The sequence below is a fragment of the Thamnophis sirtalis genome, unplaced genomic scaffold (assembly GCF_051295495.1).
Source record: "Thamnophis sirtalis isolate CommonGarterSnake01/CBP01778 unplaced genomic scaffold, rThaSir2_p1.2 scaffold_5, whole genome shotgun sequence".
In the NCBI taxonomy this organism is placed as follows: Eukaryota; Metazoa; Chordata; class Lepidosauria; order Squamata; family Natricidae; genus Thamnophis; species Thamnophis sirtalis.
In genome coordinates, this window is record NW_028261385.1 from 98635411 (window position 1) to 98767783 (window position 132373).

Here is a 132373-nt window from a genome sequence, read left to right on the forward strand (position 1 = left end):
TGGTCCATGGGTTCACAAAGAGTCAGGCATGACTTAGCGACTGAACAGCTGCTGCTGCTGCTGCTGCTGCTGCTGCTGCTACTACTACTACTACTACTACTACTACTACTACTACTACTACGATAGAGCAGCATGTCTTATCCTAAGGGGAAGTTGTATCTCTGTAAGAGTCTTTTCACCACATGAACCTTCTGTCATTTGAGAGGTATGTTCAGAAAAAAGGCAGAAACAGCTCATGTGCCATAGCAAAATTAGCTCGTTTGTATTTTGAGGTGCAATATAAATGAAGCTACAACCACTGAGGAGTCATAAGTGTCTCTAGATGTAAATTTTAAAAAGCAGTCGGCATATGAACCCACTGAGATTTGTTTCTCCTGCTTCTAAGGTCCTATTCTCCAATCCTTCAGACAGTGCTATGAGGTTGAGTGTTCTGACCCCCCTCATCCCACACCAAAACACTCCGAGCCAAAGATACTTTATGGAATTTATTAACAGACAGACAGGTCCTTGGCAGCAAACCAGCACAGAGAAGCCTTGGCAGCAATCCAGCACAGACAAGCCTTGGCAGCAATCCAGCCTGCCAAGCTAACAATACTGTTCTCCAACATTAGTTAATGCATTGACTTCTGCAAAAGGGGTGTGTGCACAAGCATTCCTTTTATAGTCTGGAGAGGAGCCTAAGTACCACCAGCTGAATGCAATTACCTCCTGTAATTGCGCAACTGTTCCTTACGCCTATTAGCTCTCCGGTGCTGGGCATCTAGAAACAACTCCCTTGGCTCCTCCTCACTGCTGACATCCGGATCACACTCCCTTGTCTCCTCCCCTCTGGTCCAAGGCTCAGGCGCCTCCTAGTGGCCAACCAGGCTTTTTGCGCCCTGTTCGGAGTCAAAACCCTGTCCAGGGTCCTTCACATCCTCCAAAGCCGACTCATAGGGCCCCTCACTGTTGGAGTCTGGTGGCAGCTCCAGCGGCTCCTGCTGGGCCACAACATTGAGGGATGACAGAGACAGGTCAATATGGAATCCTTTGCACTAAAAACTGTGAATTGTGACATGTCTTCACGTTTGAGAGGTATGTTCAGAAAAAAGGCAGCTCTGTTTTTATTTAGCTATCAAACTTCTACATCACCAACCTCACTTGCTATACTGTTGATGTTGGCCATGTAGGGAGAGATCCCGCTTCCCTCCCCCCACAAAAGAGGCTTCCTTAGGATAATATCATTTGCATGTCTCCATTACTGGAAAAACATTCCAGGCAGTTTCCCCAACAGTTAGGTTTTATGAATGACATACTTTTGTATAAATTGAGAAAACCGGGGCATTCCATTCAAGCAGCCAGTATCCATTCACAGAAAGCCAGACAGCTCCATTCATAACCAAAGTGCTGTCAGCTACAGTCTTCACAGAAGGATGAAGCTGATCAGATTAAAAGCAGAAAAACAAAGACTCCTGAAATGTACATTCCCCACCCACCCAGCTCCAAGGACAGGGCATAACCACCCAGCCACAATGAGAATCACACAACAATAATTAGAATACTAAGAGGGCACATTGAAGCACAGATTAAAGTACATTTGACAACAAATGTCAGCATCTAAACCACACAGCCCTAGAACCACATAAAAACCCATTCACTCACCTGTTTTTTCAGCTGTCCCACACTCAATTGCTGTGTCACTTAGCTTCTGATTCTTAAATAAATTGAGACCTCCTTTCCAACTGCAGCTTGCCTCCGAATCAGTGGTGGGATTCTGCGGGCGTGGCTTGGTGGGCGTGGCTTGGTTGGGGTGACCAGACGTCCCGCATTTGGCAGGACAGGCACGCCTTTTCATAATTTTTCCCACGTCCCGGGCCGTTCTAAAAAAACCCCGCTTTATTTTGGGGCTCGCTCGCTCCCCCGCCCATCAGCTGCCGCTAGCTCGCTCGTTCGTTCCCCCATCTATTTCTAAAAATCTAAGCCAGCCCAGCCTGCCGCTCACTGATTGGCCTGGACTCCAGCCAATCAGTGAGCTGGCTGGGATGGAAAACTTTAAGCACGCACGCGGCGTGCTTAAAGTTTTCCATCCCAGCCAGCTCACTGATTGGCTGGAGTCAGCTTAGCACGCCGCGTGAGTTGCAGGAGTCTCCATTTCATTTCGCCTTCGCAGCCGTTTGCTTTGTTTTGCTGCTTCAGCTTCACTGGTGAGTAACCGGTGGGAATTAGTAACCTGCGCGGGGTTAGTGAAACAGCCGCCGCAGCCCTCCTCCCCTTCCCTGTGTGCGAGAAAGGCGCCCGCTCGCCAGCCCGCCCACCCTTGGGCTCCGGGGCAGCATCTTCCCAGCGCCGCCGCTGCCGCGCTGGTTCCTTCGCGCCCCTCCCACCCCTCTGCCTCCTCAGACCTCCACACAAGAGCGGCAGAGCGAACAAGTGGCCACGGCCGTCGTTGCTTTTAAACGAGGCTCGGCTCGCTGCTCATCCCGCTCCTTCTTCCTCCTCCTCCTCCTCCCCTTCCACCCTCAGCAGCAGCAGCAGCCGCCGAGCCGGGAAAGGAGCGCTTTGGCAGGGCTTCTGCAGCGCTGAACACACATGAACACACATCGAAATATCCATATCTGGCATTTCTAAGACTGGGAACAATAATATATAGTAATGATTTTTATCATGAAAAATAATAAAAGCTTGCAGAAGTATCCCAATGGATTATAAAAGTCAGAATGATGGCAGCAACAGACTAGAAATAAAGCCACTTCTTTTTTATGTTAATTGTACATCAAATAAAAGGAATGGAATTTCTCCTGACAATTATAGCCTCAATCTTGCCTTTTTAAAAACCTCCCTGTGATGCTCCTTAAAGTAAGCTTCTGCATAACTTTTTCCCCCTAGGTTAAGCCTGTTTTTAAATGCAGTTCAGGAACTAAACCTAAAAGCTATTTTATGATCACATTTTAAAAGTTTTTTTCAAAGGTTGTTTTCAATATATCTTGAAAATATCAGGAACATGTTTACAGATAGGTGCTGTATAGCTCCCTGTTGAATTTACAGTTGCTGACAAATGCTTCTGCAGAAATATGGAAAATGTTCCTTTAAAATGTGCAGCCTTTCTATGAATTATGTCCACTGTGAAATATCAGTCCTAAAAATAAAGCCTGATGGGGGAGCCCAGACCATATTTTTATTTCTTTTTTCAGATTTCATCCAAAATTCCAGTGGGGAGGGGGGAGGGAGGGAGGGGGGAAGCAGGGAGAGAGGGAGGAGGGAAACTATATTGAATCAATACTTAAGCTCAGTAGGCTCAAAAGAAACATGAAAATATAAGAATGCAATTTGTACAAAGGAGCTCTTTTTAATGGATGATATTTAAAATATTGCCGAACATATTCGGCACAAGAGACTGCCTTGTTATTTTGTCTTGTTGCTGATTATTTGCAATGCAGATGTTATTACATTGTCTGAATACAATCAATTACTAGAAACATTTTCTGCAGAGAGCTACTAGGACATTTAAATGGGATAAAAAATGTCAAATTGAGACCATTCCATCCAATCAATTTCCTCCCCTCACACCGTATTCTTCAATGCTTGTTCCCAATCACAGGTCTGCGCTAAAAAGCTGCCATTCTCAGATTTCAAGTCCAGAAGGCCTTAGCTTACTCTGAGAATTAACAAAATTGTTTGGGGGTGGAGGGAGTCACAATTGTCAATTGCTCTAGATGTTAAATGATTAGGTCTGCAACTAAAAAGCTGTTTGATTATTTTCATCTAATTCCCATGTATTTTGGTATGCTGAAAACAAATAAAATATTGAAAAAACTCCTAGACATCATGATTTGCCACAACCTGCAAAATTGTCTTCAAATTTATCTTTTTTTTTTTATTTTTTTGTATTAAAAAATTGTCCTCCAAGAAACTTTGGTACCTTCCCATAAAGTTCTTCTACCACCTCCACATAAAATTGGGATTGATAAAGCAATTTGTAAAATCACTTCCAAGAGATGGAGAATGCTTCAAATACTTGGTCACCAAGTTTCCATGCCTGCCGTAGGCAAAATTGAAGGAAGGTGTGTTTGTCGGACCAGACATTGGAAGGCTTATAGTTGATCAAGAGTTTGTCAATACCATGACGGATCCTCAAAAACAAGGGTGGATTGCATTTAAAGAAGTCGTACAGAAATCTTTAGGGAATAACAAAGATCCTCACTACAAAAAGCTCATCGGAAGAATGCTGAAAGTATTTCAAGCTTTAGGTTGCCTGATGAGTTTGAAAGTACATTTCCTCCAGTCCCACCTTGACTACTTTCCTGAAAATTTGGGAGCTGTGAGTGAGGAACAAGATGAACGATTCCACCAAGACATTAAAGAGATGGAAAGGAGATATCAGGGAAAATGGAGCATTACAATGATGGCAGACTATTATTGGATGCTTCAGAGAGACATTCCAGATGCTACTCACAAGCGTAAATGCACTAAGAGGTTCCTCACAAGGAAAAAGAATTGAGTTTAGTGTGTGTAGGTGAGCTCATTTCAGTTCAAAAAAGGATTTTCATGAAAATATTGTAATAAAATTTTAATTTTATAAGTCTATTTCCATTTATTTTGAGGTATTGCCTTATTTAACATAGTTACCTAAATTGTCAGGAAATGTGATGTCCTATGACAAAATGGAGGTCATTTTCGGATTCAGCGCACCAAAAAACATAAAGATTACATGGAATAACCAAAACAACTCTTGAAAAAAATTTTTTTGCAGACCTGTGAAAGCATTTGATTTCTGTTTCCTTCATCTGCCTGTGTTGTTTTAACGGATTTTGTATTACTATATCTTGCCTTGCATATTAAAAGATTGATTGTCACTTTAATTCTGACAATGACCCCCTTCAGTGCTTTGCTTTGTAACATGAGAGTATCTTAGGGGCTTCTTGAAAGCAATGGGCAAGAAACCAGCCCATTCTGTTAAATACTTTCACAAGTTATACTCAGTAACTTGTGAGTGTGTGTGGACACAGCCTTGCTGTTTTCTTGGTAACAACAAAAAGAGGCTTATTACGACCTTGTTTGGGAATGTTTCCAGTCACATATATAGTTTTGAGATATTTTGGTATACATTCTTCCAAGTATTTTCTACATCCAACCCTAGTTAACTTTTTTCAGAGTAGCCAAACTGGGCTAATTCAGTTGATTATAATAGGAACCATAACTTTCTTAAGGCGATAACTTTCTGCACTTCCAAATCATAGGACAGGAGTTCCCAAACTTGGCAACTTTTAAGACCTGTGGACATCAACTCCCAAAATTCCCCAGCCAGCCATGATCATGCTGGCTAGGGAATTCTGGAAGTCCACATGTTTTAAAGTTATCGAGATTGCAAGCCTCTGATATAGTATATTTTGTGTGACAATCCGGTGCACGGCACAGAGATAACACAAGCAGCTGGCAGTTCAAACCACCCCTTTATTGCTCCAAATTTCCCCAAATGCTCCCACGTTTCTGGCAAGTCCCAGAGCAACGTGATGACAAACACACATACCTCAAGCAGCATCTGGCTGCAAATAGTTCAGTTCAATGCTGTGAACACCATGGCTGCACAGCAATAAATCCAGCAGGGCAAGTTGAAGAGTCCAGGAATCAAGGAGCATGGCAATTAATCCAGAAATCTAGGAAGAATTCAAGGAATCCAGAAAAGTTCAAACGTCAGCACTCAACACTCCAGGAATTCAGTGTTTGTTCCCGTCAAAGTCCCTCTCCACAGCATCTCCTTAAGTCTCAGTCCCTAAGTATGCCTTGTGAAGAGGGGTGGGGTGCTCTCCTTCTGAGTAGTTGGCTCAGTCTGCACTGTTCTCACCTTCTCTCCACTCTCCATGCTCGCGGATCAGGAGGCGGTGGCCCTTGCTCATCACCTGAGCTCTCTGTCTCATGTTCACCGCTTAGCCTCTCTTGGTCATCCAGCCCCTCTTCCTCCCTGCCTACAAGCCATCCCAATCCTGAAAAGTCCTGGCCTAACTGGCCCTGTTCGTCCCCATTTTCTTCCAAAGCCAACTAAGCCGCCCCCTCCATCTCTGTCGGCTTCAGTTCCAGCTCATCTTATGCCACAGATTCAGGTTCCAACAGGGGCATGACATTTTGGATTTTTCTAATATCATAGAGAGGTGGGATTTTTTTTTAAAGAAAAAATATCCTCTTAGCCTCTAAGAGGTGAGTGGGAGAGTCTCACATCAAAATGAGCCAAAAGGAAGTGAAATAAAATTCTCATATCAATAGAACAGAGATTTTCTGCCCCTGGTTCCTAAATCCTTTAGATAGGGAGGAATATGTAAGTAGTTAAACCAATAAGAATTGATCAAGGGGGGTCTTGCTTGACCTTTGCATTCAAAATTCATTAGAATGGTGAAAACACACCTCCTGAATATTTAGATCAGTATTTACAGGAACATGCGGATGCATATTATGGGATGATATAAGTTACATGGAACCAGTGGGCAGGTACTGTGGAAATATTATTGCGTGACAAATTACAGTGATGCTTCATTCAAATGTGAATGAATTCTGCTGCTTTACTTTCAAGCAAAAATGTGTAAAAGTGGTTCCTGAGAGCAGAAAAATTGCTCCTCTTATTGGCTGAGAGGTCAGCAAGAAGGTTGGTTTTACATGTGCCATAAATAGGTTTTTTTTATTAATTTCACCTTTCCTTATTTGGGCAAGGGCTCAACAAATCTCCAGATTTTCCACCTAACACTTCCTTAATAGTTCCAGTGGTTTACTGAGCTCCGTACCACCAGGTGATTTAAAACAATCCTCTTATGTATTTATAATTCTTTAATCTTCTCACCAATGTTGTTGTTAAAAACTTAGCATCAACATTTAATAAAGTGTTACACAATGACTTGTGCAGTGGGTTAACTCCTTGGAAGTATTCAAAATTACAGTCATATAAGCATATAAGAGCCGAGGTGGCACAGTGGTTAGAGTGCAGCACTGCAGGCTACTTCGGCTGACTGCCAGCTGCAGTTTAGCAGTTCAAATCTCACCGGCTCAAGCTTGACTCAGTCTTCCACCCTTCCGAGATGGGTACAATGAGGACCCAGATTGTTGGGGGCAATATGCTGACTCTGTAAACCGCTTAGAAAGGGCTATAAAATGCACTATGAAGAAGTATATGTCTAAGTGCTATTGCTATTCATAATATGAAACTGGCAGGGCCCTCTTTTCATAAGATTCCCCAAATATCTCCAAAACTATAAGGGAGCAACTTCCCCTTACAATTTTTTTTGCCACTCTATTATATTTACTCCTTTTTGTTTGAGAGTCTTCCCAGATTTCATTATAACAATAGTGTCACTGATTTTTGGGGTGGGGGAGGGAGATTAGCAACAGCGTTAAGGATTTTCTATATTCTCTAGTTGCCCAGTCAAGAGTTTTTTTTAAAAATATTACAGAAAAAAATCCATACATTTGCTCAGAGCTATTTCAATATATACAGAATGTTAAACTTTACAAAACATTAAACAATGGAATTAATTTCATTGCAATTACCCCTCCTCCGAAAAATCCTTTAAATTTAGATAATGTATTACATGGTTATGTTATTGAGAGGTCAATAATTTCTCACATTTTTCTCCCTGTTTCCAATACATTCACTTTAAAAGAACTACTCCTGGTATAGGGCATATAATTGATCCAAGTTAATAGATTTTAAAGCATGTTATGCTTCTAAGCTTGATTTACAAAGGTATTTTCTCAATGTTTCTTTCACTTCTAACAGTATGAGTCACACATCTTTTTCTTCCAGGAAGTACAAGTGGTTACTTTACCATCAATAAAAGCTTTAAGTATATCTCAAATTGCCAAATTAGGCAAGTCTATTTATTTAAAATATATCTCTATAGTTTTTTGTTATTATTGTTCAATGCAGATATAAGAGGCTTCTGATATCCAGTTAGAGAAATTAATCTCTGTATTGCCAGAAGACACCTTACTGAATTATGATATACTGTAAGTAGACATTCCAAGTCCTGTTGGATCATCATTTCAAAGATGATGATCCTCTGTTTATTTACCTAAACAGAGAAACAGAATGACCATGAGTGGGCAAAAAAGCAGTAGCTTTCTGACTTCCTGCTGGCTTCCCTGTGGGAAACTGGCAGGAAGCATCAGAATTTCTTACTTACGAATAGAATAGAATAGAATAGAATAGAATAGAATAGAATAGAATAACAGAATTGGAAGGCACCTTGGAGGTCTTCTAGTCCAAACCCCTGCTTAGACAGGAAACCCTATACTATTTCAGACAAATGGTTATTTCTTCAAGTAGGAAATCCTATATCATTTCTTCCCTCCCGCCATTCCTCCATCCTTTCATTCTTTCTTTCATTCTTTCTTTCTTTCTTTCTTTCCTGCCCATTACTTCTTTTATTCTTTTCTCAGGGAATGAGAGAATGGGAGAATATTGAAAATGAAGATGTGTAATCTGCAACACTGCAGCAGCAGCAGCCAGTAGCACTGAAGCAACCATGACTCCCCCCAATTTTATTCTTTTAGAAGTTCTGGGTTCCAGATATTGAACACATTTTATAAGTTAGTCCATTTGAGGTACCTTGGTTAAAAATTGTTACTCTATGATGCACTGTTTCACCCAGTTAAAGATCATGTCAACAAGAGTTTTAGTAGTACATAGATTTAGTCTGGGATAACCCTTGCAAATGACCCAGAAGACTATATTTTCATCCAATTGATGAAACTGAAGGAAAAAATCAAATTTAATCAAAACGTGTTCCAAAACTCCAACCTATATGGTTTTCTCCCCATCCGGCAAGACCACCACGCTGAATCTAATGTATCAGGTTGTGTATCTACTACTATATCAAGTACATTCAGTAAGACAGGCCTTTAATAAACTAAAATAGTGCAGAATGGACTATTGAAAAAGTATGCTTTACATCATTGAATCCAAGTTGCTGCCTAATTTTACAAATAAATTGGATGATCATTTTGCACGCTCCATGGGATCACTTCTTCTTCTTTTACGCTTCAGACATACAGATATGAAAGCTTTGTTAAAGGAAAAGGTGAGAATTTTTGCAAAACAGCATCTTTACAGCCCTCTAGCAACATGAGAGAGTGGGGGGGGGGGGAATCAATACATATCTTATTTTAGTCTGTAAGAAAGCCATCAGGTCCCACAGCCTTACCTAATTTTATTTATTTCAATGCATCTAAGATTTCCTGCAGAGATAAAGATACAGCTAACCGAATTGCTTGAGAGCCTGAGTACTCTTCAGAAAGATTATTTTATCCAAAACATCTTAATTCATAAATCTGATATTATTAAATCAATATTAGAAAAATAGGTATAAAACTAAAAGTGTTTATTTATTTACTTACTGATTGCTAATGACACGTGTCCCAGAGCTCTAAAAACTCAAAGACCAGCTGACCAGTATGCGTGCTGGAAACTAAGACTAGCTGGCTGGGGTGCTTGCATGCGCTGGCCACCTGGTCTTTTGGTTTCTGGCACATGCATGCTGGTCAGCTGGTCTTTGAGTTTTCAGAGCTCCAGGACACGTGTCATCATTAGTCTAGTATCTTCTTAATTATCTCTTCGTCTTGCAGTGTTTTTTCATCTTTCCAATATTGTGCCAAGATAATCCAGAAGAGCAGCTGGTGACGGCACGTGCCCACAGAGAGGGCTCTGCATGCCACCTCTGGCACATGTGCCATAGATTCTCCCTCATGGATCTAGGATATCATAATGTATCATAGTATATCTGCAGGTGCAGATTGTGTGTGTATTTTTACAATTGGTAGTTGGAAATTTTCTCAATGCACCGATTTCCTAAATGCCAAGGAAGATTTCTTTTGGTATGGCAGCCGGGGGAACCACTGTGACCAGTTTTGCCTTAATCTTCCAGTTTCAATTTTCAGATCTTCAAATCTGAATCCTTGTGATTTTCTCCAATTCTTTGCCTTCTATTCTGCTATCCCGCATATTGCCACATCCATTATCCATATTTTTTTCCTCTCAACCATGGTTATATCTGGTGTGTTGTGAGCCAAGACTTTTTCAGTCTGAATTTAGAAGTCCCACGATATTTTAACCTGCTCATTTTTCAACTCTATATTCTCATCAATTTTTCATTATTGGTGTATGATCAGTTTTACAGTAGTTCCAGTGGATCGTTTTGGTGACTTTGTTGAAATCTTCTTGCATGAGCTGAGTATATGATTGACTGTTCCTTCTGCTTCTTTGCACGCTCTGCAATATGAATCATGTGATGTTTTCAATGTTGGTTTGAATTACATTAGTTGAAATGGCTTGCTCCTGCACAGCTGCTGCTGCTTATCATCATCATCATCATCATCATCATCATCATCATCATCATCATCATCATCATCATCATCTTTGGTGAGATTCACAGCCTTTGGGGCTGGTTGGTAGCTCAACAGCTTGAGTCCTAACCAAGGACCTAGGAACTGTAAAGATAACATTGAAGGATATAAGCTGTTCCAAGTATGGTGGTTTTTTGTAGAATCAGAATGTTCAAGTCTGATAAATTTAAAATTTCCAAATAGCGAGGTAGCCCTTTGGGTATTGCTCCAAGGGTTCCAATTACAATTGGGACAACACACGATTTCTTTTTCCACAGTCGCTCAACTTCAATTTGCAAGTCCCGATACTTTGTGATTTTTTCTTGCTGTTTATCTTCAATTCGTGCAACTCCAGGTATTGCAGTGTCAATGAACCATACTTTTTTTCTTTTCAACTATTGTTATGTCAGGTGTGTTGTGGGCCAAGTGCCTGTCAGTCTGGATTCTAAAATCCCACAAGATCTTGACTTTCTCATTCTCTAAAACCTTCTCAACTTGGTGGTCCCAGTGGTTTTTGCTGTACTCAAATCCAAACTTTTGGCACAATTTCCAATGAATGATCTTAGAAAAGCAGTCATAGCATTGTAGGTAGTCAGTTTGTGAAATTTGGACTTTAATATCTTGCGAATTCATTGAATGTACTTGGCTGAAGTTAATTCCTTGACTTTATTATGCATTAAGTCAGAGGCCTCTAAAATCCCAAAGTACTTGTAGCCTTCTTCTGGTTTTACTGCCTTTATCATTTCTTCATTCTCAAGTTCTATTCCATCATCTTCTATGACCTTGCCTGCTTTGGTTGCCATTGTTGCACATTTGTCAATTCCAAACTGCATACCTATGTCTTGGCTAAATTCTTTTGTGCTTTCAATTAATAAATTCAGTTCAGCTTTTGTTTTGTTATTATTATTATACAATTGTATCACAGCGGCCAGTTGTTTCGCCGGATTTGGCATTGGTTACTAGTCGGGCCCCACCCAGGGGCATAGGACGTCGTAACGTATTTTCATAATATGCGTGCAGATCCAAGCAGTGCGGCTTTTTGCATTTGACTGATGGTGATTTTGTCAATTTTTAACTGTTTTAAATGTAATTCCAGTGCTTTTGGAATAGCACCCAGTGTGCCAATTACCACTGGAATTACCACTGCTAGTTTGTGCCGTAGTCGTTGAATTTCAATTTTTAAGTCCTGGTATTTTGCGATTTTTTCATGTTCCTTCTCAGCGACCCTGCTATCACCTGGTATTGCGATGTCTATGATTGTGACCTTATTTTTTTCAACCAGTGTGATGTCTGGTGTATTATGCGCCAGTATTTTGTCTGTTTGTATGCAAAAATCCCACAAGATCTTGACCATCTGATTTTCGGTGACTTTTTCAGGCTGATGTTCCCACCAGTTTGTTGCTGTTTTAATATTATAATTTTTGCACAAATTCCAATGGATCATTTGTGCTAGTGAATTGTGCCGCAATTTATAATCAGTCTGCGCGATTTTTTTACAGCAGCTGAGTATGTGATCAACAGTTTCATCAGCTTCTTTGCAAAGTCTGCATTTGGCATCATCAGAGGATTTTTCGATTTTGGCCTTAATGGCATTTGTGCGGATAGCTTGTTCTTGCGCAACCAGGACTAGTGACTCTGTTTCTTTCTTTAATGTATCTGTTGTTAACCATAACCAAGTTTGTTCACTGTCCACTTTATCTTTTATTTTTTCCAGAAATTGGTTATTATTATTGTTGTTGTTGTTATTATTATTGTTATTATTATTGTTGTTGTTGAGCCGAGGTGGCGCAGTGGTTAGGGTGCAGTACTGCAGGCCACTTCAGCTGACTGTCATCTGCAGTTCGGCGGTTCTAATCTAACCGGCTCAAGGTTGACTCAGCCTTCCATCCTTCCGAGGTGGGTGAAATGAGGACCCGGATTGTTGTTGGAGGCAATATGCTGACTCTGTAAACCGCTTAGAGAGGGCTGAAAGCCCTATGAAGCGGTATATAAGTCTAACTGCTATTGCTATTGCTATTGTTGTTATCCATCACACAGCCAATGTTTTGACTGAATTTGCATTTTATCCATTATCTATTGACTTGTGATAGGCAGTTATTGATGTTTGATGGTGTTAGAGGTATCTAAACAGGATGTAAGCTTTTCCAAGTAAAATTGATGGTGAATTTGTAAATGCCAATGATGTTCAAGTGGTGCTCCAGTTATTTGGGATTATTATTTTGTTATCTTCTCCATTGTGGTTGGTTGCAGTCAGATAGAGTCAGCCAGAAATTTAGACTGGATTTGGCATTTTTATTCATACATGGTGTCCTTCCCAAAGGCCTGGGATAGGCAGATGCTGTTTTTTGATGGTGTTAAAAGAATATGGGAAAATAGAGGTGTGGGAAAAGTCAGGCATGATGGGATAGGAGAAATGTCCACACCCTGGTGGTTCTAGTTGGCCATGGCTTCCCAGTTCAAGATGCAGTGGATTTGTAATCAATCCCACAGTTGTAAGATCAGGTACACTGCCAATTGCTCATATTTTTGACATGTAACTGTGGAGGCTCTGAAATGGTTGGACCTTTGGGACAGGGTCATATGTCCCTTCGGTCAGTGCCATTATAATTTTGAATGGTCGCTGAATGAACAATTGTAGGTCTAGGCAGTGGTGGGATTCAAAAACCTTTTACTACTAGTTCTGGGGCGTGGCTTGATGGGCGTGGCTTGATGGGCATGGAAGGGGAAGGATACTATGAAATCTCCATTCCCTCCCGACTCCAGGGGAAGGATACTGTAAAATCTCCATTCCTTCCCGATCAGCTGGAATTCGGGAGGCAGAGAATAGATGGGGGTGGGGTCAGTGAGGTGGTATTTACCGGTAGTTCTTCAAACTACTCAAAATTTCCACTATCGGTTCTCCAAAACTGGTCAGAACCGCCTGAATACCACCTCTGGGTCTAGGACTATCTATAAGTAACTGCGAGTGAAGACTGCTACTTTGCTTCTCCTTTTAATTTTTAATAAAGCACATTGCTCAGCAGTTTCCATATCAAGACATGTCTTCATGACAGAATCTTAGGAAAGCAATAAACAGCTGGATATCATCCCCCCCACCTTCACCCCACCCCAAATATCTCATCTATTTGTGTCTCACTGCAAAATATATGTCATTAGTACAGATTGCTTCACAACCTGTGGTGATAGGCTGGAAAAATCATTTTAGTCTTATCTTTCTATTCCAAAGACCGAGCTTGTTTTGCCAGTGATACAATATTATCTTGCTTGGTAGTTTTGAGAAACTGAATCGAAACTGAACTGGGTCTCTGTAAATGGAAATGAAAGCTTGAAATAGTATGGTGCCTCTATTTTGAGTGATATTCAGCTTCTAACAAAAAAAGATCCCACATATATAATTTTTCCATATACAACACCAGAGACAGATCTGATCTGGCATTGGAGGAAATATCCAAAAGATGTAAATTATTTCTGGGGAAAAGTTCTTGAAAATGGGTCAATCCATTCAGCTGATTCAAGTTGACTTAATCTGTTATCATGAAAAGGAGTTATTGTGGCTTTAAGTTCTGAGACACTCTTAGAGAGGAAAATGTTTAGCAAACTATATATTTTACACATCTATAGAAATTCTGCTTCAAATCATGAATAAGAGCTTTTAAGATCAGAAGCTTTTCCAAAGTAGATGGATCCTCCTGGGTCTCTGACTCTTCACTGAAATCCAGAATTAAAACAGTTCTTTGAAGTTCCTCAAAGACTGGGGTGCTTACATCAGGATAGTTATAGTTGATGTAGTTACAGTAGCTGCAGCAATTACCTGATCTGCATCATTTGAGGCAAAAAAAGAGAGTAATGCATGGGAGATGAATTCTTTAGTTTTTCAGTGATTGAAAATCCACAATTCCTTCCAAACAGATGTGAGTTAAAAGAAACTAATAAACAAGCTAATGAAATTAATTACTTAACAACTGATTTATGAAAACAATTCAATCTTAAGTGACAACTTCAAAGTCAGAGAGATCCTGGTATTGTAGACCAGGAAGCCATCATCCCATAGCATAAGTCTCTTGCCAACTCTTCTCATTAGCCAGAATGTACATTTTATTTTTGCTCCTTTGTCCTGAGTACTCTGGTACACTGCATATACCTGTAGATTGATGGGATGGATAGCATCCATGAGCATGTTTGAGATAACATGGACTGTGATTGCCCTTGTGGCACACTGGCCAAAATGTGCCAAAACCTGAGTCAATGATATCTGAGGAAATGGAAAGGATTGTCTATACCCGTGATGGTGTACTTATGGCATGCATGCCACAGGTAGCACGCAGAGCCCTCTGTACGGGCACACAAGTCATCACTCCAGCTCAGCTCGACCACACATTCACATGCACCTCCCACCAGCCAGCTGGTTTTGGGGTCTCTGCCATGGATGCGCAGGGAATGGGGTGCCTTCTGTTTTTGGAGGAAGACTGCCAAGAAAGTGGCGAGCCTGCAATTGCAGAGTATCCTGGAGGAAAGAGGTTATCTGCTCTTTCAGATAAAGTACTGAGGTGCAACACACCAGAAACCGGGCTGCCCAAATGAGCGAAGTCCCATCCAGGCACATGCGGGATGCAGACAGCATGTGAAACCACACCCCCTACAGTCCACAGAAAACCCTCTCTCCACAAAACTCATGACAGAGGCAGCTTTGGCAATGCTTGATGATGACCTGTAAAAGAGGCTGGATAGAGATGGTTCATCCATCCTTATGCTCCTTGATTTTTCAGCAAACTTCAGCAGACTTTCAATAATGTTGATTATACTGTTGGTTCCCTTTCTTCTTTTCTGCTGGTTTGAGTTGATGTTGTGTGTAAGAGGTATAGAGACTGTCCCTTAAGGTTCAACACTCTCTCCCCTCGTTTCACATCAGCATTTAGTGCTGAATGTGTTCACCCACCATTTAGGTTTGATATAATCAATCTACTGATGATACCCAATTATATCTTTTCATCAAAGTTTGACCAAGGTAGACTGTTTCAATCCTGTCTCAATGCCTGTAGTCTGTGTGGACCAACTCCAATTCAATCCTACTAAAATTTAATGGCTGTGAATATTAGGGCCCCCTGGATATGGAGATTTTCCATTTATAATCTTGGATGGGAGACCATCTGGCTGTCACAGCTGTTGTTCAAGATATTGTGGGCAAGGGAGCCTTTGCACAACATTTGCACCTTCCTGTTTCAAGAGTCCTTTCACACAGTTACCTTATGGTCTAGCCACCTTACAGCTCTGGTGCAATGGGTCCTACATGGGGCTGACCTTGAAAACCAGTTGAAAGTTTCCACTAGTACAGAATGCAGTAGTGTGAACAGCAATGGGCAAACTTTAGTATGTCCATGTGACACCTCAATACAAATGTGAGCAGCTTGTATGGGGAAAAATCATTCACTAGGTTGTGTCATGAAGAGAGAATGAATGAGTGGATGGATTATTATTATAAAATGGATTATTTTAGGGCTATTATTTATTCTTTTCCTCTGTGTAAAGTTGCTTACCTCAGAAGGGAGCAACAGGATGTGTGTGTGTGTGTGTGTGTGTGTGTGTGTGTGTGTGTGTGTGTGTGTGTGTGTGTATTTTAAACCAGGGGTGTCAAACTCAAGGCCCATGGGCCGGATCCAGCCACAGGGTGCTTAAATCTGGCCCACAGGGCCACCCTGGAAACAGGGAAGGACCTGCCCACTGTACCTCTGCCAGTAAAAAAGGGGGTTGGGAGGGCCCTGTGCGACTCCCCGGGATCTATTTTCACTGGCAGAGGGCTAGCAAAACAAACTAAAAACAAAACAAAAGGAGAAAATGTTCCCCTTTTGCATTTGAGCATCCAAGAAGGGACAGGACAGGAAAGGAGAAGGGGAAAGAGGTAGGACAAAGAAAAAGAAGGGAAGGTGGGAAGTGAGCAAGGAAGGAAAAAGAAGAAAAGAGGGGAATGAAGAAGAAAGAAGAATGAAGAGGGAGGGAGGGAGGGAGGGAGGGAGGGAAGGAAGGAAGGAAGGAAGGAAGGAAGGAAGGAAGGAAGGAAGGAAGGAAGGAAGGAAGGAAGGAAGACTGATGGTGCCACGCCTTAGTTGTAGAAGTCAACGTTGTTCGTTCGTTCTTTAGTTCCGTTCTGTTCCTGTTCTAGTTTGTGTTCATGATTCAAAGAAGCACTTGGATAAGTGATTTGCTTTATGTAAACCTGGTTTGCTGTGAGAGTTTGTTTTTGCATTTGCTGTTTAACTTTTTGCCAGAGAATTTATCTATGTTTATTTTGGGCTTGCAGCCAGCTTGAGCCGGGACTGATAAAGACATTCCTTTGCAAGCTGTGTGTGGCTGTCGTTTCTGAATGAGCAAAGTGGGGGTTCAGAACAGTTTGACTTCTGCCACGACAAACCTCCATTCATAAAAATATGGAGCAGTTTTACACTGAAAACGCCAGACTGACACAGCACAAAGCAGTATTGGCTGACCAAATTTCTCAGCTGCAGAGAGCTGCAAAACCTCCCCAGCCAAGGAGGAAGTGCCCAGTAGCCATGCCGGATAAATTTGATGGGAATCAGGCCATGTTTGCCGTGTTTCTGGGACAATGTCAGCTGTTCCTGAGTTTGAGAGCGGAGGACTTTCCCACTGACCGGACGAAGGTGGGATTTATTATTAGTTTGCTCTCAGGCACAGCTGCCCGTTGGGCTACCCCCTTGTTAACTCAGCCAAGCCCTTTGTTGGATGACTTCCAGGGTTTTTGCCAATACTTTAAGCGTATGTTTGAGGATCCCATTAAGGGGGAAATATCAATCAGACGTCTGAAGTCACTGCAGCAGGGAAGTGGTTCATTGCAAGACTACGTAAGTGAATTCAGGCTGCGTAGCCAGGATTCAACGTGGAATGAACCAACTCTAATGGACACTTTCCAAGATGGATTGTCTGATGCCTTGCAAGATGAACTGGCGAGGGTGGACAGGCCACTGACGTTCGATGCGTTGGTCCACTTGTGCCTCCGGATAGACGCCTGGCTGCAGAGGCGAAGGCCTCGCCATGCATTCCAGGAGACCACTAGCATGCCAGTTTATCAAGAGACTGCAGTGGACTGGGAGGAGCCCATGGAGTTGGGTGCTGTCAGACCGCGAGTGCAGGGGTGGGTTTCGACCGGTTCGCACCGGTCCCTGCGATCCGGTTGGTCGGCGAACCCGGAAGTAAGTAACTTCCGGGAACGGCGAAGCCCCCCCGCGCGCCCGCGCTCCCGCACACCCGCGCCCGCTCCTTACCCGGTTTTTACAAATTCTGCGCTTCTACGCATGCGCAGAACGCATACAGCGCCTGCGCGATCCTCCAGGAGCAGCTGGAGCATCGCGCAGACGCTAGTACGCATGTGCGTGCCGCGCACATGCATGCGCGAGGACGCCGCGCGCGTGCGCGAGGACGCCACCGGCCTTGTTCCAACCGAACTGGTTGGAACGGGGCGAGAAACCCACCCCTGCGCGAGTGTCACGTACAGAGATGGACAGACGACATGCTGAGGGATTGTGTTTCTACTGTGGGGATCTTGGACACCTGGCCGGGAGTTGCCCCAAGAAGAGTAGAAGGGTTGCACGGACTGCGGCCGTCCCTCAGCAACGAACTATCGTGTCAGACAACTGGAACGTTTGTGCGGCTTTGATACCCATTCGCACAATGTAGCGTGCATTCGTGGGGTGTGGAATCCCAGAGCAGATGCCCTGCCTAGGAAATCGGAGAACTCTGACCCTGCGGACTCGTTTCCACCTCGGACTGTTCTACCCGTTGCATCCTGCGCTGCAGTTTATCATCCCGTGAGCATACAGTCTCTGATACGGGATGCGCAGTGGGGTGACGAATGGGTGGAGCGACGAAAGGTGGAAGTAGGGCCGGCTTCCCCATGGACTTGGGAAGGGGATCTTTTGAAGTATCGAGGCCGGCTCTATGTTCCTGCAGGGCACATCTGTAGACGGGTGCTCTCTCAGGTTCATGGCGCTTCTGCAGCGAGACATTTGGTTTTTTTCCAGACATTGCGCCTGGCATCCCATCAGTTTTGGTGGCCCCATTTAAGAAATAACGTGCGGAAGTGCGTGGAGTCGTGTGTCCAGTACCAATGGGCCAGGTCTGCGAGGAGGGCTTCGCCAAGATTCCAGCCCTTGCCGACCCTGGTTCCCGCAGCACAGGACTTTATTTCTAGGATCCCGGCGGGGTACCAGTGTCTGGGACTGTGTTCCGTGGAGGCCGTCATCAACCCTTCTGGGTCGCATCCCGAGCGTCGGAACCGGGGGAAGGGCCCTGCGGTGGAGGATAGTGTAGTGGCCCGGCCGGAGCTGTTAGAGCTGCCGCCAGACTCCGACAGTACGGGGGCTGGTGGGTCAGTCTTGGAGAGGGTGGAGAACCCTGGACAGGGTGTTAGGGCTCGGCCGGAGCTGTTAGAGCTGCATCCAGACTCTGACAACACGGGGGCTGGTGGGTCAGCCTTGCAGAGGATGGAGGACCCTGGATGGGGTGTCGACGCCATGCAAGGCGGAAGGAGACGTGGTGGCCACCGGATACCTGGGGAGCATTGGATCAAAGGGAATGTTCCTGCAGGTATTTGGGAATTATGAAGGAGGAAACACAGGAGATGAGTGCGGGCCATCTTATGGACAATCCATTCCAACCGCATCCGGACCATCAGACCTGGGGGAAGGGCCCTGCAGTGGGGGATAGTGTTGTGGCTCGGTAGGAGCCTTTGGAGCTGCTATCAGACTGACACAGAAATCTACTGTGAGTGGTTTCAGGATGCTCACAGAAGATAACAAGCAGCTGGGGCTCGTTAAGGATCTCCTCCTGTGGATAAAAGACTGATGGTGCCACGCCTTAGTTGCAGAAGTCAACGTCGTTCGTTCGTTCGTTCGTTCGTTAGTTCCGTTCTTGTTGCTGTTTAACTTTTTGCCAGAAAATTTATCTATGTTTATTTTGGGTTTGTAGCCAGCTTGAGCCGGGACTGATAAAGACATTCCTTTGCAAGCTGTGTTGGCTGTCGTTTCTGAATGAGCAAAGTGGGGGTTCAGAACAATTATGTATACATGAAATGAATATAAATGCAAGGAAATATTAGGACAGGGACGGTGGGCACTCTGGTGCACTTATGCACACCCCCTTACAGACTTCTTAGGAATGGGGTGAGGTCGACAGTAGACAGCCTGTTGAAGTTTTGGGGGTTTGTGGAAGTGCATTGCAGCTAGTGCATTCCAGGCATTGACAACTCTGTTGCTGAAGTCGTATTTTCTGCAATCAAGTTTGGAGCGGTTTACCGTACGTTTGTATCTATTGTGTACTCCTGTGTTGTTGTGGTTGAAGCTGAAGTATTCATTGACAGGTAGGACATTGTAGCAGATAATTTTATGTGCTACACTTAAGTCAGGTCGAAGGCGGTGAACTTCTAAGTTGTCTAAGCCCAATATTTCAAGTCTAGTGGCATAAGGCATTCTGTTGCGAGCAGAGGAGTGGAGGACTCTTCTCATGAAATATCTCTGGACTCTGGATTTGATTGTATTTATGTCTAATATGCAGTGCAGGTTCCAGACAGATTAGCTGTATTCAAGAATTGGTCCAGCAAACGTTTTGTATGCCCTAGTTTGCAGTTCAATATTACCAGAGAAGAAGCTTCTCTCTCCCCGCCCCCACTCATGTTTTTTTTCTTTTTCTCTTTTGCTGTATGTATATGACATAAGCTTGTGTGCAAGAAAATGGAATAAAAGTCCTCTTCACAAATGCATATGAGTTTTCTTTTTTCATGACTTCTAGACTTATGCTACAGAGGTATTCGTCTACAAATGCCCAACACACAAGGCTATAAGATTATAGCTTCTTCTCTCTCCTTTTAAGAATGGGTGTGGGGTGTCTTCACTAGTATTCAGAAGAAATAAGATTCTTATAAATAAGATAATTCTAAATAAGGTTCTTCTGAATTCAAACAGTTTGAGCTGGACTTCTCTGATTGTGAGGAAAGCTGAAAGCAAAGTTGGTATTTTCTTCATTGCTGCAGGATGGATAAAGAGAAGCAGCAAACACTAACTCTTTGCTGCCCTCTAATGGCCACCTAGATTTTTGTAGCCCAAATCTGATAGCCTTAACATGGGAACATTCATTCATTATCTAACCGAACAATGCATTGTAACAAAAATGAAGTACAGTTAGTCCTCAACATATGACCACGAACCCAAAATTTATGTTGCTAAGTGAAACCTTTGTTAAGTGAGTTTTGCCACATTTGCTAAGTGAATCACCACAGTTGTTAAATTAGTAACATGGTTGTTAAGTGAATCTGGTTTCCACATTGACTTTGCTTGTTAGAAGATCGCAAAAGATAGTCACGTGACCCTGGGACACTACAAGCATCATAAATATGAGTCAGTTGTCAAGCGGCCAAAATGTCAATCATGTGACCATGGGGATGCTGCAACAGTCATAAGTGATGGTCATATATAGAGGCACTTTTATCAATCTGGTTGCACCCAACACTTCCACTTTCTTCACCCTCTACATGAATACCCTAGTACAGTGATGGCTCACCTTTTACGGATCACGTGCTAAAAGTGGGGGAGCACAGGGGCGTCATGTGTGGTGACCCATAATGCTGTGCATGTGTGACCCCCCCCCTCACCCCGCTTTTGGCCTGTGATGGACCCGTTTTTCGTTCTCCCCAGGCTCCAGAGGCTTTCTAGGAACCTGAGGAGGGTGAAAACAGCTTCCCACACATCCCCCCACCCCAGAGGCTCTCTGGAGGCTTCAGGAGGCTTCCCTGAAGACTCCAGAGGGTGAAAAACGCCACTATGGGCAAACTATTAGTCACCATTCCTGAACCTCCGGGTTGCCCATAGGACCATTTTTTGCCCTCCAAAGGCTTCCCTGAAGGCTCCAGAGCACGAAAAACGGCCTAATGAGCAAACCGGAAGTTGGGAAGCCTCTGGAGGGCAAAAACCAGTCAAAAAAGAAGACCTCTCATGCCCTAACAAATGGCTCTGCGTGCCACCTGTGGCATGTGTGCCATAGGTTCACCATTATGGCCCTAGTAAATTACAATCCATATCTGATAGCTGTAATCCCGGGGTGTCAAACTCACAGGGTCAGGTCATCACATGACGTATCTCCACTTTTTTCCCCTTCACTAAAATGGGGGTGGGCGGGGCCAGCACATGACGCATCCACCCCGCGGGCCATGAGTTTGACACCCCTGCCTCTAATCTACAGTTAAAATACAAAGATACAGAGATAAGATTAGAAAAAGTAAGTAAATTGTGATGCAGTCATGGATAGTTATCCATAGGCAGTGGCCGTTCACAAAATGGACAATAAGATTGTGACAAAAATATTTGGCTGGTTATCTGCATCTTAACATTGGCCATTAAGACACAAGATACTGCTTCAAATGTAGACCGGACCTAGTACTTCTATATAGATTGTCGAAATACAGTATATTTCAGTAGTCAGAGAGAAGGAATTTTTTTAGAGTGAGGAGTGCAATACATGATTTCTTTTGTTGTCATTGTGGACCTACTGATAAGGTCCTGAGCTGGCCACTTTAATTTCCTCCAACACAGTGTTAACTTTTGTCCTTTAGAATTTCACTGCTTCTTATCCTACCAGAATAATTTTGACTTGAACCTGCCAGGAAAGTACATATTTAATTTAATACAAGGTATATGGATTCTTACTTTAATGCGGAAATTTAAAGGTGGGGGGATACAAAAAAACCAGAGGAAAACCTCAGACCAAAAAAAAGTGCTTTTTTAACATCATCATATTGGTTTTAGAAATCATCCATTCTTTGGATTCTCAGTTTAGAATAATATATGTCCATGTTGTCAGGAACAAATGCCAAAGAGGAACACTCACATACAATCCCTCTCTTTGCCATGCTTCCTATGAAGTCATTAAAAATGGTCCTGGGGAATCACTTCCCTGTATACAGATAAGCAAAGTCCTCCCCCAAAAAACATCCAGATCCATAGAGAATACAAGGACCAACAGGCAAAGCATCAGAAGAGGAACAAACATGAGATTTGTGTCAAGCATCAGAGAAATCCAGGCAATTCAAATGTGTATAAGGATTTATTGTAAAGTTAAGCTATCTGCAAGAATCTGAACTACTAACCTTCAAGGCAAATTGGCAGTAGATAAGAGTCAATGGAATTCAAGGAAGGAAGGACGGACTTATGTAGATCTCTTGTGGTCACAAAGGGATTCATGACTGATAATACCTTAGACTCCTCCCTCGGGCTCACCCTGGTCATTCCCTACAATTTGGAGACTAAGGAAAGAGAAGAGCAGAGAGGAAGTATTGTAACAGATTGTTTTCTACTGCACCTAAACTTTATTAAACCACAGAAATTGAGCCAGCATCTGTAGAAATGGAGTACTAATAGCTCAGGGACTCCGGTGCTCATGCACACATTTCAACTGTTCTTTTTGTTTTTTTATTTTTCAAATCAATATTTGGATTCAGCAGAGCTTCTTCTTTTTCAACCAGATATATTATTGTTGTTGTTGTTCTTGTTGTTATGCTTTGTTCATTAAACATAAAACTCAGTCAACTGAACATTCAAAAGTGCATCACAAATACCATTGACTGGTGCTAATGGTTGAAACAGGCTGCTGCCAGCGTCCTAGTTATCAACCAAGTTGTTAGTGTTGTTGTTATTATTATTATTATTATTATTATTATTATTATTATTATTATTGTATGGCGTATTCACATCATGTGACGATAAAGACAAGAGATAAAAATACAAAATAGGAAATATAAAATCTATAATGTTATAAACACATGTCTAGATTACAGATATAATTTCTTCCTTCATTTGTCATGGCCAGGAAATCAGCAAATTCTCCAGTATATGCTCTGTTTTGGCACTAAATATTGGATAGTTTGTTTTTCAGCCCCACAGTCACAATTCGGTGATTATATTTTGCCGCACTTATAGAGGGCATGATCTGCACATCTACCATGGCAAGTGGAATTCAGTTCAATGTTGTCCATATTGCACTGAGCTGGTCAAGTCAGCTCAGATAATTTCTCCTTTTAAGAGGAACACATTATGGTAACATCCATCGAGACCACTTCCAGTACAACAGATGTTACAGGGCTCTGATTATATCCAACATCAACAAGAAGACCAAAAAGAGGGGGAAACTGTGGGAGGAGCAAACCAGGATTAACACTTGTAAATAATTCTCTGGTTGCTCTGGGGAGCCTAAATAAGCAACCACATGAGTGTGCTGCATTTTATAAAGCCTCGATAGCAGCTTTACTTCATAGTGTGAATGAGTCCATGAGCTCTGCTAAAGCATGACAGAACAAAAATCCCTTTCTGTGGTAATTAGGTGAGGTGGCATTAGATTTAATTAATGAGCAGACAGGCAACGTTGGTTAAGAGAGCTACAAGCAGAAGTTCTAGATGCATATTGTAAGGTTACTGGATAACAATCAGAAGCAGCAACATAATTATCTCTCTACATGAAAACCTTGCAGGATAGGACAAGGAGATTATTCCTCTTGCAGAAGGTGAAATAGTGACTTCCTTAAATATGGCCAGTGAATGAATCTCCAGCAGCAGAGATAAAATTTGAACTGGGGACCTCCACCATCTTAATTCCAGTTCTCAGCCTTGAATTAGCAATTGAGAAGCTGATGGATGCTGAAATTGGGGGCTTAGAGCAAATGTTTAATAGACCCAACCAATGATTACTCAAAGACATTAATTTGACTGCCACTTCTTAGACTTTCAGCCATGAACAGACAGCCATCCATATAATCCTTCAATTCAAATTCAACCAGTCTTCATTTTCCCCTCTTTTTTGTAAGTATTAAATTTTAAGTTTTGCATGAATAATGCACTACTTTGGGTACCCTCAGTTGTTGCTTTGGTGTTTACACCCTACTGGTCATTGAACTACAATTAAACACTATTGGATAACTCAATTATTATTTTGGTGGGGGGGGGGTGCCTTCTCTAAATTCCAAAGGAATAGTTTTGCCAACTGGGGGAAGAATACTGCAAATTGGTTTTCAGCCCCAGACACATCTAGGGTAATATCCTGATACAGGTTTGATATTCAAGTACAGGTGGTTGCTCAGTTCCGCACAAGGGACAAAGGATGCGATACCAAGACACGTTAAAAGCCTCCTTCAAGTCCCTGGAAATTGACACCACCTCCTGGGAAACCCTGGCCAAGATCGATCAACATGGCGCACGTTGATCCACCAAGGCTGCCAGACATCTGAGGACAGAAGAACAACCACAGCACAAGAGAAGCAAGCCCTCCGCAAAGCTGGACTGCAAATGCTGCAACAACGGTTCCCACACGTTTGCCTAACATTTGTCAGAACATTTCATGCCCGTATAGGCCTTACTAGCCACCTGCAGTGTAGACACATCATGGACAGCTCACAGGCTGTTAGATGTCAAGGTCCTCTTCGAACACAATGGATGAACATCATCATCAGGTGGCTCAGTTCCTGTTCACTTTTATAATTCCATTCACCATCCACTGCTAAATATCTATGGAGATTTTCAGTCATCCAGGAAGGCAACTGGATTTGGATTGTTTTTTTATTTTGAAAACGTTTCACTTCTCATCCAAGAAGCTAAATCATTTCTTCTGTTAGAATTGAAGAAACTTCCTGGAGGAGAAGAGAAACATTTTCAAACAAAAAAAACCACGATAGTCCAATTGCCTTTTGAAAAAAACCCTTTGAGCAGAGGTAGGCTTCACAAATTTTAGCAAGGGGTTCTCTGCATGGTTTGTGTGTGGGCGTGGCCTAGTCACCTCCTATACCATGGGGGGTGATTTTGTCCTCCCTGGGGCTCCCCAAGCCTCTGGGAGGGTGAAGATGGCCTCCTCAGGCTCCAGAGACCCTCTCGAACCTCCCATTTGTGGCCTTTCTGAACTTCCGGTAGGCCCGTTTTTCACCCTCTCCAAGCTTCCATGCATGCCCTGAACTTACCTACACCAAAACGGGTCGTGTGGGGACTCCTGGGAAGGGCGGGTTGGAGTGGGCAGGGCCAGCCAGGAGTGGGATTTGGGTGTTCTCCAAACTGCACAGCATTTTAACTAGAGGTTCTCCCAACCCCCTGCAAACTCCTAGCAGCCCACCCCTGCCTTTGGGACATCCACTGCTAAAGCAAGCTGCAAGAAATTAGCTCATCCCATTATAAAATAGAACGATCAATCTCTGACTATTTGAGAAATGTATCAGTCACACTGATAAAGCTAGCAGAAGAAGCCTCCTCTGTTACCTTTGCTTACAGCAGAATTATCCCATTCTTTTCCCATTTTCTTTTTCAACATGAAAAATATGCATTTAAGATTGAAATATAAACTTTTCCTCCTTATCACCATGCTGTACCTCAAAACAAAGCCATAAGCATTGCAAGTGAAAAGATCTCACATGATAAGGCTCTGTTAGTGATAAAACAGACAGCCTTACAAAAATGCACAATTGCATCTTTTTCAATAAAAAAAGCTTACAAAAGCTATGAATGTTTGATAAGTGTGATCTATAAGTAAATTATGTAGAATAATGCTTACTTTACGCAATAGGTTGGCTTGGAAGCTAGATATAAAAATGATGAATGCTATATAATAAAAGTCTCTGACACAGCTATAATATTTATTGCTGAAAAGCAACAATTCTTAGAAAAATTGTAGATTAGTTATTGCTGCCTGAGTAAAATTGTTCAAGAGGGATGATTTTGGGAAAAATGACAAATTCGATTAGTGGCTTCTATTCATCAGTTTTTTTTTTTAAAATGAGATTATTTTTATTTTATGAACTCTTCATTATTTCATCATTGTTGCTTATTTAGAGAAAGCACGGAGGCAATGTGGTACATTAAACAATCAGAAATTCAGGAGCAAAAAACCCCACATAGAAATGGTACACAGTGTAGATTGCAAAATTTTGGGCAGATGGAGTATAAATCAAAACCAGCCCTTGTTGGTTGCTTCACTGATTTCCAAGAACCAAGTCCTTATTGCACACTGAATGACATTTGCTATCAAGAACTTGGAGCCAAGGTCTGCAGTCATTCTCCAGGATCCAAGAATGAGTGCATTAGGCAGGAAGTAGGGACCAACAAGAAATACTTGATCTCTCTTCTTTTGGAATAGTCAACTTGGTGATTCCTGAAACTAGGAACTCTTTCAATCCACCACAAGTGAACTATACCTGTCTTCTCCCCTTCCTTCATATCAAAATTTCCTGAATGTTCTCCTTGTGCAATCCTGTGTAATCTTAACATCCACAGAATACCACTCAGATACCTAACCATTCAATCCATCAATCCAGCATATTAACTTTTCCACTACCTTCACACATACATCCACAACTCTAGAAGGGGAGGGCCTTTCTGTCAGGGCACACCATCCTAATGATGCATCCTATTAGATCTCCCCCCCCCCGCCCCTTGCTACAAATGAGAGTTGAACTCAAGCCATCTCCCATACAAAACAGCCACTTCCCTGTCATCAGCCACACTGGTATCACAACACCCTTGTGGAACCAGTCTATAAATGGAATCCCCAGAGGAATCCATCCACCTGGCCCATGGGGATGACTGGGAACTCATGCAATTTCATACAAGGAGCCTTTACTTTAATGTAATTGACTGTGAGAATAACCAGTAGGAACAGGATGAAGAGGAGTTGCAACCTAGGCAATGTTCAGACAAGAGAGATCTCAGCCCATAGGAGGAATGGAGGTGAAGAAAGCATCTCAGAAGAGACCCTCTCTAATTCTCTGGAAATTAAAAGCAAGGGAGGGGAGAATGGCTTTCAGTCTTGCAAGATTCATTTATTGTAACATTGCAATAAAAGTAGTAGTCATGATTTTGGCTTCTTGTCTGGACTATCTTGAAGGACAATCTAGAGCCATCCCTTCTGACCTTCCATCTTGGCTCAAGTGATGATAGCAATTGCCACATCTGGGGGACTTCCAGTAGTTTTACTGCAGTATGACCAACCAAACATTTCTTCTGGTTGCTGATTGTTCTGTGGTTGCTCTGTCACCTGGACCAAGTAACTCTGTAGGAGTTAGGCTCCATAAGGCTCCAATTAAATTCTGTCCTGTTGTTGTTGTTAGTCGCAAAGTCATGTCCAACCCATCACGACACCATGGACAATGTTCCTCCAGGCCTTCCTGTCCTCTACCATCCTCTGGAGTCCATTTAAGCTCACGCCTACTGCTTCAGTGACTCCATCCAGCCACCTCATTCTCTGTCATCCCTTCTTCTTTTGCCCTTAATTGTTCCCAGCATTAGACTCTTCTCTAGTGAGTTCTTCCTTCTCATTAGGTGGCCAAAGTACTTGAGTTTCATCTTCAGGATCTGGCCTTCTAAGGAGCAGTCAGGGTTGATCTCTAGGACTGACTGGTTTGATCAACTTGCAGTCTAAGGGACTTGCAGGAGTCTTCTCCAGCACCATTGTTCAAAGGCCTCAATTCTTTGGCACTCAGCCTTTCTTATGGTCCAACCTTCACAGCCAAACTCTGGTGTAGCATAATAAATCAGTTTCCCAACCTCTTCTTCTTGGTCTCTTTCTTCCATATCTCCAATATCCACCCAAGATGCTAGTCTTCCCAATGCAATCTCAGTTCATTCATGCCAGGAAACCATTCCATTAGCTCCCCCTTTTTCCTCCTAACTTTTACCCAAAGCCAAAACATTCAACCCAACCTTTCACTTCCCTGTCATCTCAGCAGCAGTCTAATCCACCTCCACCTCCTAACCGGCTCCCATAGTAGCCACCATACAAAAACCATCTTCACAGCAGCAGCAGCAATAGTGGCCACCAAGCACATGGCAAAGAGACTCCAGATTTTCTCTCCGTTATAAACGTTATTTGCACAATCAGATGCACTAAGTAGAGTCAACTTCTTTGCCTATCAATTCCTGTAAGACTATTTGCACAAGATAGGAAGCGGGCAGCCTTGACTTTCCAACCAATTTTCTACTTTAACAGCTTGAAAGCCATCAGCGAACGCTCCCTTCTGCATTTCTGTGGTTGAAGGTCAAACGTGAAGCTGAAGAGTTCTGCTCTGCCCTGCCTATTGTTTTATTATTTTAATATGTTCTGCTCTACCTTTTAAGTCTCACCCTCAGATGAAGGACAAATGACTCAAGGAATTGCTTTGAAACCTGTACTTGCTTTTGGCTTGCTCCTTTGAAAGTTGTTCCTTGAGTGTATATCATTATTTGGTCTCTGCCTAACTGAGAAATATACCCTTAAAAATATGTGTCTGGCTTTTCCGCTTTGATTTTCCAAAACTCTTTTTTTTTTTCGGGCTGCAATCTCATTGGGGAGATTTTCCTCTGATTCCCTAATGCAGGAAGCAACTCTGAACTTTAAACCAAGATGTACAAACATGATATGTTACTATTTTTTTTTAGATGAGCTCCAAACAGGGGTGGGCTTTAAAAATTTCAGCAACAGGTTCTCTGCCTGTTTGCAGGGTGGGCGTGGCTATTGTGGGAGTGGCCTAGTAGGCCTCCTGCACCATGGCAGGGGGGCGTTTTCACATTCCCCAAGTTCCAGAGGCTTTCCTTGAGCTTCTGGGAGGGTAAAAACTCCCTCCCCTGGGCTCCGGAGGCCTTCCGGGAGGCCCATTTTTTTTTCCCTCCCTGAGCCTCCATGCAGGCCCTGCACTTACCTCACATCCAAAATGGGCCATGTGGAGACTCTGGAAGGGGACGTGGGAGGGGCATTGTGGGGTGAGCAGGGTCAGCCAGGGGTGGGATTTGGAGGTTCTCCGAACCGGCCATAACATTAGCTATGGGTTCCCCCAAACTCAGCTGAACCTGTAGTAGCTTACCCCTGGCTCCAGAGCACATGCTGAGAGGTGGAGGAAGGAGAGAGACAACAAACACCAGCCCTGTCATACCATATTTGCCCTGTAAAATCACTCTAAAATCCCTCCATCTGAAATCCAAAACGACGGAAACATTCTAGCTTTTGCTCTGGCAAACCATGGCCAATCTGGAATGGTTTGGCAAATTATCCGGAATGTAGCGCATTTCTTCAGGTTTGAATCAAAACCCATGTTTCCTTTCTCTGTACACTTCTCTTAATAACAGCCCTAATTATTAATTCCAACCATTGGCTTCTGCCACTTGCCAAGTACAGAGTCGGCAAAGGGAGAAGGTGCTTTGTGTTCCAAAAGATTGGTTTAGACATATGCAAATGAGTGCAAGTTTTATCAATTAATTATACGCACACGATTAATCAGTTCTGACTTCTCTAATTGGATGGGAATTCCAACATTTGGGCCTTGTTTGCCTTTTCCCACTATGCAGGTTTGGGGAGCAGATTTTTAGAGGTACAGATTGTTCTGAATCGGGTGTCCTTCTGCAGAGGACTTGTTTTGATTTGATTTCTTATGCTTTGTAATGCCACTGTTTGAACAAGAAAGACCAAGCTGATACCTGGGTAGGCTCTGCTAGGCTTTTGAAAGTATCATCCTCAGGGCACAGCTGCAAAATTCATCCAGGATTCACCTTTGCCAGCTGTGACTGTGCTAGAAGACATTGGCTGAGCCACAGGAGCAGATGCCATGTGCTATAAGCATCTTAAAATGTCTCTGCGGAATCAAATAACACCTCTTTTTATTTATTTGTTTTAAGATTTATAATGCCTCTCGACTCAAGACAGTGTGACTCTGAGCGGCATACAGCCTAAACACACAATCGTCATAAAATATGAAGAAGCTAAAGTGCTGTGGAACTTTAGAATTCAAACCGATGGGCATCTGCCACACAACACCCCAGACTTGACAATTCTTGATTTAAAAAAAGAAAGAAAAAAAGTCTGGATAATAGACATGCCAGTACCTGGAGACAGCTGAATAAAAGAGAAAGAACAGGACAAAATATAAAGACTTGCAAATAGAAATAGAACCATTGTAGCAAAAAAAAAAAGGGGCAAGAGTAGTACCAATAGTAATAGGTCCTTGAGTGCAATCCCAATATAACCAAAGCACCATGGCATTGACCAATTCACCATCAGTCAATTGCAAAAGCTTTACTTGGAACAGCTTACATCCTGTGACAATATTAGTAACACCATCAAACATCCATATCTACCTATCTGAAAAGGACTCGATTAGGTGGATAAAAATGCTAACTCCAGTCTGAACATCTATCTGGCTGATTGTGCAATGAAACATAACAACAACAACCAAATAATATATAAATATAAAAGCTAAAATGTAAAATGGCAACCAAGTACAGAACAGAGCATACCACAGACTCCCACCCAAGTGACCTCTAATGCCTGAGGGAAGAGACAGGTCATGAGGCTTTCTTAAACGCAGAAAGCTGGGAATTCTGTATATTGGAGGGTGGGTTGGCTAAGAAAGCAGGAGCAGCCATAGACAAAAAGTCATCCTTCCTACATCCCATAAGATGAGAAGACCTAAAAGAAGGAATCTGGAGCATGCTTTCTTTGTGGGAGAATGTGGAGCAGGCAGCTGTCCATAGGAGAAGGCAGTCCCTCAGATAACCTGGTCCTATGCCATATAAAGCTTTAAAGATAACCACTGGCATCTTCATTGCACCCAGAAACTTATCAGAAGCCAGTGCAGATTGCAGAGTAGCAGTGTTAGGTGGACATAACAAGATGCACCCATAAATATCTGCACTGTTGCATTCTGGATCAACTGTTTCTAGATAGTTTTCAGGGGCAGCCACATGTAAAGCATGTTGCAATAGTCCAATTGGGAGGTGACCAAGGCATGAGTATCCATGAGCAGGACCAGCAATGGGCATAATTGGTGCATAATACACAGTTATAACAACCCCCAGATCTGGGGGACCAAAACTCAGAGCCACTTAATCTCAGCAAGGTTGAGCCACAACTTGTTGATTGCAATTTCTAAATCTACAGATTCCTTTGTATGTGTGTGCACATGTATAAGGAGACTGCATAGGTTCTTTGAGGCTGAAGGTCATAGTTTTAACTTTTAAAGAAGTGGTGAAATTCAATTTTTTTACTACCAGTTCTGTGGGTGTGGCTTGGTAGGTGTGGCAGGGGAAGGGTACTGTAAAATCTCTAGTCCCTCCCCACCCCAGGGGAAGGTTACTGCAAAATCCCCATTCCCTCCCCACTCCAGGTGAAGGTTACTGCAAACTCCCCACTCCAGGGGAAGGATACTGCAAACTCCCCATCCCCTCCCCACTCCAGGGGAAGGATACTGCAAAATCCCCATTCCCTCCCCACTCCAGGGGAAGGATACTGCAAAATCCCCATTCCCTCCCCACTCCAGGTGAAGGTTACTGCAAAATCCCCATTCCCACCCCACTCCAGGGGAAGGATACTGCAAAATCCCCATTCCCTCCCCACTCCAGGTGAAGGTTACTGCAAAATCCCCATTCCCTCCCCACTCCAGGGGAAGGATACTGCAAAATCCCCATTCCCACCCCGCTCTGGGGCCAGCCAGAGGTGGTATTCGCTGGTTCTCTGAACTACTCAAAATTTCTGCTACCGGTTCTCCAATACCTGTCAGAACCTGCTGAATTTCACCCTTGTTTTAAAGGCTTGGTGGAGCCAGAATAAAAGGTGGATAGGGTGCTCCCCAAACTATATTATAATTAATTTAAGCTTGAGTTGATTATTAAGTGAATGAAATTCAGTTAACATGAATTATTATCAATAGATACTCTCAAGTTGTTGTCTCTTAGCAACCACATAGATATTATTCATGAATAAGATTATTTTCTGTGTGTTTCTGCATGTGCACACAGACACACACACACACACACATACATAAATCTTTTAAAAAAACTATAAAAAGTGGTAAAACGTTAATTAAATAATACAGAGAAATATAAAAGTTAGGTATTATTTATTACTATTTATTAATTAGACTTATATACCGCTTCATAGGGCTTTCAGCCCTCTCTAAGCGGTTTACAGATTTTTTTAGTAAACTGAGTCAGCAACTTGCCCCCACAGTCTGGGTCCTCATTTCACCCACCTCGGAAGGATGGAAGGCTGAGTCGACCTTGAGCCGGTGAGATTTGAACCGCTGAACTGCAGATCACAGTCAGCTGAAGTGGCCTGCAGTACTGCACCCTAACCACTGTGCCACCTCGGCTCTTCAAAGGTAAAGGTAAAGGTAAATGTTTCCCTCGCACATATGTGCTAGTTGTTCCTGACTCTAGAGGGTGGTGCTCATTTCCGTTTCAAAGCCAAAGAGCCATCTCTGTTCAAAGACGTATCCATGGTCATGTGGCTGGCATGACTAAATGCCAAAGGCACACAGAACGCTGTTACCTTCCCACTAAATGTGGTCCCTATTTTTCTACTTGCATTTTTACATGCTTTTGAACTTCTAGGTTGGCAGAAGCTGGGATAGTAATGGGAGCTCACTCCGTTACGTGGCGCTAGGGATTTGAACCGCTGAACTGCCGATCTTCTAATTGACGAGCTCAGTGTCTTAGCCACTGAGCCACTTTCAAGATTAAAAAGTTACTTCAAGATTAACTAAATCTATCACTCTTAGCTGACAAATTAATTATTCATTAAGGCTGGTTTGAGGCACAGGTCATCATCTGCATATATACATTATCTCTTTCTCACATCCAGAAACACCCTCATCTACATTTACCACTGTCCATCTCAACTGCCAAGCATTAGCTAGAGGGATGGAAGCCACCAAGGAGCAAAAGTCCTTGCTTTTGTTGATTCACCAAACTGACAGCTATTCTTGCCTTGTTATTTCACAAGTCTGTTAACTGTTAAGGATGACTTAAGGACAAGGGAGAGTTCCATGTGCTCAGGCCCAACTTCCTTTGTCCGCTTCAAGTGACATTTTTCCCCTCCCTTTGTTTCCTCAGCAACTTGGTTCCTTCTTAACTACTTCCCCAAAGGGAATCTTTTAGAGAAGATTGCTGGCTTTTGTCCACTCTGTTTATGTGGCTGCTTCATCTTTAGCCATGGCAATTTCGGTCTAGTCTGACAGAGATTGCAGCTCACATAGCCCCCAGGGACTCCGGTCAAGCAGCCTTGTACATCGCATTTAAGAGATAGTTTGAAAACAGCATCTGAGGCTGGGATTTCTTTCAATTATTGTTTTAGTGGCGCTTTGCTAAAAGGGCTTATACAGACAAGCTAATATTCAGCTATCACTAACATTTTCAGCCAGTGGTGGGATGCACATGTGCACACAGCGTTCAAAACCCGTCCATTGGAAGCTTAAAAACTTACTTTCTATGTCAGCACTGATGAGTAAAACAGCTGACACATGGCAATCCGCTGTGCCGCATGAATCAGCTGAGCTAAAAAACAGGGAAATATAGAACAGGAAAAAGCAGGGCCGGCTGGGCGTGGCCAACTGTTCATCTGTGCTATCAGTTCACATCCGAACCAGTCCGAACCAGCTGAATCTCACCCCTGCTTTCAGTCACTTCTTCTGGAAGACTATAATGGCTAGTTCAAGGACATAGGCACATCAGTTTAGCATCTTTGTTCATGTCATGCCCATGTCAGAGCTTGAATCTGCAGAGGAGGACGAGCCGGAGCTGGAGCTGATGGAGATCATAGGGATGGCTTCATTGGCCTCAAAGGAATGTGGGGAGCAGCAGGATGAGGCAGCCCAGGTCCCTCAGATTGAGACGGCTTGTTAGTAGGGAGGAACAGGAGGGGCAGGATGACTGAGATAAGGCAAGCAGTGGAAATGAGGAGCGACGGAGCTCAGGCAAGGAGCAAGGGCCACCTCCTCCTGATCCCCAAGCACAGAGAGTGGAGAGAAGGTGGGAACAGCACAGGCCAACCCTAAGAGTTCACAAGGCACACCTGGGGACTGAGATAAGTATAAAGAGACACTGTGGAAAGGGGTGTTTGTTGCGAACAAACATTGAATTTGTAGAGTTTTGTATGAAATTGTTTACTTGTAGTAGAAACATTTTAAAGTGACTACCACTAAAGTTTTAGCATTGTATGGGAATAACATTTGTACAGTATAGGACTAAAACCTTTGTCTCTATTTGATACTTTATAAGCTTCAGGTGGGTTAAAGGTCTGAATCATGCAGCAAAACTTTGTCAACATAGATACCTCAATTGGGCTAACTTATAGAATGCCAGGATCATTAGGCCTGAGGGAATGAAATTTGGGGAAATTGTAGCTGCTTCATTTGCTGCTGCCCTGCTGTGGTCAAATGAGCCTAATTTTCAATGTTTCTTGACAGCTTCCTTGCCATTTGTGCATTTTCTTGCTCCTAAGGAAGGAAAGGAGGGAGGCATTTACCTGCTTTATGGGAAGGGAGCATAGGGGAGAGATGAGGGAAAGAAGAGAGGGAGGGAAGGAAAGAAGGAAGGCCGTAGACCTCCCTCACCAGGTTGAGTTGAAAAACTCACCTCAGCCAACTCGCCATGGGCAAATTGCTGCAGCCAACTTGCTGTGGCCAACTTACCACTGTCAACTCACTGCAGGACAACTCATTGTGGGATAAGAGTTACACTAATATTGAAGAAATAGTGGAACAGAATCATTAAGGAAAGGATGCCAAAGAATGGACAAAATGAAATGTGAATGACAAAAATTAAAATGTTTTAATTATTTTAAATAATTAAATTGAATTATTGAATTGTCCTGCACAGAGTTTTCCCGTGGTGAGTTGGCCATGGCAAGTTGCCCCACGGTGAGTTGGCTGTGGTGAGTCGGCATGGTGAATTGGCCGTTGTGTGTTGACCGTAGCGAATTGGCTGTGGCAAGTTGGCTGCAATGAGTTGTCCCATTACAAGGCGGGGGAGAAAGGGAGGGAAGGAGGAAGGAAGGAAGCTTCTCACAAGGAGATTCAATGGGGAAGCCAGCAGGAAGTCATCAGTTGCTTCCACTTCCACTGATTTTTTTGCCCACCTAAGTCATTCATTTTCTCTAGATAAGGAAATATCTGTATGACTAAGCAAGGCACAAACTGTTTAATATTAAAACAGAAAAAATGGAAAAAATAAATGGTCAACATATCTAGATTTGTTTTTGTTTGTTTAGTGTTTCTAGATCACCCATCTTCCTCAAGAAAATATGTTAAAGGATTGAGTTAGTTTGATATTAACATCTTTGGATGTAGTTTTACTTTCTACAACTCTCACTCTTGTGTTTGTTATTCTATACATTTTTCATGATTTATTGGCACTGCTTCTATAATAGAGTTACTTTTTTGTACTTTAGCATGTACTTTATCAACCTTGTTGGTGGTGGTGGTGTGTGTGTGTGTGATACAAATAAAACTTGCTAGACATTCCTTGACACTAATGTCTTTCTAATTATGCTTAATTCTGATTAGTCTGATCTATATTTTTTTAATTTTTTCTGTTTACACTGGTACACAGGTAAACAAAGAAGTTAGTTGTTGGAACTTTTTTTTAAGGTTCTGAGGGATTTGGAACTTTGCAAACATGTTTCAAGTGCTCTCAGTCCAACTAAGCTGAGTTTCTAGGAGCAGATCGCCGTTTGACATCAATTGGCTCCTAGGAAGAAGCATTTGTGTAATCCGCTAATAAGTTCATTACCAAAGTGTCATATTTCTCCTCTCATCAAGTGGGAGGGAAAAGGGGAGCATTCAGGAGTAGTGGGAGGGGGGCAAAGTCTGTAGACAGTGCGAAAAGCCAACAAAATCCATTAAACAAGATTCTTCTTGCCATTATTGTGCCTTGATTAAACAACTTTAGACATCAACTGAGCGACTCGATTTGCATATTACACCCTTTTTCCACTGTAAAAAAAATTACATTTTACATGATGAGCCTCTTTGGTAGGCAGGTCAATTATATTTCCAAAAATATGCACTGTAGTTCACCACTTTGAGACAGAAAACAATTAAAAATTAGCTTAAGGTCCTGTCTTGTATCATTGTGACTGTCATCATTGCCTATTCCCAAGCTCTTTTTCAAATCCTTGAGGAAGGCAGTGGTGGTAGTGGTGGTGGAATCCTTTTGCTGCTCTTGTCATGTGCCTCTCCCAGCTGTTGGGGTGCTTCTCCTCCCCCCCAAATGGTAAGGGCATCCCTCAGCTACCCAAAGGTGGCCCATGCTTTTGCAAATGATATATTGTGGCACTGCCCTTTAATTGGCAATTTATGGAACATGTTGTTGTGCAGACAACCTTCATTATTTTTATTGAGGATATTCATGACATGCCAGATCAACTGATATAAACAAGGAAATATCTATTTTTCTGCATCTGTGTTTGTACCATAATAATTCTATTTGACATTGAGAAAGCAGAATGAGATTTCCACTGGATGGCCAAACCACAAATTTATGATCCATATCAAGTCTGCCTCCATGCCTCCATTCATGTCGACAGGGACAATAAAAATGTAAAGATGCCATGTTGATGGCACAGACTTTGAATTACTCTGGCACCACTAGATTGATTGATTTTATTAGTCTTTAGTGTTCTATTATAATGAAATACCCAAAGTTAAATACTATTAACAATCACAAGGGAATGTTTTCAAACACTTTGGCCATCTGGTAGCTCTGATTATATAGAGCAGTTTAAAACTTGGTCTTACCCATTTCTAGTGTGGGTTGATCATTTCAAAATTAATCAGAAATTTGTCATGCAGAATATATGACTGAGTAGTTATTTCAGTTCTTAACAAAAAAAAAAACCCTTTCTGTTTTTTTTAAAGTTTGTATCTTACCTTGAAATATGTGGGAAAGAAGCTTATTAAAATGTCAGTCAGTAGAGACACAATTAATGAGAGGTTAAGTAGTTAGAAGTGGAACTTCAGCATCATCTGTAGTTCATGTTGTTTCCATAAACAATATTGATTTGCGCAAAGTATGACAGCATTCAAACAATTTGCATACTCTGTATCAGCCTCATCATATTGCCTTTCTTGAGGCACAATTTGCTTTTGATGCATAACTTTAATTTATTTAGCTACAGCTGAACAATGGGGACCAAATAATTTTTTTTATTAGTGTGCAAACTTTTGAATTCTCCAGAACTTTTCATCAGGCTTGGGTTCTGGAGAATCCAAGTTCCATTCCTATATTTTGTTGTTTTACTTAGGCTCGCAAAAAAAGATACCAACCAACTGTGGACAGTGAGGTATTTTATTCTTATGGATACATGTGTTCATGTTGTTATTATGCATGAGATACACATATTTCTGATTATATTACAATGATCAAGCGTGTGTTCTGTGCAGACTTAAAATGTTCATTCAACTCAGCTTTATAAAAAGACAGTTACAGTGATGCGCAGAATAATGGCATTTGACCTAAAAGTACATATTCCTAGGATTTCCATAAGGTAAAAGTAAAGATTCCCCTCGCACATATCTGCTAGTCTTTCCCAACTGGGGGGGTGGGTGGGTCTAATCTCCGTTTCAAAGCCGAAAAGCCAGCGCTGTCCGAAGACATCTCCATGGTCATGTGGCCAGCATGACTAAACACCAAAGACTCATGGAATGTTGTTACCTTCTCACCAAAGGTGGTTCCTATTTTTTTACTTGCATTTTTACATGCTTTCAAACTGCTAGATTGGCAGAAGCTGGGACAAGTAACGGTAGCTCACTCCGTTATGCGGCGCTAGGGATTCGAACTGCTGAACTGGCAACCTGATCGACAAACTCAATGTCTTAGCCACTGAACCACCATGTCCCTTAGCCACTGAGCCTAGGAATATTCTTTTCTAAACAAAGACTTCCCATTCTCAGTTGTTTATCTATTAGTATTCATACCTCTGGAATCTGTATTGAGATGGTGGGTGGATGGTGGATGCAGAAGCAATACAGCTTTTGCATCGTTGGAATGGCTATCTTTCCTTGGAAGTAATTTCTTGGAGGGCTAAAATGAACAGTGGACAAGCCAAATGGATGCAGCTGCAACTTGCTAAAAAAATCCTCTGTGTTTATTTTCTATCTTGTTCTTACTCAATTAGTTGAAAGAGAACTTGCCCTAATAAGTTATTTTAAACATGGATCAATTATTTAGTGATGAGTTGGCCAAGGACTGAATGTGAATGTTCCGCCATTTGTTATAACATGATTTCTCCAAGGCGCTACAAATTCCCTGGTTTTCTTATATTTCAAATCAATCCTAAAGGAAGATATCAACAAGGAACCTTTCTGATGGGACTTTTTTTAATCCCACATGAAGTGGGTGGAGAGGATTGTGTTCTTGAGCCAGTGTTGGAAACTTTCTCCCTCTCTTAAGGAAATTGCACATCCAAATTCTCTACCCCAAAATATGGTTGGAGTCACACCATCTCAAAAAGCCATTTTTGCTCCATCACAAAGCAGAGTGACACATTTGTTCATGCTGGTGCAAAACAGAGGGCTCTCTCCTGCAAGCAGTCTGCATTAATTCCCTGCTGTGTATTAGGAGTAAGTGTGGCACACAAACAAATATATAAATAGATTTGAGGTAGAGTTTATAATATTTTATAATTTTAAAATTAAGAATGACGGGAAGTCAGATTGAATGTAGCTTATTGCCCAACTTTGCTTTGCATAAGAGAAGCTTTTGAAATTACAAAAAACTTCAAGAGCAAATCAAGGGAAGGGGAGGAAGCGAGAGAATATTTAAGTGATATCTATACCAGGTCTTAGAGAAATTTGTATCCATATATATTGATTCCTGTTGGGTGCAGAAGTACTGCATCACAGAGTCCAATATGGACTTTCCCAAATCTTATGGAGAGTGCCTCAACTCTATTTCTGAGCTAAGTGTGCATTGTTGCACTGCAGCCACAGAGGAACAAGTTAGAATGATTCATCAAGCATCCTTTACCATATACCTAGAGTCATAGAAGATAGAATAATAGAATTGGAAGGGAACTTGGAGGTCTTGTAGTCCAATCCACTGTTCGAGCAGGAGACCCTATACCATTTCAGATACAATAGTTGTCCAGGTTCTTTTTGAAAGCCTCCAGTGATGGAGCACCCACAACTTCTGATGGCAAGCTGTTCCACTGGTTGATTGTTTTCACCGTTGGGAATTTTTTCCTTAGTTCTAGCTTCTCTCCTTGATTAGTTTCCACCCATTGTTTCTCATCTTGTCTTTGGGGCTTTGGAAAATAGTTTGATCACCTCATCTTTTTAGGAACCCCTCAAATATTGGAGCACTGATATCATCTCTCCCCTAGTCCTCCTTTTCATTAGACTAGACATACTCAGTTCCTGTAACCATTCTTCATATGCTTTAGCCTCAAGCTCCCTAATCATTCTCATTGCTCTTGTCTACACTCTTTCCAAAGTCTCAACATCTTTTTTATATTGTGGTGACCAGAAGTGGATGCATGGTTTTCATGCTCACCTTTATTTCTTCTAGGCAATGTCTTCAGAACAACCAGGGACCGAGGCCACAGAGTGATTTATCTCAAGCTGTTTTCAGACAGATATTGCAGCAAGAATCAACACCCTGTGTGTGTGTGTATTTGTTTTAATTCTCAAAATGTTTGACTATTTACAGAAACCTTAAAAGAAGATTAAAGACATCCTGCAAGCTGAAAGTTCAGCCCCTGCCATTTGGTGTACAGAATACACCACATAGACTTTCCAAGCTGCATAAAATAGAATGAATAAAGGGAGAGGGAGAAGCATTTGGGTTTCTGGCAAAGCAACATGGTCTTTGCTTATGAGACCACAGCTAAAATTAGCCAATTCCAGTAATGGACTTCTGATAGGAGTGACTTAGCTCTGAGTCAAAGGAAGCGATTGGCAGTTCAGCACAGTCACAAAGACCGCATTGTGGATGGCATCCCCTTTCTCAATCAAGTTCTTTCTTGCATTCTCCTCTTGCTGCCTTTTTTTTCTTGCTCATTCAGCACCCCATTTTACAGAGGCACGATTGAGAATGTTTTAACAAACTGCATCACTATTTGGTTTGGTAGCAGAAGTGCCTCAGATAGAAAATCCATACAGAGAGTGGTAAGGACAGATGAGATTATTATAGGAAGCTCGCTTCCTGTCATTCAGGATAGTGTTTATAAGCACTATGTGCTTAGAGCTCAAAGCATTGTTAGAGACCCCACACACCCACTTTACGATCTGTTTCTGTTGCTCCCCTCTGGTAGGAGGTTTCGAAGTATTTCTAGCTGGACTATCAGATTCTGTAACAGCTTTGTCCCCTATGCCATCTGTCTGGTAAACTTGCAAGATTCGTTTCTCTCACCACTTACATGTATATATCTGAACTAGACTGTGTTGTTTCTCCGTGTCATATAACATACATGGATATATGCATAATTTTGTGTTCTGACCCCCCGGCTTATGAATACACCAGAACACAGGCTTGGCTGTTTGCCACTGTCCAGTTACTGAGATAATGAATCCTTTGGCTGAGGGCCCAGGCAACTCACATTCAATACAGTAGCTCTGCAGCAACCCAAATAATTCAAACAAAGCAACGCAGATACTCCAAACGAACAGACATGGCTAGAATACACGGATAGATTTTATTAACTACTAATTTGAACGGTTGTTTCCTGCAAATGTCCCCTCCCAATGTCTCACCTATAATTTCTCTTGGGAGGGGCCAATCAATAACCACCTGTGCTTAATCATCTTCTGTGAGTCTGCCTACGGAGTTGCTGCTTCAGTTTCTCAGCCCTTCTCAATCTAGCATCAGGGACAAACCCCCTTTGCTCCTCCCTACTGCTCCATGCCTCAGGCGCCTCCTGGTGGCCAACCAGCCTCTCTGGTCCCTGCTCTGAGTCTGAACTCTGCCCAGGATCCTCCACATCTTCCAGGGCAGACTCATATGGTTCCTCATTATCCGAGTCCATCAGCAGCTCAACCAGATCCTGCTGGGCCACAACAATTTTGTATGTACGTATGTATTTATTTTGTTGTCTTTAGGGAGTGTATATTAGAGGTGGAGACCCTTTGAGAGCTGTATGCAATGAAATTTCATTTTAATGTATGCCGATTCGTGTACATTCAAAGTGACAATAAAATTATTCTAAGTCTTCTAAGTCTAAGTCATTTGAAGGATCAGGTTAGGGACAGATTGTGTGATCCACTTTGAATTGACAGCATCGATCAATATTTCAACATTGAACAGACCTCCCTCATGCCACTTCAGAAACCCAGCAGTTTGATTCCGTGTGTGTGTGTGCGCGCGGGCATATGTGTTATGTACAACTCTTTCTTTATGAACTTTCTAGGATTGAAATGTTAATGATGGATGGATTTGTGTATAGATAAGAGATAGGTTATGGAAAGAAATAGATTCCTTCCCAGAAGCCAGTTCTTTTGAAAGTAAAAGGGTTGCCAGTCAAAGGGAGGGAGATTCCTCTGACGGGTTGCAGAAAGAGGTCAAATTCTGAAAACCAGAGGTCTATTCCTGCAGCCTGGCAGAAGAATTCTCCCTCTAGGCATCGAGGGGAGGGGAATTCCTCCAGCAGGCTGCAGAAATGGAGGTCATATCCTGAAGGTTCCTTCCGCACATAGAGTGGAGCTGAACTTGATAGGCAGCTCTTTTGCTCAGTCCGGTTATTAACCTGGGAGACTGCTTAACAACGAGCTTAGCAACCGGGCATGAGGAATGCAATAGTTGAGCAAAGCAGTCATGTTCCTATTCTGGTCGCACTTGTAGTCATAAGTCAAGGACTATCTGCAGTTTGTATTTTCTTTCACTACTGTTATGAAAACTGTCGATAAAAATTATTTTTTTCACTACAACAGTTTATCCCCAAAGATGTGAATGGTCAAGATGCTAGGATTTCCGAAAAACGTTAAGAATGGCCTATTCCTGGCTTTTGAGAGAATGATATAAGTTCTCCTACGAAAGAGTGACTACGTCAGTTTCTGCTGTTTGCTGAATGCTGTGTGTGTGTGTGTGTGTCTGTGTGTGTGTGTGAGAGAGAGAGAGAGAGGGAGGGAGGGAGGGAGGGAGGGAGAGAGGGAGAGGGAGGGAGAGAGAATTTCCCATTTTAATAGATTTGTATGCCACCCAATCCCGAAGGACTCCGGGCGGCTTACATAAAAACAGTTTAAAAGCATTTTAAAAAGTTTAAAATACAGGACAGAAACGAATTAAAAGAAGGACACAACATGCACTCGATCTTAAAGGGGCTGAAGGTCAATCTAGATCAACAGCCCCAGGCCTGCCGGAACAGCCAGGTCTTAACAGACTTACGGAAGGCCAAGAGAGTGGGGAGGGTCCGGATCTCAGGGGGTAGATCGTTCCAGAGGACCAGGGCAGCTACAGAGAAGGCTCTTTCCCGAGGAGCCGCCAGATGACACTGCGTAGTCGATGGTACTCGGAGAAGGCCCGCCCTGTGCGATCTTATTGGGCGCTGGGAGGTATGTTGTAGGAGGCAATCACGGAGAGAGAGAGAGAGAGAGAGAGAGAGAGAGAGAGAGAGAGAGAGAGAGAGAGAATCTTCATCTTTTTATCCTTTTATTATTTTTTATAAATAAGTCAAGGGGATGAACATATCTAATTCTCCCTTACTTCTTCTATTTTCCTCACTGTAAGTTAAGTTGGGCTAAAGAGAGAGACTAGCTCAAGGTCACCTATGCTAAGGCTGGACTAGAACTCAAGAGTTTCCTGGTTTCTAGCCTTAACCACTAGACCTAACTAGTCTACCTTTTAAAAAAAACCAACAAAATATTTTCTATTTAAAAAATTGAATAGCATATATAGAATTTTAATTTTAAGTTGCTCACGGCATATTAGAATAGAATAGAATAGAATAGAATAGAATAGAATAACAGAGTTGGGAGGGACCTTGGAGGTCTCCTAGTCCAACCACCTGCTTAGGCAGGAAACCCTACACCACTTTAGACAAATAGTTATCCAACCTCTTCTTAAAACCTTCCAGTGTTGGAGCATCCACAATTTCTGGAGGCAGTTTATTCCACTGGTTAATTGTTTTGTCAGGAAATTTCTCCTTAGTTCTAAGTTGCTTCTCTCCTTGATTAGTTTCCACCCATTGCTTCTTGTTTAACAGGGGCTTTGAAGAATAGTTTGACTCTTTCTTCTTTATGGCAGCCCCTGAGATATCGGAACACTGCTATCATGTCTCCCCTAGTCCTTCCTTTCATTAAAATAGACATACCCAGTTCATGCAACTGTTCTTCATATGTTTTAGCCTCCAGTCCCCTAATCATCTTTGTTGTTCTTCTCTGCACTCTTTCTAGAGTCTTAACATCTCTTTTACATCGTGGCAACCAAAACTGAATGCAGTATTCCAAGTGTGACCTCACCAAGGCATTATAAGGTGGTATTAACACTTCACATATTCATCAGCAAACAAAGATTAATTTGTTCAGGGACAGGAAACCAGACTGGACTATGCTTTGTAACCTCCCGCCTTTAAACCTTTTATAGATTTGTGATGAAATGCCTCCCCCCCCAATCAATAGAAATGATTTTCTATTTTCTATTATCAAAACGCTACTGGTGGGAAAAATGTCAAATTGTCAATATTTCTCAACATTGGGGTGGGGAGCTATGGCTCAGAAATTCTGGGAATTGAAGTTCACATATCATAAAAGAGCCATAGTTCCCCACCCTTGCTCTACAGGAAGGGGGTGTTTAATCCATCCAGTAAAATCTCTGCCCTGGAAACATAGGGATGAAACATAGGATTCCAAGTATGGATAATGAAAGGAACTAGAGGAACCTCAATGGCATCTGCTGGGCATATTGAAGTAGGAAAAATAATGAGGGGGATTTATAATTGACATAGTGATCCATTTCTAGGCATAATCCTAAATGCATGATGTAGTATTAACTTGAAAGCTATCCTCATCCATATTTGAGAGATGTGGAAGGAAATGAAATATGGGTTGAAGTCTACGTCTTTGCACTGAGAATATTTCAAAACAAGCCAGTTGTATCCCCCCTCCCTTTTTCAGAGGCAGAACAGGCCAAGAAAACACATGCACATAAAGGCCTCCTGATTGCACAACACACAGAAGAAAATTAGCAATTAAAAGCAATTACATTATAGTGTGAAGCTAGAGGAGGTTTCAGTAAGAGCAATTTGGCAATTTCCATATCAGTTCATGGCATTCGTTAAGACTGTAAAAATGCCTTTTCAGAAAAGCTCAAGAGACCCTAATGATTCAGCCTCATTCTAACAATCACCATCAAGAAGGTGTGACTGTACCATTATTAGCAAACTAAAATTAACACAGAGGTCCCGAGGTCTACCGTGGCATTAGAAAGATGGCTCATTATCATATTCCAGTAACTCATGAAACGATACAGGGGAAGGTTCTAGATCTGCTGGTTGCCAAGGCAGTTTTGATTTTGGACTTCCATGCATATAGCAATAGCAATAGCACTTAGAATTATATAGTGCTTTTACAGCCCTCTCTAAGCGGTTTACAGAGTCAGCATAATGTCCCCAACAATTTGAGTCCTCATTTTACCCACTTCAGAAGGATGGAAGGATGAGTCAACCTTGAGCCGGTGAGATTTGAACTGCCGAACTGCAACTAGCAGTCAACTGAAGTAGCCTGCAGTACTGCACTCTAACCACTGCACCACCTCGGCTCTATACTTAATGGTGGCTACCAACAACAAAGTTGGGCGCTGAGGAGCAGTATTTACAAGCACTGAACCACACATCAGTTGTTCTTCATCTACTATTTATCGTACTATGAAATGGTGACTTGAATGTGGGAATGACCTGGCATAGGTTTAACATCACGGAAAGAATGTTCCTGTCACCCAACTTCCTGTCAATTGCAATACTGATCAAGACACTCAAGATGTAATTCTCCAATAATGAGGACTCCAACAGTGTAAATACAACTTGCCTGGCAAGTAAAAAAGTTCAACTTGTCAGTCAAATTCGGCTTCCTTTGGTGAATTACTGCATGGTATGTCTGTGGTTAGTATAACATGCCATTTATGTCGTATATATTGCCATTATGTACCATTATAATCATCATAATGGCAGTCTGGAGAAGAGATTGTGAAATGGCAGAAGCAGAAAGAGAGATTTTGAAAGCTGCCTACAGGGAAATGTAGTACAGAGAAAAGAGAGAACGGAGTTTGGAATCTCTGGTAGGCAGGAAGACAGCCAAGGTGGACCCCCTCCTTGCAATTCAGATTATGTGAATCACCTAGTTCTCCAGATAGCTGCTGTCATCTGGCAAGATTTTATCTATAAGCGAACAGAAAGTACTGCTCAGAAGTAACTTCACGTGATCTTGGTTCTGTGGGCCCCATACCACCATATACGTTCTGGAAAATTTTCCTGAGGTAAATGAAAGTGAAACTGCAGAAGTGAAACTGGCTGCTCCAGAACTGCTTAAGATGTGTATTTATTTCACACATTTTCATGCACGTACATACCGGTACACGAATATACTCTTTGGATTATTTCTTTATTGTATTGAAATAAAGGGCAAAATATAAATCTAATCAATAATAAACAATAAACCTTCTTTAATGTACAGGATTTTTTTTTCTTTCAGCCTAGCTTATGTGAAAGAAAGGGTTAGCAAAAAAAACCACTTTCTTTTAAACCCTACCTTTGTTTCTTGATGTTAGAATGTATAGCTAATTGAAAGTAGACTTAAATGATTTTTTTACACAGTACATAACAAATTGGTGGAATTTAAAGCTATCACATGATGGGTGACAGGCATTACAAGAGAAGTACAGACAATCATCAGAGATGCCACTGGGGGATAGGAGGGAATATGGCCAGTCATGGCAACAGGCTAGAAATATAAATAAGGCACTTCCAATTAACTGAATTTATATTGATACAATATACAGATTGTATACAGACAAAATACTACACAAATATGCAAATGCTAATTATAATTTGGCACAGTATTAGAAATACCAAGCATTCAATCCAATATGGATATCAACTTACATAAAGTAAGCCCATCGGTATGGAGATGTGTCAATGGTTGAAAGAGTTCCTAATGTTCACCAATTAGTATCAGATAATACTGAGTCACAAAACAGCAGAGGAAAATAAATATAGATAGTTCTTGCCTTACAACAATTTTGTTAGTGACTGTTTGGAGTTACAAAAAATTAAGTCTGAAAAATGGTCATGTCACTTTTTTCAACACTGAGAAAAAGTGACTTATGACCATTTTTCAGACTTATGACTCTTGCAGCATCCCCATGGTCATGTGATCCAAATTCAGACACTTGGCATCTGCCTCATATTTATGAGTTGCAATGTCCCTGGGGTCATGTTATCTCCTTTTTCGACCTTCTGACAAGCAAAGTCAATTGGAAAGCCAGATTTACTTAACAACTATGTTATTAACTTAACAATTGCAGCAATTCACTGAGGCAAGAAAGATCATAAAATGGGACAAAGCTCACCAACTGTTTTGCTTAGTAATAGAAATGTTGGGCTCAATTGTGATCATAAATTGAGAATTACTGTGCCTGTATTCCCCATAACAAATCAAGAAGTAATGAATGCTACAAAGCTTCAGAATTCTGCTGGTTGTGACACTAGTCTAAGCCTCTAAGATTATAAAGAATTGATCCAACAAAAACCAGTGGCCAACCTGATTCTTTATTGAGAAATAGGCATTTGCACAAGATTTAATTTTGAAGAGGGAAAATGTAATTGTCAGGCTGCATGGATAATCTTGGCGCACAAGTATAGGAATACTATATATTTGCAACATTTATATATTAACTGTCTTTCTAAACCTGAGGTAGAGTGAAGTCATCCATGACATCACTTTAAAATTAATGACACATTCTGCTCACAACTGTTTTTTGTATGAATATGAGTAATCCACAGCACATTAGTACTCCAGGGTTTTAGCATGATTTACTCAGTATACCATCTGCACTGTTGTTATTGAGCAACAGTATATTCACACTGAGCTTGGCTTAGTTTTTACTAATCTTGTGCATGTAATGCCATACTTGGGCATCTGTGTTCACATTTTTTAATTCAGCCTTCTGTAACTGTTCATCACCTGTTTTTTTAAAATAATTTCTATCCCGCCTTTTTAATAGTCTAACAGAATTTCTACTCCCTGCTTTATATTATAGGATGGATTTCATGAGTATCACTTAGATCTACAGATGAAGGGCCAAATAAGGTTCTATCACATCCCATTAACTGCCTTACTTAAATCCTCCACTCCGTTTATTCCATGAATTCTCTTCTGTTTCATTAAATCTGGGCTATGACTGCTGAATTTCTGTTGGCGTACATTTCCTTGGCTGCCTCCTTCATTGTGAATGGTCTCCAGCTCTTGAGATCTCACTTCAGTCCTTTCATGAGATAAACCAGTATTGGGGTGGGAGGGGGGGAAACTTGACTTCTATTTTGGTCTTTGTTAGTCTAAACAGGTAACAGCACCTGGCCAACCATTTCTGGCTTCAGAAACTAAGCAGAGCCAGGGCTGGTAAATATTTACGTGGGAAGCCTCCAAGAAATAACAGGATGGTGGACTACATTTAGAAGCTGAAAAAAACATCCTGGAAGGAGGCAAGGCAAACCATGTCTGTACTGTTGCCAAGGAAAACATTTGGCTACCTTCTTTGAGATCCCAGGGACTGAGCATGATCAAAAGGAGGTTTTTTTCTATCTTTTAGACCCTGGAATAATGAGAACCTCCCACATTGGCTGTGACTTAAAAGCAAGATACATTTTTGTGAATTGAAAGGTGACAAAGATCCAAGTTCATTAGTAAGAAACTTTATTTAAAAAGAACAAATTTATCCAAGAAATCATAAAACTGCCCAGCAAAAGAAAATATGAATTAGACAGAACTAAGTCGGGGAAATCTTTGTAGCAGTCCCCTTCCTTCTAACTTCCAAAATGGAAGATAAAGTTCTAAGGAAAGCTCACTTTCAGTGATGAGAGCATAGATATCCACAACCCCAATCCAGTGGTGAGATTCACATTTTTTTTACTACCGGTTCTGTGGGCGAGCTTGGTGGGCGTGGTAGGGGAAGGATACTGCAAAACTTCCATTCCCACACCACTCTGGGGCCAGCCACAGATGGTATTTGCCGGTTCTCCGAACTGCTCAAAATTTCCGCTACTGGTTCTCCAGAACTGGTCAGAACCTGCTGAATTTCAACCGTATCCCAATCACAACTGAAGACAGGCAAGAGAAAGGGAAGGTTCAGACAATTTATTTTCTCCAATCCTGTCATGTTGACAGCAGCAAGCCAGAGGCCCAGAAGCATCTCACCCAAAATATTTCTTCTGCTCTTCTATTTGACTTTAAACTTAAGCGGACAGAGTTCTCTTCTCCCCTTTCTTTTCAGAAGATACCCCGCCTTGCAAATCATAACTTTAAAGTCTTTCTCTGGCACGCCAGTTGCAGACTACAAATATCCTGAAGACCACATTCAGCTGTTCACATGACAAACTGACTTGGGAAGGGAGGTGCAGCAGTGCCGGTGGCTCCATGAGAAAGGTTCAGGCAAAGAAAGTTTTCAGAATTTGAATGGTTTGATTAAAAAAACGTATGCAGACTTTATTACTGCTTGGGTTTCTTAGTTATGGCTCAGTTATATCAAAATCTCTTACTGGTTAAAAACCTATTATAAAACAAAATATGAAACCATGGATTGATGTGAGTTTGCACATGGTGTTTAAAATAATGCATCTACACTAGGGTCCCCAACCTCCGGGCTGTGGCCCATTTGGAACCAAGCCACACAAGTAGTGGGCGAGCATGTAAGCAGGTGCAGCTCCACTTGTGTAAGCACACGGGCACACCTGCTCGTGTACAAAGCTGCATTTGTGCGAGTGGCAGGCACCTGCTGCTTGTGTGGAACCATTTCCCTCCCCCCCCCCCCGCCATTGCCACCGCCAGGCCACAAAGCCAGAAAGGTTGAGGACCACTGATCTACACTATGCAGATTGTGTGATAAAGCAGGTTTGTCTGATTTTCCAACTTTCATACCAGGTAAAAGAACAAACCATAATTTCACTTTAGGTCACATTATGATGTTTAACAGAATCAAGACAAACATCCCAAATCCCCCACAACCCACATAATTAGTAAGGGAGATCATTGTCTGTTGCTGAATTTTAAAAAAAGAGAGAGAGAGAAAACCTAAAATGAATAGAAGCTCTTTCATTGAGAGTTATGATTATTACAGTACTTAACATTTGTCTTCTAGAGGAAAAAAAATCTTCTCCTGGCCAAAGAGAAATCCAGTTAGGGTTACTTTTAATATAACTGAAATAAATACAAAGCTTTTATCTACCTAGACAAAACTGTACACGTGTGTTTATTTCCCAGGAAATATAAAAATCGCTCTCATTCCAGCCATATTTGTGTGTGTGTGTAAAGAGCATTGATTTCTACAAACTCAAATGCAGAGGATTATTGTTAATATTCAAAACAAGTAGCTGGGAGCTTCCCTTCATTCAAATTACCTGCAATGAATTCCGCAAAGAGTGGCAAATATCTCAAAATGTTATGTTTCCAGATCCAACTGGAAACTCTTCCAACTATTGCCTCTTGGGTAAAATTATGTTGACAAGTCAAGAGTTGCTTAGCCGAAAGCTTCAGATGTGATCTCCTAAATTTTCTGACTTAGCATTACTTTGGCCTTGGATATTTTTTTTGCATTTCTGCACCACTGTATTTCGACTCTTCTGTCATTCTTAAAAGCAGAATTTCACATCTTCAGAGGCTCATTGTAACCCTGTGAGAGTCAGCGTTCTCTGCTTACCTCCCTCCCACCCTAATAAAAAAATATTCTGGCGAGACAAAGTTTCTTCTGGAAAAAATAATGTCCTTGAAATATAATGGGGGAAATAGCATGACTGTAATTGCCAGAGACACATTATTTGTTTGTCACCGCTTACCGTTCCAACCATTTTCAATAACACGTAAACAATCAAATGCTTTCAGAGCAGTTTTAAACAATGAAACATACAGCTGCAAATACACAGATGCTTCGGAAATCATTGTTAGCCCTTTCTGTATAGCTTTTAATTCTATCTTTGGAGAAAGGCATAAAAAGATCCTGTAAATCACAACCGCTTCGAGCATTTACTTCCCAAAGCACATCCCAAGCATTAAAGTCTTATATATTTCTCTTGAACATAAGAGTCCCAATTTAACAGTGGGTTCATTTGGACATGATTTGAGAGTGCAATCAGTATACTATTTAGTCTTTCCTCTCTCACATACACATAAAATCAAGCATGACCCGGCTGATTTTAACTATAAGTGCGGGATGGATATCCCTGTGATGTCTCCCTTTACTCCCCGCAACCTGGATCACAATATTGGTACTGAGCAAACTATGCAGTTCAAATGTTAAGTAAAAAATTCCAGACTAGCTCAAATCGGCTTGTACGTTGGCTGGCATATCTGAAGAAATTAGCATTTAGAGAGGCTTAAAAGTCATAATCACTCCTCTGATTATATCCATGAAGTTTTCTTGGCAAAATTGCAGAAGTGTCATTCCACTACCTTTATCCAGGATGTTCTTATTTAAACTTTCTGCTGTTCCAAGAGCCCTGGAATTCTCAAGTAATTCTCCATCCAAAACCAACCAGGTTTCAGCCTGTTTCTCTTCCCAAAAATCAGCCATATTCATCCATGCCTAAATTTGTAACCATGAAAAATACCAATATCAAGAATACTCTGGAGATATTACCATAGCAATATATGGTAACTCTGGAGTTATCAAAAGCTGCATATAAATATAACTCTTTTTTATATTTAAAAAACCCCTGGATATTATCATTCTCATTTTACACAAAGCTTATTGTCAGCTGTAGGTCTACCCACATTCTTTGATAAGAAGGTAATAACATATAATAACACATTTTCATTCCAAGTTTCAACTATAAAAATAATGAAATTTGGTGCATTTTGCTACAAAACTTTCTATTAATGCTCATAAGAAATTGCATACACAATTTTATATATGACAGCAGTCATGCCTTGATAGACCTCTTTCAGATTCTTGGACTACTGTTTGAGGAAAAATATAATCAAAGCAAACGACAGGCAATTCTTTAAGCTACATTTATATTAGTGCTATGGGTATATTATACATATATAATCGAGAAAGAGAGAGAGAAAGAGAGAGGCAGAGGGAGGGAGGGAGGGAGGGAGGGAGGGAGGGAGGGAGAAAGAGAATCATAAAGGTTTGAAAGACAAAGAACAGAAAACAAGAGAGAACTTCTGAGACATTCTTGTTCTAACATTCAAAGATATGTTGATCTGGATGAACTAGGGCAGGTGTGTCAAATTCAATTTCATTGAGGGCCGCATCAGGGTTGTGTTTCACCTTGGGGCCCCTGGGTGGGCATGGCCAGGGTAGGCATGGCCATCTCAATGTCACTCATGTTAGGGGGGGGCCTGTTGGCCCGAGTGCTCTGCCAGAGACAATGGACTTCTGAGCTCAGTTTTCAGCTTCGACAGCCTCCTGTAATCCTCTGCCAGTGAAAATGAAGCTTGGGAGGACCTGCATGCAGCCCTCCCGAGCTCCGTTTTCTCTGGCAGAGGCACCACGGGCCAGTACTTTGCTTTTCCAGAGCAGCCCCATGGGCCAGAACTAAGCAACCCGCTGGCCGGATCCGGTCCCCAGGTCTTGAGTTTGACACCCCTGCACTAGGGCCTATCTCCACTCCAGTTAAGAGTGGGCTGTGACCTTGTCCCATTCTACTATTTTATTTAACCATGCTGAACTAAGCGTCAGCATGGTACAATACAGGTAGTCCTCAACCTACGACCACAATTGAGTCCAACAAAATTTATGTTGCTAAGTGAGACATTTGTTAAGTGAGTTTTGCTCCATTTTATGACCTTTCTTGCCATAGTTGTTAAGTGAATCATAGTAGTTGTTATTTTAGTAACACGGTTGTTAAGTGAAATCTGGTTTACCCACTGACTTTGCCTGTCAGAAGGTCGCAAAAGCTGATTATATAATCTCAGGACACTGGAACTGACATAAATATGAGTCAGTTGCTGGTTCACTATTGTCAGTTCACTGTCTGAATTTTGATCATGTGACCATGAGGATGCTGCAATGGTCAAAAAATGGTCATAAGTCACTTCTTTCAGTGATGTAACTTTGAACAGTGGCTAAATGAACTGTAAATCGAGGACTACTTGTAGTTAAGTGCTGCACTAGGAGCAGAAAGACCTAGGTTTAATCCTTCCTTAGACATGGAAGCTTGCAGGTTGATTTTGAATCTAATCCTAACATTCCCAGTTCTAATCATAGTCAGTCTCTGTGACAAGTGATGAACAAAATCTCTCGTTGCATTGATAGCTTCACTGGAACTAGGCAAAGCACAATGCAAAAAACAAGCGAACCCTGTAATTCTGTAGATTAACACTAAGAACCACAACACCTTTATTCATACGGAAGTGGTCAGCATGAGTTTTTAATTGTAGTTAAACCTAGTTACATTCCAGCATACTCCAAAGTTCAACCTGCTTCAAATCCCAGCATACGGATTCCAAATTTTGAAAGGCACTATATCTGACACTGGAAAGGGAAGCAGGTGATTGTACAACATTCATACAACAAAACTAATCTGGTCATTCACTTTCCCAGCCATCTACGTTCAGGCTGGGTTTGTCACGCCCACAGCCAAGACATGAAATGAGCTTGCCAAGAAAAACAGGAGAAAAAAATGTAAAGACTAATTTCTAGAGTTTATTGGGAGCCTAGCAGCAAGGGTTCTCATTTCGCTGTAAAACTTCAGTGCCTGGTTAGAAATTAAGTACGGTAAAATTCTGGCCAAGGATTTTAGTCTTTGCGCTGCTGGTGATCCACCACTGTAAAGAAAGTACATACAGCTGCTGTGAGGAAAGTGTGGACTCCCTCATAGAGGAGTTTTGGTGAAAAGACGCTCCAGATAAAGAGGTGGTATCGCAGTCCTGTGATCAGAATAATATATACCGTAACTGGGATGGAGCGCAAGAGTGCATAACAGAAACAGCCATGGCCGATCGCTGCAGGATTCCTGTGGTGTTTAAAAAACAAAAGAGCACAAAACATACTGTCAGTGTTCCAAATATCATCCAAAATTAAATCAGAGTCCAAGACAGAGCTTTCTTCAGACTTCCAATTTATTAAGAGAGACATGTTGGCATATCTGTGGAAAACCTGAATCTGAAAGCTTCCTGGGTTTTCCACCCAGTTGAAAGTTCATGATCTTGCCCCCACACCCACAAGTCATCACATGGTCCAATCTTCCATCGCCAGGCTGGCATCTCCACCCATCCACTTCTGGTCAGGTGCAAAGGTGCAAAGACAAAGAATGACCTTGGGCTTCTAGAAAGGAATATTTTATTTTGACAACAACACGTTCTGCTCCTTATTATTCCCCCTCCCAATTACCCCACTAATGAAACATCATAGTAAAATAATAGAGTGTGTGGCAGGCCAAAGATCCTAAAAGGAATATGACTGGCAGGCCTGACACATACGTTGTTCACATTTGAGTCCTCATTTAAAAATTAGTGGTTGAAAAGAAAAGAAAAGATGAAACTGCATTTTCGATTACTGCAATGCGCTCTACAGAGGGCTGCCCTTGAAAGTATTCGGAAAAGAAGGAAGGCAAATATACATGATAATGTTGCAGGATCCAATCTGGGTCACTGGGATCAGAGGTTCACTCGTCCAAGTTTTCAGATTTGTGTTAGAGCCCGTCCTCAGGGAACTTCTCTCTCACCAGAATGTGTGTGTGAGAGAAATTCATTGAGGATGGGCTCCAGGACGAGTCTGAAAGCTCGGAAGACTAAACCTGTGGTCCCAGTGACCGAGCCAGATCGGATCCTGTAGAATTCGGAAACTTCAATTTGTGAAGAATGCAGCTTGCCAGTAGTAAATGATATCAGATACACAGTGTATGCAACACTACTACTACATGAGCTGTATTAGTTACTGGTATATTTCTGGGTGCAAGTCAAAGTGCTGTCCGACAGCTTTAAAGTCCTACATAGTTTAGGACTGGGTTATGTGATGAACCATCTTTTTCCAAGAGTCTCTGTCAGTCCATTCCTTTCAAAAGATTGGGGATGCTAAAGATCCCATCAGCTAAAGTGTGTCAGCTGGAGGTAACTAGAAGACAAGCCTTTTCTGCTACAGTATGTGGAATATTCTCCCCTCTGAGATTAGAATAGCCCCAGTCCTGTAAGGCTTTAAAATTTTTGCCGTGTATCTGGGCCTGGGGGCTCAAAATGTGTTAAGAGGACCCATTTACTTTCTTTATTGTTAGTCGGTTAACTATCTTGGCTGCTGTATTGTATTTATTCTTTGGATGTTTTAATTATTTTATTGTTTTTAATGTTTTTGTTTTGTAAGCTGAAATTGAATAAAGGCAGGAGGAATTGAATGAATAAATAAAAATAAAAACTACCTATTCTACTGTATTCTTGCAAAGCCAAGATACAGCAACAGGTAGCAAGACAGTGTATGTGTGTGTGTGTGTGTGTGTGTGTGTGTGTGTGTGGTGTGTGTGTGTGTCTTTAATTTTTTCACTGTCTCAGACAGAAGTTTGCAAAGTACCCAGATCTGACATCTCCGCATAGGGACAGAACTCTAAGTTGCTAAGTGAAACCACAACTCTGCTTCTGATGTGACTTCAGCTTTCCTTCGTTTTATAGAGACCTGCAAAAGTCACAGATGTGAGGAGTGATCATGAAGCTATTTTTTCATCATCGTCGTAACTACCAGCGCTTGCTAAGGGAAGTAATCACTAACAAGGGCTACCTGTAGTGTGTGCTTTACAGAGCTCAAGGAGATTTTTTCTAGGAAAACCAAAAGCATGGAATGACAACAGCAACAGCAAATTTGAAGTCACTATATACTGTCTAACCATTGACAGCCTTAATGTCCATCAATATGACTTCTCACACCTAACCACTTACACACTGTGGTCCATCAATACTACCGTCATCATGTGTATTCACCAATAAAAGATAAAGATCTGTTATATTGACCTTGATTCCTGATGTCAATGTTCATAAAGTATTCTTGGCAGTATTACAAAGGCAGGTTGCCACAACCTTCTTCCAAAATGTTTTCCAGCCCCTCGACTTCTCAATTTTGCAACAATTTTTGAATTCCAAGTCCACCTCCTAGCTGAATAGTAACTTGGGCCAACCATGCTTAGTCATTATGACAGCTAATGTCAGCTACATGCTACTACCAGTACTCGTATCTTAATATTAGATTGGAGGGGGGGGGATTTGAGATCACAGGAAAGTCATACATTGCATTACACTGCTTCTGAAAACAATTGGTAACATTGAAGAGGCATAGTCAATGTCCAAAGTCATTAAAATGAGGACCCAGATATGCTGACTCTGAACCGTTTAGAGAGGGCTGTAAAGCACTGTGAAGCGGTATATAAATCTAAGTGCTATTGCTATATAAAGAACTCCTGCAATGTTTGATTTATTGCTTTTTTTAAAAAATGCATTATATCTTGTACAGTGCTCACACCATTTTAGAGCGCGGTGGCAGAGAAATCCTAGTAATAAATAATGTTTGGTTGATCTTCCAGCTATCCTTACGGCAAGATTAGATAAGGATTTATTTCTTAATGGTTTGACACCTAGATACAACAGATAGCCATTCCTATGTGAAAGATGACCCTCCACACACCAGAGTGAAGCAAACTCTTTCCAATGCTTTTCACACGACCAGACTTTCCCTGATCAAATTAATGACGCAAAAGCATTGCCATCAACCTCTGAGAAGACCTGCTGATGGCTATCTCTGTCTTAGGATAATCTGGGGGAAGTAATTATATCAAAAAGCAATCATGCAGAGAAGCAGTCTCCCAACTTTTCTGTCTTGGAGGACTGGTGGGGGGGAAGGAGAAAGGTTCCATGTGAGGGGGCAGGTATGCACGCATTCGTAGCTCCATTTGCGCAAATAGCGCTCCGAGCACATAAGGGCTGGCCCGCGGCTTGTGTGGCCCGGTTCCAATATCAGGAACCTGAAGACCCCTGATATAGATTTTAAAACTATCCCAAATTGATTTTGAAAACTGTAAATGAAGAAAATGTTAATATTTGGAGTGTGACACTTTATGATAATGGATTCTTTAATTCACCCCATCTTTCTTTTTAAATCTATCTACAGCAAGGGTTCCCAACTCCAGGGTGGCAGCCCATTACAGGGCCATGAGTCATTCAGAACTGGGCTGTGAAGCGGCAGACGAGTTCCTGCCAGTTCTATAGAAGAAATCTACAGTGCCGTTTAGAACCGGTTCTAGCTCCCTCCCCCCCTGTCCGTCCCCACATCATCAAGATGAAGAGTGAGAGGAGGAATTCTGGGAGTTGAAGTCCACAAGTCTTAAAGCTGTCAAGTTTGAACACCCCTGGGGGTTTTTTTCTAAAGGGTTTGGGGTGCAAGGTTCTTGACAGCTTTAAGACTTGTGTGCTTCAAATGCCAGAGTTTCTGAGCCAACATTTTGGTTGCTAAGTGAGAACGTTGTTAAGTGAGTTTCACATTTTATAAGTTGGCCACGCCCACCAGTCACATGGTTGGCAAGCCACTCCTAGCCGGTCACATGGCCAGCAAGCCACTCCCACAAAGCAGGCCACACCTTCAGAAGAGGTTCTAAAAAATTTTGAAACCCAAACTGGTGCACACATATCCCCATTTGTATGTGTGCTCTATTTGCACAAGGGTATGTGTGCTTGCCCGCCACTTGCACAAATGGAGCTGCTCGCGTGCTTGCCTGCCATTCATGTGGAACCATCCCCTTTCCTCCCCCACTGGTCTGCAAAGGCGGAAATGTTGGAGAATTCTGATCTACAGAACCAACAGTGATGCACACCTCCAGGTTTTTGTCTTAGCCTTTTCTCTCTTCAGGTTGTCTTGATCTGGCACTCCTTCTGATATATTTTGCTATACAAAACAAACGCATGTTTTAGGGATGGTGCAAGGGAAGTTAACATTTATGAAGTCATTTTGATTATTTGTATAAAAAGTCAGGTGCACATTTTCCCTATTCACCTAAGCCCTTTAGATAAAGCAGCACTGGAATTTAAACTTAAACAAGGCGATGATGAATCGCGTTATTCTCCAGGGAGATTTTGTGCAAGGCTACCGGATAAGATTTTTAATTAATACTCAAGGCCAATCTGGGAAAGTCGAAAAAGACCATAAGAACTTCAAGAAGGTCATGAGAGCAAAAACGATCGGTAGAAATGGCAAAGATACATCCATCCTATTTTCTTAGTGCAGGCTAACTCATCAGGAACTTGACCATCTAAGCTGGCACAAAGCTTTCCCTATTCAACTTCCACTATTTGGTTCTTCGCTGGGCTCTGGTCTGCTGCCAATTGGCTCATCAAGAATTGAAAACATATAAGCTGTTCATACTCTTCCCTCATGGTGATCCTGCTCTGCCATCAATATACTCAGAATGAAGTTCATAAAAACAATGATTTGAGCTCTTCAATTCCCACCTACATTTGTAGAGCTCATCAACATTTATCAGCGCAAAACATACTAGGACGTGTGTGTGTGTGCGTGCGCTCAGATTTAGCCTGCAGGGCTGACCTGGAAACAGCCCGTGGTGTCTCTGCCAGCAAAAACAGAGCTCCATTTTCACTGGCAGAGGGTTGCGGGAGACTGTCACAGCCAAAAATGGAGCTCGGGAGCCCTTTTTCGCTAGCAGAGTGCCCAGGCCACCAGAGGCGCCCCTGACACAGGGGGGGGGAGAGAGGGGGGGAGGGAGAGGGGGGGGGGAGAGAGATGTATGCTGTAATTTGATACCTAAAACAAAGCTTTTTCAATATTGTATTCCTCTCCTGACAATTTTAGCCTAGTGATGAACCTAAGTGAGCTAATGAGATCCTGCACATACTCATCTATATGAGAAGCACTGACACCATCATGAATAAATATTTCATGATTCCATGGTGGTGACTGCTGTGGGACTGTGACACCAGAGCTTCTGCATTCTGGCAGGACATTCATATGCAGGCTTTGCAGCTAAAACTGGAATTGCACACTGGCCAGAAAACAGCTTATTAAATTTAACAAAAGGTTGGAGGAGGGGGAAGAGAATGCTGCAGGTTTTGTAATGCAAAACAGTACTACAGACACATAGGCAATCTTTCTGATGCACAGTAGGCATCCAATACATATGCAAAGATGAAATACCAAAGGGTTTCGGTAAACCAAATCGTGTGTCGCCAGATGTACAAGCCATGAGATTTAATGAAAAGCATATGAACAGGAAAAAATTGCTGTAAGCCTAAAATAAAAATTATTTCCTATCAGCCATAAAGTGAAAATTTTAGGGGTTGTTTTTTTTCTTTTTTGGTCAGGTATTATAAGAAAAAAAGGAGCCATTTTGATCTGCAGTAATTCAAGTGAAATCTTATACTCTTGTTGTCAATCTTGAAGCGAACCTGGCTAGGCCATCTTTGAGGCTTCAGGGTTGCCACTAGATGGGAGGGGGAGGGAAATAGTTAAAGGAGGTTTTGCAGTCAAAATAAAAAGTTTTCTTGTGGGAACCAAGGTCATTCCAACAGGTGGCTTGGAGAGGAGGAGCAGAGTAACAAAGCAACTGGCCAGCACCTCTATTGGACAATATGACTGATGACTTGAAGAAAGGAGAAAAACTTTCTCTTTTAATTAGATGAAAACCGTTGGAACTTTCAGAGTCAGTTTTCACCAGTTGTGCCAATATAATGTATCCAATAAATTTATTCTTTGAAGAATCTACCTGCCTCAGAGTTCTTGAACTGTTGACACTTGTTTTTTGAAAGTAGAAAATAAAACCAGTAGATATAGCTAGTATATGACTAACCCAAGGGTTTGTTTACAAAGTTATCCAAGGACTTTTTCACTCATAAAAATTGCAGTCAGCCTGCAATACTACATTCCAACCATTGCACCACCACAACTCTAATTGTAGAGAACAATCAATTGCTTCTCCCTGTGCAATTTGAACAGTTTACTAGTACCTTCAGTCAGGAAATTTGGTTCTACAGACAGCCTAGAACCATGTCATAAAAAGTTTTATAGGTCAACACCAGCACTTTAACCTTCATCCAAAAACTTCTGGCAACCAATGTAGAGCTTACGTTACCCTTTAGAGATATCATGTTCCTAGTGATAAGTGCTGGTGAGCACCTCGTTTGCTGTATTCTGTACCCCTTGAAGCCTCAGATGGCTTTTAAAAAGGCAGCTCCATGTGAAGAGTACTGCAGTAATCAAGATAGATAGCAATGAAAGCATGAGCTATTATCTCGAGATCTTCTCATTCAAGAAAAAGCACAGGTAACACACCAGGTGAAGCTGGGCGACATACTACTTCAGTAGTACACTTTGTAGAATATCTTCCCAGAAAGACTTGCCTGATAGTGTGATTACCAAAATTTAGGCATCAAGCATAACACCTCTAGAGTGGCTCAGATTTTTCAGATCAGAGGTATTTTGAAAAATATTATATAATGAAATAAGAATTGCTTTCTTTGTTACTTATTAGGATTTGGGTTTTTTTAATGTTCTTTTAGAACCTTTATTGCTTTTGACTAGTTGGATAGCTTCACTGGAAATTTAAATTTATGCTGAAAGTGCATATATAAATTATGTAAATAACTTCACTTTCTACTCAAATGGAAATCTCAAGAAATACAGTACATTCTGCTGAATACAGTAAGTCAGAAAAGTAGGTGTAAGATTGCATCGCAGTCGTGCCACATGCTGTGCAGAAGAACATCGTTATCTTCAAATAAATAGGGCTGGTACTGTACCACTTCAAAAGCAAAGATTTAAAAATATATTAAAAATTGTATATGTACACGCCCCTTTGGTTCATCATAGTAGATATCCCTCATCGCAGGGGGAAATAAAATCAATATCTTTTTTTCTCTTACTGTAGCTAATTTTTATTTGGTTTATATGCACATCTTTTCCCTTCCCCGAATAAAAGAACTTAAAAGCAAAAGATTTTTGATGAGAATGTTTGACATCAGCAATCAATATTATCAAACTTAGATTCAGCTGTAAATCCTTTTTATCTGTATCTATATGAACTAGATGTGAAAAATTATAGCTGACGCCACTGCAGTATCTCCATTCCCCACTGCTTTTCCAGAGGAAAACAGCCAAGGGAATAGAATAACTAACTGGGCCCCATTGCTTGAAAGACTCTGGCAAATTGATATAGAGTTTTCAATATCCCCAGATTCCTTCTATTGAGTCCCCCTCCTTTGCCATCAGCAAGTTACTCGGGATGCTAAGGTAGGGACCTGAGAGAACATTTCAAAGAAGAGAATCAGTAAGCAGGAATATTCCCCTGCCAACCAATTTTCTTCTACATGAATTTCCTCAAATATTTGTCTGGAAGAGTCTTTCCTGGACAGATTCTTTTTTAAAAAAAAAAAAGAAATCAATAGGCAGATTTTTCCTGTTTACTGCCAATTCTTCTCCCCAAGCCACTGGTTTATTTATTTTTATTAAATAAGATTGTATAGCCGCCCAACGTACTCCATGACTCTTGTGTCTTATTATCTCATCCAAAACACAGTTGAGATCAGGCATGTAACAACCTATCTGTTAAGGCACCTCTTATCTGGCTGGCTCACAGCAACACTGACCTGTTAACTCTCAGCATTCAGAAATGGTAGATTTTAACATATGGCTCTATGTACTGTACAAGCCATCTTTTAAAGCTTTTGACCTGTTAGTCTTTTGGAAGGTGGTGAAACCTGGCTCCTTCATACAGATTTTACAGGAGCAGGAGCCCAGCAAATGTAAGAGCATGGGGAGTCTATGTGGTATTGCGGCACTGCACTTGGGGTACGCAATATTGTCATGGGGTTGGGTAAGTTTTATTCATTCTGCTTTTATTTAATATTGAGGATTATCTTGGTTAAGATAGGCGACTGTATGAATAAAAATAAATAAATAAAATGATGGCATAAAAAGTTTACCTGTCCACTTCAGAACTCAAATAGCACAACAAATGAATGGCCCACAGCAGAGGCCCTGAGTATGTTGCAAGTGCAGTAAGAAAAATGGCAGGAATTTCTACGTAGTCAGTTAGTCCAACAAAACCAGCTGAAACATCCACAGAAGCAATGCCATTTGAATTACCCTGGAAGAGAAAAGGGGGGACAGTGAACAAAAAATAAATAAATCAATATACTGTAGAGTTCAACAGCCCAGTAAGATAAAAACATCGACACTCATTTATGAGAAGGGAAAAGGAGAGGAAAACGGAAATGTGGAAACTCAATCAGGCCCTAATTCAGATAAAACCTTCAACCACTGGGACTCTATTTTTAAATTTTATATACAGAGGTGGTATTCAGCCGGTTTGGAGTGGTTCACCTGAACCAGTAGTGGAAATCGCAGGTGGTTTCGCCCATCTGCCCCAGCTTTATGCCGTCCTATTTAGGCACGTTTTCAAGCCATAGGGCATGCACGGATGGCAGAACGCATATGTGGATGACATTGGTGAACTTGTAGGGAAAATAAAACCACCCCTGTTTATATAGTTACTTTCTCAGTAACTATACTTAACCCTCAGACCTCCAGAGACATCTGTGACAAAGATTGATTGGGTGGGGGGTAGGAATTAATGAAGCACAGTGGGCTTAATGAAGCACAGTGGACCAACACCAGCAGATGACATGACTCAAATCAACACAGACTGTGGAAACTTCACACTGGACTTTAAGCATCTTGCAGTGTGTGCCTCTCCATTCTTCCTCCATACTCTGGGTCCTTGGTTTCCAAATGAGATCCAAAAGTTGCTCTCATCAGAAAAGAGGACTTTGGACCACTGAGCAACAGGACTTTGGACCACTGTGCTTTATTAAGTCCAGGGTTAACGCAGCCATCTACCAGGAGATTTTGGAGCACTTCATGCTTCCTTCCACAGATGAGCTTTAGGGGGATGCTGACTTCATTTTCCAGCAGGACTTGGCACCTGCCCACACTGCCAAAAACACCAAAACCTGGTTCAATGACTGTGGGGTTACTGTGCTTGATTGGCCAGCAAACTCACCTGACCTGAACCCCATATTGAATCTATGGAGCATTGCCAAGAGAAAGATGAGAGACATGAATCTGAACAATGCAGAAGAGCTGAAGGCTGCTATTGAAACATCCTGGTCTTCCATAACACCTCAGCAGTGCCACAGGCTGATAGCTTTCATGCCATGCCGCATTGAGACAGTAATTGCTGCAAAAGGGGCCCAAACCAAGTACTGAGTACATATGCATGTTATACTTTTCAGAGGTCTGATATTGTTCTATGTACAATCCTTGTTTTATTGATTGCATGTAATATTCTAATTTTCTGAGATAATGGATTTGGGGTTTTCATGAGCTGTACGTCATAATCATCACAATTATAACAAATCACAGCTTGAACTATCTTGCTTTGCATGTAATGAGTCCTATCTCATATATTAGTTTCACCTTTTAAGTTGCATTACTGAAATAAATGAACTTTTGCACGATATTCTAATTTTTTGAGTTTCACCTGCATATACAATGAAAGGCAAAATCCAATAGAACTGTTAAAAAAGCAAATGAAGAATACAAGAATCAGACAATTAATACAATGAATAATAAAGGACGACTAAACAGGAAAAAGTAAACAAATAAACAAAATGGGCCATGTATTATGTATGTATGTATGTATGTATGTATGTATGTATGTATGTATGTATGTATATATGTATGTATGTATATTAATCCATAGCAAAAAGAAAGCATTCAACTCTTCTGGATGAGCTAAAAAAGGACCCAGCAAGAGACTTATTAATTCAAATTCAATGCAGATGGTAGCACAGCAACATATAAAATACGCAGCACTTGTCTTAACTGCTTCATTGGGGGGGGGGGGTGCTGGGAACCTTCAGACTGAATATTATTAAATATTCTCTCAGGAATCAAGGATGGCAGACAACTAAGTGTAGCCAGTAAGGAAGTTATTTTATACGAGACAAAGAGGAAGTCATTAAGTAGCTAGATGTTAAAACTGAACCACAGAAGCCATCATTATAATAATAAGCTTATTTTTATTCCTCTGGTCAAAGATTCAGCCCCTTATCTCTAAGGTGGGTCTCTCAAATCCCAGGATCACCAAGAACTGGGATTAGACACTACAACAATATAAGGCCACGATTATGCCTTTCTTTTGATGAAACAATTTTATCCTCTAGGATTAGGTGGGCCAACGTTCCTTCTCAAAAATTAATTCCAGTCAGTACTTTCATTTGCAAGACCTCATATGATCCCCTAAGGGGAAAATAAATGTAGGTTCCAAAAGTGGAAGTGAATTTGATGCATTCTGGGGAATGCAAAGCATAATTGTTAAGATTTGGATTCAATTAACTAAAGAGTCTTTGTATTACTGTTGATGTAAGTACTGGACTTTAATCCACAGGGTAAAAGACGCATAATTTTACTGCAGCCAGAACAAAATTGTTGCCACCAAGATATGCATTAGAGCAGGGGTGTCAAAACTCAAGGCCCTCTGGCCGAATTCCATGCGGGACCGCCCTGGAAACAGCAAAGGAGCTGCCCATGGTGTCTCTGCCAGCGAAAACAGGCTCCCAATCTCTGTTTTCAGCTGGGACAGCCTCCTGCAGCCCTCTGCTAGTGAAAATGGAGCTGGAGAGGGCCACAGCTACCAGCCATTTTTTCTGGTAGAGGGTTGCAGGGTCAACACTTCAAAGTGTTGCCCCTAGTCTCAAAAAAGTTCCCCAACCCAGAGTTATAGATTCAATAAACAACAGTTCGGAGGGTATTAGGAGAATTTGGTTCCAAACTATTTTGATGTCATATCTATCTCAACCTTCAACAATTATTCTCTTCATTTCTATTTGCCGTATAGGTAAAGACACAAAGGAGAATCTTAAGGATGATTGTGGAGCTGTTCATGTTTAGTACTACAGGATGGCAAAGGAAATTATGAAAATAACTCCTCAATTGTTAGCTCACTCTCTGTGGAAAACAAGCCATCAACAAACACAGAGAACAATATTAGATATCAATTTTTTAATTATTTTAAGGGAAGCAATTCTGTTTAGTATTAAATAAAAGCCAATATATATTCCATACATTTCATTTCATTTCAAGACTGGAAATGTTTAAATTGGAAGAAGGGAGTTTTAGTTCTCCATTTGATTTTACAGAAAGGCTTGAGGGTGAATTATATATTGTTCAGATATTACATTTTAAATATTAAAGCTATACCATGCCAATTCCATTTCCAGGAACATATCAGCCTTCAACCCTATAAACTGAGGAACACAAACAAATCTTGTCTTCAGAAAAGATAAACTATCAGGACAGGAGTAACTGCACAGAACCAGCTATTACAGAAAATCGATCTCCTATACCACCACTTGTATCTTCTATCAGAGTGGGCCTAAATGGATGGTTTCTTTAATGCATTATATATTTTTGAACATGCATTAGGGGGGGAGGGAGAAGGCAGAACATTAATTTTTAATGAAGAAACAGTTCTTTATCAGTTGAAACAGAAAAATACAGTACATGACATTTTGGTAAAACAGCATTCTATTTTTCTTCCTGTTACTTTGAGAACTATATTCACAAATCACCCCCAAGGGTCCGGCCTCTATGCTACCTGAATTGTATACACACATAGAGAAACACACATAGAGAGACTCACAGCTTGATAGTAAGGTAGTACAAAACCTCCTTGAGGCTGTAAGAGTTATGCACCCTTTCTTTTCAAGATACCAGTCTAAGATAACAGTCTGTGTCACATTTTGTCTTCATGGAGAAATAAAGTACAAACCACAACACCTACAGCACAAACAGGGCAGCTGTGTGTGTTCAGAAAAGCCTTGACAGCAAATGCTTTTCACACATCAGTTTCTAGCTACAACTTAGGAAGGACTTGATAATATACATACAGTACATATCCATACACATATTCTCCCTTCATGGTGAAAATGTTATGCAAAGCATAAAAAGAAACTAAGAAATAAATAGCAAGGCAAAGATACAAGATAAGAAAAAATATCTAGCCCAAAGGTGCTTTTCCAAAAGACAACTGGACTTTTTTTTCCACTTTGAAAATGATTTGCTTCTCATCCCAAAAAACTTCTTCAGTCACTGAAGAAGCTTCTTGGATGACAAGAGAAATATTTTCAAAGAAAAAAAAAACCAAGCACATCCAATTGCCTTTTGGAAAAACACCTTTGGGACAAACATGACCTGGATGATTGAGAATCTCCACAGGCACACCTACCGCTACTTCACACCAAGACCATTTATTTGTTTTTATTTATTTAGAAAATGTACACTGCCGCCTATTCGCAAATGGTGACTTATTTGCATATTGTTCCACAGCTTTTTCTTCTTCCACCATATTCAAACCCCATTTCCGCATCACCCTGTGTTAAGCTTACATCTCTTTTTCTCAGGAAATTATCACCTCGATGCTATCACAATTTTCCAGCCTTTCTCTTATTTTTGATTCTTGTGTTTCTTTTACATATTTATTTTGAAACTCAACTCTCATATGACCAACCCACATGAATTTATTTCATGCTGGTTGGTTTCCTTGTTATTCAGCTCACATTCTTTGAACACTCATTCATCCTTAATCCTATCCATCCATTTTTTTCCCATTTGGAGCAAGCATTCTGCTAATAAACACAAATATGACTGACTATCCTAGGTTTTTTTGCCATTTTTGTATATTATTTAAAATCCTTCACTTTACTTCGGTGTAAAGCATAACTATGTTCATGGCTGAAACATGAAATTTCAAATCCTTCTCTTGCATTATACTGTGGTGATAAATTCACATGTACCAAATCTCCAAGATATGCTCTCCCCTCAAAAGATTATGGACTGCTTTTCTTTGTAAGAAAACTTTCACAACAAGCTGAACTGATCCTGAGTGAAACAGGCTCACTCATGCATCTAAGGTCCAGTAAACCAAATTCATTGACCATGTCTCAAAGATAGTGTGGCAAACATGCTGATCTAGTAGGAAGGGATAAATATATCATAAGGTCACATGTATAGGTTTATCTAAATATTATTATATCATGCTGTAATTTCCATTATGTCTGCCTCTTTTTTTTATCTTGCCTTTGCAATCTAACATATACAAGCCCAGGTTCATTGCTCATGGCTGCTCAGTCAAAGCTTTGCTGGGAGTCCAATATGCCCTGTATAGCATGGAGATAAAATTATGTTGTATCTTCGAAATGATTTCGTTGCTTTGGGTGACCCAGGTTTTGGTTGCAGTAGTTGGGTGCCATGACTTGGAGCAGAGGCCTGAGAGGAGAGATGGTCCAATTACTCACAATCTGCCCCTCCTGCTTTTCACCACCCTTTTGCTTTTCCGATTCTGAATCCATTTGAAGGTACACTTGGAGGAAATTGAATTTAGTCAGGGAAATTTTTATTTTGGGAGAATCCTGCAAAGTAAAGTGTCCAGCAATTAAAAGCACCACACGAGACTCTGAGGGTGCACTGCTTGAGAGCCCACTGAAGGTAGAAATGGATCCCAGAAAATCTCTGCTGGAGATGAGGTTGAGAAGTATGGGTTGAATTGGACAGGTGATTATGCAGAAGGGTGAGTGACTTACAGTTCCAAGTCTGATCTTGTTACCTGATTCTGAAGCAGGGTGAATATTAGGCAGGTCAGGGAAGGATTTCTTTAGGTATCTGTAACCAATATGTTTACGTTTTATAAATATTTGCTTTTGTAAATTAGTGTGTGTATTTGTTGAAGGAAACAGGTGACATGTTGGTTGTGCCATCTTAACAAAGACACAGCTGTAAAGATGATTTAGGATGCAAGTAAAGCTTTCATGATATTTTATACAACATAATAGTGAACTAGCAAATTTAAAAGAAGAGGCAATACAAAATGCCAGCTATTTTGGATGAAATAAAAAGAAAAAGTAAAGAAGCTTCCAGAGAACATAAGTATTGCCCAATGAAGTAAGCTTCTACAGTGACAATTGTCTATGATAACAGTAAGCAAAATGGAAATAAAAATGAATTATGCAAAACAAAAATAAATGAGTCTGCAAACAAACCAGGGAAATGGCTGGCATATAAATTACAAAAAGGAAAAGGAAATGATATTAAAATTACAATAAGAAAATAATGTAACAACACATAATGTGAACATGCAAAAAATGTTTTATCAATATTACTCTAATTTATACAAAGGACATGAAATTTCACTGGACAGTAGGGATGAATATTTAAAGAAACAAAATTTATCAAAGGCTACAGAGACATAAAATCAGACCATGAAGTCTGTGAAGTTAAGGGGGGGGGGGGAAGAGAACTAAAACAAGAAAGATGCCTGGACCAGAAGATTTACAGCTTCTTATTACAAATGTTTTGAGGATGAACTCTTACAACCTTTACAAAATATGATGAATTCTATTTCACCCAGGAGAAAAAGGCTGGACAGCTGGAAAGAAGCTAATGTAGCATTAATACTTAAAGAGGGCCAAGATCTGATTTCAACAAACTATTTGTTTATTATTGTTGAATAATGATTACAAGTTGTTTACAATGATTTTGGCTTATAGGTTGATAATCCTTTTGAAGAATTCACAATGATAATTAGGGTGTTTTACCTAAAACACAGTTGAGGGTTAATTCTGGAAGTGTGTTGGACATTTTGGAATATTTGTAGCAACACAATGAAAAACAAGCTACATTGATTTCCTTAGATGCAGAGGCCTTTGACAATTTGAACTCTTTTAAACAGAATATTTTTGCATAGTATATTATTACATGGGTAAGATCAAAAGGAGCTGACAAACTCCAGCATTGGGCCCTATACAACAAGAGGTAGTTCAGTGCTAACGAAACTAAAATCCTCCATTTAGGTAGGAAAAACTAGATACATTGGTAGATCAGTAGTAGCTGGCTCAACAGTAGTTCCAAAGAGAGCGATTTAGGTGGTCCTGGTGACCACCACTTAAATTTGAATCAGCAGTGAGCCGCAAGTGCCAAAAAAGCCAACGCTGTCCTAGACTGCATTAAGAGAGGAAAAGCATCGAAATCAGTAGTATTGCTCTGACATGCACTAGAGAGGCCATATTTGGAATACTATATTCAGTTCTGGTCACCACAAAACAAAAAAGATGCTGAAGCCCTAGAAAGAATGCATAGAAGGGCAACATCTGGGCTAAATCCCACAAAGAACGGCTAAATGAGCTAGATATATTTAACTCAACAAACAGAAAAGATTGAGGGGAGATAGAATACAAACTTCCAATACTTGAAGGGTGGCTGCCTTAGGGAAGAGGAGTTGATTTATTCTCCATAAAATCTGAGCGTAGGACAAAGTCTTCAAAGGGAAATCCAACCTGGAAATCAGGAGAAATCTTCTTGCATAAGAACTATTAAGCAATGAACAGCCTGACTCCCAGAGTTGTAGGTGCTCCACTGCTGGAGGATTTCAAGAATAGATGAACAGTCATACAATTTGAGATGATATGAGGACTCCTGTATTGGTCAGGGGGATGGATTAGAAGCTTCCAAGGTACCTTCTAGCTCTAAGATTCTATGATCATTTTACAACTCACAGAAAGCACTAATTAACAAAACTCTGTCAGATACAAAAAGGAACAAGACAAGGATATCTTTTGTCTCTGCTCCTGTTGGAATTAATACAAGACAGGTAAAGTTTACAAGAGAAATTTGTAAGGTAAGAGCATCTGTTGAAGGTGATTTTGAAAAGATATTGATAGAAAATTAAAAGTATTTTGTATGGTAGAAGATTTTAAAATTAATAATGAAAAGAAAAAGATGTTAACAAAAGCAATGAAATCAAGGGGTCAGATAGAACTGATGAAGAAAACTGATTTTAAGATTGAGGTGAAAAAATAAAATATTTGCTTATCACGATGACAAATATGAATTTTGTATTATTTTCAAACAATTATGCTAAGATGTGAAATGAAATTAAAAAGGACATGCTAAGTTGGGAAAAACTACAATTGTCACTGGATCTCTGAGATAAAAATAAATGTTTTGCCTACAATGATGCTTTTGTTTCATACAATATCTGTTTTGACAACTGGTATACCATTTAAACAATGGCAAAAAAGATGTATCTAAATTTGTATGGCAAGAGAAAAAGGCATGAGTCAAATATGTTACAAGGTGCAAAAGAAAGAGTAGAACTGGGTCTATCTGATTTGAAATTGTATTTTGCAGCTCCTTTGCTTTGGATGAAAAAATGGGAGCTGCTAAGAAATAAAAGACTTTTAGAGTTTGAAAATCATGATCTGAGATTTGGGTGGCATGAATTCTTGTAGTACAATAGAGTCAAGGTTAATGTAGATTTCAAAAATCATTGTATTGGACATCGAGGATATGGAAAGACACAATCCAGGCAGTGCCCGAAAACATCATTTTGGTTCTCAGCCCAAGAAGCATTTTATAGACAAGAAATAACAAAGATTCACAGATACAACAACGCGGAAACATGTGGTATGTGGTTGAAAGGATAGAAATGTATATTTTGTTACAATCTTAGAGAGAATTTTATACTGTTGTTGACCAGAAAAATCATCTAGAATATGTGAAAGCACATCAAATTGATGATGGAAATGTGAACGAATGGTCATGTTATCATGCTTGGTTGATGTGAGAAAAAGTTATAAAGGTTTGGGCACAAATATATACAGTGATTCAGGGGTTTTGAAGCATCAATCACTATTCAATTGAAAGCAAAACTTCTCCTAGGATAAACAGTTAGAAAGTAGCCATGGAACACTGTTTTTATATATGATAACTGCAATGAGATTATTGTATGCTGACAATGGAAAGATTTGGCAATAAAGGAATGATTGGCGAAGATGACAAAACTTGCTGAAATGGCTAAACTGTCTTGTTTGATTACAGAAAAGACATTGATGCCTGGAAACTCCTTATGGGCTTTTTGTGTAAAAAAAGAAGAAAATGAATTTGTGATTTACGCTCCTGATGATTAAATAGAATAGACTATAGAGTGTCATGATGTAATCCTACAGACAGAGGTTAAAAAATAATATTGCACTTAAATCGGCCATAAAGAAGATGGGTAACCACTTCTTTATATATTCCTTTTTATATGTTTCTTCTTTCTTTACCTACCTCTTAGTTTTCTTTTGCAGTTTTAGCTTTCTTTTATCTCTCCTTTTTTCCTTCTCCCTTCTTGCTCTATTTTAGGTTGTATTAGTTCTTCTTGTTGTTACAACTTCATTTTTTTTAAAAAAAAAATCTCAAATAGAAAATACTACATCAAAATTCCAAACACAATTGGGGGAGATTAGGTTGCAGAAGACCTGTAATCAACCTCAGTGGGTTTGTATGCACCCAAATTATTTATGTTAAGAAAACCCAATATGGATGCCTTGCTGAAGAACCTTTGTCATAGCTAGATTATCACAAAGTGGAACCCTTCATATCAATATTCTGATCACAAACAAGAATACTTTTTGCCAAAATTCCACTGCATGTAGAGGCAATAAGCCTGATGGAGAGCTTCATGCTAAGCACTGAAATTTTATGAGGCTAGAACTTGATATCAAAGAATTAGAGATTGCAGCATGTTAATAGTAATAAAATATGGGAAGTATTAGACAGAACTAAAGGCTCAGAAGAGACTAGCCCCGTGATGGTGAACCTATGGCACGTGTGCCACAGTTGACATGCATGTCGCCCCAGCTCAGTTCCATCCCCCATGCATGCGTGCCTCCTGCCGGCCAGCTGGTCGTTAGGTCTCTGCCACACATATGCGGGGGGTGGAGGGCATGCAGGAGATGTGCACAGATTCACAGGGATGGGGCACATGTGGGAGTAAAATGTGCATGCCCTGTGAGGGGTCATGCACACATGCGCAGGGGCAGGTCATGCTTGCATGCACAGAATGTGGGGCGTGCAGGTGTGTGCATGTGTATTGTATTATGGGTGCATGCTTGAGCACGCACTTTCACGCACGCACATGCATACTTTTGGCACTCGGCAACGAAAATGTTAGCCATCACTGGAGTAGCCACTAACTAGACTACTCCCCACCATTTTTCTCCTCCTCTTTGGCAACCATGTTTCTTTCCCTTAACCTACATTAGGTTGATTTTAACACTCTAGATTTTTATCCCTGCAGTGGAGAATATAGAAAGGGAAGGATATAAACAATGCTTTTTAATTAGCTAGATGTGTTCATCTTCACCTCTAAAGAGATTCTTATTTGCCACCAAAACACATCTGGTTCATTAACTAGGTCCCCCAAGGAAAGATGTGGAGAAGTCAGTAATAGATTCGGTTATTAAATACCATATGACAATATAAATCTTTATAGATTAATGTATCAAATAAAAGGTGTTGATAACTGCAGGCAGAGACACAAGTGGTTCAAAGCTGTTTGGATCCTTTTATTTCTAGACAAAAGCTGCTAAGGGTAACTGAGCCTGACAATATTCTGAAAACAAGACACCCTCCCCCCAATTTAAGACTGTTCTACAAGACTGACAGCATGAAAATTTTCCTAAAACTGTCAGATTATCCTGAAATATTATTGCAACCCAATGATAAATGAAGAGAACTTTGTTTTAAAAACAAACAGCTGATATAAAATTTAAAGACATTAATTCATTTGATGGGGAGGTAGACAGTATAAAATTGTGCTTTAGTCTCAAATTTTTAACTAGTGAAACTAGCAAATTTTCATCTAGAAACAATTTAGTTATATATTCCAAAGATGATATCACATTTTGACATTTTCTACTGCAGAAAGGGATTTTCTTTATTTTAGGATTTCCTAATGCAAACATTTCTTAAATTCTTACAGATGGGGGGAAAATGGTAAAATTTAGTCAATCTAAGTAGCAAGCCCTTTTTTAAAGCTTCAATAAAAACAGTTCTTGCCTAAAATCCCAGGGGTGATATAGTACTTCTCTGATCATCCAATGATTTGTATCTACAGCCTGCCTTCAGTCTTCATTTAGATATAAATTTAACCAATTCAGGAAATTACATATATAAACATAGACTATGTGGAAAGGTGCTATGAGAAATAATAATATCAACTTAAAGACAAAAGCTTTTTTAAATAACATAAAAGCAGTAGCTAATGGATTGTCTTTCCAGCCTCTTTTAGTTAGAGCAGCACTTTCTCTAAAGGCCAGATTTTTCCATGCCCTAATTATTTCTCAGAGTACTACAACATAATCCATGTGTTATTAGCCTTGAAAGACGTTACACCCTGAAGCAAAATATAGCACTCAAAATGGTTTTTCTGATGTAAAACAATAAATAACCTCTTTGTGCACCACCAACAAGTCTTTGGTGATTTACAATAGAAAGAGAGCCTTAAAATTATAAATTCAAGTTAAAAGCGAGAATATTAACAATGAATTAAAGGAATTAACTATGAGAGTGTCTAAAAAGATGCATTTTCAAGACTTTTTTTTAAAGCAAAGAGAACAATTATGCCTCTCAATTCAGCAAGGGATGCACTCAAAAATGTAGGACCAGCTAATGTAAACACTGTTCTAAGTTGTTATGAGTCATATCTGTGGCAATAACAGGTGAACTTCCTTACCAGTGAAGGATAGAAAGGACGTTGGTCTTACCTGAACGTCTATTTTCTGAGGGGAGGAGGGAATGGTCACATGTGGTTTTATCACAGCCTGATTGGTCCAAGACTGAGAGGAAATCTATAAATACTGGTGCCTGTCCACTGTTAGCCCAGATTCTCGAACATGAACGGTACAACTGAAACGACAAAAAACAACAACACAACAAACCCCGGGAACACCCGGGCCCTCCCCTTGGCCCCAAATGACAGAACCCAGGGCGGGTCGTGACCATTCCCTCCTCCCCTCAGAAAATAGACGTTCAGGTAAGACCAACGTCCTTTTTCCAGAGTGGGAGGAGGGAATGGTCACATGTGGGACATACCCAAGCTAAGGTCCCAGGGAGGGAAAACAAGAACCCTAGGGCCCAAGGGGAGCCTCAGCCGCCACCCCTTGCAGAACCCTACGGCCGAAGGACGCGAAGACATCCAGACGATAGTGTTGGATGAAAGAGGTCGGAGAAGCCCAGGTGGCCGCACGGCAGATGTCCTCAAACGGGGCCCTCGTGGCCCACGCTGCCGTGGTTGCGGCGCTCCTGGTAGAGTGAGCCGGACGCCCCGAGGCCACGTAGGCCTCCGAAATGGCCTGACGCAGCCAACGGCCGATGGTAGCCGAAGACACCCTTGAACCCAGCGACCCAGGTTGGAAGGAGACGAACAAGGCCTCCGACTTATGGACGTCCCTGGTCCGCCGGAGGTAGATCCGCAGAGCGCGGCGGACATCTAGCCGATGCCAGAGACGTTCCCTGTCATTGGCCGGGCCCGGGCAGAAGTCGGGCAGGACGATCTCCTGGGCCCTGTGAAAAGGAGTATTCACTTCCGGGACGAAGGCCGGGTCAAGACGAAGGACCACCCTGTCCTGGTGAAAATGACAAAGGTCGTCCCTGGAGGACAGAGCACCCAGCTCAGAGATACACCGGGCGGAAGTGATAGCCACTAGGAAAACCACCTTCAGCGACAAGAAGCGCAAGTGCACAGAATGGAGGGGCTCAAACGGAGCTCCCGTCAATGCCCTGAGGACCAGGGGAAGATCCCACGTGGGAAATCTGTGAACGGGGGGAGGCCTAAGATTCGCCGCCCCTTTAAGGAAAAGCTTGATCAGGGGTAACTGGGAAAGGGAAGAAGACCCCGCCCCCCCAACACCGAAGACGGAGCCGCCACCTGGCGACGCAAGGTGTTCTGCGAAAGCCCATCCTCAAGACCTTTCTGAAGGAAATCTAAGACGTTGGGAATGGTGGCCCTTTCGGGAGGAATGCCCCTAGGAGAGCACCATCGGACGAAAGCCGTCCAGGTGGAGTTATAAATGCAGGTCGTCGAGAGGCGCCGGGGCGCCTCGATGGTGCGAATGACCCCGGAAGACAGATGAGCCCCCCTTAGAAGCCGCCGTTCAAGAGCCACGCGGTCAGCCGGAGCCACTGAGGCTCCGGGTGAATCAGAGCCCCCTGCCGCAAGACCGCTTCCCCCTGCGGAATCCTCCACGGGGGGACCACCAACAGCTGTACCAGGTCCGTGAACCAGGGCCTCCTGGGCCAAAACGGGGCCACCAGAATGACCAAGGCCCTTTCCGCCACTACCTTCCTGACGGTCCCCGGGATGAGTGGAAGGGGAGGGAAGGCATAGAGAAGGCCCGGGGGCCACCGGCTCCTGAGGGCATCCGTGCCCTCCGCCGAGCTGGACCGGAAACGGGTGAAGAACCGCGGGAGCTGGGAATTCTCGGGAGACGCAAACAGGTCCACCTGAGGGGACCCGAATCGTCGGCAAATCTTCCAGAATAGCGACGGGTGGAGTTGCCACTCGCCGTTGTCCAGAGTCGCTCGACTGAGCCAGTCCGCCTGGACGTTGGAGAGCCCCGAGATGTGCTCCGACACCTGGGACTGCAGGTGTTTCTCCGCCCAGGACCCCAACTGCAGAGCCTCCAGCCAGAGCGCCCTCGAGTGGGTCCCGCCCTGACGATTGATGTGTGCCTTGGTGGCAACATTGTCTGTCAAGAGGAGAACGTGACGCCCCTCCACCGAGGAGCGGAAGTGACGCAGAGCCAGACGCGCAGCCTTCAGCTCCAGCCAATTGATGTTGTGGCGGAGGTCCGTGGCCGTCCATCTGCCCTGCGCCATCCGGGAGCCCACCAGAGCCCCCCACCCGAACAGACTCGCGTCTGTGGTGACGGTCACCCTGTCCGGATCCCAGAAGCAACACCCCCGCTGAATGGCCGGGGAAAGCCACCACGCCAGGGAGGCGCGGACTCCCGCTGGGAGACGGAGAGCCTGAAGAGAATTGCTCCGGCGTCCCCTCTGAAAGGGGATGAGTTCCCACTGAAGGGGCCGGAGATGAAGCCTGGCCCAGGGAACAATCCCGATGCAAGAGACCATCTTGCCCAACAACTGTGACAGAGAGAGGATGGAAGTGGACCGCCTTGCGCGAACGCTCTCCGCCAGGCGATGGAGGCTTACCTGCCGCTCCTGCGGCAGACGCACCACCCCCAACCTGGAATCTATGACTGTCCCCAGATGCAGGATGCGAGTGGAGGGGATAAGATGACTTTTGTCGAAGTTCACCGAGAACCCCAGGTCCTGAAGGCTCCGAATGGTGAGCCGAAGATCTGATACGGCCTGAGAGAGGGATCCCGCCTGAACCAAGACATCGTCTAGATAACATTGGAGACGAACCGGCACAGATCACAGATGAGCCGCTAGAGCCGCCAGGACCTTCGTGAAGGTCCGTGGGGCCAAGGCCAGGCCAAAGGGAAGAGCCCTGTACTGGTAGTGGCGGGACCCGTGAGAGAACTTCAAGAACCGGTGATGAGCGGGCAGGATGGGAATGTGAAGATAGGCCTCCGTGAGGTCCACGGAGGCTAGGAAATCTCCCTTTCTGATACCTTGAAGAATGGATTTGAGAGATGACATTTTGAATCGCCTGTACACCAGGAACCTGTTCAGGCGCTTGAGGTCTAGAATTGCTCTCCAGCCCCCTGTGCTCTTCGGGACCACAAAAAGATTGGAGTAGTGGCCCAGGCCCCGCTCCCCTGTGGGAACCGCCTCCACCGCTTGGATTTCGAGGAGGTGGGCAATCGCCTGATCCATCAGGCGGCGGCGCTCCCGACTCCGGGACGGAGGGAACGACCGAAAGAGGTTTGGAGGAGTGGAGAGAAATTCTAACCTGAGCCCGTGACGAACCGTGGCTCGGTCCCAGGAGTCCGACGTGATTTCGTCCCACCGTTCCACATAGAGAGCGAGGCGGCCGCCGATGGGACGACTCGAGTTCGAGTCACTTCCCTCTGCGGTAGGGGCAGCCGCCTCCTCCATGAAAGGGCCGTCGAGACTGGCCCTAGAAACGACTCCTGTCTTGAAAGGACTGCCCGAAGAATTGCCTGTCAGAAGGGAAGGAAGAGAAGTGCTGATTATAGCCGTAGCTAGGGGCCCTATACCGTTGTCCACGGAAGGGACGCAACGTATTCTCGGCCTTCTTAGCCGTGAAGGGAAGGACCTTCTTCTTGTCCTTATCCTCCACTAGAATAGGAGTAAGGGCCTCCCCGAAAAGATTGGGCCCTTTGAAGGGGGCAGCCGCCAAATCCCATTTCGCCTTGTCCATCTGCCAATGGCGCAACCACAGAAGCCTACGGGAGGTGACAGAGGTGGCCAGGGCACTGGAGGCAAACTTGACCGTATCCAAGGTCGCATCAGCCAAGAACTGACTGGCTGCCAATATCTTGACCAGATCCTGATGGATCCGGTCTTCCTGTATGGGAATGTGCTTCTGAAGCTTCTTAAGCCACTTGACAGTGGCACGATTAAAGTAAGAAGCCGAGGCCGCCGACTTAATAGCCCACGCTGTGGCGTTGAAGTTCTTCCGCAAGGTAAGCTCTCACGCTTATCCTCCAGTTTCATTTTGTCTGCCGCATCGCCCGATACCACCGGGGATGAGGAAACCAGGGCGGCCACAGGGGTGTCAATTGTCGGGAGCTGAATGGCCTGAGCAAAGGTCTGCTCAACGTTATAATGTCGACAGTCAGTACTGCCGGGAGATGAAAATTGGAAGGACGAGCCCACTGATCCGTCAGCACCTCTAAAAACAAAGGAGGGGCAGGGATCTCCTCCTTGTTGGTGGCCGTGGCAGAAAACATGACCATGTCGGGATCCCTGGGGGGGGGCACTGAAGGATCCCCGGTTCCGACCTTGGTGGTCTGCCTCGCCTTATCCAAGAGAATTTTAAACATGGCGGGCATAAAGAGGACCTTGGAAGAAGGCTCCTCAGAAATGGTGGTATTCTCATCATCCGAGAAACCCATCTCCTGGAGTAACTCCCCCCCCCAAGAACGAAGCCTCACTGACCATGGAAGGAGAAGAGGCCCGAAACTGAGCCCTGCCTAGCCCCCCATGCCTAGAAGAAAAGGAGCCCTTGTCCCGCTGGGCAATGCCCCGAGTGATGGCTGCAGAAATAAGCCTTTTAATCCCTTCAGGGAGATTATCCAGATCCTCCCCATCTCCATAAGCAGAACAGGGCCCTGAGGAGCCAACCTTTGGGAGGAACAGGGGCCCCTGGACGTGCCCTCCAGGGGATCATCTGCAGGGGATGGAGAGCGCCCCCTCCTGGAGTAGGTCCGAGACCTACCAGGGAAGCTAGAGGAAGATGCCCGGCTAAATCCCCTAAGGGGAGACCTGCCGGACGTAGGCCCAAGAGGGGACCTGGATCTGTCTGGAAGACTGGGCCTGCCTCTCCGCCCTGGCAAAGGTCTTTTCCAGCGCCCTATGGTGCCTGGCCTCCTCCCTAGTGGAGGACCTAGCAGGGCGTCTAGAGGATAGGGATCTCTCAGGGGGAGCCCCCCCACCTCCTGATCCAAGGCCTCATCACCCCCAGTTGGGCCTGCCCCTTGACCCTGGGGAATCTCCGCTCCCTCGTCCATTCCCCACTCACGTGTCCAACGAAGGGAACAGGAACCAGGCCTCTAAGGTCCCACCGGAACCAGGGCCCGAAAGCCTGTGGGGGATCTGGGCTCAAGGCCTTGTGCTAGGCCTGCACAGACCGCGTTGAAAAATGAAAGGCCTCTCGCACGTGGCAGCCACCAAAAATGGCCGCCGGAACTCCGAGCGCGGGAGAAAACGCCGCTTCCAAATTCCAGGGGCTCAGCCAGGCTCCTGGAGCCGGCGCCGCACTGACTCGAGGCGGGGAGAGCCACATGGCACCCACGCACGCTCTCCTCATCCCCGCTCTTCCCCACGGCAATTCAAAGTGAGCCCGAGGCTCGTCAGCCGCCTGGAGCGAACAGCTGTGAAGCAGGCTGGCCGCACGCTCCACGAGGCTCCGAAGCGCTCCTGACGCCGCTGCTGCAAACGAGGCTGCTTCTAAGCAGCCGATAAGGAGCTGGCACCCCCGCACTCCCGGGGATTGGGCTGAGGCTCCTGGCCTGCGGGGGGGAGAAAGAACTGCCCCACAGGGCCCTCCCCCAGCCGCCCGAGGCAGAGATCTGTCCCTTGGGGCCGCAGCAGAATAATTTGGTGTTTGGAAAAGAATTTAAAAGTGCCCAATTAGCCAAATAGAAACCAGATTAAAGAAAAAACTCACCAAAAAACTAGGAATCCTACTACTCAAACTACTCTAACAGAACTTGGACCAGACTGAGAGAGAATCTGGGTTAACAGTGGACAAGCACCAGTATTTATAGATTTCCTTTCAGTCTTGGACCAATCAGACTGTGATAAAACCACATGTGACCATTCCCTCCTCCCACTCTGGAAAAGGAATTAGAGACCATTTTCAAAATCCAAGGCATCTACACCTTTACAGGCAATTAACAATATTCTGTATCTGAGATGAAAGAAACTGGCACCAGGGTAAAAGCCTTTTTTTTCTTGATTTCTCCCCCCACCGCCCCCCTTTAGAAACTGGCATGCCTGCCAAGTTCTGTATAATTGACATTTCTGGACTAGATACAAAAACAGCCCTCCGAAACACATTTCAGTCATTAACTCGGAGATTATCCATGTAGGTGATGCAGTTTTAAAATAATTTTCTTTCAAGAATTGTTGGTTTCTCTAGTGAACCTGATTAAAAAGAATGCTCTGTCTGTTTCCTTACTTTAGGAAACAAAAGAGAGGTCTGCATTTCATATTCTACACCCCTTCAGAAGGACTATGATCTCATCTCAAATAGGTAAATCTGTTACTTCTCTGAATGATTACCTTCAAATTAATTAATTTATTAAATTTATAAGCTGCCCATCTCACTGTCTGAGGTGATTCTGGTTGGCTTACAATACCAGAAAAAATAAACATATTAAAACTATAAATATAAAAATGGATTGAAATCGTAAAAGAGTAAATACATATACTACAGAATACAGAAATGAATATTTTTGCCTTGTGTATGTTCAGCTTTTATTTATAATTCCTTCCATACCTTACAGAACATGAAATCAGTCTTAGACCAACTACTCTGGCTTTAATTGGTTCCTGGGCACAATTTAAAGTGCTACATATTTTAAGCATGGCCTTCCCCAATAAAAATTTATCTAAAACGTTTTATCTTCCTCAAAAGTTTTATTTTATTTAGAATGTTTGGAGTACAAGACAATTATGAAACTCCATTAAAGTAAAAGTAAAGGTTCCCCTCGCACATACATGCTAGTCGTTCTCAACTCTAGGGGGCGGTGGTAATCTCCATTTCAAAGCCAAAGAGCCAGCGCTGTCTGAAGAAGTCTCGTGGTCATGTGGCTAGCATGGCTAAATGCCAAAGGTACACGGAACACTGTTACCTTCCCACCAAAGTGGTCTCTATTTTTCTACTTGCATTTTTACATGCTTTCAAACTGCTAGGTTGGCAGAAGCTGGGTCAAGTAATGGGAACTCATTCTGTTATGCGGCACTGGGGATTCAAACTGCTGAGCTGCCGACCTTTCTGATCAACAAGCTCAGCGTCTTAGCCACTGAGCCACTGCGCCCCATTAACTAATTGGCAACTCCATTATAGATTAGTTAAAGAAAGAAAACAGCATCTGAAGCTTCATGGTTTATATGCTTTTGTCTGAGAGAATAGACAGGATATAAAAATGATTGAAATAAACTACAACTCTTAGAGGCAATAAAACGTCTTGCTAAGGGTATTGAAATGTGAAGAGAATGACTATTGTATAAGTTGGATCTACTACCTTTCGTTCAACTCTTTTCTCCAAAATAAGTACTTTGGTAATATTAGCTGTTGGCAAAGATCTAAGGTCTTAAAATCATTATCTGAACTGATATTAGAAACTAGCTCCTTAATTTGCTTATGCATAACTGTGTGTTCTTTCTAAAGATATGCAATTCCTGGCTTACCTGGAAAAAGAAAAATGCTTGTCCAAACCAATAATGCATGATAGTAACTTGAGCTGCATCAAACTCCAGTGGCTTCCAGATGTAGTTTCTCATCATGGTTTGAATGAATAAGCACAAGACCAAAACTGGTAAGTTATGAGGTCTGAGCAAGAGAGCTGATAGCAGAACCAGCCCACCGTAGATTTCCCATAAACCTTTAAACTTGATCTTAGTATCCATTGAAAAAAATAGAGATTTGAATAAATCTTTTGTGCCTGTGAAGATGATGCCAAGAACAAAGATGTAAACAAAACGTGCTTCGATTGTGCCCCTAAAAAGAGACAATAAAAAGACATAGTTAGATCAACTTCTGATGAGTTCAAACATTTGTTTCTGGACATGATTTGCTAAAAATGCAGAGAGGTTAGCTCAAAACAAGTAGTGGTGCTTGTGCCATTAGGGATAGTAAAACTGATCATGATTGCATTATGCATCCCAACAAATAGAATTATACAATTATTCAAATGAAACAGAGTGATCCAAGTAGGAAAGTATCTTAAACCAGCGCTCTGAAAAGAATGAGATTAACTCCACGCATATTTATCTGAAATGAATGCAGTTAAACTTATTGTGCTATACTGTAAACTTGGCCAAATACACAGCACTGTCAAATAAATATGTATGAAATTAGTTTCATAAAGTTGATCGATATTTGAAAGCTCTGCTAAATTTCTCTCAGGAAGATTAGGGAGGGAAAAAGAAATCTGTTAATTAAAAAGTTTTAAAAAGTAAACTATGAATCATCCTTAAGCATGCCACAGCAACATCTGCCTTTGCAACATTAATGTTCTATCACATACATATATTAAAGTAATATACAGTATGTATATTCAAAATCCCAATCCAGAAAATAAAACATTATCTATAGAGTTTAGCATGTGAATGTGCTTAGGTGGGGAACAGGTGAGGATTTGAACTGGAGATTTTCTGTCCCAAGCTCAAATTCAGACTCTTAGGTACTTTAATATTCCCTGAAACAAAGTTTTCTCCCACAGGAAAGCAACGAATAGACATGAAACTGTTGCCATCATAGCTACAGAGTTGTTGTTCCCACTGCAACACAATTTAACATAATTTAATGGTCCACTTGAATGCACATTTACTGGAGAACAATTTCTATTGAACTCCACAGAACTTATTTCCAAAAAATACTTCAGTCAGCTGCAAGGCATCAAGAGCATGAATGCTTATAATCAGAAGTCTGAACTAATCCTCTCTGTTACACACAATTTGGGGTTCTTAGAATCCATAAAAATCCCATAATCCATAACAATCATACAGTTTTAATAATAATTAATCCTACCACTTTCAAGATTTAAATAAGCCATCGTTAACAACTGTATTTTGCAGCCCAAGAGTTTCTATCATTCTTCAGAGGGGCTAGACTAAATGATACAATGAAGATCATAAGTGGTTGCATAAAATCTACTACTACTTGCTGGCTTCCCGACTTGAGCCACATTGCACCATCAGCTTTACAACAACATTATGAGAAACCCACTTCTTCCTCTCCACATTTATCTTCCTCATCTATCAATTGGCAGGCTTAAATCCAGGAAGCCCTCTCTGGCACTCGTTCAACAGCTGTCTAACAACGTTGACATCAACATACAGTGGAAAGCCAAATGGGCTGATGAATGCCCAAATACAGGCAGTTACATAGATGACCCTACACAAGAGGTGCCAGGTTTTGATCTTCCTTGCCAGCATTGGTCAACTCTGAACAGATCCATACCTAACATGGTGTCTGCCAGGACTCATTGTTTAAGTGGGGTCTTGTCTCTACCCATCAGGGTGATTGTGGTGCTCCTTGAAAAAAATATCCATCACATTGTGTCCGAATGTCCATCAAGAGCTTACACTGTCTGATTTTTTTCAACATAAACCACCCTCTCCTTGAATGGCTGGGTGGACTGGACATTAACATTTGAACCACTGTAAGTCCATGTATTTGCATATGCTAAATAAATAAGTAAGTAAGTAAGTAAGTAAGTAAGTAAGTAAGTAAGTAAGTAAGTAAGTAAGTAAATAAATAAATAAATAAATAAATAAATAAATAAATAAATAAATAAATACTTCAGCGGTAAACCCCCGGTATGTGAAATAGGGTAACATCATCACCCAAGTATCTTTAACTAACTGATTGAAGCCATTCGGGATGCAAACATATAGGTAAGTAAAAAATATTTTACATCTGAGATGCTCTATTTATTCATGTGTGCTACTATCTTCCCAATAACAAGCAAAAAGATTACAAAAGATCTTCATTTCCCTCATTCAATCTGGACACCCTTTCTACAAGCGTATGGCCTTATAAGGCAATCAAAAATTGCAGTAGATTCCTTCAAATGCCTCAAGAGGGGTCAAAAGAACTAAAAATAAAAGCAGAATGTGGTAGACTAATTCTCCCTATTCACTGGCCTTTGAGCAGAATGGGGACTTTGCATGCAACAAAGATATATCAAAGATTTGAGTTGGAGACATCAATCTTTAATGAACGAACAACATAATATGCACAATTGACTGTTCCCAAAATCTTGATAAGAAATATTAGGAACTCCAAAACAAAACAAAAAAACCCAAACCTACTAAGTTCTTAAATAGCAATTTTAAATGTTCTGGAAAATCCTAAGAGCAACTAGACTTTCTTCTCTGCTGTATCTTCCCTTCCATGATAAGAGAAGTAAGACAGAAATTGAGATTTATATTTTTTACAATTTAAAGTCTTTTATTTGTATGTCAAATATGGGTCATCTATTTTTCTTCAGCTAAATGCATATACTCCATTTATTCCCTCAATTTATGTGAACATTCCTCCTGTGATAATTAACTTCCTACCTATCCATCACCTAAGCATCAATGATGTGATGGACACGTGTGAAACTGCCACCCAGAGTCATGAAAAGCGTAAAATGTGCAGCAATATAAATCCTTTAATAAATTAATAAATCAAAATAAACGGCTATTTTTACATCCAAATGTTTCTCTGTTGTCAGCTTACACTGATATTCTTACTCGCTGTGCTGTTTTTCATCATTATGTTTTTTCCCCACTTAAATCAGTGGTTTCATACTCTCCTGTATCGATGTTTTAATGGACGCCACTATTCAGGAATAGTGTAATGGTAGATTTTCTGCATTGAAGTTAATTCAGTAAAGAATTAAAAGACACAATCGCTGCAAGAAAAATAGTCTTGGCCAAATCCATCCAACATCAATCATCACTTAAAAGCAGATCCCCGATTCGCTATATTTTTTCCTTTTCATGCGCAACCCTCATAAAATAATTAACTGCCCTAAATCTCATCAGCTTCAAACTGACACTCTGCCTAGAGATCACCATAATTGCTTATGGCATAAACTCATATTGGATTAGAGTCGCCTTCATTAAATGCAAGAAATAGATTCTAGTAAATCTTAATGACTTAATCTCAGATGCTGGTAAAACTTTAAATCATCATCATCACCATTATCCTCATCATAATAAAGTTTGCAGATGACACAACAGTGCTGGGTTTCATAACTGGAGGGGACGAATCAGCATACAGGGAAGAAGTCCACAGGATATCCGTATGGTGCTCAAGAAACAACTTACATCTAAATACTAGTAAGACAAAGGAAATGGTGCTAGATTTCCGGAAGCACAGAGAGGAACCTGTCCCACTGTATATCGAGGGGGGCTGTGTGGAGAGGGTCTCCTCTTTTAAATTCTTGGGAGTGCTTATTAGTCAAGATCTCACCTGGAAAAACAACACGTCTCTGGTGAATGGAAAGGACCAACAGAGACTTCATTTCCTTAGAATCCTGTGAAAAAATCAGGAGGAACAACGGCTGATGACCTCTTTCTATCGGTTCACCATAGAAAGTGTCCTCACATATTGTATTACAGTATGGTATGCTGGTTTAACAGCTGCGGACAGGGAGGCACTATAGAGAGTGATCAATTTGGCACAAGAAACCATTGGTTGCCCTCTGACACCACTGGATGACATAGCCAGATCTCGCTGCTTTAGCAGAATAAAGAAGATACTCAGAGATGATTCACACCCTGGTCAGTGTCTCTTTGCACTTCTACCATCAGGAAGAAGACATCAAAGTATAGCCAGCCAAACGAACAGGTTTAAAGATAGTTTCTATCCTTGGGCTGTGAGACTTTTAAATACAACCACAATCACTCCATGCACACGCTAGGTTTTTTTTTCTTTTTCTTTCTTTTTTCATTTCTGTTATAATTTTGCACCAGTGAGGTTAAAACCAATTCAGTTGTATTTAAGTACAATGACAATAAAGATTATACTATACTATACTATCATCTTCATCATATCATCATCAATTTCCTTTCCTTATCTACATCTTTACCTTAATCCAGCTCATTTAAAACAGCACGATTGGAATTTCATTTCAGAATTCTGAGCTGGGGGAGGATGGAAAAGAAAGCTCTATGCAACTACAGCTGCAGCCCACATTATATGATTGTTACACAAGGAGAATGGGGATATTTATTGACAGTTGGAGTCTATGTCCATATGTGTCCCAAGTATAAATTTACTCATTAAGTATAGAATCTTGCAGTGAAGCCATATGTTACAAGAAAATGTTATAACCTGAAAGTTAAACAGATTTGTTACAGGCCAATAGTGGCCTATACAAGAGTTGACACCATGAGTTTTCTAATCTTGGCTTCTCTTCAAACACCAACCTTGTTGCCAAAGATAATTAATAATCCTCTGAAAGGAACACAGTGACCCAACAATATGGTTTTTTTAATATCCTGACTGGTGATGATTTTCTAAGATCATCAGGAAATGTCTTAAATATCTCAACAGTTTGAAATGTATGTATATGTATTTTTAAAAAGAAAACTTTAAAACTACCCCTTAATCGAAGAACACCAATTTAAATGACACACAACATTCAAAAACTAGAAGTGTTGTTTTTTTTTGAGATTTTATATGTTGCATGGCAATATATGGAACAAGAGCTCTGATCCTACTTGAACTGTACTATAGAAATCTATGCACCTTATTTTTCAGAGTATGTCACACCTTTTCCCCCCAAAACAGAGGGTGAAAATCTGGATGTGTCTTATACACTGAATACAGCATTTTTTGGGCTCCCGAAATCCTGCCTCCTTCGCAAAAATGGACATGCAGAGGGTTTGGGAGGCCTGCAAAGTTCTCCTGGGGGTTGGAGATGGCAAAAACGAGCAAAAAGCTCGTTTCCCCCCCCCCAGCCCCCAGGAGCACTCTATACAAGTCTCCCAAAGCATATGCATGGCCTGTTTTTTTTGCAAAAAAAGAGGCTGTTTTTACAAAAAACGACCTGTTTTTGCCCCCCACCCCAGCTCCTTTGAACGCCTCTCAAACTCTCTGTATGCCCTGTTTTTCACAAAAAACGAGGCATGCAGAGGGTTTGGGAGGCCTGCAGAGTGCAAAGACTTTTTTTTTTAATTTACCTCTTCAAAGTCTTGGTGCATCTTATACTCCAGTGTGTCTTATAGTCCGAAAAATAAGATATATAATATACAACTGTCAGAATGGATAAACACCAGGAGGCCCTCTTGTAGGCCGCATCTTTCAACAGTGACAGTAATTTTCCACCCTTTCTTGGTAAGTACTGCTTTATCCACTTACAATGCAGCAGGTCCACTGATGAACAGGCATCATTAAAAATTATGAACAAGTCAGAAAGCCAGTGCACATCTCACATTCTTTCTGTACAACCTCCCATTTGGGCCACAGGCACTGGAGCAAAACTATGCCAGCTTTGCATATCAAGCAAGGATTAGAAAGAAAAAAGATTTGCTATTTGAATTTCATTACAGTGCTTTACAAAGCACAGACTGAAAAAAGTATTATTCAGCTGCCGTCATAAATCAAGCAACCATAAATTACAATTTCAGGATAAATATCTACTCTATTTCCATTCTAAAAAGGTGCTAGGAATCTAACCCAGTGCTTTGCTCAAGAACACTTCCAGCCTGAAATCACAAATAGTTGCATAGTTTACTGATCAAAGCAACCGCTTTGATGAACTTTAAGAAGGCATATTATTGTGTCAGCCAGAAACGTTAAACTACGTGCATCTATGAACTACTAATCAGGCAATGGAAATATTAGGCTAGCAGTTATAAGGACAAAAGAGTCACATTAAGAGATGCTTTTATAAATATCAACAGATATTTAACTCCTGCCAAAAAAAATTTCTCACAGAACTGTTAGCTGTAAACTCATGAAAACTTTAGGAAAATGTTTTCCCAAACTTTTTTCCCAGGTATAATTACCCTTGCCCTCTAACATTTACTTAGTTGCCTGTAACAAACAACAAATAAAGGCAAAATACTGTTTCTCAACCTTTTTTCACCTGGGTCCCTTTCTGGCCTTGTTTTTCTCCTGTGGGACCTCTGTCCAGGTCCCATTACTGGATATGAACATGGGATAGCAATTGTGTTTTTGGGCATCCACAAGACAATATTTGCAATATAATAGAACAGGTGCTGTAGAACCTAAGGGCAAATGATAGAGGAATGTTGCTGACGATAAGTTCTCAAAAATATTTGGCCACTGGTGGGAACAGCATGCTTGAATTAATCCATAAGGTCTATCACAATTTTAGCTGCTTATATGCATCCCAGATGGTTTTGATCTATGATTGAATGAGGGAAGAATGATAACAGATTATTTTGTATTGTTAATTTATTTATTTGTTATAATACTTGCAATTCTGTAGTGTTGTTTCGATTGGAGGGATTATAATAGAAAAATGAAGTAAAGAGAGTATTAAAGTAGAAGTGGAGAGTTTGTGTCTTAGAGCGGAATTGGAATGATCTCGCTAAGGTAAGTTATGTTCTTGTCATATCAGGCACAAACAACCAGACCCAGAGGTGAATAGGTTTTTTTCTCCTCAGGGGAATTTAAGATGCCGCACTTACAGTATAAAACCTACCCCTTACAATGTCACACACACACACACATTTTCCTTGGGAATAGAATCTTCAAAAATTCTGCCATGACCACTCTGGGGATGTTTGATCTCTATCCAGATTCTCTGCAGCCCACAGGAATGACGCAACAAAAAATGTATTGGTGGCCAAGGAAGAAAAGGCTTCATATTTGGTTTTGTGAGCCACCCAGAGGCAGTGCCTAAATCCATTAAAGGGATAAATAATTGCAGCAGCATAAGAAATCTCTCTGGCTTGCCTAAAACAAACTGCTAAAATGAGGGGGGAAAACATGAGTTACCCAGGAACAGAAGGACTCTTCTATTGTAATACGCAAAACAAATTCCTAAGACCCAAACTCCTTAATTTTAAGCATGTGTCTTTTGTATCAACACCTCACCGGCCAATTCCAGGGTTCTTGTCAAAACAGGGTAAACCCCTCAAATCTAAAATCTGCCCATAACTCTTAGAAAACACGTGCACAAACCCACATAGTACTTATTTGTGATATTTTTTTAGACCTCAAGGTGTTAAGTACATTTACATAGCTGCTAATGAACTTACTTTGAAATATCTTTTCTGTCTTGTTGCCATGGAAATTCCACATTTCCTATCGCTGCCCGGTAACTGTACACTCCCAAGAGTCCAAGTGCCATTGCTATTTTCGAAACCAAAGAGCATCTTCGATGAACAAGTATTAAGATCATAACTAGAGACACCAATGCCAGAAGAGAAAGTTCAGTTTTATGTTCCGAGCTGTAAAACCAACAACAAATTCAATTAGATTTTTTTAAAAAATAAGATTCACTTACAAGTTCTTTTCTCTCTCTCTTTCTTAACAAGCTTCACTTCATCAGAAAACCAATAACCTTTTCCCACATCAGTTTTTGCAAACTCTTTATGTAGCATTTATTCTGCTCCAAAATATCAGACATTTTACAATCTTACACAAGGCATAAAATAATTTTCTATGTTATCACTTTAGAGCCTTCCTATCCTTCATAGAGACCTTTGACTGAATGGTGCAATGGTTTCATTTCCTTTACTTTTTACAGAAGGAGAACTTTCAAGCTTTTCATTTTCAGTGAGCATTTTCCATATTGCTTTTGACTATCAGGAGCTTATAAGAGTCTATAATTAGAATATTTCCTTTCAAAAGAATTGAGATCCATCCATTTGCTCATATAATAAGATTGGCTTGAGGGGCCACCTTCATTAATGTTAATCAGATGATAAGTACAGGAAGCCTTCTCCCAAGTATATGCAATGCTGTTTTAAGTGCTAGGCAGAGTTTAAATAAATGTGAAGGCACTGATGTATCTTTATATATCACTCCATGGTGGAACAGTGGTTAGAATGCAGTACTGCTCACTCCAAGAGTTTGATTCTGAGCAGCTCAAGGCTGACTCAGCCTTCTATCCTTCCGAGGTGGGTAAAATGAGGACCCAGATTGTTGGGGGCCATAGACTGACTCTGTAAACTGCTTAGAGCAGTAAAGCACTGTGAAGCAGCGTATAAGTCTAAGTGCTACTGCTATTTCTGCAAGAAAATCTGATTGCCTCTATTAGTTACACTTGTTATAATAATCACTTTTATAATTCTGGAGGGAAAAATACACACACTTTCCCATTTTGGAAAAAATATTAAAGAGGAGAATTGGCACAAAAATCTTTTAGCCTAAGTAAATCAGTAATAGGGAATCAATTGCATTGTGTAAAGGATTATGGGGTATATTGTAGGATGCACAATGTCCAGACTTATGACACTATACCACTGTGGTTTAGTAAAATACCTAAAAGTGTGGCTGCAATTTCAGGTGGGTGAAGAAGGTTCATAAATGGCAGGGAAATTTGTTCTGACTGAGGCTTCCCAAGAGCATGAAGCAAATCGTCCCAGCAAAAACTCGTTTTATTAACTTACAGTGAATTCTGCTCATTTACAGCCAGCAAAGTCTTTCAAAGGAAGATTTACAGTCACAGACCTTATCTAGCTCAGAGAGCTGACAGATTGATATCTGCAGAATTTGGCAAGGAGTCTTGGAGAGTCACAAACCAATTACTGAACTAATTGTCTGCTGCAGACTCCGCTCCCTTTTTGCCCCTCTTTTATTTCTTCTGGGAGGGGCCATTCATCATCTGGCCTTACTCCCAAGTCGACTCCTGTTTGTTAGCTGTTCCCTTCATCTGGCGATTCTGGGCATGTAAACATTGGGAACAGGCTCCAGCTGTTCATCTGCCTCACTGATGTCTCTGAAGGCAGCTAATAACTGACATATGGCTCTGCCCCTCTCTGCCTCTGACACCAGAGCCTTCCTCAGAGTCCAGGACTGGCCCATGTTCCTCCCCAACCTCTTCACTGTCCAAATCTGCTGCCAGCTCTGCTGGCCACTGGTGGGCCACAACAAAATTGTTTTGATTTGTCTTTTCTCACCATTCTCGATCTCACTGAGGAATTCCTGGCAAAGGGAAAATACCACTGCATTCTAAGATGGTAACTATGTTGATCTGGAAGAGCACTATAGAAATAATTTCCCTAAAAACCTTAGATGAAAATTTAGTGTAAAATGGGGGAATATCCTTCTATCATTAAAGCTGGATTTTTTACTGATCCCTGATATATACTGGGACCAGAAAAAGGGAGTCCAGTAGTACTTTCCTTGGCAGACCTTGTCAGAAAATTTAGTAAGTAATTTAATGGAATCATTCTCCTGAAACCGTTATATCAATCTTCTCTTCTACGTGGCAATCAGCTCATGCAACTTCCTGCCTCTCAGAAAAACATTATTTTCTTAACAAGCCTAAAGCTGATACGTTAACACAATCCTGTATTTTTCAAGATTCCATATCTAACACAACTGGGCTTAAGCTTAACACTGCTCTCCGCTTTCAGAAAAATCTCACATTTAACTTTTTTTTGGGAGGGGGGGGGGAAGGAAGTTGTCTGTTTTTTAAAAAAATGCCTTTCAAGGCATTATAATTGCCAAAATGTGTGATCAATATCTGACAAAATCTGGGAAGACAGTTTCAGCTCCCGGCTCCTTTCAATAAGCATCAGCAATGCAAACAAAGCAAAACAATGCAAAAGGATTATTTAAAAGGCAGTTTATAAAAAGCAACATAATTTTGCTTTTTGCGTCATAGCAGTTGGGTTGCCTTGGTGCTTGGTTCTCATTTTATTTTTAGCACAGAGCACACATAGCTTTGAGTCATGGGGGTTCTAGCAATACCTCTCCCTCTCTTTCTCTCTCCCTACACACACAAACACACACACACACACACACACACACACACACACACACACACTACAAGAGCCGCAGGAAACATAGACTTATCTAACCCATTGGTGGGTTTCCACATATGGCTAGCAGCATACTCAAGTTAGTAAATCACATTTGCTCTAAAAAGCACACTGTGCCACCAGAACAACATGCAGCTGAAACATTCTGGTTAAGGAGATGGAATGTTATGTCACACTCCAATATCCCTGGAGCTTCCCTCTGTGGTGAAAAGACACATAATCAAGTAGAAAAAGAAGCTTTAGCAAGAGATGCAAAGATTAATTAGTTCATGTTATCGGATGAAGAAATGAAAATGTTTTAACTGATCCTGACCAAACACCAATTCAACTACTTCTCCTCCACAGAGATTATTTTAGCACCTGCTGGTAAAGATAGAAATAGTAGGAAAAAAAGAGGGAGAGATCAGAATAACCTCATACATTGAGTAAGAAAGCAACTACTTCCTGGGTTAAGCTTCCGTTCCTCTTGCAAAAGAAAAAAATGCTTGCAGTTCAGCCTTAAAACAAGTGAAACAGTATACTAGCCAATCCCTTTGGTGCTGGGGTGATGGGTTTGGGTGATGGGTATTTTAGTCTGACCCATATCTAGAAGGCATTCAGTTGGGGAAAGCTGAATTCAATTTAAGTCATTGCTCAGCTGGATGGTTATCATCCTCCACTGGTGGTTTTTTTTTTACTCTCTTCTCTTCAGATGCTGACTAACCCAAAATACAGTGCAGGAGAGCAGAAGGAAGGAGAAAAAAACCAGATGCAATATCCATATGTGCAAATCTTGTTCAAGATTTTCGGGCTAAAGCAGAATATGCCAAATAAATAAATAAATTCTATTTTTTATTTAAGAAACAAGGGAAGAAATATACCAAAGAACAGTATAATTAATACACGTTGCAAATACTTTTTTAAAATACACCTTTTAACCAAAGAATTAAGAACTCTGCTATCCAGATCTTGTAGTTAAAATTACTAAAACTAAACTCTTGCTTTCTCTTCCCACTTATGAAAGATTTCTACAGTTTGCTATAGGAACTGGTTTTTTTCTTAAATCATTATAATGTATCATTGATAGACAGATTCATAGATATATGATAGCTAGATTATAGCTAGATAGCTAGATAGATATTATAGATATTATAGATATTATAGATATTGATATTCATAATAATTGGTAGCTATAGGAACTATTGATTTTTTTTGTTAAATCATTATAATGTATGATAGATAGATGATAGATGATAGATAGATAGATAGATAGATAGATAGACAGACAGACAGACAGACAGACAGACAGACAGACAGATATAGATATAGATATGGATATATGGATGGATGGATGGATGGATGGATGGATGGATGGATGGATGGATGGATGGATGGAAATATAGATAGATTGATATTCATAGCTGATGAATAGCTAAAAGAACTACTGATTTTTTTATTAAATCATTATGCTGTATCATAGATGGATGGATGGATGGATGGATGGATGGATGGATGGATGGACGGATGGACGGACAAACAGACACTTTGCTGTTGAAACCTAAAGGCATGGGTGAATTCTGATGTTGAAAAAAAGCCTGCCTAACTGCTGGTGAAATGAGATTCCATAACCAAATCAGCACAACTAAGAAAGCCCCTTCCTACATTACTCCACTGGAAGGAATTCACAAAAAAGCCCCTCAGTATATCTCAGTTATTTATTGAACATATATGGCCATCCACCTCACAACAAAAGTAACTCTGGGCCATATACAAGAAGGCTAAAACTCAATTCATATATACTATATATAAAACACAATTATTATTAAAAGCATTTTAAAATATTTAAAAATGCAACGGTAAAAGAGATCAAATATTACTCAAGAAGCAGATGTCAATAGCAAAGGAGCCTCTTCAGCATTTTACCAGTCCTCTGGAGTCCCCAGGTTTGATGGGACCATCATTTTTTGAGGGACTGTGTTCTTATGTGATAGACCTTAAGCAATCTAAATAACAAAAGATCAAGTAGGTACCTTGTCAGCCAATGTCCAAAATCTGGCCTATGGGCCCACTGGACTCCAGTTTGATTCAACGAACGAAGCACTCTACAGATGATAAGGATGAGCCATGGAGTCGCTAAGGCCATCCACTTCTCAAAGGTATTCACACTTACGGGGTTGTCCACTCTACCCATTTCCAGCTCATCTTCTGTTATTTCAATATCACTTCTGTAGTGGGAAGGAGTTTCTTTCATTTCTTCTGCTTTTGCCTTGCCTGTGGTGGGGATCTGCAGATCACCCTCCTTAGTCAAGAAATAGTGCCTGCAGATTTCTTGGCAGAGGGCAACGCAAAGGGTATTGATCAGGAAGTACCAGGTTTGGTGTTCTTCTTCAACAAAGCTGCTGGCACCCAGACTTGAAATATGGCCAATGGTGCCTGCCAGGATCAACACATCTAATTCAGACCAGCTGGAAGGAGCAGCAGCTGGATTCTGCAAAGAGAGGAGGAAAATATATATCTTGAGGATATAGTTTGGAAGAATCCAACACATCATTAGAATCGGCCGCGTATAGTTGCTTCTTCAGTGACAACTGTACTTTCGTTGCATTTTATATAACTCTTCTTCCATCCTGATCTAAAGTAAGGTTAATTCAGCCCTGCTGTCAACACTGTTAATTGTGCCACTGAAACCACAGCACATTCTCTTTCAAGGGCTGTGATGCAGCTTCCTGAAATGACTGTTGAAACATTTGTGAGGTAAATTAGTTTTACATCATAAGAAACAAATTACCCCAAAATGAGAAAACTTTTAGCAATCAGGACGTTCTAAAATAGATAAGTCAGGATCTCTTCTCACCTGTTCGCTTTCCAACATGTTTGAATGTTTGCGGGGGGAAATTACATTATTCCCATGGAGGGAGGGATACGCTGCTGAAATGGAGTAACGAAGTAGACATTCCAAAGGTGCTTTTCCAAAAGGCAACTGGACTTTCTTGGCTTTTTCTTTTCCTTGAAAATGTTTTGCTTCTCATCCAAGAAGCTTCTTCAGCTGTGAAGAACTAAAGAAACTTCTGGACTGTGAAGCGAAACATCTTCAAGGAAAAGGGCAAGAAAATCCAGTTGCCTTTGGAAAAGCACCTTTGGGACTATAATGACCTGGATGATTGAGAATCTCCATAGAAAACAGAAGTGGACATTTTTTATGACACATTTCTGATTTGAGGTTGGGTGTTTGGGGATATCTTAAGGCTAAAAGCAAAATATTTCCACTTCCACACTTAACCTCAAGTTCCCAAAATGAGCAAACAGTATGATAAAAATTCTCAGTCCCTCCCAATGCCATTACCACATCCCTGGAAAGCTAGGACAATAAGCTGCAACTTCCACCTCAGAGGAAGTTGATCACCTTGACGTAGATTAACAGCAATCATAAAAAGAATGGCGATGTGCAGATTATTATCTTTTCCCTCCTGAAACTGTGGCTTTATTTCAAACAAAAGTGTTGTGCAAGGTTGCTGCAAGAAATAGAGGCATTTTATATGCTAATCACTCTACAGCATCAAACACACTGATTTAAAGAAAGCTAACCCCTTCAAAAAAAATCCTTGGCGCACCATCTTCAATAAATTGAAATACACTTTGTTGCACAAAAAACTTGACGACTCAGGTAAAAGGCAATCAAGTAAAGGAAAAATGCAATCAAGTAAGTTACAAGCAATGGCATCTGTAAAATAATATGTTTCAAAATGTAAAGATAATCAGTAACGATCCAGAAAGAGTACCGTATTTTGTCAATTCAAACATCAGCATTATTCCACAGAAAATCAGGCAGCTCATTTCACAAAGATTTAATTATATCAAAGCACCTTGATGTAGATATTGAAAATAGAACGTTTGGAGGATAAACCAATCAGGTGCTACTCACCCAGAGGCATTAAGCTACAATCACAACTGGAGTGGCTAAATTGGCATAGGATGAGGTAGGAGGGAAATAAAGGGAAAGCAGGACGCTTTTAAAGCATGTCAAATTTTTCAACTTTCAATTTCCAAATATTAGAAATGCTCAAAAGTTGTGACCATGTCTTGGGGATTGTAAATATATTTTGGTTACTTTAATATAATTTAGATGTGCTTGATAAGTAACAAGTAAATATAACTTTTTAACATTTTGTTTATTTTATACAGGTTACACATGAGACATAAAATAAGTTCGTTATCAAACAACAATTGTATGGTGTCAAAAGATCCTTGTTGTTTGTTGAGACTTTCTGAGATAGCTGGAAACCTCTGGATGAGTTCAGCAATCATACACTCAATTGTGCCTTTAACAGTTTCCAAAATGGCTTCTTTGAGAACTCTAATGAAGTATCTAAGATGCAGGAATGCTTTGATCCTCATCTTAAGTCCTGATGTCAAACTCAAGCTCATTAATTCTTTTGTACAATGTTTGTCCTACGCAGAATCCACAACAGCACTTCTGGCAGATTGTGACACATATCACATTAGCGGAAGAATGTGTAAAGGTGCCTCTAATTTTGTGCATAAAGTTGTTAGGCCTGTGATAATGCTATTGATTTAAATGTGGGGGCAGCATGGACATCTTGGTTTGGTTCTCATGTTACAATCATTGCCTGTTGTGAGAATCTGCTTCAAGTTGAGCAGTAGTCTGTGTTGAAGTATTGGGCTGCCACCTAGTCCTAAGAAAGTACAATGTCTTTATCTAATATGGGCTGTATCTTCTTCATAATGTATTTTACGACTATCAATGGTATTCTTTTGTTCTGTCTTTTAATAGGCCTTCTCTGGAAAGTGATCTGCTTATTTTTTATTGATCTCGTGGATTTGCCATTTAGATTCCTGAATGCCTGGTTTAATCCCATCAGTTGATTATCTGTGTCAAGTGAGATAGAACAAATGCATTTGTAGCATAGAGCCTATCTATACATATGGCAGATTTGATGGTATGTCCTGGATGGAAGCTGGAAGCATGTAGGTAAGCATGGTGATCTGGAGGTCTTGTAGCCTCAGAGCTAACCTTCAAGATACTGGATCACGTCCTACTGGTACCATGTCTGATAATTCGACAGCCGCTGAATCCAATACCGATATCCACTCAGGCCAACACTGGTGTCAAGAAGCAGGGAAAACATCCCTGGACTGAGAATCATACACTTCAGCAAAGTAAGCACCTCAGAAGCAAGTGGCAAGATGCTGACTCTACAGGCAAAAGCAATGCCTCTTTTTGGCAACTGCTGAGTAGGGAAATCCTCTCATGCAATTCATTTCTTTGGGTCCAGATGCTAAAAGTGCCATCAATGAATCCCAGATAAAGGAGGATTTTCAAGAGTTGAGAAAATGTTTAAGTGACTTGTGAAGATACTTGAATATCTATGGGACTACTTGTGTATCCATGGCAGTGCCACTGATTTGCAGGTGTGTTACTGCCAACAGTGACTAAATTATGGATGAATACAAAGTCATGCAGTCTGTGGCAAGGCCTGTTACATTGAGATCACTGATGGTATCTGGATGGCTTGAAGCCCAAGTTTATGAAGGATGGGTGTATAATGTGCCATAACATCTGTGATGGGTACAATGTTATTGTTAAGATTGCTAATAGATTTCAATCTTCTTAGGAAGCCTGTGGTGCAGCTGGCAGCATTTGCTGAATAAATTCTCAATACTATAACCTGTTTCCCTGAAAATAATACCTCCTCGGATAATAAGCCCAATCGGGCTTTTGAGCGCATGCACTAAAATAAGCCCTCCCCCCAAAATAATCCCTCCCTGAAAATATTGCAACACAGCAGCAGCCATGAGGTGACCATGCTCGCCGCCTCCTGCAACTCAAAAATAATAAGACCTCCCTGAAAATAAGGCCAAGCGCTTATTTTGGGGTCAAAAGAAAATAAGACCCTGTCATATTTTCGGGAAAACACAGTAGAGAATTCGTGAAACCTGATATTCCAAGTCATGATGATTCTAGTGCTTGAGATTTGGAATGGAATCACATCTATGGCATAGCTTGTGTACCTTTGGAAATAGGTACAAGATGCTTAGATGCTCCTGGGATGCCTTCATGTAGATATGGTCTTATATCAATGTTCACTGCGGTATATCTGTAGCTAGGTCCAACCTATCAATTCTATTGTTATATACACCCACAATTATCTGGAGAAACCAGTTCAGAATTTCTAATATACATCAATGCAAGTTTGTTTACTCATTGCTTGTCAATCAACATTTGAGGGATGCTGTTAGAGAAACACTATTTAAGCTGTTACCTAGAATCAACAAAGCAGAAATCATATATGTATCCTTTTCTGATGCTTCAAATCTTATTAGCAACTTGTGCCCACATTTGGAAATTTTTTACTTTTTCCAAACCTTCTTATAGAAGATCTGGAAGTGATAGCTAAAACCTCATTTGTTTCTTCATTGGTACTTCTAAAAATGGTCCAAATGATCTAAGGGGAATAGTTGAAATTTTTATTATATATGGGGCAGTTGATTAACTGCTATAGTGCCAAATGCTAACGAACTGAACAGTGGGTAGCCCTCAATGGAACTACAGCTACATTAAGAAAAGCATTAAATGGGATACTTCAATGTTCTGTCTTGGGAGCAGGGGTATGAAACTAAAGGCCCGCAGGCCAGATCCGCCCCACAGGTTGATTAGATCTGGCCCATGGGGCTGGCCTGAAAATAGAAAAGGATCGCCCCGTGGTGCCTCTGCTAGCGAAAATTGGTTGTGTGGGACCCACAGGTCGTCGTCCCCCCGCACATATTTTCAGCCTGGACAGTCTCCTGCAGCACTCTGCCAGGGAAAATGGGGCAGTAGTGTGCTGAAGCTGCCAAAAAGCCAGTGCAATCCTAGGCTGCATCAACACAGGGGAAACATCAAAATCATGAGACGTGATACTACTACTCTCTATTGCACTTGTGGAGCAACAGTTGGAAACGTCATCCAATTCTAGTTACCACAATGCAAAAAAATATGCTGAGACTCTAGAATGAGTGCAGAGGAGCAAGAAAAATGATAAGAGGTCTGAATCATACAATGAACAGTTAAGGGAACTAAGTATGTTTAGTCAAATGAAGAGAAAGATTAGGGGTAACATGATGGTTGTCTTTTGGTACATCAGAGGGAAGCCACAGAGATTAGGGGGTTGACATACTCTAAAGCACCTGACAGCAGAACAAGAAGCAATGGGTGGAAGCTCATTAAAGAGACATCCTACCTGAAACTAAGGAGAAATTGCCTGACAGTGAGAGCAATTAACCAATGAAACACATTGCCTTCTAGAATTTTGAGTGCTCCATCGCTGGAGGTTTTCAAGAAAAAATTGGACATCCATTTGTTAAAGATGGTGTAAGGACTCCTGTCTTGGGTTAGCAGACCTCCAAAGTTCCTTCCAGCCCTGTGATTCCATCTCATCTCATCCCATCCCATTCTATCCTGTCCCACCATGTCCCATCCCATCCCGTCTTGTCCTGTCCCATCTCATCTCATCCCGTTGGATTTCCCTATTCCATTTCTTATTCCCTGAAGTAAACAGACAGACAGACAGACAGACGATAGGTGTGTGTGTGGGTGTGAGGGTCAATGTGGGGGTGGGGGTTATGAGAGAGAGAGAAAGAAGTTAAAGAATTGCATGAGCTAAAAACAAAAAGAACCACTCATCTAGTTCAAAGGGGAAAAAACTACATTGTTATATATTTAGTTACTAATACATAAATGCATTTTAGAATAAAAACTACTTTTAAAAGTTGCTTGCTCAATTTCACATTCATTTGAAGTCTAATTTATATGACAGCTACTTAGTTTTCATGCCTTTTCCCCACATAGATAAGAACTATAAGATAAGAGAGGTCAGTTCTCTCACCCCTCCTGTTCAACATATATATGAAACCTGGGCGAGATCATCCGTGGTTTGGGGGTATGGTATCATCAATATGCTGATGATACCCAACTTTTCATCTCTACCCCAAACCACCCAAATGATGCCCTCGACGTGATGCCCTGATGCCTGGAGCCTGTGCAGATCTTGATGGGGAGGAACAGGCTCAAACTCAATCCCTCCAAGACTGAGTGGCTGTGGTTTGTGCATCCCGATTTGTGCATCTTGTTCCATCTTTGATGATAGGGGGAGAAATTTTAGCCCCCTCAGAGAGGGCCGGCAATCTGGGAGTCCTCCTGGATACGCGGCTTAGTTTAGAAGAACACCTGACGGCTGTGACCAGGGGGGCCTTTTACCAGGTTTGCCTGATACGTCAGTTACACCCCTTTCTGGATCAGGATGCTCTGTGCACAGTCACTCATGCCCTCGTCCTTTCTCGCCTGGACTACTGTAACGCTCTCTACATGGAGCTGCCTTGAAGAGCACCCGGAGGCTTCAACTGGTCCAGAATGCGGCCACGCAGGTTATCATGGGGGTACCTAGGTGCTCCCATGTTACACCCCTTTCAGGCAGCCTGCACTGGTTGCCGGTTGTCTTCCGGGTGCGATTCAAGGTATTAATTATGACCTTTAAAGCACTCCATGGCTTAGGCCCAGGGTACCTGCGAGACCACCTACTGCCACCAGTAGCCTCCCACTGTCCAGTGCAATCCCAGAGTTGGCTTCCTTGGGGTGCTGTCGGCCAGACAGTGTCGGCTAGCAACCCCAGGGGGAGAGCCTTCTCTGTGGGAGTGCCTTCCGTCTGGAATAAGCTGCCCCTGGAGCTTCGCATAATCCCCGACCTCTGGTCCTTCCGACGCGCCTAAAAAGTTGGCTTTTCCAGCAAGCCGGCTTGGCCTGAATAGAATAAAATATAGGATTAATTTGGTTGTTAATTTTAATTTAATTTTTAAATTTTTATTGTAAATATTAATTGGGGTTTTTTGGGATACTTCATGTCCCTTTTAATTTTTGTAATGTGTTTTCTTTTATGTTGTATGCCGCCCTGAGTCCTTGGGAGAAGGGCGGCATATAAATCCAATAAACCTAAACCCAAACCTAAACTGCTGAAAAGCAGGCTCAAAATTTAAGATCTTATATTTCTTTTTCCCCTTTCCTCTTATTACAGTTTTTGTAATATACTGCTTTTATATGAAATTATCTTCGAGGCACTTTGCCATAAACTTCTTGTTAGAACAGTTACATTTCATCCAGTTAAGCTACAATCTGAAAAAATGCCATTTCAAAACTTATTATTTGCTTCATTATAAAATTGGATAACATGGATTAGTGGAAGAAATAGTTTCCATGTAGTGATTCCCCCTGCCCCCACCAAAGATTAAAAGATGTCCCTTGAAGTTCTGTGCAGCAGTCACACCAGCAGCAGCCTGAAACTAATCTTCCTGAAGTAGGCTTGGCTAATTCAATCATTAAAACTAACCACATCTGACCCTTTAGGCAGCAAGCCTTCCTAGCTGTAACAAATCAAAATTCAAAATTAGTTAAGTTCAGAATATCTTTAACTTCCGCCGGACTGCAACCTCATTCACAAGCAGACATATCCAAAAAATTGTTACATTTATAAAGGCAAATAAGCAGGATATGTCAATGCACAAATTCAACTTAGGATCTAAGAACCACCAAATAGCCACTCTGAATTTACAATGTATACTATACATTGTACAGTATCCTTTCAACATACTATATATACACTACATTGGGAATATATCTAGAACTGGGCGTTATAGGACTCTGAAAGAAAAGAAGGCAATACAGGTAGTCCTTGACAGATGACCACAATTGAGCTCAAAATTTATGTTGCTAAGTGAAACATTTGTTAAGTGAGTTTTGCCCCATTTTACAAGCTTTCTTGCCACAGTTGTTAAGTGAATCATTGCAGAAGTTAACTTAGGAATATGATTGTTAAATGAAACTGGCTTCCCCATTGACTTTGCTTGTCAGAAGCTTGCAAAACCTGATTGCATGACCCCGGGGCACCGCAACCATGATAAATATGAACTAGTTGCCAAGCATCCAAATTTTGATCATATGACCAATGGGGTACTGCAATGGTCATCAGTGTGAAAAATGGTCATAAAGTCACTTTCTTCAGTGCCGTTGTAGCTTTGAACAATCACTAAACAACTGTTGTAAGTCAAGGACTGCCTGTACACAAGGCCTTTCCTATATGCTGGACCGGATGAATGTTTTGTGCAATTCAAAATGGTCCTTTCGATGTTCTTACTGTAACTGTAACTATGCCTCAACAATCACTGCAGCACAGCAGATTATCAAGGAAGAATACAGACCATACTGGAAAAGAATGAGTGAGTTACAAAATGGATACAAGCATGCTTTCAAAACAAGCCTTCGCGTTAGAGCTTAAGATTAAGGCCTTACTCAAATAATGGGAGTAATTTTAGAACTTAACTCACCTTTGAATTCTTACTGAAACCTATGCTTTCACAGAAACAACTTGATAAAGGTAAAGGTTCCCCTCGCATATATGTGATAGTCGTTCCCCATTCTAGGGGGCAGTGCTCATCTCTGTTTCAAAGCCATAGAGCCAGTGTTGTCCGAAGATGTCTCCAGGTCATGTGACCAGCATGACTAAATTCCGAAGGCACACAGAACACTGTTATCTTCCCACCAAAGGTGGTCCCTATTTTTCTACTTGGATTTTTATGTGCTTTCGAACTGCTAGGTTGGCAGAAGCTGGGACGAGTAATGGGAGCTCACTCCGTTACGCAGCACTAGGGATTCGAACTGCTGAACTGCTGACCTTTCTGATCGACAAGCTCAGTATCTTAGCCAGAGCCACCGCATCCCACAAACAACTGACATCTTAATTATCCAACAACACAATAACTGTATCTTCAAGATTATTTTGCCACCTTCTTTAAAGAGACCAACCATTCTGAGAGATACAGAAGTTGTAAATTCCACAATAATGTTTGCAATATTACTTGGATTAGATTCACACAAATCATATTAATAGCAAGCCCATTAAATGAAGCAGCTCATTAAAATAAGAGTTGAATTTAATGAGGAATTAATTCACAATTGATTTCAGTAGTTCTGTTCTAGTATTCTAGGTTGTGTATAGTATGCCATGATAGAAAAATCAAGAAGAGCACAAACAATTCAAAATCAATGTGATCAATTGAACACACTTGGCTTTGCTTGTTTTTGTAGCAACCTGCCAATCAAATCTGCAAGATGGCTGAGGAGATTTTTCCTTGAGCAAAAATAGGAGTATGATTACTAAAGCAGTTCTATTATTGAGGCTGTAAGTGGGATTGATATTTTATGCATAATACGCAGGTATTCTATTATACATTAATTAATAAAAGTGAAGGGTCACAGATTATAGAGGAATCAAGGTATAATTCAGCTCAGATTTATAAAATAATTGTAGAGAAAGCCCTGGTTGTTTTTATTTTGAATGTATAAATGGCAAATAACCTTTCACCAGCGAGAAAGAATGCCTACTATCCACAATTGCAGGTTGACTGATGAGGTCACCTAACGTAAGGATTATGTACAAAAAAATTTTTTTTAAGGAAAAAGGTAACTGCTTTAGATTGTATGGCTCAATGTTAATGTTCTAATTGCTATCTTTTGCCAGGAGTTACTTTTCCCACAATTTAGAGAGAAGCTAGAGTCCTTATGATTCTGCACCAATTTGATCTGGACCAGAGGTGATATTCAGCAGGTTCTGACCAGTTCTAGAGAACCGGTAGCAGAAATGTTGAGTAGTTCGGAGAACCGGTAAATACCACCTCTGCATGGCCACGCTCCCATCTATTGTCTGCCTCCCGAGTCCCAGCTAATTGGGAGAAAATGGGGATATTGCAGTAACCTTCCCCTGGAGTGGGGAGGGAATGGAGATTTTAGAGTATCCTTCCCCTGCCACGCCCACCAAGCCACGCCACGCCCACCAAGCCACACCACACCCAGCAAGCCATGCCCACAGAACCGTAAAAATTGAATCCCACCATTCATCTGGACCTATGTATATATTGTTTGATCTGTAAACAACAGGCACTAGAACTACTTATATTGAAATCTGAAACTGAAAACCAGGGAAGCAGGAAAAAAGTGACTTCGACTTTGCCCTATTTCTCTGTTCAAACTTTCTCCAGCTTGTTAGAGAAAAGTGCCTGTGTTTTCTCTTTTATAAAGGCATAAGGGAACATGAAAAATATATTGTGACTGACAGAAAGCAAAATGGCACAAGGAAAAAGGAATAGGGTGTAGATCCGCTCTGGAAAACAAATGAGCAACTGGTAAGAAATTTACATTACACTTCAGTATTATTATTTTTTTACCTTCAACGGTTGTCTTGAAGTTATAACCCGCATTTCCAGAAGGGAAATTATGATGCAAAAAAGCCCCGAAGTCAGCACGATAATTCCAGCTGCCAGAATCCAGGGAATGCTACAAAAATAGCATAAGCTTTCCGAGGAGGTGCACACAACTACATGAATGGCACTCCATAAAAGACATATCAAGTAGAACATCAGAGAACACAAGGATGAGTTTGGCACCTCAAATTCAGCTCTGCTGCTCAGGGCTTTTGGAAGGCTCAGTAAGAGTAAGAACAGCACCTATGTGGAAGACAAAGAGAAACATGGTCAAAATCTAGTCTACAATTCAACAAGAGGCAGAGATTACACACTATCTCATCTGACAGGTAGGGTGCAGCCTGACTCAGTCATTTCCCTAACCATCAAAAAATCAAGCAGACCCATTAACATGTTACCCTGTTAACATGTAACAATGTTAAGCTTTTTACATACCTCTGTAATATCTTGCTATGAGCAAATACAGGGAGTCCTCGATTAATGACCCCAATTCAGCCCAAGATTTTTGTTGCTAAGCGAGACAGTCGTTAAGAGAATTTTGCCCCATTTTACAACCTCTGGACAACGGCCACAGTTGCTAAGTGAATCACTGCACTTGTTAAATTAGTAACATGGTTAGGAGAATTGGGCTTCCCCATTGACTTTGCTTGTCAGAAGGTCGCAAAGGGGGATTACATGACACCGGGTCATCACAACCATCATAAATATGAATCAGGTCAGAAAAAAGGGGGAAAATGAAGAAGAAAAAGGAGAGATGAGACCAGTTACTGTAAAAGTAACAATCACAAGACCATCCGATAATTTTTATTCAGCCTTTTTGTTGCATAGAGTAACTTACATCACACAATGGTTCCCTGCCAAGTTCACAGACAAAAATGGTATCTACAACAATTGTTAGGAATCTGGATAAAATATCCCACCCTAAATCTAATCAGATAGCCTTGTGCCAAATTAAGTTTGGCTCAGAGCATAAACCAAGCATAAACACTATGAAATTGTGCAAATTAAGTTAAGTAATAATTAAGTAACAGGTCGAATGCGCTATTTTATCAAAGTAAGGCTTAGTTATCTTCACCAGAGATCCATACAATTCTCCTCCTTCAGCTCTTCTGCAAATCTCTGAAAAACTGGCTCTGCTTTCAGGCCTGGAACTATGATCATTTTGGCAATCATGTCAGTTTTCTTTTGAGACACTGGTTCTTTATTCCAAACATACTTCCTTTTTTTCCTTTCATTTTACTGTTTCCTATTTTTGGAGATGGAAGCCATTCAAGAAACACCAGGAGTTGGGTGGATATTAAGTAAGTAGTAAGTATGTAAATAAAAAAGGCCATACCTCCACAATAATCATTGTTCCTATTATCATTGAATACATGTCATACTGGGCCACTTGCTTGCTTAAAGAAAAGCTCAGGATCTTGAGAGCTTCCAAATATTGTTTTATAATTTTTTTGCTCAAATTCGTGACAACTTGTGTATTACTGCCATCCAAATAGTATTGAATCCAATTCCCATGGGCTTTTTCTGCCTTTACAAACATTTCAAATCCAGGATCTAATAATAAGAGATGAAAATGTAGTTAGAACATTATATTTTAATACAGAATTTAAACTAAAGCTCTCCCCGAAATGTTTAACCAGCTTTTTTTCCTCAATTTATGGCTAGTAGAATGAACAACAGTGGACTAGATCAGTGTTTTTCAACCTTTTTTGTGCAAAGGCACACTTTTTTCATGAAAAAAATCACGAGGCACACCACCATTAGAAAATGTTAAAAAAATTTAACTCTGTGCCTATATTGACTATATATAAAGTGTTTTTCCCACGGCACACCTTATACTATGTCACGGCACACTAGTGTGCCGCGGCACAGTGGTTGAAAAACACTGGACTAGATCAACCACGGCCCCAAATACTTATTCAGGGTTAGCTAACTTTCCAGGTAGTCTTTACTTACCAATGATAACTGGGACTGGGTACTCCATCACTAAGCAATGTGTTCCCGTTACAAAGGTAGTTTCAACTAACCCAGTTGCCTTTTTTAGGTGAATCCTGCATGTTCACAGTGTCCCATTATCATGTAATCACCATTTGCAATCTTCTGTTGGCTATCTCACTGGCTTTGTTTGTCGAAAGCCAGGATTGAAGGTTGCAAAAAGCAATTGCATACTGTAATTATGAGACATTGCAATGTCATAACTGTGAGGCATAAACAGGCACCTGAACGTAATTATGTGATCGCAAGGACAAGATGGCTTATGGCATCATAAATCCCCTGGTTCAACACTGCTGAACGATGAACAGTTATTGAATAACTGTTCGACATTAAATGGGGACTAACTTCATTGCATAATTTTGTATGATGAAGGAAATGCTAAAAAAGGCAAAACAATGTTGGGTGCAAATCCATACAGTGATAAAAAATATACCGCAGCTCAACATTACAATAGAACCAGAATTATTCCTATTGGGACATTGATAAGGAATTAGAAAAAATAGGAAACTGACATTTATATATAACTATGACAAGAGCACTGTATTCAAAAAGTTGGAAAATCAATGAAATACAATGAGGGAAAGATTGGATTATAAAATTAACTGAACCTGCAGCTTGCTCAGAGAAACAAAAACTGACAAAATATCTTTCTGAAAGATTGAAAGCTTATAGCAGTGATGGCTAACCTTTTTGTTGAGGCATTCCAAAAGCGGGGGGGGGTGCCCATGCGTGCCCACACCCATAATGTAATGCCCCACCCCGTGCATGCATGCACACACACACATACCTGCACAGGCCTCACTGAAGTCTTCGGACTTCTGGGAGGCGCATTGGGCCATTTTTTGCCCTCCACTTTCCTGAAGCCTCCAGAGGGCGAAAAACAGCCCAACACGCAAACCGGAAGTCCATTACCAAACTTCCCATTTGCACGTTGGGTAGCTTTTTGGCCTCCGGAAGCTTCAGGGAATCCCCTAGAGGGCGAAAAATGGCTGATCATCAAGGCCGAAAATCAGCTGGCCAGTTCACACATGCACACTGGAGTTGACAGGGCAATGCCTCGCATGACCTCAGAAATGGCTGTGCATGCCACCTGTGGACTTTTTGTTGACAGAAAGGACTGAATTGATGATTCTGAGATTTGAGGATTCCAAAGGAGTAAAGAAGATAGCGGGGGTCCCCAATCCCCAATCTGTGGACCAGCACCAGGCCACAGCGTGCCAGAAACCAGGTCAAGCAAACAAGCAAAGCCCCATCCACAGGATGCGGGAAACATGCGAAACCACGGCCCCTCCAGTCCACGGAAAAACTGTTCTCCATGGAAAGGTTGGGGCCACTGGTTAAGAGGATAACTACTCACTATAAAGAATAATTTTACATTTTTTTTCTGTTTTTATTCCTTTTTTTCTTTTTGTTAATTTTTACTACAATTTTCTGGCTACTGCTTAGGGATGCCATATTGTAAACCTGAGTCATACTGGGTGCATTCACACTTTTGCAACTAAACATGACAGCTTCACGTAACTTGAAAACAAAGTCACTCTTCATAAGGAAGACACATTAACTACATGCCCACTCTATTTATGACTAATGTTGACAGGAGGTTTTTACCTCCAAGCTGAATTTCAGTTAAAATTATGATAAATGTGGAAATAATGTTATGCCTCCAGATTTACATTACCGATATCAGACATATCTTCAGTGTGCTGCCTTATCCTAGAAGAATGACTTAGTTTTCATTTATATTTAACATCAACTTCTAATTAGCTATAAAACCAATTCTTACTTTTCCTTTCCCTTCATTCACTTATAGCAAGCTGTTTGTTAATTTTCAGAATGTTACTTCCTTTCTTCATACCGTAATATATGATAGTTCATGAGAGAAAATAAAAAACATCCTAATTACCAGAATATTTTGAACTTACTTGCCTTTCTCATAAGTAGGAACATTCTCTTTAAGAAGGTTACTGAGTTGGAAACCATTCAAATGCAACAGCCGTAGCTGTTCTCGAGGTGTCTTCCATTCTATCACAGGGGACAGAAGATTCCCAACACTGTTTCTTGAAATCGGCAAGCCAAGTCCTAATGCTAAGGTAACAGCCAGATCAGTCTGTTGAATAAGTTCTTGATATTTTCGGGGACCTAAAGAAAGGAAGAAAATATTGATTAAAGCTTATCTATTCCTCATTCCCCAAAATATAATTTCTTGACCAGAAGAAAGCTCATCCCATAAGCATTTTTCTCCCGTCTCTACTGGATCCAAAGTAATAGGTGTTTCTCCTCATTGTTCCCCCCGTCCCCAGGAAGATTCAATAGCAATATCAGTAGACTTATATACCGCTTCATAGGGCTTTCAGCCCTCTCTAAGCAGTTTACAGAGTCAGCATATTGCCCCCAACAACAATCCGGGTCCTCATTTTACCCACCTCGGAAGGATGGAAGGCTGAGTCAACCCTGAGCCGGTGAGATTTGAACCGCTGAGCAAGTAACTTTGCAACTTTGCAACTTTAATAAGATTTGTATGCCGCCCACTCCCTAGGGACCTCAAGTACTGTGAAATTCAAACTCTCCCTTGCCACCTTTATGCTACTTCACAGAGATTTCAAAAGTTACTACTGTTTCTAAGTAATTGATGACATAAGCAGGAGGCTATTGGGAACCTAGAAGGTATCCAGGAGGTTTATTTCTTTTAAAACATTTGAATATATATTTCTGGGTTTCAATTCTTTTGAGAAAAAACTGACTCCCTTAGCTTTAATAATGTCACTGAATGGTGTGCTATTCTTTTGACACCACTTTCTGCCTTTAGCCATAAAAACAGGCAGGTCCACTTTGAATTAAAATATTAATATACTGATTGCTTCTGGATTTATTAAGATCCCATTTAGCAGATACATTAAGACACTTACAAGTTCTCCAGATAAAAATACCTCAGGCCAAATTTTCACCACACAACTTGTTTCTGGAGCATGGTATTTATGATTATTTGGGACTACATAGAAGTTGAATTTAAAAAAAATACCACCACAGAAAAGGGACAAAACCTTTGAGATAAATGTCTCTCCAACATTTAGGATTGGGTTGTTGTTTTTTTTAAAAAAAAAAAAACAAATGAGAAAATGGATTTTCATGGAGTTATGGAAGATTCTACCATGTAAACCACCATTACCACCCTTGCAATCTGAAATGGTGCAGTCAGACATTTCTTTATTCATGTTATTAAGAGAGAAAGTCGGTTCTTACCACCTGTTCTTTGAAATGCAGAGCTGACAAAAAGCAAAGGGGTGCGAATTTCACTTTCTGAGGAACCGCCATGATTTCCTGTTTCAGACATGCCATGGTCACCACAAACAACAAGTAAATTGGGCAATGTTCCTTTCTCCAGTTCCTGAATTGGAAGAAATTTTCAAAGTTTTAATGGGATAGTTTAACATTTCATTATCAAATCTGTTCCCTCGCCTTGCAGATTTGAGCCAAAAAGATTAGGATTCTCAAGAATGATTGCCACACACCCAAGTAAACTGATAAAAGATACCACAGCAACAACCTCTCTACCAACCCTTGTTAGGAATATATTATTAGGATTTCTCACAGCATCATTTATTTAAATAAAAAACGGGATCCCACCTGGCTAGTACTTTCACAACCTTTAAGCTGGTTAAGCAGAATGCATCGCAAATATATCAAGTTCCTACATGCAAATATGTATTAAAAAATATGCGTATGTAGATTCCTTGCATTACATGCATTAATATTATATCAATAAAAAACCTAAGAGCCTTAAGTCCCCAAAGTTTCCTACATTTCAACTTTTTACCAGGTTAAAAATGAAACATTCAAGTCGTTACCAATTTTGTTCTGCTGAAATAAAGCCAACGCACAACGATCCAACAGAACATTTCGGAGCTTGAAATACAACATTGTTTCCATCTCCTGCACATCTTATGGCCAATGTATTCAAAAAAACCAATATCAACGCATTTCACTTGATCAACAATTCCAACTGCCTGAGACTAAGAACTGGAAATGTGCCCCAATGAACACAATGAGACTTGGTCTCAATTGATCATTTACTTGATCAGCCTGTAAGATGAAATGCATCTGTACATTGAAGTTGGAAATTTCAAATATTCTTCCTGTGTTCATGACCAAATGCATCTTCAAAACGTAAGCATCTTACCTCAGAGAGCAAAGACTTATGAATCTGCGAGATAATGTTATCCATTTCAGAAAGTTTTGGTCCTATCAAAGGACTATTTGGACCACTCAGATGACCAATATGATCCAATCCTAAATAGTGAAGAATGAGCATATCCCAATCTTCTCTTTTCAATACATTATTCAAATGTCTAGTAACATTGTTGTCAACCTTAATGAGAAAGAAAATCAGAGATATATTAAGCCATCACCTATTTTGTTCATATGATATGCAGAATTAATTAACAGTTCTAATTATAAAGGTTCTGATGGAAAGGAGTGTGTACAATGTAATGATTTGCTACCTAGCTCAAAGCTTACTACAACATTGAGGAAGTTGATAGAGGCTGAATATTTCTTAGATATGCTACACTGCAAACCATTCAACACGTTGTCTTTCACTTATCATTCTTGAAGGTTCCAATTCTCCGAAATCAGAACACAATCTGCAACCTGTGAGTTTAGGATGTTAATCCTCATGGTATTGTATGCTAACTTAGATAGATGCCTCTATGTTTCATTATTTTGACTCTATAATTTTTTTTCTAATGTTGCAATTGAACGTTGTTTAATCTCATCATAATTACGTTATTAAGTTCATGTAAAGTTTTCCAATGTTGGGCAATTATTATCTTAGTTGCTAGAATTAGATAGAAATTAAGCTTATTTTTTAAGCTTGAAGTTTGGTCCTATAAATAAGTAAATGAGTAAGCCTTACCCTGGGCATATTCAATTCTTTGTTCAGCGATACTTATCTCCTTAAAAATTTTATATCCGAAGTGAATAGCTTTATCACATTACCATCACTAATTTAAAAATAACTGTTTTTTCTACACTTCTAACAATTGGAAGAATAATTTTTATATACCATATTTTTCGGAGTATAATACACTCCGAAGTATAAGATGCACCTAGCTTTTGGGAAGGAAAACAAGGGGAAAATATCTGCCTCTGCCTCCCAGCAATTTGCCGCCTTGCAACAAACAGCAAACAGTATAGACAATATACATTGTTTATAGTGTTATATTTCAGACTATACAACTACAGATGCTGTTAAAATTGATGTGCTTTCTGGAAGTATAGTTATTCTCTGCTATTTAAAAGAATAGCACTTTTTTAAACAATAGCACTGGGCCTCTTCAGATCAAGCCTCCAGACCTCCAGATCAAGCCTCCAGACCACCCTCCAGACCTTCTGCACAGCTCTCAAAACCTGGCTATCCCGTCAGGCCTGGGGCTAAAGACTGTAGCCCGCCCGAATGGTATGAATGTTGTGTTTTTAATGATGTATTGTCTTACGTGTTAAATGTTTGTTTTCCCCCCTCCCTTTCGAGTTGTAAGCCGCCCTGAGTCCCCCCAGGGAAAAGGGCGGCATATAAATAAACTTCAAACTCAAACTCAAACTCAAGCATTTATTTTAAAAAGTTTTTAATTTTGTTAAGTTGTCTAGAATAATAAAACAGTCTTTAAAAAATAAGTCTAATAATTTGAACATTCTACAGGCATTTATAGTTGTTGACTTACCTCCTTGCAGCAAACAGCCTGATTAGCACAAAAAAAATCTGCCTCTAGCTCCCAGCAATTTGCCTGAGCAAACAGCAAGTTTCACTTTCAATTTCTCCTGATCATCAGCTGTTTCAGGCTGCAGGAATTGCTATAGCCTATTGAAGCCTCCACAAGCCCCTGTTTGCTGCAAAGAGGTAAATTGCTGGGAGGCAAAAGCCAAAGGGTTGGGGCTGATGGGTGGGTGGGTGAGGCTACATTCAGTGTATAAGACGCACCCAAATTTTCACTCTCTTTTAGGGGGAAAATACTCCGAAAAATACGGTACACTGTATGTGTCAATCAGAGGTGGGATTCAGCTGGCTCGGACCAGTTCGCCTGAACCAGTAGTGCAAATCGTGGGTGGGCCTTCCCACCCACCCCTGGTCTATACCGTCCCATTTAGGCACATTTTCAAGCCACAGTGTATGCGCGGAAGGCCAAACTTGCACATGCACTCATATTTGTGAACCGGTAGGGAAACTAAGTGAATGCCATCCCTGGTGCCAATCTAACTGAAGTCAAGGGCCAGTGATACATAATCTTCCTCTGCAGTTCTTACTGCCAAGGCTTTGACTAAAAAACCCAAGCAAATCAGGCCTCTGAGGCTAAAGTATTCCTCAAAGAACTTCTTTATTGGGTACATAATATCGGTCCACTTAAATGTACCCAATAAAGAAGTTCTTTGAGGAAGACTCTAGCCTCGGAGTCCTGATTTGCTTGGGTTTTTTAGTCAGAACCTTGATATTTACACTGAGGCTGAGATGAATCTATTCACTTTGAACAATTTCTACCAATGTACCCCCTGTATAGGGGAAGAACATACCAAGAACAGGTTCGTAAGCTTCCCTTAAAGCATGGGGTGAATATCCTATTTCCATCTGCACTAATATCCTATACATTCTTTTGATTTGTTCTATGTAGTTAAGTATTAAATTCTCAAAATTGGTAAGATACATGGCTTCAACATTCTAAGTCTATTAACAATGCTGTTTGGTATCCTATTGCTAATCTCTAATTTAGAGTTTATGATGGTAGGGAAATAGTGATTTATTACTGTGACAATTTAAAAAAACCTAAGACATGAGAAGGATTTTTAAAAAGACATATATTTTATGTGAACTGTATAATTTAGGTAACTAGGTGAGATGAACATTTTGTAAAATAAAGAAAAAAGTAATGGTTCTAGAAATAATCAATAAGTGTGACATTTTATAAAAAATACATACCTATGACCACCATATAACATATGCAATAAACGTTTGCATCAAAAAGCACACAAATATATTCTTACAGCCACTCCCAGATGGTGACTTACCTCAGTGTAGTCTGATACAAAAAAAGATGTTGTCCCATCATATTCCACAAAATGCTTTGGAAACAGCCTAACCCAGGTATCATCCCCATAGAAAATTATTCTTTTCCCAGCACGTTTGGCCTGCCAAATTAAGTTGTCTTCCATCAAGGCTGGAGAGTTAAGGTTCGTGATTACATCAATGAAACCTGGGATGCTACCAGTCATTAGTGCCTGCAAAGGGATCCAGCAAAAGGAGAGATGGATCGAGCATTAGATGAAGTTTCAGTAGAACTAAAATCTGACTCTGGATAAGGACTCACTTCTGCATGCATATACATATATATTGCAGACAATCAACTCCTTTAAGCGAATGGTTACACATAATTCAATACAGGTAATTCTCGACTTACAACAGTTCATTTAATGGCCATTCAAAGTTACAGCAACACTGAGAAAAGTGATTTATGACTGTTTGTTAAGAGTTATGACCTTTGCAGCGTCCTCATGATCATGTGATCAAAAGTCAGATGCTTAGCAATTGGTTCATATCTATAACCATTGCTCTGTCCCAAGTCATGTGATCACCTTTTCTGACAAGCAAAGTCAATGGGGAAACCAGATTCACTTTACAACCGGGTTACTAACTTATTAACTGCAGTGATTTTCTTAACAACTGTGACAAGAAAGATTGTAAAATCAGGCAAAACTTGCTTAACAAATTTCTCATCTAACAGAAATGTTGGGCTCAACGGTGGTTGTTGGTAACTACCTCTAAATGTGGTAGGACTACCAGTACTGAATTCAGGACTATGGTACTGAATGTAATGCCCTTAGTAAGGGGTAACTTGAGTACTCCAGGAAGCTGGTGAATTTTTTTTCCCCACTGTTTCAGTCGCCTCAAACATCATAGCAGAATGTACCATCACATTCTGAGAAAAAACTCATGTTGTCAAAAAGAACATATTTCTGCACTAAGCATTAAGCATACTGCTTTATGAAATGCACAAAGTATAGATTTAATAGAAGACAACTATCACTTGTCAAGAAATATTTATTTCCAAGATACCAAAACTTACTTTAATTCGAGGCATAGTGACGGTAGGCGCCTTGGCTTCTGCTATAAAAGCATGTGTTGTTCCTTTTTCCACCAGCTCTGTTGTATATGGCATAAATTTTAAACCTTTTGAACCAAAAACAAAGTCATCTCTCAAGGCATCAATCAACACTATAACTACTTTGTTAAAAATAGGTGGGATCTTCTCGGTCCAGTCTGATGTCAATTCTAAAAAAAGAAAAGAAAATGAAAAACCCACATGAGACACTAATCCAAGCTAATGCTTGGTCTTCACACGTACTGACCTCAATGTCCCACATTTTCTACAAATATCTTTAGAGGCAGGAATCAACAAGCCATAACTGATGGTCACAATTTTAATTCTGAAAGCTGTAATTTGTCTCGTTTCCAACAATTTTTTTATTACAGTTTTTGATGTCAGTGTTGGTTTCTGAACACCTTAAATCACATGTGGAAAAACAATAGAGAATATGGCAAGTGTGGGAAAACTATATAAGAAAGGTAGCGAACTGTGAACAAGATATTGTAGAAATATCTCAGTATGTGATCTATAAACAACATCTGTAGTTTTCTTCTTTATTTGTTGACAGGAAGCTGGTGTTTCAGCCTCTCTGGACCTTCTAGAACAGTGGTTCTCAATCTGTGGGTCGGGACCCCTTTGGCGGGTCAAACGACCCTTTCACTGGGGTCGCCAAAGTCCATCGGAAAACACATATTTTCGATGGTCTTCGGAACCAAGCCACCAATTTTATGGTTGGGGGTCACCACAATATGAGGAACTGTATTAAAGGGCAGCGGCTTTGGGAAGGTTGAAAAATACTGTTCTAGAAGTTGCATGAGAGGGATCTGCTCTCGTGGGACCTCTGGAGCCTCAGAAAATTGTGCAAGAATGCTGATGTGATTTTCTCCGAGGCTGCGCGAGAGCCAGACCTTCTTCTAACTTCCAGAGGGTCCAGAGGCATGGCGTGTCACCAAAAATGTAATGTCGCATCACCAATGACACGTGTCATAGGTTTGCCATCACTGCACTAGATACACGATCGGATGAACATTTAGCATCTTCCTCCTGAGACTACTAGGAGTTAACATTTGACAACAATTTATAGAGCCCACGAAAAGAAAAATGAGTTGTATAGGTTGCAAGAATGAAATGTTTTTAAACAACCCACAGAATTAGGAGACACATGGAAAGCATGAATTATAAGAGCCAATAAGAGCCAAATGAGCCAAAGCATTGTAGTACAACAGGCCTATGAACACTACCCATGGCTGTCTGTAAGTAAATGCCCGTTGGTTGCAGAATTTCTATAAGTGGTGAAACAGCACCACTGTTTTTTTTTTTTTTAAATTTATGGTATTTGGGTAACAAAGGTGATGAAAAGGGAAGAATCAAAAATGACAAATTAATCTAAACACACCTGGCAAATGTCCCAACTAACTAAAATAATTGCCCACAATAAATCGCAGAAATTTTACCATTTATTGTTGCTGAACCAATAATTTTCCAAATTATTGTTTTCAACATTTAAATTCATTTGGAACATTTTGTTGATTTGCAACAATCTCTTGCCAACTTTGCTCTCTACCTGCACTGCCAGTAGACATGATCGTTAACAAATACATTTCAGCAAAAGTGACAAGCATTGTTCTGGAGAATTGTTACCATCCCAGAAAAGCATAAATGGGTGCTGTCAATCTGCAGGAAGCCTCAATGCCTGGGGGAAAAGTATACAAACCTAGAACTCTATAGTAAGGAAAATATCCATAGTGTTGCTTAAAATTTTGGGAACTTTTTTGAATTTTCAATATTTCTGCATAAATAAAACAGTAAAGCATGATCTATTCTCTGAACAAGTCCTAAAACTAGATTAAAAGTACTTGATTAAACAAATGACAAAAAAAGCATTATACTTGCTCATTTATTTGAGGAAAATAATCCAGTGTTACATATTTGTGTATGACAAAAGTATGTGATTCTCTAGGATTATCAGTTTATTTGAAGGAGAAATCAGAATCATCTTTTTTAGATTTAGTGTGGGAGAACCTGAATTATTTACAGAACATAATTTTGGTTATTTACTATCAAAGTCTGATCTTTACAACCCAGGTATGTGGAAACGTGTTATGGCTCAAAAAAGGAGATTTCTGAGAACCTCCAAAAAATCAGAGTGGATAAAAATCGATGGTTTTTTTTTATGGATGTTTTAAAAATTAAACTGGATGTTTTTTATTTAAATCAGACTTTTTATTTTTATCAAATTTATTTTAATAAAATGCTTTTGGAGTAATCTAAGGATAGTTTTCAATTTAAGAAACAATAATTTAATTTATTCAGCATGAAATGGAGCTTAATTATATAGCATGAGGCTGTATTTTCTGCAATATTAGGACTGTTGATGAGTCAACTGCGGATCAGAGGAAGAACTGCTGCGGGACAGAGATGACAGTTGCTCTTTAAAAATTATGATTTAAATCAAGCCTTTTAATTAGTGATTTAAATCACAATTTAAATTGTGATTTAAATCGACTTGATGTAAATCAAATCCACCCTGGTGCTAATGTTTTGGAAAAGGCTACAAAACTATTTCCAAAGAAGTTAGACTTTACCAAACTCTGTTATTGGGTTGATTGTATACAAAAGGAGGCAATTCAACACTATTGTTACTCTATCCTGGAGTGGTTGAGCAACCAAGATCACACCAAAATCAAGGGGTGTAATACTCTTAAAGAATTCCGGGCTATTGTTTAAGGCTAAACACCTCTCTTGCATTGATGAATGCCAGTGTTCATGACCCCACCATCAAAAACATTGAAGAATATAGTGTGCACGGCGAAGTTGCAAGGAGAAAGACATCTGTCATTTATGAAATTCAGAGTTTTATTGGAAGGATGTTCTGTAGATGGATGAGATTATAGAATTTTTCAGCTTAAATGAAAAGTGTTCCACTTCACAAAAGACAAAACACTGCATTCCAGCATAAGAACTTTATTCTCTCAGCAAAAAGTGACAACAGCAATACCATGATTTGGGCTTGCTCTGTCTTTCTGGACAAAGATAGCATATCATCATTGATGTAAAATATGAATTGTACCACTAAATTCCAAAAGAAAATGTCAGGGTATTTATTCCTGAACTGAAGCTCAAGAGAAAATGAGTCATGCAGCAAGATAGTAAGCCAAAATTGCATAACCACTTGATTAAAATAGAAGAAAGTTAACATTTTGGATTGGCAAAGTCCTGACCTGAATCCTATAAGACTTTTGTGAAAGGACCTAAATTGAGCAGTTTATGCGAGGAAGCTCACCAATTATCCCTCAGTTGAATATCAAGTTTTAGGACTTGAACAAATGATGTTTTAGGTCATACACTAAATATGCAGAAATATTGAAAATTCAAAACTTTTAAGCACCGCCATATGTGAACTTTGTCACTGAGCAGTAAGGCTTACTAAGATTTACCTAAGCAAGAAAAACAATATTCAGAACAATCCCCCCCTACACGGTTACTATGCAGTTTTTGAGTGAATAGAAACAAAGGCCAGAATTAAATTATCTGCCCAAGACTCTGCTGTTATTTAATGATGTGAGACATTAAAATGTAACGAATTCAGTAATTATTTCAGTGAAGGCTAAACACTTTGAATAATTGTTTTCTTACTTATTTTACTCTGAATTTCAAAGCCTCTTGAGGCAGAACTAGTATACCTTTGACTGTAGCACTGGGAATATGCTAAACAGTATTATTAGTGGTTTATTCCCAGAGGTATTTCGAACATTTGCATTCTTCGATAGCTGCTAAAGCTCCATCATCTTCATGAAATTGTTGTTGATATGCAGTAGCCCTTTGAAAAGTGTGAGCTCCCACCTGGCCCAACCCCTGAGGACACACAGCATAGGAGAGCACTGCCTTTTACTCAGCTTAAAAGCAAGATGTGATTGTCGGAAACAGCCAATGCTTCCAATTGCTTCCAACTGCTTATCTCCTCTGCCCCTTGTAAGATATAGTAATAAGGAGCAGTTCCCTCTATCTAAAAGATGATAGGTGAGTGAGTAAATGCTACCACCTGACTTTTGTTCTTGCCTTTGCCCATTTAATCTGAGAGGCATGCAAGGCCAGGGAAAACATACAAGTATGAGATAACTGTTTCCTTGTAAAGGCTGCATTCTGGGTAACACAGTGATCCAGATTTCCAGAGAGAATACAATGGAAGAGATAGGTAATAAAAAAACTGGCATTAGCGAGACAATAGTCCATTACACAGGAAAGTTAAGAGCTATTATTTCCTCCAGAAGAGGTCAAATTTTGAGGAACAGTTCTAACTCTCACCCAAAACCTGGTCTTATTTACAATTTCTTTATTAAGTGGATTGCAATTTACAATTAGAACACCTAAGAAGGATGGATAATACTTGGGGCAAGGTGGAAAATAACTTAGGCCACAGCAATAGGTAAAAACGCATAGTACCTGAATATCCCTATTCCTCACCCAACATCTTTACCACTACACCACACTAAGTTTTCATTCTAAAACTTTTCTTAAAAAGATTTCATTTAAAAAGCAAATATACAGTAATTGAGCATAATGGTACCGTATTTTCACGACTATAAGCCGCACTGAAAATCCTAAAATTTGATCCAAAACCGGCAGTGCGGCTTATAACCCGGTGCGCTTTATATGTGGAAAAAGATCTCCCAGCTGCTTTCGTGGCTTCCTGGAGCGCCAAGAACCTTTGCGCTGTTCTCCGCTCCTCACGACTGCAATAGATGTCCAGAAGCGGCTTTTGGGGCTAATGGGGATTGGATTTCCAGCTCGATAGTCCCTGCCGCTTCTGGACGTCTATTGCAGTTGTGAGGAGCCGAGGAGAGTGCGGAGAACAGCGCGAAGGTTCTTGGCGCTCCAGGAAGCCCCGAAAGCAGCTGGGGGAGGCGCACGGCTTGGTTTCTCCTCCCTGGACGTCGCAGCAGCAGCCCCAAGCGCACCGATCTCTGTGTTTTTCGCATCGGGGCATGCTCTTGCAGCACACCCCGATGCGAAAAACACTGAGATCGGTGAGTTTGGGGCTGCTGCTGCGACGTCCAGGGAGGAGAAACCAAGCCGTGCGCCTCTCCCAACTGCTTTCGCGGCTTCCTGGAGCGCCAAGAACCTTCGCGCTGTTCTCCGCTCCTCCTCGCGACTGCAACAGATGTCCAGAAGCGTCGGGAAATGTGCGGCTTATAACCCGGTGCGCTTTATATGTGGAAAAAGTTTGAAAAATTAACGTTAATTGATACTGCGGCTTATAATCCGGTGCGGCTTTTGGTCGTGAAAATACGGTATATATAAAAACATGCCACTTGGTAATATAGGAGTGAGCAACAAATTAACAAACCCAGCAACCAATTGTTTTCCCCTAAAATGTAAAGATAAAAAATGAATCAATGAATAAAGAATTTGAGGTGATCCAGTATAATTTTAAAAGTGGCATGGCTATTTTCCTTGCATATATCAGGACAAAATATTTCAAACATCCACAACAATTAATGGAATTCCTAATGAATTCCTAATGATTTCCCTATAGGTGTTTGTCATTTATTTTTGATGAAAATTAATCTGAATTAAAGTTGATAAATTGCTTTCTGTTATTAATAATCATATATATGTGTCACTTAGTGTACCTGGATGCTGCTGCTGTATTTTTTGCTCTCTAAATCACTTAAGATTGAACTGATTGGTGTTGCATAAAAGTACTTTGAATAAATATGCTTCTAAAACAAAGTCTTAGTACAGGTATTGAAGAGCATATATTCAGACTATTCCAAACAAGACTGCACTTTTAGTAGAAATGATCATTATAGAAACTTCTAGGCTAATGAATAAATTATAATCAAAACCTTTACATTAAGCTTTTCTGACTAGCCACTTAAATTAAATACATCCTGCAGCAGATAACACTGACTAGTTTTAGCCTGGCTTTCGAGAGGCTTACATGGCTTGCAATCGCATTCACCGTCCTAATGGATAACTTTTGCTCAAAATCAAGAGAGAAAGTTTGAATTAGCAATACTTTATCTCTTTGCAGATTGTTTTTCAATAACTATACAGGTAGTCCTCGGCTAACAACAGTTCATTTAGTAATCATTTAAAGTTACAACTGCACTGGAAAAAGGGACATGACTATTTTTCACACTTATGACCATTGCAGCATCCCCATGGTCACGTTGGCAACTGACTCAAATTTATGACTGCTGCAGGATCCCGGGGTCATGTGATCACCTTTCGCAACAAGCAAAGTCAATGGGAAAGCCAGATTCACTTAACAACCATGCTACTAACTTAACTGCAGAGGTTCACTGAGCAACTGTGGCAAGAAAAGTGATAAAATGGGACCAACTATACATTTCCAGAGAGGTAATAGATACCATTTTAAACTAGATCATACTTTCTCAAAAAGACAAAGTATGTAGTTCAAGGTGACCTGTTATTACACGTGGACCAAATTCTCCAGAGGAAATGGCCCTTGGTCCTGTTCATCATCACTTTGGAGAGAGAAAGACAATTTTTCTTTCCGCAAGGAAAGTAATCATATATAGTGATATCAACATTTGAGTACAGTATTGTAATATGTTCCACAAAACTTGTTTTGGAATCTAGATCAGAAGTTTCCATTGGTACAGAACTCAACAGCTCAGCTAATCTTAGAATTCAAAGAGAGCACATTATACACATAAAAAAACATCATTTTGACTGCCGGATAGTTTCTAACGGAAATCAAAATGCTGGTTATTAATATTCAAGGCCTCTATGGATTTGGTTGAGGTGACTTGCGAGAATCTTTGTGAGGTTCATTTACATTTGTTACAGGCTCATCATGTGGTGATCCAGGTTAAGCCATTGGGATGAGGAGTGCACCAATCATTTTAAAATGGCCTTTCTAACGCCCCTTCAAGCAAGAGTTTCGTTGTTGATTTTTAGCATCACAGGTGCTAAATTGAAATTGCTTCATTTCAATTTTATTGTCTTTACTTTAAAATGTACCACAATCTGGATAGTTGGCAGTACAGTAAACTAACCAAATAGGCAGCTGCTCCCTTACCTCCTGTCTCCCTAGCCTGGATAACCTGTGGGGTTATTCATTGGCATGGCACATAACTCACTTCCTACTTTGGGTTATAAAGCCTACTGTTTCTTCTTCCTCATTTTGGCCCTTGCCCAAGAAAAGAAGGAAGACATTCTGCCGGGCAAAAGGGCAAAAAAGCCACCCAACCTTTTGTTCTGGCAAAAGCCACCCTTTGTCCAACTGTTCATTTCACTGAGCAGCATGGCAACCAAGGCTGGGCTGCTTGTGGCCCAACAAACACTGCTACAAAGCCCAACCTGCAAGAGGAGTTGGAGAGGAGGCAGAGGTTGCTCCCTGCAAATGCAAACGCCTCAAAACTCCTTGCCAAAAGCTGGGCGCCTCCTTTCTGAATCTTGGGAACTGTCCCGAATTAGACCACTGCCACTCTTCTTTTGTTGTTAGTTGTGAAGTCCTGTCCAACCCATCGCAACTCCATGGACAATGTTTCTCCAGGCCTTCCTGTCCTCTATCATCCTCTGGAGTCCATTTAAGCTCACGCCTACTGCTTCAGTGACTCCATCCAGCCACCTCATTCTCTGTCGTCTCATTCTTCTTTTGCCCTCAATCTTTCCCACTATGAGGCTCTTCTCCAATGAGTCTTTCCTTCCCATTAGGTGGCCAAAGTATTTGAGTTTCATCTTCAAGATTTGGCCTTCTAAAGTGCAGCCAGGGTTGATGATCTAGCACTGACTGGTTTGGTCACCTTGCAGTCCAAGGGACTCACAGGAGTCACTCCGCTAAATATCCACGAAGAGAAGTTCAAGCTTCTTGGAGCATCTTACTCGCCCCTCTGAGCCTTGCTTGGCAGGCTGGAGGAGGGATATGCCATGGAGAGAAACAAGTAATGTTTTTCCCCACCCCACTTTGAAAGAGGCCTGCCTATCTCCTCTCGGCACACCTCGCCTTTCCTGGCGAGATCCCAGGAAAACACGAGCCAGGGAAAGACGCTGTACCTGTCTGAGGAGGCTCTGCAGGGACCTGGCCGAAGGTCCCGCTCGGAAGCAGCGATCTGACCGGCGCCGGGAAGAAGCCTCTAAGGAAAAGCCCCACGCCCAGGGCCTGCACCAACAGGCAGAAAGAAGCAAAGACCCCGGAGCGCAGCCGCATCCTTCAACTCCAGCGCGGGTAGGCAAGCAGACAGGTGAATCCGGAAGGAAGGTAAGCTGGAGAGGGACACACCTGCGCAGCAGCGGTGGCGGCCGCAGCAGCAGCTCCCTCCCGGACCAAGCAGGCGGCAAATAAGGATAGAATTGAAAAGCCAGGCAATCATAATAGGCCCAAAGCCCTTTGCTTGCGCCCTGATTGGTCAGCGGTTGGCCAATCCGCGGGAACTAGCCGCTTGAGAACCGCGCCGAGGGGAGAACGATTTGAAAAGAGGAAGTACGAGCGGACTACATCTCCCAGAAAGCCTTTGCGGCATCGCCTTGGTGATCGATGGAAGCCAGTCGTTCTAGCTAGTATAAGCCATAAATTGCCAGGTGTAGGTCCTATCTAGACAGTTTGGCATTTATAGGTAGCGTTACAATTGCTCGGCTTTTTGTCATGCATGCTGGTCTTTGGAAGATAGGTATTCCACTTAGATTAACTTTAATTGTCACTTTGAATGTACATTAATCGGCATACATTAAAATGAAATGTTGCATACAGCTCTCAAAGAATCTCCACCTCTAATATACACTATATAAATTTAAATAAATAAACAAATAGAATTATGTATCCATATATATTATATGACACAGAGAAAAAACACAGTTTAGTTTGGATGTCTTCCTTTGGGATTTGTTTCCAACGGAAAAGAGAATGTTCATGGGGAGAGGTGCTTGTTGAAATGGAATGAGTAAGATTAAGACCAAGGTTCAGAGATTAGTATAAAGACGTTTATAGAGTCAGAAAAATAAGGAATAATTATGTATGTTCTTGCAGATGCTGATCAAAGTCAAGGCTTTTTCATTATAATTTTTATGTAAATATTTGGACTGCATTTGAAATTATTGTCTAAAGCAGTATTTCTCAACCTTGGCAATTTTAAGACACATGAACTTTAACTTCCAGAATTCTCCAGCCAACATCACTGGCTGAGGAGTTCTCGGAGTTGAAGTCCACATATTTACCAAGGTTGAAAAAAATTGCTTTAATGATATTCTTTTTGTTCCAATGTTTATAGTGAAATAGTTTTACGGGTAGTCTTCAACTTAAGACCACAGCTGAGTCGAAAAATCTGAGGTTAAGTGAGACATTTGTTAAGTCAATTTTGCCCAATTTTACGACCTTTCTTTCCACAGTTGTCAAGTGAAAGACTGCAGCTGATAAGTTAGTAACCCAATTGTTAAGTTAAGTCAATTGCTTCCCCATTGACTTTGCTTGCCAGAAGGTCACAAAAGGGGATCACATGATCATGGGGTGCTGCAAAGGTCGTAACTTTGAAAAACGATGTCACATTTTTCAGTGCTCTTGTAACTTTGAATGGTCACTAAATGAACTGTTGTAAGTTGAGGACTACCTCTGTTTTTCTTTATTTCAGGGGGGGAGGGCAATATAATATGGTATATTTATATGTGGGACAGAGGGCAGAAGTTTATAGCTGTTTTTGGTATTGGTATTTTAAAATTTTTAACCATTTTTAACCATTTTTGCTACTACTAAGGTATACTACTTTTACTTTTGAGCCTGTAGATCTACACTATTTTCAGTAGTGTAAACTGAACAGAATTAATCTTACTTGCTATGCATACATTTATCTACAAATTAGAGCCATTTCATTGTTATAAATATTATCTTTCATATTTGTTAAAGTTGTAAAAAGTTTAAATTTGTGTAGCAAGTATTTCAATTTTTCCAGAGTTTTCTCTCACTCACCCAATTTATCCTTGAATTCTAGATTTCATCTAATTTGTTACTTCTGCATGACATACCAAGCCTGAAAATAGCAGTACACTTAGTCCAGTGGTGGGTTTCAAATTTTTTTTGAACCTACTCTGTGGGTGTGGCCTCCTTTGTGGGAGTGGCTTGCCGGCCATGTGACCTGGTGGAGGTTGCTTGCCATGTGTTTTCTTTCTTTCTCGCTCTCTCTTTCCTTCCTTTTGTCTCTCTGTCCCTTTTTCCTTTTTTTCTTTCATCTCTCTCTCTCTCACTTTTTCTTTCTTTTTTTCTTTTTTTATTTCTTTCTTTCTTTCTCTTTCTCTCTCTGTGTGAGTCTGCATGTGTGTGTGTCTGTGTCTGTGTCTGTGTGTCTGTGTGTGTCAGTGGTGGGTTTTAAAAATTTTTGGAACCTCTTCTGTAGGTGTGGCCTGGTGGAACCTCTTCTAACCGGTTCGGTAGATTTGACGAACCAGTTCTACCGAACTGGTGCGAACTGGCAGGAACCCACCTCTGACTTAATCCTGGACCTTAGTCCTGACCCTCCCTCCCCCAGAAACCCACAAACGCTGGCAGGGACAGACTTCTTGATCTTTGGGGGAGAAACTAAAACTCACCATCCCTGCCTTCCAATCTCAATCCCTTTTGAATTAGCAAATTTTATTTGCTAAATTTACTGCACACCTGGAAAGAAAGTGACAAAATATGTAAGTTTCCTACCTTGATGAGTCACTGCTAGGCTGAAGAGGGAGGGAGGGAGGGAGGGAGGGAGGGAGGGAGGGAGGAAGGAAGGAAGGAAGGAAGGAAGGAAGGAAGGAAGGAAGGAAGGAAGGAAGGAAGGAAAATCCTAAAGGCAGACAGGCAGCAAAAAGCTTGCAAATCTTTGGAAAGCTTTTTGCTGCCTGTCTGCCTGCCTTTAGGATCAAGCTTTGTTTGGTGCACGTTTATGCTGCCACTTTTTCTTTAAAACCAAACTCTATTTTCAGTTCTTCAAGACAAACAAGCTGCAGAAAGATTTTCAGGAATAGCTATCAACTTGTGAATATCAAATGCCATCACAGCTCACCGCCCCAGCTTTAGAAAGAGAGAAAGTGAATTTGGTAGAATTTGGACCCAGAAGAATAGAAAAGTTACTTTTTAGGATGTGAAATAATATTTGGAGGGGTTTTCAACCAGTCAATCAGAATAGAGCTGGATCGGACCTTGGAGATCTTCATAGTCCAATTCCCCTCCTCAAGCATTTCAGGAGGCTGTCCAGTCTTTTCTTAAAAACCTTCAGTGATGAAGTCACAACAACCTACAACTTCTGAAGGCAAGCTATTCCACTGGTTAATTGTTCTTACTGTTAGGAAGTTTCTCCTTAATTCCAAGTTGCTTCTCTCCTTGATCAATTTTCCATTCATTATTTATTGTCTTGCCTTCTGGTGCTTTGAAAAATAACTTGACCCCCTCTTCTTTGTGGCAGCCCCTCAAATATTGGCATACTTTTCTTTTTCTTTTGCTCTTCTATTTCACTTAATTGGTGACAAAGCATGGAAAGGCAATTCATAAGGGAATAACTATAAAGTTACCTGTTGAATTTTTGCAAATAGATATAGCATGATACCAAACCAGACATTTCTGGGTGGCTCTTGATGAAAACACTGCTGTTTGACGCTTTATAAGAGGTTTTAAGGTGTAGGCTAAAGATAAATTATTGACTATAACAATCGGGCTGATCACTGAGATACAAAAAGAAAATGATCTAATCTGATATATGTTCTCAGTACTGGCTGAGGATGCCAAACAGTTTCTTGCACAACATACATTATGAAGTTTCACTTCTGTTGTAGCATCTATTCTTGCCTTTGTCTCCTTAATTTTTTTCATCTCCGATAGCTTGCTGAGACCTAATATATCTGGATTGCATCCATGTTTAAGACCACTAGAAGGCAGCAAAGAGTTAAACATTTTTCTTATTACCATCTAGTTGGCCTTCAGAGATGATGTGATATGAAGATACACCAACTTCCTACATGGTAGGGCTAGCAAGTAAGCTGAATTATGCCTAACTATGGTTCATTGAATAACATAAATAGATTGGGTGAACTGGCAAACAGTATGGAAATCTATCAGCTTCTATAATAGCAGCACTTATTACATTTTGTAATTGCTGTCGTTTAACGCCAACGAAAATAACGCAAATATATCCAGAACTATATGCTATCACATATTGTAGAGGCCTGTAATCCCTTTTAGCATCCTGGAGTTCTGCAGGCTACAGGGATGTGCCAGATTGCCATTTCCATTGAGAAGGGAGTCCAGGAAAGATCCTTAGAGAACACGCAGTGGCTGCCAACATTTGAGTAAAGATAGAGACAAGAAGAAAAACATTAGACAATGAAGATTTTTAAAATGGGGGGAGGGGGAATAACACATATATATCTACTGGAAAGGTCTCAGTCCCGATATGTTCTGCTTCAGGGAACTTTGCTTAAGAAAAACAATGTATTAACAAACAATGAAATAATTGCAAACATCGCAACTTATGAACCATTGTTAACCAATGCAATTATAAATAAATTGAAAACATTTCACATATATCAAGAATTTGACTGAAAAGAACCTCAAAAAATGAAAGCCCGATATCAAGTTAATTCAAACATCTATAAATAGAGCCCATTGATGCAATTAAACACAGTTTGTATAATTAACAAAAAAAATTAAAAAGTTGCATCCTGCATTCAACCTCCTATCGCTTCTGATTACATGTGGTACACAAGGACATAATTATGTGCGAAAGATAAAAAGCATAACATTACCAAGATAAACCATATATGTATGTATGTATGTATGTATGTATGTATGTATGTATGTATGTATGTATGTATGTTAAAAATCTTCATACTGTTACTGCACAAAGAAAATGCGAAGCATATGGCTATATTCAAATTGCTAGCTATAGTTAAAAAAGAAAATTCCATAAACAAACAAATCCCCCCTCAAATCAATTACATATGGAGGAGGAAAACTGCAGGTGCAGAATGCTTAAAACTCAACAACTGTGTGAGTGAAAAGGCATTTAAACTTAAGTGCTGCACTTAATGGTACATATACTTGAAAATCCAACCACCAGTTTCTAAATACCAAATATAAACATTGTGTCTAAAACTCAAACACATCCTAATCACAAAAACATGGAATAACGAAGTAATTGGAGTGATTTACTAAAGTAAGGAACTTCACTAAGATCTTTACAGGCCATTTATTTTAATCTTATTATCCCATCTAGCCTCTATTTAAAGAAGAATCTTATCTTTATAAGCTGGGATGTATTTTAAATCTGCCAAGGAGGGTTCTAAAATAGTCAGCTATAACCACTTAAGAGGCTTCTGCATCCACAGTCATCCATTCCTAATCATCAATGAGACAAAGTTGTGAAATGTATGTCATGACATTGCAATGCAAGTTCTTTCTTTTCTAGCTGCATGTCATCACTTGTTCCCTCCTCCAGAAGAAGGTCTGAGGGTGACAAGTTAGAAGCCTTCCAATATTTGAGGGGCTTCCACAAAGAAGAAGGGGTCAATCTATTTTCCAAAGCACCCAAGGGCAAGATGAGACAGAATGACTACCATTAGAAGCAGTAGCAACACAACTGGAATTCGTTTTGATTTTTCTGTTTTCCCCTTTTTCCATAACATCTACAATTGTACCCAGGTGATAACTGAGTATCCATATTTGGGGAAATATTAATGCTAATCCAAAACCATATGTATGTGCAGAAAGAGTTTATTTATTTGTGTCACAAACAGCACAATTAAAATAAGACACACTATGACATAAAGTTTAAAATATAAGATACAAGACTAAAATATGAGGGTAAAATAGAGTGAGTGTGGATGTATGGATTTTTTAAATGTTGAATGCCTCTCTGAAATATACCTTTCATGTATGTTATTTTGGATTTGAAGCACATGTGCACTGCAACTGAGACATTCAATCCTGAATGTATTAATTCCCCCACAACCTAGTGAACTCTTAGTAAGTATGCACAGCATGCCACCTTGATTTTCGGAAGAACTCTTGGGGATAGACATGTGCATACAAATATTTTCAGGAAAAAATGTGTGAAAATGGAGGGAAAGTCTCATCACAGAGCTAAAAGAGATTTTACAAATTTGGGGGTAGGCAGCATGTCAGGTTTTGTGCACATGTACAGGTAATCTTCAACTTACAATCACAACTGAAATCTAAATTTCTGTTGTTAACCGAGACAGTTGTTAAATGAGTTTTGCCCCATTTTACAACTTTTATTGCCTCAGCAATTAAGTGAATCACTGCAGTTAAGTTAATAACATGGTTGTTAAGTGAATTCCCCATTGACTTTGCTTGTCAGAAGGTCGCAAAATGAAATCACATGATCTCGGGACACCCCAACCATAGTAAATATGAATCAATTGCCAAGCATCTGAATTTTGATCATGTGACCATGGTGATGCTGCAATGATCATAAGTGTGAAAAATGGCGGTAAGTCCCTTTTTTAGTGCCATTGTAACTTCAGACAGTCACTAAATGAACTGTTGTAAGTCAAGGACTATATATGATGAAGGAAAAACAACATTGAGGCAGAAACAGATGACAGAATACGTCTGAGGGCTTTCTCCTCACTCATCCTTCCCCATTAATCCCTTGTGGAACCCAGTTTGAAGGCCCCAAACACAGATTATCAGTGTAGAAAATCGAAGCTAGAAAAGATCTATCCACTGATCAACAGGTAGATAACTTCCATGAGTTTCAAAGGGTAAAGACAATAAACCTTCTGTTCACAGGGAACATGACCTTAAAGGCGATTTCATCCAAATACAGAATTGATGTGTTCCATGAGAACAGGTTTTTTACAACCCAATGTAAGAAGTATTCTTAGTGCAGCTGAAAGCAATTATCAATTTGAATTAGGCACCTAGGATTATTCTGAACCAAATCCCAGTATTTGAAAATAACTTTAACGAACCTAGTAATTCTGTGATTATATGGTAAACTGAATGTTACTTTATGATGTATGTCTGGACTTGATTACTTGAGCCGAGGTGGCGCAGTGGTTAGAGTGCAGTACTGCAGCCACTTCAGCCGACTGTTAGCTGCAGTTCGGTGGTTCAAATCTCACTGGCTCAAGGTTGACTCAGCCTTCCATCCTTCCGAGGTGGGTAAAATGAGGATCCAGACTGTGGGGGCGATATGCTGACTCTGTAAACCGCTTAGAGAGGGCTGAAAGCCCTATGAAGCGGTATATAAGTGTAACTGTTAACTGCTATTCTTTAGTACTATCTCCCACTGCTGATTACCAGTTTTAGCTCTTAACAGACAAGAGATACCTTCTGCATATTAAGTCCCTCTGTAATTTGTCTAATTCTGCCACTTAGAAGACCAGTGCCTCAAGGGGTCAGGGAAAGATTTCACTGCATTTTGACAGTAGTGGTTTAGAGTTAATCCAGCGACTCCATCAAATGAGTTTGAGGACTGCTTTCACTTTGGGACATCAATTTGCTCAAAATACTCTGCAGTGTTTGGAACATTGCACCAGTCGTCTAAGATAAAATATGAACTTTGCACATTTTAACAGCTGCGCAATTTTTTTCTCTTTGTATGGGGTATGTATGTGATATGTAAGTGATGATGGTCGATGTTTGTGCCCACTTTTATTAATCTTATTATCATTGTACCCTGTAATTTTAAATTGACTTATGTGGGGACTGTATGAGTGAGTGACTGAGTATGTATGATAGGACTGGGAGTACAGCTGGGTGCCTCCTCCACTGAGTGCTATTGCAGAAGTGGTAGGGGGCCCAGGCCTACCTCCCGTCCTAGAATGACTGAGATAAATGGCCTGCCGGGGAGAGCGGAGGCCACGGGAGGGGGAATGGGGTCCACGGGTATGGGAGTGGGCCGGAACATTACGGTCATGATGGGGAGGGGCAGGTATGATGGGAACTTCAGGCTAGCCATTACCGGGGAAGGAGGGTCCGCTACGTCACAGTGATCCCTCCTTCCGGCCCTGTTAGTTCCACTCCAGGACCAGATGGCGAGAGTGGTCAGGGCCCTGGTCTCAGGCTGTTGTTGCTAAATGCCAGGTCTGTGGTTCACAAGGCTCCCCTCGTCCGGGACCTAATATTAGACGCGGGGGCAGACCTGGCATGTATTACCTGGCTGGGCCCGGAGGGAGGAGTCCCCCTCACTGAAATGAGCCCAGAAGGGTTTCAGGTGCTCCATCAGCCGCGACCCCAGAGAAGGGGTGGGGGAGTGGCTGTCGTCATCCGAGGATCATTAGTTCCTCGTAGGATCCCTGCTCCAGAGCTTGTCGGGTGTGAGTCCTTGTTGATGAAGTTGGACCTTGTGGGTCAAGTGGGCTTGTTGTTAACGTACCTGCCTCCCAACAGCATTGCAACAGCCCTCCCCTCGCTCCTCGAGTCAGTAGCCGAGCTGGCGGTAGAGTTCCCCAGGTTTATGGTCCTGGGGGATTTCAACCTGCCTTCGCTTGGCGAACACTCTGATGGGGCGCAGGAGTTCATGGCTTCCATGACAGCCATGGACTTCACCCAAGTAATCCGGGGTCCGACTCACTCAGCAGGTCACACACTTGACCTCGTATTCCTCGGAGCAGTGGAGACATGATCTAGATTTGAGGGCCATTAAGATCTTGCCCTTGTCATGGTCTGATCACTTCCTACTGAGGCTCGACTTTCGGAAACCAATCCCCCACTGTAGGGAGGAGGAACCGATTAGGTGGTTCCGCCCCAGGCCCCTGATGGACCCTATGGGATTTCAGACGGCGCTTGGAGAAATACCTAACACTCTCGTCCACAGTCCAGTAGAGTCCTTAGTCGCTGCTTGGAATACAGCGGCGGTGGGGGCTCTAAACCGGATTGCGCCTTTATGGCCTCTCCCAGGTAGTGGATCCAGGAGAGCTCCTTGGTTCTCCGAGGAACTCCGGGAGATGAAGCACCAAAAGAGATGCCTAGAGCACCGCTGGAGGGCCAATAACTCTGAATCAGACTGAGCACTGATGAGAGCCTATATCAGGACCTATCTCGTGGCAATACGGGCGGTGAAATGTGAGCATTTTGCCGCCCTTATTGCATCCGCTGAATCGCGCCCAACCACCCTGTTTAGAATAGCCCGCTCCCTCTTGAAAGGGAGGGACGCGGACGACCCTTTACAGGGTAGAGCTGAGAAATTTGTTCAGTGCCTCCACCTGTATACTGGACCTGTGCCCCTCCTGGCTGGTCTCAACCAGCAGGGGGGTGACACGGGGCTGGATCCAGACGATAGTTAACACCTCTCTCTGGGAGGGATCCTTCCTGCACCTTCTAAAGGATGCAGTGGTGAGACCCCTCCTGAAGAAGCCTTCTCTGGATCCAGCCATTTTGAGTAACTATTGTCCAGTCTCCAACCTCCCCTTTGTAGGGAAAGTTGTTGAGAAAGTGGTGGCCTTTCAACTCCGATGGTCCTTGGATGAAACCGATTATCTGGATTCCTTTCAGTCCAGTTTCAGGCCTGGTTACAGCACAGAAACTGCTTTGGTCATGCTGATCGATGATCTCTGGCGAGCCAGGGATAGGGGTCACTCCTCTATCCTAGTGCTTCTTGACCTCTCAGTGGCCTTTGATACCATCGACCATGGTATCCTTCTGCGACGGTTGCGGGAGGTGGGAGTGGGAGGCACCATTCTTCAGTGGTTCTCCTCCTACCTCTCGGACAGGTCGCAGTCGGTGTTGGTCGGAGGGCAGAGGTCGACCCCTAGGCCCCTCAATTATGGGGTGCCGCAGGGTTCGGTCCTGTCCCCCCTCCTATTTAACATCTACATGAAGCTGCTGGGTGAGATCATACGCCGGCACGGGATTAAATATCATCAATATGCAGACGATACACAATTGTATCTGTCCGCCCCATGCCAACTCAGTGAAGCGGTAGAAGTGACGTGCCAGTGCCTGGAGGCTGTCAGGGTCTGGATGGGAGCGAACAAGCTTACACTCAATCCCGACAAGACTGAGTGGCTGTTGATGCTGTCTCCCAAAGATGGTACAGCTATTCCATCTCTTAGCCTGGGGGGTGAAATTATACGCCCCTCAGAGAGGGTTCGCAATTTGGGAGTCCTCCTGGATCCGCAGCTGACATTAGAACATCATTTGTCGGCTGTGACCAGGGGGCCTTTGCCCAGGTTCGCCCGGTGCACCAATTGCGACCCTATCTGAACCAGGAGGCCCTTCGGACAGTCACTCATGCCCTCATCACCTCAAGACTGGATTACTGTAACACGCTCTACATGGGGCTGCCCCTGAAGGGTGTTCGAAGACTTCAGCTAGTCCAGAATGCAGCCGCGCAAGCAATTGTGGGTGCACCTAGGTACACACACGTTACACCTATCCTCCGCGAGCTGCACTGGCTTCCCATTGGTCTCCGGACACGCTTCAAGGTGCTAGTCGTTACTTTTAAAGCCCTACATGGTATTGGACCTGGCTACCTGAGAAACCGCCTCCTGCCAATTACCTCCCTGAGACCTATTAGATCACACAGACTAGGCCTCCTCCGGATTCCATCTGCTGGCCAATGTCGGCTGGCGACCCCTCGGGGGAGGGCCTTCTCTGTTGCTGCTCCGGCCCTATGGAACAATCTCCCCATTGAGATCCGGACTCTCACTACCCTTCTGGCCTTCCGCAAAGCGACCAAGACCTGGCTGTTCCGGCAGGCCTGGGGGTGTTGAATTATCCAGCCCCATCTTGTGTTATGAATGTTGTTGTATTTTTAACTGTTGTTTTTTATTTTTATATTCCCCCTTTCCCTTTTTTATTTGTAAGCCGCCCTGAGTCTTCTGAGAGTGGGCGGCATACAAGTTAATAAAATGAAATGAAATGAAGATACAGAGAAGGAGCACAACTTAATTAGAGGGAAAGAAGAAAGGGAACAGGAGAGGAATAAATGGAGGGGAAGTAAGTGTAGGAGAGAGGGTAGGAAAGGGAAGAAAATGGGAGGAGAGGGGGAGAGGAAGGGGAAGAAGAGAAAAGAAAAGAGAGGAGGAAAGAAGAAAGTAGAGAAGGAGAGAAGAAGGGAGGGAAGGAGAAAAGGGGAGGGAAGAAGAAGTAGGGTTGTTGTAAAATAAGATGAGTGTATAGCAAGGGTGTCCAAACCTGGGAACTTTAAGGCTTGTGGACTTCAACTGACCAGAATTCCCCAGCCACATGGGAGTTGAAGTCCACAAGTCTTAAAGTTCCCAAGTTTGAACACCCCTGGTGTATAGGATGGCAGGAAAGCAATGTCGATTATACTTTTAATTTTAGGAGGAATGAATTGTTATGTCAAAAGATAACACGTATTATTAATAATAGTTATGAGATGGTATGTTTGTGAATGTATGAGAAATAAAAATAAAAAACTTTTGAGATGAAAAAAAGGAACACAATTTAATTTAGAAATGTGTCTGATTATCTGGCCCTATTTGAAATGAGCCTTCTCCCTCACTTCATCCCACTCCTTGCCTTTCACTCTGTAACCATGCTGAAATTATCTGAATGTTCTGTACTAAAATAAGCACCTTCCCAAG

At 41.2% G+C, this 132373-nt stretch overlaps 1 protein-coding gene and 1 long non-coding RNA gene across 2 annotated transcripts; both read right to left on the reverse strand.

Moving 5' to 3' along the window:
• Positions 1 to 47986: 47986 nt before the first annotated feature.
• Positions 47987 to 51396, reverse strand: LOC148045499 (uncharacterized). The gene is made up of 2 exons (XR_015696755.1): positions 49293 to 51396; positions 47987 to 48336 (listed from the first exon to the last, which is right to left on the reverse strand). It is a non-coding gene; the product is annotated as an uncharacterized LOC148045499 (long non-coding RNA).
• A 1255-nt stretch (positions 51397 to 52651) lies between these two features.
• Positions 52652 to 121158, reverse strand: PIGG (phosphatidylinositol glycan anchor biosynthesis class G (EMM blood group)). The gene is made up of 13 exons (XM_087716263.1): positions 120896 to 121158; positions 112847 to 113052; positions 111792 to 112001; positions 108916 to 109104; positions 107979 to 108123; positions 106665 to 106877; positions 104080 to 104297; positions 102708 to 102986; positions 92471 to 92928; positions 87729 to 87920; positions 80187 to 80496; positions 61217 to 61380; positions 52652 to 53268 (listed from the first exon to the last, which is right to left on the reverse strand). The coding sequence occupies exons 1-13, from the start codon at positions 121047 to 121049 to the stop codon at positions 53052 to 53054; spliced, it is 2955 nt and encodes a 984-aa protein (XP_087572389.1). The 5' UTR covers positions 121050 to 121158; the 3' UTR covers positions 52652 to 53051.
• Between the last annotated feature and the right edge of the window lie 11215 nt (positions 121159 to 132373).

What these genes read in the sequence shown, in the direction of transcription:
- PIGG (XM_087716263.1), bottom strand. Translation starts at nt 121,049, where the DNA reads ATGCGGCTGCGCTCCGGGGTCTTTGCTTCTTTCTGCCTGTTGGTGCAG. An exon ending in TTGTATCAGACTACACTGAG is followed by an intron (nt 109,105 to 111,791) that starts GTAAGTCACCAT and finishes TTTCTCATTAAG; the next exon opens with GTTGACAACAATGTTACTAG. An exon ending in GACAGAAAAGATATTTCAAA is followed by an intron (nt 80,497 to 87,728) that starts GTAAGTTCATTA and finishes GTCTCTTTTTAG; the next exon opens with GGGCACAATCGAAGCACGTT.